General features: G+C 42.4%; 2 protein-coding genes across 12 annotated transcripts; both read left to right on the top strand.

Annotated features, from left to right (window-relative positions):
• Positions 1–31,212: 31,212 nt before the first annotated feature.
• On the top strand, positions 31,213–70,430 carry LOC132894981 (uncharacterized). 11 transcript variants are annotated; one of them, XM_060935142.1, is made up of 10 exons: positions 31,221–31,378; positions 34,297–34,509; positions 37,818–37,906; positions 40,618–40,729; positions 50,994–53,058; positions 53,171–53,334; positions 53,415–53,635; positions 68,799–68,928; positions 69,363–69,463; positions 69,544–70,430. In XM_060935142.1, exons 5-10 carry the CDS (start codon positions 51,099–51,101, stop codon positions 69,680–69,682), a joined length of 2,715 nt encoding a protein of 904 aa, XP_060791125.1. In that variant the 5' UTR covers positions 31,221–31,378; positions 34,297–34,509; positions 37,818–37,906; positions 40,618–40,729; positions 50,994–51,098; the 3' UTR covers positions 69,683–70,430. The 11 variants fall into 11 exon arrangements, 10 of the variants coding, with proteins under 10 accessions (XP_060791171.1, XP_060791178.1, XP_060791191.1 ...); XM_060935134.1 differs by having other exon boundaries at positions 34,297–34,405; XM_060935149.1 differs by having other exon boundaries at positions 34,297–34,405; positions 50,997–53,058.
• Positions 70,431–71,961: 1,531 nt separating this feature from the next.
• Positions 71,962–72,648, top strand: LOC132895047 (uncharacterized protein K02A2.6-like). Its single transcript, XM_060935228.1, has one exon. The coding sequence runs from the start codon at positions 71,962–71,964 to the stop codon at positions 72,646–72,648; it is 687 nt and encodes a 228-aa protein (XP_060791211.1).
• The last annotated feature ends 71,531 nt before the right edge of the window (positions 72,649–144,179 follow it).

A 144,179-nucleotide genomic window follows, 5' to 3' on the forward strand; every position in this document is an offset into this window, starting at 1 on the left:
AGCTCTAGCTGGCGTCTCATTGGACAACGTCACTGTGACATCCACCTTCCTGATTCGCTGGCGTTGGTCATGTGACGCGACTGCTGAAAAACGGCGCGGACTTCCGCCTTGTATCACCTTTCATTAAAGAGTATAAAAGTATGAAAATACTGCAAATACTGATGCAAATACTACCCATTGTGTAGTTATGATTGTCTTTAGGCTTGCCATCCTTCCACTTGCAAGTGATAAGTGATATGCGCTGGGATCACACACACAGCGGCTCAGTCCCGAATCGTGGCTCGTGCGCTCCACTCGCGCGCTCTGTGAGCTGCGCAGGGCCGGAGTGCGCACCCTCCAGAGGGCACTCGCTGTTCAGGGCGGAGTGATTTGGAGCACAGGATGCCTGTGGAGCCGAGCGTATCCGTGTATTGGTGTTGCTGTGTGCACTTAAATCGTGTATTGGTGTTGCTGTGTGCACACTAATCGTTTTAAAAACGTTAATCTGATGATCCGCTGATACGGTCTAATGTAAACATGGGCTTAGACCCCCACCTCTGTTCAGTGATGGCTGTTCCAGATTGACAAAAATGGCTTCTTTAACTCCTCGCTCATACCAACGATCCTCTCTGGCTAAAATGCGTACGTTGCAATCCTGAAATGAGTGTCCTTTGTTGTTAAGATGAAGATAGACAGCAGAGTCCTGGCCTGAGGAACTGGCTCTCCTGTGTTGAGCCATGCGCCTGTGAAGCGGTTGTTTTGTTTCCCCAATATACGAGTCAGTGCATTCTTCACTGCACTGAATTGCATACACTACGTTGTCCTGTTTGTGTCTGGCTATTCTGTCCTTAGGGTGGACCAGTTTCTGCTTCAGGGTGTTACTGGGTCTGAAATGTACTGGAATGTTGTGTTTGTAGAAGATCCTCCTGAGTATCTCAGATAGACCAGAAATGTAGGGAATGACAATGTTCTTGCGTTTGTTCCTGTTATCCTCCTTGTCCATTATGTTCCTTTTTCTGCTCTTGAAGAAGGCCCAGTTGGGATACCCGCAGTTCTAAAGTGCTTTCTTGATGTGATTCTGCTCCTTCTCTTTTCCCTCTACTGTTGTAGGAATGTTCTGAGCCCTGTGTTGCAAGGTCCTGATGACCCCCAATTTGTGTTCCAGTGGGTGGCGAGAGTCGAAGAGTAGGTACTGGTTTGTGTGTGGGGGTTTCCGGTAGACCTCGATGCTAAGGCTTCTGTCTTGTCTAATGTGTACATCACAATCCAAGATGGGTAGATTATTCCCACTGACGTCCTCCCGAGTGAAACTGATGTTGATATCCACTGCATTGATGTGCTTAGAGAAGGCTTCCACCTCATGGGTTTTGATTTTAACCCAGGTGTCATCCACATATCTGAACCAGTGGCTGGGAGCAACTCCTGAAAAAGGCAAGGCAAGTTTATTTATATAGCACATTTCATACACAGTGGCAGTTCAATGTGCTTTACAGAAGTAAAAGCAAAACAGTAAACAATAGAAAATAAAATTACATAAAATAAATGGGGAAGAAAAATAATAAGAATTAAACAATAGTAGAAATAAAACAATAAAATGAAGTAAAAATTCAGTTAAAAAAACCAGCAGAATAAAATAGAATAAAAGTTAAGTTTAAAACATGCAGAGACTGTAAAAGTTAAGAAAGTTTAAAACATGTAAAGATGACAATATTAATCAGTTAGCAGAAAGCATCTGAAAACAGCTTGGTCTTTAGTCTAGATTTGAAGCTGCCAACAGCAGGAGCATTTTTAATGTCCTCTGGGAGTTGGTTCCATAGCTGGACTGCATAGTAGCTAAAAGCTGCTTCACCACACTTTGTTTTAACAACAGGTTTTACCAGTAAATTTTGCTGCTGCGATCTGGTAGATCTGATTGGGTTAGGCCGCTGCAACATATCAGAGAGGTAATTGGGGCCTGTACCATTTAGAGATTTGTACACCAGCAGCAATACTTTAAAGTCAATTCTATAGCTTACTGGAAGCCAGTGAAGGGACCTTAGAATTGGAGTAATATGCCCTGTTCTTTTTGTTCGTGTGAGAACCCTAGCCGCTGCATTTTGAATCACCTGAAGTCGTTTGATGGTCTTTTTTGGGAGGCCTGTGAAAAGGCCATTGCAGTAATCAACCCTACTAGAGATGAAGGCATGTATAAGTTTTCATCTCATCTCATCTCATTATCTCTAGCCGCTTTATCCTTCTACAGGGTCGCAGGCAAGCTGGAGCCTATCCCAGCTGACTACGGGCGAAATGTGGGGTACACCCTGGACAAGTCGCCAGGTCATCACAGGGCTGACACATACAACCATTCACACTCACATTCACACCTACGGTCAATTTAGAGTCACCAGTTAACCTAACCTACATGTCTTTGGACTGTGGGGGAAACCGGAGCACCCGGAGGAAACCCACGCGGACACGGGGAGAACATGCAAACTCCGCACAGAAAGGCCCTCGCCGGCCACGGGGCTCGAACCCGGACCTTCTTGCTGTGAGGCGACAGCGCTAACCACTACACCACCGTGCCGCCCCTGTATAAGTTTTTCCAGATCATTTTTTGACATAAGTCCTCTTAGTTTGGAAATGTTTTTTAGGTGATAAAATGCCGTTTTAGTGATTGCTTTCATGTGACTGTCAAAATTTAGCTCACTGTCAATGAAAACACCAAGATTTTTAACCATATCTTTTGTTTTAATCCCCTTTGTGTCAAGAATAGTGGTAATCCTGAGTCTTTTATCAAAAGTGGTCAAAGCTTTATGTTCCACTTCCTCCATGTAAAAATTGGCCACAATAGGGGACACTGGTGAGCCCATGGCGCATCCATGCTTCTGTCTGTAGAAACTTTCATTAAACTGGAAATAAGTGTTAGTCAGGCAGAGGTCAAGCAGGGTGCAAATCTGGTCCGTGGTGAGGTTTGGTCTATCCAGTAAGGTGCTGTCTTGAAGGAGTCGTTTTCTAACAGATTCGACTGCTTCTGTGGTGGGAATGCAGGTGAAAAGAGAAGTGACATCGTAGGAGACCATGGTTTCATCTGAGTCTAGTTTGAGGCCTGCAACTTTAGTAGCAAAATCTTGGGAGTTTTTGACGTGATGTGGCGTATTCCCAACAAGAGGAGCCAGGATGGCGGCTAGGTGTTTGGCAATGTTATAGGTGACAGAGTTTATACTGCTGATGATAGGTCTGAGTGGAGCTCCTTCCTTGTGAATCTTGGGGAGTCCGTATATGAGAGGAACGGCTTCCCCAGGGTACAATCTGTATTACAGAGATCAGTTGATGGCTTGGTCCTTTTCTAGTTGTTGCAAGCAACTAACAACTTTCTTTTTGTAACAACTGGTGAGGTCCCGCCTCAAGGTTTCATAGCTGGTTGTGTTGCTGAGGAGACTGGTCATCTTGGAGTGGTAGTCCACTGTGTTTAGCACCACTGTGCATCTCCCTTTGTCAGCAGGAAGGATGGTGATGTTCCGGTCTCTTTGAAGCAATGTAAGAGCCCTCCTTTCTTGACTGGTGAGGTTGGGGGGGGGGGGGGGGGGGGGGGGTGCTTTCGCACTGGACAGAGCAGCTGATATCTTCAGTCTAAATTGTTCTGCCTCTGTGTTGGTCAAATTGTTGTTTCTGATGACTGACTCTGTGGCTGTGATGAGGTCTACCACTGGTATCCGCTCTGGTGAAACTGCAAAGTTAAGTCCCTTGGATAACTTCTCAACGAGAAGTTAAGTCCCTTCTCAACGAGAGAGTGAGACAAGTACAATTCACCATTGATGCTCTCCAGAACAGGTCTGAACTGATGTTTGAAGAGTTGACAGTACTTCTTCCCAGTGAAGTTTTGGAACGAGTCTCTGAGTTCGCTGAGAAGGCACAGATTTCACAACATACCAAAGGCAAGGAAAGACAGATGCGCAAATTTCAAACACTGCTGTCTAAAACTACCTCCTCCAGCAAGACAGAAGTGCTGACTTGGAGGAAGAAATCTGACCAGGCTACACAACCAGACATAGAAGAGAAATGGGTAAAAAACTTATCCGACAGGGTACTCACCCAACCAGAGAAAGATGTTTTATCCAAGGGACTTAACTTTGCAGTTTCACCAGAGCGGATACCAGTGGTAGACCTCATCACAGCCACAGAGTCAGCCATCAGAAACAACAATTTGACCAACACAGAGGCAGAACAACTTAGACTGAAGATATCAGCTGCTCTGTCCAGTGTGAAAGCACCCCCCTCCAACCTCACCAGCCAAGAAAGGAGGGCTCTTACATTGCTTCAAAGAGACCGGAACATCACCATCCTTCCTGCTGACAAAGGGAGATGCACAGTGGTGCTAAATACAGTGGACTACCACTCCAAGATGACCAGTCTCCTCAGCGACACAACCACCTATGAAACCTTGAGGTGGGACCCCACCAGTTGTTACAAAAAGAAAGTTGTTAGTTGCTTGCAACAACTAGAAAAGGACCAAGCCATCAACCGATCTCTGTACAACAGATTGCACCCTGGGGAAGCCATTCCTCTCATATACGGACTCTCCAAGATTCACAAGGAAGGAGCTCCACTCAGACCTATCATCAGCAGTATAAACTCTGTTACTTACAACATTGCCAAACACCTAGCCGCCATCCTGGCTCCTCTTGTTGGGAATATGCCACATCACATCAAAAACTCCCAAGATTTTGCTACTAAAGTTGCAGGCCTCAAACTAGACTCAGATGAAACCATGGTCTCCTACGATGTCACTTCTCTTTTCACCTGCATTCCCACCACAGAAGCAGTCGAATCTGTTAGAAAACAATTCCTTCAAGACAGCACCTTACTGGATAGACCGAACCTCACCACAGACCAGATTTGCACCCTGCTTGACCTCTGCCTGACTAACACTTATTTCCAGTTTAATGAAAGTTTCTACAGACAGAAGTATGGATGCACCATGGGCTCACCAGTGTCCCCTATTGTGGCCAATCTTTACATGGAGGAAGTGGAACATAAAGCTTTGACCACTTTTTCAGGAGTTGCTCCCAGCCACTGGTTCAGATATGTGGATGACACCTGGGTTAAAATCAAAACCCATGAGGTGGAAGCCTTCTCTAAGCACATCAATGCAGTGGATATCAACATCAATTTCACTCGGGAGGACGTCAGTGGGAATAATCTAGCCTTCTTGGATTGTGATGTACACATTAGACAAGACAGAAGCCTTAGCATCGAGGTCTACCGGAAACCCCCCCACACAGACCAGTACCTACTCTTCGACTCTTGCCACCCACTGGAACACAAATTGGGGGTCATCAGGACTTTGCAACACAGGGCTCAGAACATTCCTACAACAGTAGAGGGAAAAGAGAAGGAGCAGAATCACATCAAGAAAGCACTTCAGAACTGCGGGTATCCCAACTGGGCCTTCTTCAAGAGCAGAAAAAGGAACATAACGGACAAGGAGGATAACAGGAACAAACGCAAGAACATTGTCATTCCCTACATTTCTGGTCTATCTGAGATACTCAGGAGGATCTTCTACAAACACAACATTCCAGTACATTTCAGACCCAGTAACACCCTGAAGCAGAAACTGGTCCACCCTAAGGACAGAATAGCCAGACACAAACAGGACAACGTAGTGTATGCAATTCAGTGCAGTGAAGATTGCACGGACTCATATATTGGGGAAACAAAACAACCGCTTCACAGGCACATGGCTCAACACAGGAGAGCCAGTTCCTCAGGCCAGGACTCTGCTGTATATCTTCATCTTAACAACAAAGGACACTCATTTCAGGATTGCAACGTACGCATTTTAGCCAGAGAGGATCGTTGGTATGAGCGAGGAGTTAAAGAAGCCATTTTTGTCAATCTGGAACGGCCATCACTGAACAGAGGTGGGGGTCTAAGACATCATTTATCAGCCACCTACAATGCAGTCCTTGGCACACTTCCCAGACAACTGAATGCACACCAAAACCCAGCTGTTTTCAGTGACTCACAGGAGGACAGAGAGAACCAGCAATCCATTGATCACCCCAATGACTCTCGAGACCGTTCACACCCAGCCCCCAGTGACCCACCCCAACAGGATGACTCAATGACACCTTAGGATTGCTTTTCACCCATGAGAGGATAAATACCTGATACTCCCTATTAGTCAGACAGAACTGAAGAAGCCTTTCGGATGAGAGGTGAAACATCTTAAAGAATCTTCAAGCAAGTCCAGTTGCTCTCTTTTACCACCCACAGTTTACTATGACCTGGATGACTGAGAATCTTCACAGACATTTCTGAAATCCTGAAGGTGCTGACTGTCTATGGGGTGCTTCTATCAAACCGTTCCTCTGCAGAGTTTCTTTCACATGATGAATTAAAGGGCTGTTTCACAATCATGGTTGTCTTTTTGAATAACACCAACTAACTCCTGCAACTAGGGCCAGTATATAGTGTATATTCTGAAGTTTCTCATACTTGATTTTACAGGTACACTTCAGCCCAACCGACAGCAGTAATGTCTCTTATAAGTTCTTATAAATATGTTTGTAAGAGTCAAATGTGGGCTCAGTTTTGACCTTGTCATTTTATTTAATTTGATGATTACGCTTAGATTTTACTGGTTAAATCAGAATTGTGGGCGGCACGGCGGTGTAGTGGTTAGCGCTGTCGCCTCACAGCAAGAAGGTTCTGGGTTCGAGCCCCGGGGCCAGCGAGGGCCTTTCTGTGTGGAGTTTGCATGTTCTCCCCGTGTCCATGTGGGTTTCCTCCGGGTGCTCCAGTTTCCCCCACAGTCCAAAGACATGCAGGTTAGGTTAACTGGTGACTCTAAATTGACCGTAGGTGTGAGTGTGAATGGTTGTCTGTGTCTATGTGTCAGCCCTGTGATGACCTGGCGACTTGTCCAGGGTGTACCCCGCCTTTCGCCTGTAGTCAGCTGGGATAGGCTCCAGCTTGCCTGCGACCCTGTAGAAGGATAAAGCGGCTAGAGATAATGAGATGAAATCAGAATTGTATTTTCAGCACTAACTAGGTTTCACTTTGGGATGTATATTTTCATTCACAATAGAAAGATATTTAAATGGAAGTTACTTTTTTTTGTAAACTAAGTGCCTCCGACAGGATCCTTTGTTTGTCAAAAATGTCCTCTCCAGAAGACACTCACCATATGATGAAGTTGTAAACAATTTTTTGAGAAAATGTGTCTCTTTTGACACAGAATACTCTGTTGTTGCAGAGTAAAAACAGGACTTGAAACAGATGTGAAACATATTTGCAGCAGAGCTTCACATGTGGTTGAAATGTGTGTCCCACAAAAAAAATGTCCTCCGGAAGCCACAAGGATTGTCCCCACTTCAGTTATTACAGTTACCTCCATGTACAAACACCGCTGCACAGTACTTGAACATTGGTACTTAAAATCACATTCATTTCAACAGTTTTTCACTTTGTATACCTTACTCTTGTGGACTATAAGAAAGTGGATCAGTTTTAGAAATACACTATATGCTGCTGTCTTCTCACCACAAGTAACATGCCCAGTATATGACCTGTAGCTCTGAAATTCTGCCCAGTTAATTTCCATCTCAAAAGGTCATTTTTGGCAGCAGAGAGAAGCAAAAATCTGAGGTTGGATTTTTGGACTATTGTGGACCCGAAAAGCCTGCCATGATTGTGAAACAGCCCATAAATAACAATATCATGAACTTTGACTTTCACTTGTCAAACCAGAAAACAAATGCTGCTAAGTTATACTGTCCTCATTTACCTGATGCTGCAATATAAAGGAGTTCATGCTACATGACACAGGAAAGCTTTTAAACTGTAAAAATAAATATAGCTGCAAGCAGCAATGTGGGAGCCAAGCAGAATATGAGCCTAGTCGTCAGGCCAGCAGAATGCATTTGGGCCAGACAGATGGGGTTCTATGGGTTGCCATAGACTTTCATTAATTTTAACAAAATTCAAAATGGTGGAAAATCCTCAAGGCAGAATATGACGTCATAGGGTGCGACGGATTCGTCTTGACCCAAGGATTCCAGAGATCGTGGAATTTTGTTTCTACCCCAGGGGCTTCAAAGTTTGGGAGAATAGCAGGGTACAAATAATTTACAGCAGGGTGCAAAATGGTAAAATGTCTGCCAGCGGCAGACATAATGCACGCAAAGCGTGCAGGGATGGATGGATGGATGGATGGATAGATAGATGCAAGTACGAATTTTTCATGGGGCGGGATGGTTTAGAACAGGCCATCTAAAATTGGGATAACATTTACCCAGGACGGGTATTTGAGGCGGGTCGTCTAGCTTAAGCTTGATTAGCGTTGTTACGCACGCCAGTGTTTCCCACAGAAATTTTGGAGACTATGGGGGCAGCCCATGGGGGGGGGGGGGGGGGAGTTTAAAATTGAGTGGCATGTTAAATATAAAGTTATTACTGAAAAACTATTGATTAAAAAAACAGACACTGAGAAATGGTCCTATAAACAACTTTACCAATATAAAAGATTACCAGGACTACAAAAATGCATAATTAGGCTTTACTTATCCAAATGCACCTGTTGGTTCAAAAGTTAAAGTGCAGAGAACCTCACAGCACAACATGAAGTTACCTTAAAATATAATATAAATGCCTCAGCTTTCATGTAAGAAAAAAAACTATTAATAATAGTACTGTGTGCAGGCAGTCTCTCCTGAAGACTAAATTAAACAATAATTATAAACTAATAAAATAAATGGCTCAGGCTTCATAGAAGAAAAAAAAAACAATTGGAACAGAATCTCACAGTATGATGCTGAAGCTGCCTAAACAATGGAAAATAAAATACCATTTTGGCAAAAATGTTGGCATCCATTAATTTCTTGTATTAAGGAAAAAAAATATGTTGCCAGATACTGCTGACATTTTACAGCCCAAAATATGTTCAAAACCCGCCAAAATGCACTTAAAACTGCCCAAATTGGGCGGGAAAACGCGCAATCTGGCAACACAGGGGCAGTAATGGCTGCACTCATGTCAAGGATGTAAACACAATCTGGCAACACAGGCGGCAGTAATGGCTGCACTCGTGTTGAGGATGTAAACAAAGTTGACGCGGCAACGGACATACATGACATAGTGGATGTAATTTACGTTCACAACTTTTTTTTGCCATCAGAAATATTTAATACTAAATTTTGTGACTCGACTGACAATAGCCGGCGGCATAACAAGCCATAGCCGGCGATTTGCCGCCGGTGACCGGCTACTTTTGAGACCGCAAAACGCATCATGAGATATGAGCCAAAAGTCATTTTTCCTAGTTATAGCGCCCCCTAGCGGCCAATTTGTTCCAATTTTTTTGTGGGCCTTTTTGGAGGGGTGGGGCATAATGCCACCACGTTTCGTTAAGATATGCCAAAGGGCGGCCGAGATATGAGCACACTTCCTGTTTCGCGTCTGTGCAGCCAATTTTGATTGGCTGCCACGGCCAAACGCTTATGGCATTCAAAACACCGGGTAATGCCCTTGTGCAGCTTAGTCCAAAGTTGCCATCTACCAAGTTTGGGAGAAATTGGTCAAAAATTGAGGGAGGAGAAGCATTTTAATTGATTTTCACAAAATTCAAAATGGCGGGAAAACTATCCTGGCGGAAAATGACGTCATAGGGTGCGTTGGAATCGTCTTGGCCCAAGGATTCCAGGGATACCAAGTTTTTGAAAATCGGACGTACGGTTCAAAAGTTACAAGCAGAAATGTACTTCCAAATTTGACCTGTTGGTGGCGGTAGAGGATTTGAGGTAGAGGCCTGAAATTTGCTGAGAGGAATGTTGAGACTGTCTAGAATCAGTGTGCAAAATTGTGCAACTTTTTACCAGACGGTTCTATGGGCTGCCCATAGACTTGCAGAGGCGGAAGTGGACTGAATAATAATTAAAAAAAAATAGAATCATCACTATGGGTGCCTTCGCAGCTTCGCTGCTTGGCCCCCAGTAACCGTTTTCGTTGGCTCAGCCTTTGGCTGAAGCCTATAGAGGCACCTGTCTGTATGTTTAACTGAGTTCGAGTGTGTTTAAGGATGTAACTGGCCATCCTCGTTTCAACTTATTGCCATGTTTGTGTACAACAAACGAGCAAGTTATTAAAACCAAGAAGTACACTAAAAAGAAGTGGATATAAAAACCACTCAATGGGATAGATCCTTACATGTTAACAAAGAAGGATTTTTCCTTTGAAATAAAAAATTTGAGCTAAATTTGACATTAGTAGAATAAATTTTGATCCTATTTTAGCCATAACTAAATACAAAGACAATAGTTATGCATACTATTAATTAACTTAATGTGAAGATAATTAACAGATAATCAACAGTTGAAGTTTTTTCAAAGATTGTGTATATTTAGTGTTTTGTATTTGTAATTATTTGTATCTGTACATACACAACCCCACCAGCTCAGCTGATCAACTTATCGTGTTTAAATAGTTATTTATTCATTAGGAGTTGAAAAATTATCCATCCGTTGAGTTCCCCGACCTCTCAAACTACCTGGTGCTGCAGACACCGTTCTACACGGACACACAGATGAAAACCTGGAAGAGCATGGAGGCGTACAACTTTTTATATGTGGCTGGGTTAAAGATCTGCGGATCAGGACACAGGATAAATCCTGTATCGTTTTTGCCCGGGTAAATAGGAGTTTCTGGGCTTTTTGTACACGTCTTTGCGATGGTTGCTAGGACGCGACAAGTTTTGGTATCAGGTGTAAACAAACCCCAGCCGCTCGAGTCTCAACCCTCCCTGCTCTTCTCTTTCAGCAGGCATCATAGATTCATATAATTTACCCACAAGCATATTTATTCATTTCCCATCATGATTCTCTTTCTCCGTTCCATCATGTCAAATATATACAGTCACATTCTCAGTCACTCTTTTCTTAATACTTAGCCCATTCTTTGGAAAATACACTGCTGATCCAGCACTTTTTTTTTTTTTTTTTGGGGGGGTCCCTTTAGAACCATCTGTAAATATACATGTATGATTTAGAAACATAAAAATCAAAATAATTTTGTACAATATCCCCAAAATCAAAAGGATCTATTTCTTATTTCCTGATGAATATTTAAATCTACAACTGGTAATGGGAATAACCATGGTGGGACTGGTGATAATGGGACTGTTGGACAGTACTGTAGTTGATGTAGACCAATACTCTCTGCTTTAGCATCACTTATCCATCCAAAACTTTGGAAATTAGATTCATGATGTTCCCAGCAAACTTTTGTAATACTTTTAGCAGGATGGTTGTCAAGCTGACAAACAAAAGTAGAAGCAATAAATTAAATTATTGGAAATGTAATTCACAGTTGCTAAAGAATGAGTATTGTCATCATATTAATAAACTCATCTCATCTCATTATCTCTAGCCGCTTTATCCTTCTACAGGGTCGCAGGCAAGCTGGAGCCTATCCCAGCTGACTACGGGCGAAAGGCGGGGTACACCCTGGACAAGTCGCCAGGTCATCACAGGGCTGACACATAGACACAGACAACCATTCACACTCACATTCACACCTACGGTCAATTTAGAGTCACCAGTTAACCTAACCTGCATGTCTTTGGACTGTGGGGGAAACCGGAGCACCCGGAGGAAACCCACGCGGACACGGGGAGAACATGCAAACTCCACACAGAAAGGCCCTCGCCGGCCCCGGGGCTCGAACCCAGGACCTTCTTGCTGTGAGGCGACAGCGCTAACCACTACACCACCGTGCCGCCCTATTAATAAACTAATTTTGGATATTAAAAATGATAATTCAATCAATACATCAATACTGAAGTGGGAATACCTAAAATTCAGTATAAGAAAAATGTCAATAGCTTTTGGAAAAAAAAATTGAAGAAAATGAGAGCAGAAGAAGCAAATCTGATCAAAGAACTCATGACACTCTACACTAAACCAAATTGGAGTGAAGACAATAGAGAAAAAATAAATAGCTTGCAGTCCAGACTGGATGAGATGTATTTAAATAAAGCAAAAGGAGCATATGTAAGGTCCAGAGCCAAGTGGATAGAAGAGGGAGACAAAGCACAGCCTATTTCTGCAATTTAGAAAAACGTAAACAAGAATATAATTCAATTGGTAGTCTAATAATTAATGGAATGTACAGAACCCAAACGCATAACAAAAGAAGTTTTTTATTTTTACAGGAACCATTACAAATCTTCATACTCGGAACAGAGTGCCACATTCTTCTTTGATAAGATAAATCACTTGATTCCTGTAATTAATATAAATTTTAAAGAAATTTGTGATGAGGAGCTAAGGGTTGCTGAATTTGACTACGCTATAAAAAAAAAAGATGGCATCTGATCGCTCACCTGGGCCAGATGGTTTAACAGCCAATTTCTATAAGCATTTTTGGGTAGATATAAAAATCTTATTGTTCCAGGCTATAACAGAATGCATTTATCGAAAAGAAATAATGTCAATGAAACAAGGCCTCATAAAATTGATACCAAAACCCAGAAAAGATAAGAAAATTGTAAGTAACCTAAGACCCATTACTCTTTTAAACACACAAGATTTTTACAACAGTTTTAGCAACAAGATTAAGAGCAGGCATATCCAAAGTCATTAGCTAAACACAATCAGGTTCTCAAAGGAAGATCTATCCATAACAATATCCGCTTGGTGGTGGATCTTATTGATTTTTGCTATTTAATTAAGGATGATGGTTTTATGTTATTCTTGGACTTCCACAAAGCATTTGATTCAGTTGAACATGTAAACAGACATTTTGGATTCAGTAATAAGTTTCTTGACATGATCATTATGTTACATACTGATATTAACAGCTGTGTTTCCCTACCAGAAGGCACATGTCCGAGATTCAAAGTAGAAAGAGGTATAAGACAGGGATGCAGCATCTCACCTTTTATTCATTGCAGTAACAGAATTATTAGCTATAATTGTTAGAAATTCAAAAATTGAAGGATTAGACATAAATAACCACAAATTAATCATAAGTCAGTTCGCTGATACAACAGACTTCCTAAAAAATAAAGAAATACCACTGGCCTTAGAAACAATAGAGCTTTTCTCTCAAGCCTCGGGTCTGCGTTTGAATCTGGACAAATGCAAACATGAGTATACATGACTGCTCTGAGACTTCACTATATAATTTACCAGTCAAAAAAGAAATTAGATACCTAGGTATTTGGATCACAATGCTCAGATACAAGTGGGGAAAAGAATATCCAAAATAACGTTGATAAATGTCAAAAAATACAAAGTAAATGGTTGCAAAGAGATTTAACATTGTGTAACCAGTGGCAGATACAATAAATTTCCGACTACGCCACTTGGGGACACTACCCCAAGACTAAAACACTGACCCAAGGACTTCACAGATTCGTATGTGCAAAAATACTCTAGAATCATAAAAGACAAACAGAAAAATGCCAATACAAAATATCTTTATTTATTCACAGAGTAATTATAAAATGGAGACACAAGGCAAACACAAACTGGAAAACTATAAATAATTAACCATGAATTCATTAAAATCAAACACCGAATGGCAATTAATTAAAAAGGGGGACGTCCCTTACCTCCCTTACCTCCCTCACACTCACCTTACTATAAACCAGGAAGCTATTAGGCAGACTAAACAGGAAACCACCAGTGCACACCACACCGAAATTCACCACAACCTGCACTGCAAAAAAAAAAAGAGAAAAAACCATATTTAAAAAAAAAAAGACAATAACACTACAATAAAGAAAATCAAATACACAGAAAAGAAAAAGGAAAATTTACGTCTGCACTCTATAAGCCTAATCACTCCACACGGGAGCCAGGTGGAGGAGAGCTAGAGGAAGGGGAAAGATAGTCCCACATTACACTACTGGAGTAACTGGATTGCTTGCTAAAAAAAAAAAAAAAAGAACATACAATACAAAATAGGCTTACCCAGATAAAAACAAACAATGCATAACGAAACAAAAGAAAACAAACTAACGTACATTCAAGCAGCACAATATAAAACACTATGCAACAGACACATAGAACTAAAGCAAACAAAAACACAAACTCAAGACAACACAAAGCAACAATTACACACACATTCACACAAGTTTCAGCTCCACAGTAGCACAGGTCTCTCACACCAAACTGGGAACTGTGACGAACAAGAAGCAACAAAGGGCCACAGCAAACAAACAACAACAGCAATCACTCACTCCAGGCAAAACGGCAGTGGTTATAGAGTGCTTCGAGGTCAGCGCGCACCCGGCGGCGGCCATATTGGAAGTCAAAGCGTGCTGTGTCAGTGCATTGTTGTTGTTCAGTGAAGCAAAAAGGGGTGACAATGCCGAATACGTGCGTCATTGTTGGCTGTAGTAACCGAGGGGAAAAGGGTGGCAAAAGCTTCCACAGACTCCCCAAAGTCGTGACTAACCAGGGAATTGCAGCACAGGAGAAAAGCGAGCGGAGGAGACGACAGTGGCTGGCTGCCATCAACCGATCAAATTTAGGACAACTTGACTGTATCCGGATTTGTTCTGATCACTTTGTGACAGGTAGGTTAATATTGTCTTGAATTTCATAGTTACTAAAAGTTATTTTAATTTCATAGTTAAAGGTAGTATCCAGTATGCCAGCTGTAGTGTGACCGTCGTTCTTTCCCTCAGTCTCGTGGCCGCTTCAACATAAAACAACAGGGAAGCAACATGGGAGCAACATTCCCCAAGTCCAGCAATGCAGTTGCAATGTGCACACAAAATAGCTTGTCTCTTGTCAACTATTATCCAGGGGTGTAGACTAGGCTGGGATAGACTCTGCGAGTGTAACACTTTCCCTCTGATCACTTTTGTCTCTCCGTCTTCAGCAGTCAACACCGACACATCGCGGACCCAACCGGACACAAATCTATCGTATGCTTCCATGCTCTTGTAGTTCTGGAAATCCTTAGTTCACAAAATGGACTTGGGTGAAACACTAGATAGTTCACAAGATCGATGTATGTCAAATGCGGCAACAAGCTGGGGTCAGCTTTCCATTCCTTCTCACTAACAGTGTATGGATCTACATTCCCAATGAAACGTATCTTCTCAGCATAACGCTCCCGTGCCTGCTTATCCAAACTTTCACAGTAGTGCTCCATCACTTCTGATGTCTAAATTCTTAAAAAATCCAAGCTTCTAAGCCCTCTAACGCGGAAACGAATCGGTGAATGTGTACTCTATGATGTGTACTCTATGAGCGCTCTGGAGCGAGTGACTTCCAAGATGGCCGTGCACGCGCAGTGTTACTATTTTTAGCATCATCTCGGAGCCCTCTATTGGGGTTAGACCTCTGGTTGAAGCTGGTCATACTGCTTGCTAATTAAATATTGGATGCACCGCATTTCACAGTCTCTTGCATGACTACGCACAACGTTTCCGAGTTTGCAACGCCCAAGTCTGTTGTAACCGCATAAAGTGCATGAAGTCCACCACGGCAACCGTAGCGGAGCAGCGCAGCTCACAACAAGCTTAAGCGGACAGCATGAAGACAGCCAACTATTCGTAGCTCCACCGGCTACAGCCCTGGAAATGCCATAAGTCCGGTGCTTAAATAGGACCGGGAGAACACTTCACCACTCACCATGGTTCCGCCCCCATCCGCGGTCTCCCGGTTACATTTGGAAGGACAATATTAACTAAAATTGAATCTATATCTAGGCTAATTTATCCAGCATACTCTCTAGAGATTCCTCCCAAGATCATTAAAGAAATTAATAGAATGAACTTTAATTTCATTTGGCGAAACAAACATCACTACATCAAAAAGGGGGACTTGCTAAAAAATTATGAGGAGGGGGGCATAAAGGCAGTTGATTTTAAAATCATGAATGGAACCTTAAATTAAATGGCTCCAATCCTTTTTAAAAAATGGTGAAAAGATATGATTCTCATTACCTACACTTGTATTTAGTAAAGTCGGAGGTATCAAGTTTCTATTAACATGCGATTTCGAAATACCTAAATTGCCTATTAAACTCTCCACCCTTCATCAACAGGTATTGTTACAGTGGAAGTTGATCTTTAAACATAACTTCAGCCCTCATAATGTTCCATTGTGGAATAATAGAGTTATATTAAGTAGGAGGAAATCTATATTTATGGAAGAATGGATGGAAAAACAGATATGGTCTATTGTACATATTATGGATGGAAATGGCAATATACTTGAATTAAGTGAATTTAATATTAAATATGATATGGATTGCTCCATCGAGACTCAAGTGACCCAGAACATTCCAATAGCCCTTAATTAATAAAAAAATATATTAAAACATACCGACACCGAGATTACGCAATATTAAGATTGATGTGGACCTGGTGAGCAAAAAGTGCAACAATAAGTTTGAGAAAATATTTAGTTAACACTATTTCCAGGTATAACAAGGAGCACAGTCTTCAAAATGATGACAAATCTAAAATGTCAACTATCAGAACAAATTTCTTAATTTCCAATCCCCCCAATAAAGAAATACATTTTAAAACAATTCGTGATATCCCTCCAATGAATTTATGAAAAAAAGATTTCAATTAGAAGTAGAAAATTGCTACATTTGTACCACAAACATAGAAAACGACAGAACACCTGCTTTATGCTTGTGAGGTAGTTCTGAACTTATGGAAATCCCTTCACAATTGGATATCTTCCAAATCCATAAGTATAGATTTCTTTTCCTTCCAAAATATTCAGATGGGTGTGATTCTGAAAAATAAGAACATTTGAGTTTCTAGTGAATAATCTTATTATAGTTACAAAATAGTACATACACAAATGTCGATTTAGAAAGTGTTCTCCATTATGGTCTGTACTTAAACAGGAATTCTCTATTTCACGAATGTCTCAAGAAAATTAACAATGCCCAGGCTAAGAACTTATGCTCACTTACAGTGGTGTGAAGAAGTGTTTGCCCCCTTCCTGATTTCTTATTTTTTTGCATGTTTGTCACACTTAAATGTTTCAGATCAAACAAATTTAAATATTAGACAAAGATAGCACAAGTAAACACAAAATGCAGTTTTTAAAATGAAGGTTTTTATTATTAAGGGGGAAAAAAATCCAAACCTACATGACCCTGTGCGAAAAAGTGATTGCCCCCTAAACCTAATAACTGGTTGGGCCACCCTTAGCAGCAATAACTGCAATCAAGCATTTGCGATAACTGGCAAGGAGTCTTTTACAGCGCTGTGGAGGAATTTTGGCCTACTCATCTTTTGCAGAATTGTTGTAATTCAGCCACATTGGAGGGTTTTCGAGCATGAACTGCCTTTTTAAGGCCATGCCACAGCATCTCAATCAGATTCAGGTTAGGACTTTGACTAGGCCACTCCAAAGTCTTCATTTTGTTTTTCTTAAGCCATTCAGAGGTGGACTTGCTGGTGTGTTTTGGATCATTGTCCTGCTGCAGAACCTAAGTGCACTTCAGCTTGAGGTTACGAACAGATGGCCAGACGTTCTCCTACAGGATTTTTTGGTAGACAGCAGAATTCATGGTTCCATTTACCACAGCAAGCCTTCCAGGTTCTGAAGCAGCAAAACAGCCCCAGACCATCACACTACCACCATATTTTACTGTTGGTATGATGTTCCTTTTCTGAAATGCTGTTACTTTTACGCCAGATGTAATGGGACATACACCTTCCAAAAAGTTCAACTTTTGTCTCGTCAGTCCACAGAGTATTTTCCCAAAAGTCTTGGGGATCATCAAGATGTTTTCTGGCAAAACTGAGACGAACCTTTATGTTCTTTTTGCTCAGCAGTGGTTTTCATCTTGGAACTCTGCCATGCAGGCCATTTTTGCCCAGTCTCTTTCTTATGGTGGAGTCATGAACATGGACCTTAACTGAGGCAAGTGAAGTCTGCAGTTCTTTGGATGTTGTTGTGGGGTCTTTTGTGACCTCTTGGAAGAGTTGTCGCTGCACTCTTGGGGTAATTTTGGTCGGCCAGCCACTCCTGGGAAGGTTCACCACTGTTCCATGTTGCCACCATTTGTGGATAATGGCTCTCACTGTGGTTCGCTGGAGTCCCAAAGCTTCAGAAATGGCTTTATAACCTTTTCCAGACTGATAGATCTCAATTACTTTGTTTCTCATTTGTTCCTGAGTTTCTTTGGATCGCAGCATAATATTTAGCTTTTGAGGATCTTTTAGTCTACTTCACTTTGTCAGGCAGGTCCTATTTACAGTAAGTGATTTCTTGATTGAGAACAGGTGTGTGGTCTTAGTGTGACATCAGCAAGCCAGGAAGGAAGTAGTGTAGGATGATCATATTGATTATGTTACTTTTACAATGGAATGCAAGGAGTTTGTTAGCAAATGGGTAAGATTTTAAACAGTTGTATAGATAACAGGAGTGCGAAATCCGATGTAATGTGTATTCAAGAAACTTGGTTAATACCTAGATTTGATTTTGTTTTAGCTAATTATATTGTCATTAGACGAGACAGAGAGCAAGGAAGTGGTGGGGGCTGTGCTACCTTAGTAAGGCAGGGTGTGCCTCATAGGGTGTTGGGTACAGATAAGGAACAAGAATATGTGGTAGTGGAAGTATGGGCTGATAAAAAGAAAATAGTAGTAATAAATTATTATAACCCTTGTAAACTGTTAGAATTAAATGAACTAGAGGAAATAGAAGGACAGGATAGAGATAATGTTATATGGTGTGGAGATTTTAATGTTCATAATACAATGTGGGGAGGGGAAAAGACAGACAATAATGGACAGGTGATTGAGGAGATAATGAATGATAGGAATTTAGTTTGTGTGAATGATGGTAGAGGGACTAGGATTGATATAAGAACTGGTAAAGAATCAGTACTAGACCCCACGTTTTTGTCTAGTAAATTGGCGCCAAAGTGTGAGTAGAAAGTGTATGGAGAAAGCACTATTGGAAGTGACCATTACCCAATTATATGTAAACTGGATGTTGATGTAAGGTTGAGCACAGAAGATAGTCATGGAAGGTGGATTTTCAAAAAGGCAGACTGGGAGAGATTTATGGAAATAAGTGATTTGTATATTAGTTCAGTCCAAGAAACAGATGATGTTGATGAAATTGAGTTGCGACAGAGTATTAATATGGCTGCAATGGCTACAATACCAAAAAGTTCAGGAAAACTAGTAAGAAAAGCAGTCCCATGGTGGAATGTTAAATGTGAAGAGGGTGTTAGAGAAAGGAATAGAGCCTTTAGAAGGTTAAAAAGAACTTATAACTTTCAACATATGATTGATTATAAGCAATAGTAAGAAGGATGATAAGACAAAGGAAGAGATCATACTGGAGGGATTATTGTAGTTCAGTTGGAAATACTACTAATATTAATGACGTATGGGGAATGATTAAAAAGATGGAAGGTAATAGAAAAGAGTGGAATTACCCAATCCTTTCAGATGGAAATCAGTTGGCCATATCAAACCTAGAGAAAGCAGAAATGATGGTAAACACACTGAGTAAGGTGCATAGTTCTGGTAATCTATCAGAAGAAGAAAGAAGAGGTAGGGAAGAAACAAGGAGCATTTATGCAGAGGTTATTCAAAAGAAGGGAAAATTAGAGGATAAATATGATGCTCCATTCACACTGAGAGAATTAAGAAATGCATTGGATAGGTGTAAGAATTCAGCCCCTGGTAAAGATGAAATTTGTTATAGCATGTTAAGACATTTAAGTGATAAAGGAATTCAAAAGGTCTTAAATGTATTTAATAAAGTTTGGGAGGAAGGAAAGATTCCTACAGGGTGGAAGGAGGCAGTCATTGTTCCAATAAGAAAACCAGGAAAAGATGCTCGTAACCCAGCAAATTAGGCCAAGTTTACATTAGACCGTATCTGTCTCGTTTTCTTCGCGGATGCACTGTCCGTTTACATTAAAATGCCTGGAAACGCTGGGAAACGGGAATCCGCCAGCGTCCACGTATTCAATCTAGATCGTGTCTGGTCCGGTGCTATATAAACATTGAGAATACGCGGATACGCTGTGCTGAGCTCTAGCTGGCGTCGTCATTGGACAACGTCACTGTGACATCCACCTTCCTGATTCGCTGGCGTTGGTCATGTGACGCGACTGCTGAAAAACGGCGCGGACTTCCGCCTTGTATCACCTTTCATTAAAGAGTATAAAAGTATGAAAATACTGCAAATACTGATGCAAATACTGCCCATTGTGTAGTTATGATTGTCTTTAGGCTTGCCATCCTTCCACTTGCAAGTGGTAAGTGATATGTGCTGGGATCACACACACAGCGGCTCAGTCCCGAATCACTGCTTGTGCACTTCACTCGCGCGCTCTGTGAGCTGCGCAGGGCCGGAGTGCGCACCCTCCAGAGGGCACTCGCTGTTCAGGGCGGAGTGATTTGGAGCGCAGGATGCCTGCGGAGCCGAGCGTATCCGTGTATTGGTGTTGCTGTGTGCACGCGAATCGTGTATTGGTGTTGCTGTGTGCACACTAATCGTTTTAAAAACGTTAATCTGATGATCCGCTGATACGGTCTAATGTAAACCCCACCTTATAGGCCAATAGCTTTAACTTCCCATTTAGGTAGATTAATAGAAAGGTTGGTTAATGGAAGGTTAATGCACTTTATTGAAGAAAGGGGGTTGATGGCTAGCTATCAGAGTGGTTTTAGAAAGGGGAGAAGTACTAATGATTCAATCATACAGTGGTGCTTGAAAGTTTGTGAACCCTTTAGAATTTTCTATATTTCTGCATAAATGTGACCTAAAACATCATCAGATTTTCACACAAGTCCTAAAAGTAGATAAAGGGAACCCAGTTAAACAAATGAAACAAAAATATTATACTTGGTCATTTATTTACTGAGGAAAATGATCCAATATTACATATCTGTGAGTGGCAAAAGTATGAGAACCTTTGCTTTCAGTATCTGGTGTGACCCCTTTGTGCAGCAATAACTGCAACTAAATGTTTCCGGTAACTGTTGATCAGTCCTGCACACCAGCTTGGAGGAATTTTAGCCCATTCCTCTGTACAGAACAGCTTCAACTCTGGGATGTTGGTGGGTTTCCTCACATGAACTGCTCGCTTCAGGTCCTTCCACAACATTTTGATTGGATTAAGGTCAGGACATTGACTTGGCCATTCCAAAACATTAACTTTATTCTTCTTTAACCATTCTTTGGTAGAATGACTTGTGTGCTTAGGGTCGTTGTCTTGCTGCATGACCCACCTTCTCTTGAGATTCAGTTCATGGACAGATGTCCTGACATTTTCCTTTAGAATTCACTGGTATAATTCAGAATTCATTGTTCCATCAATGATGGCAAGCCAGCCTGGCCCAGATGCAGCAAAACAGGCTCAAACCATGATACTACCACCACCATGTTTCACAGATGGGATAAGGTTCTTATGCTGGAATGCAGTGTTTTCCTTTCTCCAAACATAACGCTTCTCATTTAAACCAAAAATTTCTATTTTGGTCTCATCCATCCACAAAACATTTTTCCAATAGCCTTCTGGCTTGTCCATGTGATCTTTAGCAAACTGCAGACGAGCAGCAATGTTCTTTTTGGAGAGCAGTGGCTTTCTCCTTGCAACCCTGCCATGCACACCATTGTTGTTCAGTGGTCTCCTGATGGTGGACTCATGAACATTAACATTAGCCAATGTGAGAGAGGCCTTCAGTTGCTTAGAAGTTACCCTGGGGTCCTTTGTGACCTCGCCAACTATTACACGCCTTGCTCTTGGAGTGATCTTTGTTGGTCAACTACTCCTGGTGAGGGTAACAATGGTCTTGAATTTCCTCCATTTGTACACAATCTGTCTGACTGTGGATTGGTGGAGTCCAAACTCTTTAGAGATGGTTTCGTAACCTTTTCCAGCCTGATCAGCATCAACAACGCTTTTTCTGAGGTCCTCAGAAATCTCTTTTGCTCGTGCCATGATACACTTCCACAAACATGTGTTGTGAAGATCAGACTTTGATAGATCCCTGTTCTTTAAATAAAACAGGGTGCCCACTCACACCTGATTGTCATCCCATTGATTGAAAACACCTGACTCTAATTTCACCTTCAAATTAACTGCTAATCCTAGAGGTTCACATACTTTTGTCACTCACAGATATGTAATATTGGATCATTTTCCTCAATAAATAAATGACCAAGTATAACATTTTGGTCTCATTTGTTTAACTGGGTTCTCTTCATCTACTTTTAAGACTTGTGTGAAAATCTGATGATGTTTTAGGTCATATTTATGCAGAAATATAGAAAATTCTAAAGGGTTCACAAACTTTCAAGCACCTCTGTATGTCTTGAGGATGAAATAAGAAAAGCACAAGTAAAGAAAGAGACTGTTGTGGCAGTATTTTTAGATGTGGAAAAAGCATATGATATGCTATGGGTAGAGGGTCTTTTAATCAAAATGCATATGCTAGGGATTGGGGGAAATTTGTTTAACTGGGTAATGGACTTTTTAAGTAATAGAAGTATTCAGGTGAAAATAGGGAAAGAAATATCTAGAAGGTGTGTGGTTGAAAATGGGATTCCACAAGGCAGTGTTATTAATCCATTACTTTTCAATATAATGATTAATGACATTTTTCGAATGTTCAGCCAGGGATTGAAAAGTTGCTATTTGCAGACGATGGCAGCATATGGAAAAGGGGGGAAGAATGTGAAGTACACCCTGAAGAAGGTGCAGGAAGCTCTAACCCTGGTGGAGGATTGGGGAAGGAAATGGGGTTTTAGACTATCTATTGAAAAGACTAAGGTGATGTTCTTTACTAGGAAGAAAATAGATGAAAGTTTAAAACTGGAACTGTATGGTAGGACTTTGGAAAGGGTTAAAGGTTTAAAATTTCTTGGTGTATTTTTTGACACAAGACTTACATGGAGAGATCATGTATAAAAAGCAATAGACAAATGTAAAAGGGTTATGAATTTAATGAGATGCCTTGCTGGCACAGAATGGGGAGCAGATGTAGCTTCTTTGAAGCAAATTTATATATATAGGCCTATCTAATTAGAGCAAGAATTGAATATGGATGTTTGGTTTATGGATCTGCAGCCAAATCAGTTTTAGCCGGGTTAAATATAGTTCAAGCTAAGGCACTGAGAATATGTACAGGAGCCGTGCGATCTTCCCCAGTATGTTCCTTACAGGTAGAAACAGGAGAAATGCCACTCCGTTTGCGGAGAAAGCAGCTTCAGGCTAACTATTGGGTTAATCTGATGGGTCAAAGCAAGGCTGGATTAACTATATGGGCCTGCGGCACAGTGCCCAGGGGCACTAACCACTCACAGCCAGTGGGGGGGCACCACATGACAGAAACTTTAAAAATATTTTTCGTGAATGTTTGTACACTTAAAATGGTTATACACTTGACATTGTTAAATAGTCATATATAATTCATTATGAACAATAATTTCATAAGAACAACAACAATCATAATTCTGAGCAAGAGTGGCCTATGTGACCATTAACCCCCCTTTCCTCAACCTGTCAGTTGAGCCAGTCCAACTACGGTGAAATGTATCAATTTTTTAAAAACCGCGGTAGAAATGAAAAATGGACAGACATCAATTGAGTGGTTGTGCGAAGAGAAAATTAAAAAAAGAGAAAGACTCCAGGCGTGTAGCTGCAATTAAAAATGTTCCAGTGTTAGATCTTTTTTTTATAAAAACATCGACAACTGCTGTCACTACCAGCGCTGAAGCCGAAGCTAGTGAAATCAACGATGCTAGTGAGGGAGAGGGCCCTGCTAGCACTAGCCGGGGAGATGCAACCACAGCCAGTGTTAGCCGAGGGGTCGGCGACGACGAGGATCCCCTTGAGGAAGATGGGAGCAAGGGAGACCCCGGGGAGGAGGATATGTGCGAAGCCACTTTAAGCCAGGTAGAGATCAGTTCACACCATGGTGACGAGAAGGAAGACGAGGGTGTTATGGATGTCAACCCAGCGCAGCCGACGCCAGTAGAACACTTCTCTATTTCAACTGATCTTGCGCTATGGGGAGAACATGTCTAGGTTCATACAGAACAGATACTCTTTGAATTGATACACATACACTTGTGTTCAAAATAATAGCAGTCCAACACAACTAACCAGATCAATCACTGTTTTTGGTGGAAATTATATTACTACATGGCAAATAATTTACCAGTAGGTGTAGTAGAGTCATAGAAAACCAACAGACCCAACATTCATGATATGCATGCTCCTGAGTCTGTGTAATCGAATAATTAAGTGAAAGGGACGTGTTCAAAATAATAGCAGTGTGGAGTTTAATTAGTGAGGTCATTCATTCTGTGAAAAAACAGATGTCAGTCAGGTGGCCCTAATTTAAGGATGAAGCCAGCACATGTTGTACATCCATTTCTCTCTGAAAACCTGAGAAACATGGGTCGTTCCAGACATTGTTCAGAAGTGCTTTGATTAAAACGTTGACTGGAGAGGTAAGACGTATACTGTAAAGAAGTGCAGAAAATGATGGGCTGCTCAGCTAAAATGATCTCCAGTGCTTTAAAATGGACAGCAAAGCCAGAGAGACGTGGAAGAAAACAGAAGACTACCATTCGAATGGATCAAAGAATAGCCAGAATGGCAAAGACTCAGCCAATGATCAGCTCCAGGGTGATCAAAGACGGTCTGAAGTTACCTGTGAGTACTGTGACAATTAGAAGATGCCTGTGTGAAGCTAATCTATCGGCAAGAAGCTCCCGCAAAGTTCCACTGTTAAAAAAAAGACGTGCTGAAGAGGATACAATTTGCCAAAGAACACATCGACTGGCCTAAAGAGAAATGGAAAAACATTTTGTGGACTGATGAAAGTAAAATTGTTCTTTTTGGGTCCAAGAGCCGCAGACAGTTTTTCAGACGACCCCCAAACACTGAATTCAAGCCACAGTACACTCTGAAGACAGTGAAGCATGGTGGTGCAAACATCATGATATGGGGATGTTTCTCTTACTGTGGTGTTGGGCCCATTTATCGCATACCAGGGATCATGGATCAGTTTGCATATATCAAAATACTTGAGGAGGTCATGTTGCCTTATGCTGAAGAGGAAATGCCCTTGAAATGGGTGTTTCAACAAGACAACGACCCCAAACACACCAGTAAGTGAGCAGCATCAGGGTTCAAGACCAACAAAATGAAAGTTATGGAGTGGCCAGCCCAATCCCCAGACCTTAATCCGATAGAAAACTTGTGGGGTGACATCAAAAATGCTGTTTCTGAGGCAAAACCAAGAAATGCAGAGGAATTGTGGAATGTTGTCAAATCATCCTGGGCTGGAATACTTGTTCACAGGTGCCAGAAGTTCTCAGAAACCGTGGTTATACAACTAAATATTAGTTTAGTGATTCACAGGAATACTAAATCCTTAACATTTTTTCAGTTTATACAGTAAATATTTGGAGTTTGTAATGAAAAATGCAGACACTGCTATTTTTTTGAACAGCCCAATGTTCATTTTTCTTCATTTTCTGTAAAGTAATTAAAATATTGATACATTTTTCTTCATGTTTTGATATAGAATATAACGTGCAGTGTTCCCAATGCATGGAAATAAAAACTATTATAAGGATTTTGAGCTTTACTCACGTTTTTAAACACACTGCTATTATTTTGAACACAACTGTATGTACATTGTACATCTGAATATGCCATACTGGATGTTATTTGAATTTATATTTCAAATTGAGACATTTGAATATGTTGCCTAGATCGATGCTATTTTAATTGATACACATTTTGAATTGACACATTTGAATAGGCTGTATTGTATATAGATGGATGCTGTTTAAATTGCTGATGCTGTTTGAATTGATACACATTTTGAATTGAGACATTTTAATATGGATAGAATAGAGTATGGATGCTTTGAAGGTTTTTATTGAGACATACAAATATATGCTGCTCATTTTTGAATAAGACATTTCAATATGCCTACATGCATATCGTTGGTTGTTTTCAGTGAATTTGATGGGATGATGTAGCCTACTTAATACATTTTCAATGAGGAAGAATGACCTTGTTTATGTGTACTATTGTTTATGTAGTATATGCTACTATTTTTGACAGCAAAGGGCAAGGTTTGTGAGTGTGTGCAGGAGGTTACTGAACGTGTGCGCGCAGGGTGGTGGTGGTGGTGGGGCACATGAGGTATAGTGCCCAGGGGCACCGCATTGGCTTAATACGGCACTGGGTCAAAGGTGTGATCACCCAGTTAAAAGTATAATTCAGACAAGCTGGGAGAGAGAGGTGGCGAGACGTCCAAGTTTTGGATGGATAGGAGAGACAGTGGCACAGGAAATGGCTATTCTTGACAAGAACTTTTGTCCAGGAGTAATGTGGCCATCAGTTCCTCTATGGCAATTGGAGTTCCCAAAGACTGAATTGCTTGGGATTAAGTCAGATAATCCTGAGGCAGATTTGGTGCATGAATTTCAATGTCATGTAAGAGAAAGGTATCAGGAATACATATTAATTTTTACTGACGGTTCAAAGGATCAAGAAACGGGTGCTACAGGAGCAGCTTTTGTTGTTCAGAGGTTGAATATCCAAGCTGTTAAGAGAACCTCAAACTTTCTAAGTGTATTCACAGTGGAATTATATGCAATCCTGATGGCAGTACAATGGGCTGAACAGATTCAGGTGGTGTTTACATTAGACCGTATCAGCGGATCATCAGATTAACGTTTTTAAAACGATTCGCGTGCACACAGCAACGCCAATACACGATTCGCGTGCACACAGCAACGCCAATACATGGATACGCTTGGCTCCGCAGGCATCCTGCAGGCATCCTGCGCTCCAAATCACTCCACCCTGAACAGTGAGTGCCCTCTGGAGGGTGCGCACTCCGGCCCTGCACAGCTCACAGAGCGCGCGAGTGAAGCGCACGAGCAGTGATTCGGGACAAATAGCAGGAAGTGAAAGTCCGCGTCGTTTTTCAGCAGTCGCGTCACATGACCAACGTGGCATGACCAACGCCAGCGAATCAGGAAGGTGGATGTCACAGTGACGTTGTCCAATGACGACGTCAGCACGTGACATGACCAACGCCAGCGAATCAGGAAGGTGGATGTCACAGTGACGTTGTCCAATGACAACGTCAGCACGTGGCATGACCAACGCCAGCGAATCAGGAAGGTGGATGTCACAGTGACGTTGTCCAATGATGACGTCAGCTAGAGCTCAGCACAGCGTATCCTCGTTTCTCAATGTTTACACAGCACCGGATCAGATACGTAATGGATTGAATACGTGGGCCCTGGCGGATTCAAGTTGTTCCGCCTGTGGAGTCGTTTCCTGGTGTTTTAATGTGAACAGACAGTGCATCCGCGACGAAAATGAGACGGATACGGTCTAATGTAAACACCACCTCAGAACCATAAAGTATTGATATGTAGTGACTCTGTGTCAGCAATCAATAGTATTGGGAAAGGGTCATCAAAGAGCCGACAAGACCTTCTGGCAATTAGAGATGTGAAAAGGAGAGGGGTAGAAATATCATTTGTATGGGTCCCAGCACATGTAAGTATAGCATCAAATGAAAAGGTTAAGTTGGCGAAGGAAGCTGCTCAAAAGGTAACCAAAGATGTCAACATAAATCTGTCCAAGCATAGTTAATTGAGGTATTTCACCTGACGTCACAGGGTCACGTGACGCCCCGGTGTCCGCCATTTTGAAGGTCAAGCTAGCTAATGTCAACAACATAGTAGCTAGTATGATACTGTAGCAATGTTTACGTTCAGTCATTTGGATGACTGTTAAAACCTTTCAGTCTCAAGTTTTTCCTTTACTGTATTTACTAGTTTACTGTAATTATGACCCGGCAGCTATTTACACCGGATCCAGTGTAAATAGCTGCCGGAGTGCGCTCCGGCTTGCTCCCCCTCAAATTAAGCAGCGCGCTCCGGCTTGCTCCCGGAGTGCTCCGGCCGAGGTTCCGGAGCGCGCTCCGGCTTGCTCCCCCTCAAATTAAGCAGCGCGCTCCGGCTTGCTCCGGATCCGGTGTAAATAGCTGCCGGATCATAATTACAGTAAACTAGTAAATACAGTAAAGGAAAAACTTGAGACTGAAAGGTTTTAACAGTCATCCAAATGACTGAACGTAAACATTGCTACAGTAACATACTAGCTACTATGTTGTTGACATTAGCTAGTGCTAACAGCTAGCTGCTAGTACACTGCTACAACACAGACACCGACCCTAATAATACAGTTCTTGGTCATTGCCTGGTAACAGCAAATTTATAACGGGCCATGTCTCAACAGACTAAGAAGTTATTTCAATGACATTTAATAACATTTTGTTTATCCTGAGGACCGAAAGTAAATGAAAATGTGAACAAACCTTAGCTGTAATAAGATGGCGACCACCGGCTCCAGGGACGACCCGCTGATGTAGGCATGTTACCCAGCCTGACACAAAATATTTGTAGGCATCCAAACTCTTATACGCTTTCAGATCAATACCTGTGTATGGCGATGGGTTTTTAACGACATAGGTATACAGATCATGTGGGCCGAAGTCAAGTAAAGACGAGGGCTTCGTGTACTTCCATACGTCAGTGAACAATCCTGGTGGAAGCAGGTAAACGTCGTTCTCTAAGCCTGCTAACCTCAATTTTTGCAAATACCTCTCCCTCTGCTCGCCCTGTAAATGCCCTACGTCGCTGGATAGTGAAGGTGTTTTCTGCATCTCGCTCCATTTTCTTTTATGTTTTTCGTTTGTCGCCTTCCTCGCATTCAAACTGATTCGAGCCGTGACATCCAAAATGGCAGCCTAACGATGCATCACATGACTTGGTCACGTGGGTGAAAAACCTCAATAGAAAAGACTATGCATGCGATGTATTTTTACAGTTTATTGAGAATATTCTAAGAATTTTGGTTTAAAATCAACGTTTTCAAACCGCAACATGCTCCTGCTTTGATTCCGTGTTTGTTTACATTTCGCAACAAGAGTAAAGTAGCACGAAGCTCACTGAAAATATTATGAGCACAAATTGAATAACGCTATATGTACTTTAAAAGCTACTGGGATAATAAAAGGTCCCAAAACATTGAGTATCAATATTTTATCTTTTGAAATCGAAGTAAAAAAAATAAAAATCTCAGACGTTTTTTACAATTTTAGGATTGTTTAACTTGTACTCAGTTTCGAACAGTTGAAGCTCACCTCTACGAGATGCCAAATTTTCCCTATTTCTCAGATCGCTTGATTTGAAAGATTCTGGCTTTTATTACTATTCTTCTTAAAGAAATAACAACCAGGAAATCTGGGGCAAAGATTTATTTATTTTTGATAAGCCTTCAGTGTTTGGTTTTGATTGCCGTATCGTAAAACGATGATGGTTAGAAAATAGGTAAACTGACGGCGTTTGTTTTTTTTTTACAATAATTAAGACTTATTTTAAATGATTTTCACTCATCATATACATAGTTTTAAATGTTTTGTTTTTAAGTTTTCTTTCGCTTCTATACAGTTCAACCTCAAATATGAAACAATAGGACGATCCTTTGAAGTTTGCCGAGTTTCCTAACCATTTCCCTCTATTAACTATGGTCCAAGGCAAAGGGTAAAAAAATTATTGTGTGGCAGGAAACAATTTTAAAATGGCAACAGCTTTGGGAGCAAGAAAACAAAGGGAGGCATCTATTCTCAATTGTCGGTAGGGTAACTGATTCAGTTAATGACTGTAAAAGGGGGGGGGGGGGGAGAGAGAGCTAGATGTAAGGAAGAGGTGATTATTTCTAGATTGAGGATTGGTCACCCATTTCTGAACAGCACTTTATTTATTTCGGGAAAGCATCAAAATGGCCTGTGTGCTTGCCAAGAGTGCGAGACAGTGCATCATGTTTTGATTTCTTGTAGAAATTATGACCGCCAAAGGCAAGATTTAATTAGACAGCTGCGGGAGATTGGCTTGGAAAAAGTATCTCTGAAAGGTATTTTAGAAATAGGGTCAAGCAGGAGGGGAAGACGATGTTTTTTCAAGTTCTGAACGGACACTGGTGTATATAGCAGGATATAATGCACTACGGTGGTAGTCCTGTAGATGGCAGCAATGCAACTTTTTGGATGCCGGCTGCCGTAAAAGTCCTTCCCACGCCTTACAGTACCTGGTATTCCTAGGCAGTCTCCCACTCAAGTACTAACCAGGCCTGTATGGTGGCGCATCGGGCGGCGCCGATCTCCGTTTCCATAGCCCTCGGCCTCTCGCCTATTACATAGCTAGGGTTACAGTGGGGGGCTAGTCCTCTGGTAACCACGAGAGTTTAACTCCCCATGCACATCTGTATTGCAGCGTGCCTTGCCAGATGGCAGTAGGCACCATTTTTATGATGGTCTTTGGTATGACCCGACCGAGAACTCCCGATCTCCTGATCGAGAGGCGGACACGCTACCACTAGGCCGTGGTGGCTGCCGTAAAATCTCGGAGTAATCAGGCTAGAGCAGGGCTTTTCAAATTGTGGGGCGCGCAACGTGAGGAAAAATAAACCAGAATAAGTTACTATTGGGCGGCACGGTGGTGTAGTGGTTAGCGCTATCGCCTCACAGCAAGAAGGTCCTGGGATCGGGCCCCGGGGCCGGCGAGGGCCCTTCTGTGTGGAGTTTGCATGTTCTCCCCGTGTCCGCGTGGCTTTCCTCCGGATCCAAAGACATGCAGGTTAGGTTAACTGGTGACTCTAAATTGACCGTAGGTGTGAGTGTGAATGGTTGTCTGTGTCTATGTGTCGGCCCTGTGATGACCTGGTGACTTGTCCAGGGTGTACCCCGCCTTTCGCCTGTAGTCAGCTGGGATAGGCTCCAGCTTGCCTGCGACCCTGTAGAACAGGATAAAGCAGCTAGAGATAATGAGATGAAACACTTTTTCACATCAGTTGTGATAACCCCTTGTTATATTTGTTTTCTTTTATCTTACATATTTAATCCACTCATTAGAGGAGGTGGGATTTTGGTTTCTGATAGATTTATTCAAAGTATTGTAGAGAGTTTGTCGTTTAAAAAAATAAAATAAAATAAAAACCATGAAAAAAAGGTAATTGCCAGTCATACACACACAAAATGTGTCGACGTATTCTTCCCGACACACCCGTTATCGGTCACACGGATCTTCTCACACTTTCTTCCGGTTCCCGAGTGTAGCTTCACTTGAGGAGATAAAATTTTTTTTTTTGAAAGATCTGAATCATGCAGTACATGGCTCCTGCAGCACATTTTTCACGCGCTTTCTGTGCCGGACGCTGGAAGGGTGTGGTCTAAACTTTGCCCAGACCTACCAGTATCGTTTCCTCTTTTCTGAAGAGAACTGGAGGTAGTTAGTTTGGAATTCTACCTTCAGCGATACTTTTCTTTTGAATCACCCAACACACTGAAAAATAAGTAAGTACGCTTATTATAAATACTATGATAATTAAATCTGTTCCGTTTTTATGTTCGACACCAAACAAAATAATGAACATTTAGTTTATATTAGGGAGCGAGCCCACACAAACAACTATTTTCGCCTGAACTAATTATTTTATATAAAACGGATGTTTTTTTTATATCCGTTTATGATGTTTGCTATCAAATGAAACTCAGATCTGAAAATCTTGTGAAAATGTTACTTTTCTCTCCAAGTTGTTGGAAACCGACAGCTGGAGATAAAACAAACTCACTTCTTCTACTGATTCATTCTCACTCCTTTTATTATTACCTTTGATGGTGTGGTTTTCTCATATATTTTGTGCACAAGTTATTTACAACAAGCCACTGATTAAATGTAAATCGACTGCTTGCGTTACAAGCAGGCTATCATCTTTTGACAGCCTGCTTGTAACACAGGTTAGACAGGATGTACTCTGTAGTGAATCCACCCTGCAGTGCTACACCTACCAGACCTGAATTACAGCTACTAATCACAGACAAGATGGTGTTGTTTTAAAGATAAAAGCAACACTCCGACAACTAAAAAAAAAAAAATCTTGAAGTTTCTTGTTCAGTGTAGTCAAGTAATAAAGAAACTGGAAAATAATTTACAGCTGGGAAAATGGTCTACTAAATGTTTTCAATTAATAATCGAAACATACTGTTTCTAAGTTATTATGAATGCTTACTGGTGAAGCTGCAATGAAGATTTCTGAACCAGTGAAGCTCCGAATCCAAATGAGTCGAATAAAGATTCATGACTCAAAGCTTTGTTTAACACAGTGCACGCTAGCGGCCCCTAATGGTAAGAAAAATTAATAGCAGAGGCCAATATATATGTTTTGTTACTGTTAAAGGAATAAAAAAATGCAAAGTAAATACATGCATGGATTGGTAGCTTGTAATATTAAGAGCCCGTAAGAAAAGTTTCAGGCATGTTTGACCATTTATAAGAAAGTTGTGAGCGTTTTTGTATCACTGCTGTAATGCCACCAGGAGGCTGCCATGTTGTCTGTTGGAAGGGCGATGCATGACGTCATTTGGGCGCAAGGCTGAGTGTATAGAGAGCGTGCACGTGACGTCACGTGATATTTGTTTATCTGCCATCTTGGACAGCATGGCCGCGCATAGAACCAGTGTTGCCAGATACTGCTGACGTTTTCTGGCCCCAAATATGTTCAAAACCCGCCAAAATGCACTAAAATCCCCCAACTAGGCGGGAAACCACCCAATCTGGCAACACTGCATAGAACTTAGACGAACCCGTTCTGATTATCAAGTGTGTGGGAGTAGATCTTTCGAGAATGGTTATATCTTGTTCAGCATTTGGTTGTGCCAAAAGGAGGGCCTGTCATTTTATAGATTCCCCGCAGACGAGGAGAGACACTGTTTTTAGTCACTGCACACTTTATTGGACCATTGGGGTCTTTTCAAAATGTTAGTTAGAACTTGCTGTATAATTGTAGTATACTGCACCACCTATCACCAAGTTGTGATCACATGGACGTGTAATATTAATGTTCTTAATAAAATATGTATACAAATGCATAACTTGTTTATAAAGTTCTTCCTATCAGATTGTGTAAAGTACTGAAAAAGAATATGTATGTTATTTTAGGCACATAGAGGTGCAAGAAAATATTTTTTTAATTTGTTTGAATATAGAAGCTGGACATATCTGTGACCCCTATACATTTATATCTGATATTGAATAATAATTCTGCACAGATAAAGATAGCGGTGATTTGTGATTTTTTTTTTTTCACACAAAAACATACATATTTACAACCCTGTCATTATCTGGAACTGAGTTTAGATTTCGAACATTCTTACGATAAAACGTCCTGCATGTTCTCTTTATGATAAACGTCTTAATGCCACTTACCCGTGAGGTTATCAAGTAGACATTCTTCTTCGGAACCTTCCAGAGGTATAGTTGGGATACCCATCCCGCAACAAAATATTTATAAGCTTCCAAGCTCTTGTAAGCTTTGAGGGCTTTGCCAGTGTAACACGATTCATGATTAACAAGAAAATTGTAAATGTCGTGGTAGGCCAGATCGGGCAAATCGCCGGCACCGCAGCTCCGAATTTCCCTGAACAAGGATTGCGGCAAGTTGTACGGATCTGCAATCCCCAACCTGGAACACTTTTCCACATAACGCTGCCTCACGTCACCTTCAAGATGCTGAACAAACTTAGACAAGTTATCGCGCGATGTAGATGGGGTATTTTCCAAATTTTCTTGGGGATTACTCCCTGGATCCATTACGCTCGCGCAAGGTAAACAATCCTGAAGTTGTCCAATATGGCGGAGTATACACGGACGGGTCACGTGACTGCACATCCTCTATACTTCAGTACTGAAGAGGCAACGCGAAAGCCCTACTAAAGTGACATCATGTTTTTGTTTGCTTGTTTTTTATTCACTATACATCTGAAATAGTGTATTAATGAGCTACAACCGTGACTTATGGACAAACCTGAACTCTTTACCTGTAAAACACTGCTGAAACTGTTATACTGGGCGGCACGGTGGTGTAGTGGTTAGCATGGTCGCCTCACAGCAAGAAGGTTCCAGGTTTGAACCCAGCAGCCGGCGGGGGCCTTTCTGTGTGGAGTTTGCATGTTCTCCGTGTCTGCATGGGTTTCCTCCGGGTGCTCCGGTTTCCCCCACAGTCCAAAGACATGCTGTTAGGTTGACGTGGGGCACCCTTGGGCTGAGGTGCCCTTGAGCAAGGTACTTAACCCCTGACTGCTCCCAGGGCGGTGTGTGTGGCTGCCCACTGCTCTGGTCACTGCTTCAGATGGATTAAATGCAGAGGCTGAATTTCACTGTGCTTGAAGTGTGCATGTGACAAATAAAGGTTTCTTCTTTCTTCTTCTATTAGCATGCTCTGGACTCCTTCATGAAAAACTTTCTCATCAAGACGTCCCCAGGCTAGCCTACCGTAATTACCGTAGTAGGCAGTCCAACCCCCACGGCAATGCAGAAAGAGGGTAAACAAACACTGCTTTACTATACAGGATTCATGTGAACATTACAGGAGGATGCACTTGTACAGAAAAAGGCAGAAATATTGCCAGAAACACCTGAGCTGCTGGTATGGTATGGATTTATTTGGTAAAATTTGTACATGTAAAAGATACAGTATAAAGAGCACCGAGGATAACACAAAGTATAAAATACACTTATTTCCAATGTGGTCCTCTTGATGACAACAGGAAACAATAAAATATAAGAGACAATAATAAATTGACAAAATTGTATAAACAATGATAGTCATAAACCAAAAATAAAATGCGAATTGTAATTATCAGAGTACATCTAGATTAGGGCGGCACGGTGGTGTAGTGGTTAGCGCTGTTGCCTCACAGCAAGAAGGTCCTGGGTTCGAGCCCCGGGGCCGGCGAGGGCCTTTCTGTGTGGAGTTTGCATGTTCTCCCCGTGTCCACGTGGGTTTCCTCCGGGTGCTCCGGTTTCCCCCACAGTCCAAAGACATGCAGGTTAGGTTAACTGGTGACTCTAAATTGACCGTAGGTGTGAATGTGAGTGTGAATGGTTGTCTGTGTCTGTGTGTCAGCCCTGTGATGACCTGGCGACTTGTCCAGGGTGTACCCCGCCTTTCGCCCGTAGTCAGCTGGGATAGGCTCCAGCTTGCCTGCGACCCTGTAGAAGGATAAAGCGGCTAGAGATAATGAGATGAGATGAGACAACTAGATTACGGAAATGGCACCAAAATGATTAAAAATTAGTTATATGCACATCATAAAACTGGGTTTGGAATTTACTCCATAAAAACTGTTTCACCTGTTTCTTAAAATTATCACGTGTTTGACTAGACTGCAGTGATCGAGGCTGGCTATTCCACAAACAAGTTCCTGTATACCTAAAAGAACTCCGAATGGTTTCCGTAAAGTGTGACGTCACTTGCAATACACAGCCACATTTGACAAAATGGACCATAGCGCCAGTGACATTTCTTCACTTGAGTATTTCAGACAATGACACGAATAGCGATGATGATGATCATGAAAAACAAGCATTACCATATCAATTAGTTACACACAAGTGAACAATATTTATAGAGTTGTTTTAGTCATTACCGAGGTTTTTCTGACATTGAATCAAACCAGGACACCCAACAAACATCAAGCTGCTTAGCTGCATCAGCAATTACGTTGATGCACAAAGGAACTCGAAATAACATCACGCTTAATAAAAAAGTTAGGGAAGCCATTAAAAAGTGTTTTCTTACCCTTTGAACTTCTCTTTTGCGGACTACTGACCGCGTTGTTTCGTTTGTCTTGTCCGCTTTTGGCCAAAAATTGTGGGAACCGCATCTGGATTCAGTGCTGGCTTGGACAGTATTCCTAATGCCGGTGCATCCGAGTTGTTTGAGTGAAACAATTTTCTTAAAAATGTTATTGTTACCCCCTATGCGCCAAAGTACAGCCATCTACCGGGGTTTATCTAATAGTGAACGGTACAATAATTACAAACGCTAACCTAAATCAGCACGTTCCAGTTGTAGCTATAGTCATATAGTAACTATAATCTCATCTCATCTCATTATCTCTAGCCGCTTTATCCTTCTACAGGGTCGCAGGCAAGCTGGAGCCTATCCCAGCTGACTACGGGCGAAAGGCGGGGTACACCCTGGACAAGTCGCCAGGTCATTACAGGGCAGTAACTATAATCATTCTTGTAATAATAAAAGCAAGTGGCACTGTTTTTAATTGTAGGTATTGTATTTAACTGTATGGATGTTCCATAAGCCAAAATAAAACCATGCATGCAGGGCATTCTCACTCAGAAGGGATTAATGATCCAGAAGTGGAGTCTGGTCCATTAATGCAAGAACTTATTGCCATATTTGTGTACAGCAGACAAGCAAGTTATTCAAACCGAGAAGTACATTCAAAAGAAGTGGATGTAAAAACTACTCAATGGGATGGATGCTTACACATTTAATAAAGAAGGGATTTTTCCTACAAGTTGGAAAATTATCCATCCATTGAGTTCCCCAATATCTCAAACTACCTGGTGCTGCAGACATCGTTCTACATGGACAAACAGGTGGAAACCTGGAAGAGCATGGACGCGTACAACTTTTTATATGTCGCTGGCTTAAACAGGGATGAGAGTTTTCCGCTTTTTCTGAGTAAAAAACGACCTTTTTATATTATGCCAAATCCGTTGAGAATTTTTTTAAAAAAATTAATTTCAGGGGGTTGGGGTATGTTCCTTCATGCTGTTCAAACTTAATTAACTCCAACGATGTTTACACATTATTTGTAAATCGCCATCTTTAGTCTCATTTAATGTGATGTAAAATTCGTGTTATCTACATTGTTATTGGTCAAAACATCAATGTCAAGACCATAATGGCCGATCAAAACAGTTTTTACAAAGACACCCACATCCGCTTTCTTTTATCAAAACTTACACGTTTGTGAGCTGCATATCAAAAATACGCTCCTCTAATCGGCGTGTTTTCTCAAGATGCCGAATACTATTGACAAGCGAGATGAAGCGAAGGTACGTGAAATTGATGCTGGTATAAAAGACAAGTTTAGCAAAGCAAAAGGAAAGCAAGAGAGGAGTGTGAGAGCAGAAGAGAGCCAGGTTAGAGCATGTAAAAACACAGGAGGAGCTGGCTAATGAAAGAACAAGGAAAAAAGAGAGGACTGATGAGCTTTTGGCTTTGGCCAAGAAGCTGAAGAAGTAGTCTAAATGATAAATTTGTTTCAAAAATAACTGGGAACTGTAAATAACTTTTAACTGTAAAAAATGTAAATAGACATTTTCCTTTTGAAGATGTGGACAATAAGATAAAGACAGTCCCCATAAAATATGCATTTGTTTGATTCAATACATTGAATATATGATAATTTGAATTATAGCTGACAGTGTTGATAATTGTATAACTTTTTAAAGTTTAAATAGACATTGTGAAAAAATCATATACAAGTAATGTGGACATTAGGAAAAGGTCAGTCTCCATAAGATATGAATGTTTTTTTTTTTTAATTCAATATATTGAATATATGAATTTTAATTATTAATGGAACTGTAAATAACTATGAATTTTAATGGACATTTTTTAGAAAAACAAGTGATGTTGACAGAGTAATAACCAGTCCCCTTCATGTGGATATTATTTTGAATTAATACAATACACATTGATTTTGATGCATATTGTTCTATATAATAGTGTTTTTATTTCAATAAGTATGAAAATAGGCATCAGGTGTTTTAATTAACTACAGCTCAGATTGCAGGAAATAGGGTAAGGTCTCATTTTGAAAAAAATTTCCCAGGAGGTGTCCCCCCTGGACCCCCCTTATTACTTCAGGCGCCTTTGACGCCCTCGGGACATTTTAGAGATTTTCTGCTTTTTTTCATCAGGACCCATTCTCATCTCTGCTTGAAGATCTGGGGATCAAGATACAAGATAGACGGGGTAGACGGAGTGAAGTGAAAGTGTTTATGAACAGGTGTGATATTTACAGAAACAAAACACAAATGAAAGCAAAGCAGAATCATAAAGCAGAGTATTTAAGCGGTGTTAAACATGGCTAGAAACAAACGTCTCGTCTCGTCTTCTTCCGCTTATCCGGGACCGGGTCGCGGAGGCAGCAGTCTAAGCATGGAAGCCCAAACTTCCCTTTCCCCAGACACCTCGGCCAGCTCCTCGGGAAGAACACCGAGGCGTTCCCAGGCCAGCCGAGAGACATAGTCCCTCCAGCGTGTCCTGGGTCTTCCCCGGGGCCTCCTCCCGGGGGGACATGCCTGGAACACCTCCCCAGGGAGGCGTCCAGGAGGCATCCGAAAAAGATGCCCGAGCCACCTCAGCTGGTTCCTCTCGATGTGGAGGAGCAGCGGCTCTACTCCGAGCTCCTCCCGAGTGACTGTGCTTCTCACCCTATCTCTAAGGGAGTGCCCAGCCACCCTGCGAAGGAAACTCATTTCAGCCGCTTGTATCCGCGATCTTGTTCTTTCTGTCATTACCCAAAGCTCATGACCATAGGTGAGAGTCGGAACGTAGATCGACCGGTAAATTGAGAGCTTCGCCTTTTGGCTCAGCTCCTTCTTCACCACGACGGACCGGTAAAGCGACCGCATCACTGCAGAGGCTGCACCGATCCGCCTGTCGATCTCACGCTCCATCCTTCCCTCACTCGTGAACAAGATCCCGAGATACTTAAACTCCTCCACTTGAGGCAGGACTTCTCCACCAACCTGGAGAGGGCAAGCCACCCTTTTCCGGTCGAGAACCATGGCCTTGGACTTGGAGGTGCTGATTCTCATCCCAGCCGCTTCACACTCGACTGCAAACCCCCCCAGTGCATGCTGAAGGTCCTGGTTTGAAGAAGCCAACAGGACAACATCATTCGCAAAAAGCAGAGATGAAATCCTGTGGTTCCCAAACAGGATTCCTTCCGGCCCCTGGCTGCGCCTGGAAATTCTGTCCATAAAAATTATGAACAGAACCGGTGACAAAGGGCAGCCCTGCCGGAGTCCAACATGCACTGGGAACAGGTCTGACTTACTGCCGGCAATGCGAACCAGACTCCTGCTCCGTTCGTACAGGGACCGGACAGCCCTTAGCAAAGAGCCCCGAACCCCATACTCCCGAAGCACCCCCCACAGAATACCACGGGGGACACGGTCGAATGCCTTCTCCAGATCCACAAAGCACATGTGGACTGGTTGGGCAAACTCCCATGAACCCTCAAGCACCCTATGAAGGGTATAGAGCTGGTCCAGTGTTCCGCGACCAGGACGAAAACCGCATTGTTCCTCCTGGATCCGAGGTTCGACTATTGGTCGAATTCTCCTCTCCAGTACCCTGGAGTAAACTTTCCCTGGGAGGCTGAGAAGTGTGATTCCCCTATAATTGGAGCACACTCTCCGGTCCCCTTTCTTAAAAAGAGGGACCACCACCCCAGTCTGCCACTCCAGAGGCACTGTCCCCGACCGCCACGCGATGTTGCAGAGGCGTGTCAACCAAGACAGCCCCACAACATCCAGAGACTTGAGATACTCAGGGCGGATCTCATCCACCCCCGGTGCCTTGCCACCGAGGAGCTTGCAAACCACCTCAGTGACTTCGGCTTGGGTAATGGATGAGTCCACCTCTGAGTCATCAGCCTCAGTCTCCTCAGTGGAAGACATGACGGTGGGATTGAGGAGATCCTCAAAGTATTCCTTCCACCGCCCTACAATGTCCCCAGTCGAGGTCAACAGCTCCCCACCCGCACTGTAAACAGTGTTGGCAGAGTACTGCTTCCCCCTCCTGAGGCGCCGGATGGTTTGCCAGAATTTCTTCGAGGCCGACCGATAGTCCTTCTCCATGGCCTCCCCGAACTCCTCCCAGTTCCGAGTTTTTGCCTCCGCAACTGCCCGAGCTGCAGCACGCCTGGCCTGCCGAAACAAACGTGACCGTGATAATGATAATTACTTCAAAATCTCTGTGTAAACAGCGTCCGTATTTGTATGTGCTGATTGTGCTCAAATCAGCATCAGGTGTTTCCCATAATGACTGGGTCCCAAGTGCGCACACAGCATGTTCCGTGAGCGAGCGCGGTTGCTCGAGCTGCACCAGACTCAAGCGCGCAAAGGCGTGACAGTCAAGTGTTCACCTACTGTGTGACCATAACTTTTAGCTCACATGTATATCATGATGCATTGCCACCAAAATGCCTCATTCTCATCAAGAACCTATCGCGAGCTGTAGTCTGACCGTAGCTTAATGAGGCGGATGTGACATCGGATGCGACCCAGCAATTGTACCTTAGGATAAGTAAAAATTAGCTTCAACTTGAAGAAAAATTTTCAGCCCACTGGTTGAGAAACACTGATCTAGAGCGCTGTCCAGGAAAGGAACGAACCCATGTTCCAAAATGAACATGGGTTCGAATCTTGGTGTCAATTTACTTCTGAGTGGGCTATATTTTTTTTTTTCATTTCTGTACTGTAGCATGTGCATTTATACATTTGTTCAGGCACTTCCTGGTTCCTGAGTTGTTTGCGACGAGTCCTTTTTTTTTCCGCGAGTGTTGGCGTTAATTGCTAATCTTTTTTTTTTTTTTAAATTCTACAAATAATTTTCCAGTATCATCTTCATTTTTATTGTACTGTTGCTTTCCTTTTTGTACTTCCCACTTTCGCTTTCTTTTTTCCACTTTTTTCTTTTTTTCGGAAGAACGCCGAGACCAGAAGCTTTCTTTTTCTTTTTTTTCTCCTCCTGCGTAAAGACCACAAGCGGAGGCTATCCACATCGGATCTGCTTTAATATCAACAGATCTTCGATTAAGGTACGTGAATCCTTTCATCATGGCACACCTTCGGCCTGTTCAGTGTGCTGAGTGCAGGATGTTTAGTCATTCTTCTTCTGTCGCTAGCGATAGCTTTATTTGTGATAAGTGCAGATTAGTTAGCTTTCTGACATAGAAGATTACAGTGCTAGAAGCGCGTATCCAGGCTTTAGAGAAGGTCAGTGAGCGTGAGAACAGTGTAGTTTCTGTAGGGGAAAGTCTGGATGCCCTAGGTGGAGTTAGTAATCCCCCAGCTCCAGCATTAGAGCCCTTACAGCGGGGCGAATGGCTGACTGCTCGGAGGCATAAGTGTAGAGCCAGAGCTACCGCTGAGGCTCGCCCACGGGAGCACCACTCCTCTCCACGTCACGTGTAGAACAGGTTTGCTCTCCTTAGTGATGCACCCACTGAGAAACCTGAAAGAGCTCTGGTTATAGGGGACTCTATCATACGGCATGTGAAATTAGCTCAGCCTTTGGGGCACCAGCAGCTTTAGTCAGGTGTATACCGGGAGCCAGGGCGCCAGACAGAGCAGGTAATCTTAGGGTCCTAGGCAAGCACAGGTTCTCAAAGATAGTTATCCATGCAGGAGCTAATGATATACGCTTTCGTCAGTCTGAGGTTACTAAGAGTAACTTTGTAGAGGTGTTTAAATTAGCGAAGGCAATGTCCGATGCTGTAGTACGCTCTGGCCCCATCCCAATGCGGCATGACGATGTAGCTTACAGCAGGCTACAGTGGGGCAAAAAAGTACTTAGTCACCAATTGTGCAAGTTCTCCCACTTAAAAAGATGAGAGGCGCCTGTAATTTTCATCATAAGTATACCTCAACTATGAGAGACAAAATGAGAAAAAAAATCCAGAAAATCACATTGTCTGATTTTTAAAGAATTTATTTGCAAATTATGGTGGAAAATAAGTATTTGGACAATAACAAAAGTTTCTCAATACTTTATATACCCTTTGTTGGCAATGACAGAGGTCAGACGTTTTCTGTAAGTCTTCACAAGGTTTTCACACACTGTTGCTGGTATTTTGGCCCATTCCTCCATGAAGATCTCCTCTAGAGCAGTGATGTTTTGGGGCTGTCACTGGGCAACATGGACTTTCAACTCCCTCCAAAGATTTTCTATGGGGTTGAGATCTGGAGACTGGCTAGGCCACTCCAGGACCTTGAAATGCTTCTTACGAAGCCACTCCTTCGTTGCCCGGGCGGTGTGTTTGGGATCATTGTCATGCTGAAAGACCCAGCCACGTTTCATCTTCAATGCCCTTGCTGATGGAAGGAGGTTTTCACTCAAAATCTCACGATACATGGCCCCATTCATTCTTTCCTTTACACGGATCAGTCGTCCTGGTCCCTTTGCAGAAAAACAGCCCCAAAGCATGATGTTTCCACCCCCATGCTTCACAGTAGGTATGGTGTTCTTTGGATGCAACTCAGCATTCTTTCTCTTCCAAACACGACAAGTTGAGTTTTTACCAAAAAGTTCTATTTTGTTTTCATCTGACCATATGACATTCTCCCAATCCTCTTCTGGATCATCCAAATGCTCTCTAGCAAACTTCAGACGGGCCTGGACATGTACTGGCTTAAGCAGGGGGACACATCTGGCACTGCAGGATTTGAGTCCCTGGCGGCGTAGTGTGTTACTGATGGCAGCCTTTGTTACTTTGGTCCCAGCTCTCTGCAGGTCATTCACTAGGTCCCCCCGTGTGGTTCTGGGATTTTTGCTCACCGTTCTTGTGATCATTTTGACCCCACGGAGTGAGATCTTCCATGGAGCCCCAGATCGAGGGAGATTATCAGTAGTCTTGTATGTCTTCCATTTTCTAATAATTGCTCCCACAGTTGATTTCTTCACACCAAGCTGCTTACCTATTGCAGATTCAGTCTTCCCAGCCTGGTGCAGGTCTACAATTTTGTTTCTGGTGTCCTTTGACAGCTCTTTGGTCTTGGCCATAGTGGAGTTTGGAGTGTGACTGTTTGAGGTTGTGGACAGGTGTCTTTTATACTGATAACGAGTTCAAACAGGTGCCATTAATACAGGTAACGAGTGGAGGACAGAGGAGCCTCTTAAAGAAGTAGTTACAGGTCTGTGAGGGCCAGAAATCTTGCTTGTTTGTAGGTGACCAAATACTTATTTTACCGAGGAATTTACCAATTAATTCATTAAAAATCCTACAATGTGATTTCCTGGATTCTTTCCCCCCATTCTGTCTCTCATAGTTGAAGTGTACCTATGATGAAAATTACAGGCCTCTCTCATCTTTTTAAGTGGGAGAACTTGCACAATTGGTGGCTGACTAAATACTTTTTTTGCCCCACTGTATGGTCACTGAACTGCTGGTTGTCCAGGTGGTGCTCTGAAAACAGTGTGGGCTTTATAGATAATTGGGCTAATTTTGAGGGCACTGCTGGCCTGTTAGGGCAGGACGGTATCCATCCCACTCGGGAAGGTGCTGCTCTCATTTCCTGCAGCATAGGTCATAGTCTCAGAACAGGCCTAGTTAATTTCTGACAATCCAGAGCCAAGGCCAGGGAGCAGACGAACAGGCTAAACCGACTGTCTGCTAGCTGCACAGAGTCATCACTTGGTCCACTACATCAAGACCGTGTCTGTTCCCCGAGCTAAACAAAAAGGTAGAAGTATTCAGAGAGTTTGTTCCAGTAACCTAATCAATATAAAATTAGATCATACTGACTGTACAGCTGCTGCCAGCACCTTTTAATCTAAAGGTAGGGCTATTAAATATTAGATCTCTTGCATCTAAAGCGCTAATGGTTAATGAACTCATTACTGATCAGGAGTTTAATCTACTTTGTTTAACTGAAACATGGATTAAGCCAAATGAATATATAGCATTAAATGAAGCGAGTCCTCCTGGATACAGTTATATACACCAGCCTCGTCTAACTGGCAGAGGAGGAGGCGTCGCGGTTATTTATAATGATTATCTAGGTGTAACACAAAAACTTGGTTATAAATTTAATACATTTGAAGTTCTTCATACTCATAATGTATGTAGCCTCGAAAAATAGGTCTACCCAGTTAATTCCATTACTTATTATTTACCGGCCCCCAGGGCCATATTCTGAGTTTCTTTCTGAATTTGCAGATTTTACCTCAGATCTGGTTATTTCCCGAGGATGTGATTCTTCCGGATTTTTCCGGAATTCCGGATTTTCAGGCATAAAAATGTGACCCTCGTGAATCATGCAAATTCGTTTTTTTTTTTTTTTGGGAGGGGTAGGACCACATTACCCATAGGCAACTCCAATGAGCCACGCGTGCGCATAATAACCTACCCTAGGTTAAGCGGTACCAATAATAATAAAAAAAAGCCCATTATGCATAACGCGAGAGTAACCTTTATGTGACCCGAGTCAAGTAATGTAAGATGCACGCACGTTAGTAGTCAGTTTGTTGTTGGAATGGATGCAGCCGTCACCCTACTCTCGTGTGTGACATAGCATACCAGTGTCTTCGATGTCTTCAGTTGTCAATAGGATCGACATTTGGATGATTCAGGTAGGCCTATGCTAATATTGTTTTCATGTATTTGTTTGCATGCCTATTATCTAATAGTTTTTCACTGATCTCAATGTCCAAGATTTGCCATGGTGGTATTAATGCTAACGTTAATCAAATGTTTCTTAGTTAGCCAGTTATGGTACTAGCCAGGTTAGTCAATGTGTAGCTACCAGGCTAGGTTGAAAAAAAAATGAAAACTGCAGGTATCAGTGAGTAAACATTTCTCCTCTTGAAAGTGTTTAGATGATTTACTTGTATAGTTGGAAAAAGGCATTTTTTTGTTTTTGGGAAAGGAAAGTTTCGCGTGTCAGCATTCAACATGATTTGCCACAGCTAACAAAATTATTTGCCTAGAAATTGCCTAGCCGTTCGCATGAGATGGCTTCCTAATGTTACTAAGGTTTTAGAATGTTAGCGTTAAGTGAACGTTAAGTGAACAAGGCAATTAAGTGTTAAATTTGGTTGTAGAGGTATTTTTTTTTTGACTATGAGGTGTCCTAATTTGATTGAAATTCTGTCTGCTACAATTCGCATCAGTTCGTTTAAATGGTGGGCTTTAGCCTATCAAGATTATCGTCTCAAACCTGAGGTCTCAACAGTTTGATGCCGACGTCATAGCAATTCACTGGTTGTTTGTCATTTGAAACACTAGTATGTATAGCATATATGTTAATCTGTGTACACATTACAAAAGGTCGCTGATTAACACTTGCAACTCTGTCATGATGGTGTAAAAATCTAAAGGTAGTAAAAAAAAAAAAAGGTATTAAATTTAATTTAAGGATTGCTGTACAGTATACCCTGTTCTGTAGTTGAGTTGGTAGAGATGATTGGAATGCCTTGCCAAGATAGCAATACTCATTGATTACTCTCAGCCCCGGCTTCATGCCTGCAGCTAAACCACACCTGTGAGGATATCCAGGAACAGCCACACTCCCACCCTTGTTATATTGCTTAATTACAGAATGTTCAATGTGGTTCATAATAACATAACAGTGTAGGCAACATGATATCAACATCAACATTGATGCTGATGAAAAACTTGAACTATTATTATAGTCCATCTTGGCTGCATAGCACATTATCATACATGCTGCATAATAACAATGTCCGTATACTGGTGATAGACCAAGTTCATGTGTACTGCAGTTTGTGTTTATTGGCTAAAATATGCAGGGATTGTGTCATAATTGTATAATTTATTTTATTATATCTTTTCCAGCATACTTTGGACTTATGGCCAGACTTGCAGTGAATAGCCCTGACATTAAAGCTGTTGATGAGGGAGTTTAGTGTTTTTTCACTTGTATGTCCATGTTACACTTCCTGACTTTGTACTTTGTTACACTTCTTGACTTTATACTACACTTACTGACATTGTTATTGTGCCTATTTTGAAAAAAATGACAGTGTGTGCTCATCACCTGTTCTAATATCTGCACCTATTGTTTGAGGTTGTTTGCCCTCAAAATAATTGTTTTCCAATGATGAAAATTGGCACTAAATGTTTGCGTATTGCACTTTTCATTAAAAGTGTCAAAATGAGGTTACTGTGTGTAGTGGCTGCACTGTTGCCGCGCCATACCACACCACACTGCTGCTGTGTCGCATTATGGGTCTATATATTTTCCTGCTTTTTTTTGTCCTTGGCCAATCACATCCCTGATTTCCTTAGACAAAGCTTTAGTTGTCGGAGATTTTAATATTCACTTCGATAACCCAGAAGACCCTTTAAGAACAGCATTTGTGTCCATTTTAGATTCAGTAGGGATTAATCAGAATGTCATAGGACCGACCCATAATGGTGGTCACACCCTCGATCTTATACTAACATTCGGTTTAAACAGACAATATAGTCATACTTCCACAGTCTGAAGTTATCTCAGATCATTATCTCATCTCATTCAAACTATGTCTGAGTAATAATATATGCACCTCACCACGCTACTGTATTAAACGTACATTCGCATCAACTACTGCACAGAGCTTTATAAATGATCTCCCAGAGTTATCAACTTTGATTGGGTCACTGTCAGCCCCTGCAGAACTTGATCAGGCAACTGAATGCTTAGAGTCAACATTCCGCCATACCTTAGATAATGTAGCTCCTCTTAAAAGGAAAATAGTCAGAGACAAAAAATGAGCACCCTGGTATAATGATGACACTCGCACATTAAAACAGACCACTAGAAAATTGGAACATAAATGGCGTCAAGCAAAATTGGTAGTGTTCAAATTAGCGTGGAAGGAGAGCTTCCTGAAGTTTAGAAAAGCTCTGTGCTGCGAGATCAACATATCTCTCCTCCCTAATAGAAGATAACAAAAATAATCCTAGATTCCTATTTAATACTGTAGCAAAATTAACCAGGAATAAGTCCACTATAGACACATGCATACCTGTAGTAGCAACGATTTCATGATTTTTTTTTTTTAATGACAAAATTGAGAATATCTGACAAAAAATTCAAACTACTAATTTAAGGTCAGACAATGCAAGTGACCATGTCTCATCTCTCTTCTCATCTCATTATCTCTAGCCGCTTTATCCTGTTCTACAGGGTCGCAGGCAAGCTGGAGCCTATCCCAGCTGACTACGGGCGAAAGGCGGGGTACACCCTGGACAAGTCGCCAGGTCATCACAGGGCTGACACATAGACACAGACAACCATTCACACTCACATTCACACCTACGGACAATTTTTTAGAGTCACCAGTTAACCTAACTTGCATGTCTTTGGACTGTGGGGGAAACCGGAGCACCCGGAGGAAACCCACGCGGACACGGGGAGAACATGCAAACTCTGCACAGAAAGGCCCTTGCCGGCCACGGGGCTCGAACCCGGACCTTCTTGCTGTGAGGCGACAGCGCTAACCACTACACCACCGTGCCGCCCACAAGTGACCCTGTCGTTAACAATATAACTGTATCAGATCATCAATTTGAATGTTTTACTCCCCTAAAAGAAACTGAATTACTTTCATTAATCTCGGCATCAAAAGCCTCAACTTGCGTACTAGATCCCTTACCTACACGTCTATTCAAACAGATAATACCTGAAGTAATTGAACTGATTCTAAAAATAATAAATTCTTCTCTTACGATTGGCTATGTACCCAAATCCTTTAAACTACCAGTTATCAAACCCCTGATTAAAAAACCTGACCTTGATCCCTGTCAGCTGTCCAATTATCAGCCAATATCAAACCTCCCCTTTATCTCCAAGATCCTTGAAAAAGCTGTGGCACAGCAGTTGTGCTCATATTTACATAGGAATAACATCCATGAAATGTATCAGTCAGGATTTAGACCTAATCATAGCACAGAGACAGCTTTAGTTAAAGTAGTAAACGATCTACTGTTGGCGTCTGATCAGGGCTGTGTCTCACTACTTGTGTTGCTTGACCTTAGTGCAGCATTTGATACCATTCTTCTGGATAGACTAGAAAATGTTGTGGGAGTTAAGGGAACGGCCCTCTCCTGGCTCAGGTCTTATTTAACTAATCGCTATCAGTATGTTGATATAAATGGTGATATTTCTAGACGTACTGAGGTTAAGTTTGGTGTTCCACAAGGTTCTATCTTGGGTCCACTGCTTTTTTTTTTCTTTATATATGTTACCTCTGGGTGATATTATTCGTAAACATTGTATTAGTTTCCACTGTTATGCTGATGACACACAATTGTATGTTTCTGCAAAACCTGATGAAAGACACCAGCTTAATAGAAATGAGGAATGTTTAAAGGACATTAGACACTGGATGCTTATTAATTTCTTTCTGCTTAACTCTGACAAGACTGAAGTGCTTGTACAGTACTAGGACCACATGCAGCTAGAAGTAAGTTTTCTGATTACACAGTAACTCTGGATGGCCTTTCTGTTTCTTCACGTGCAGCAGTAAAAGACCTCGGGGTGATTACTGACCCCAGTCTTTCATTCGAAACTCACATTGATAACATTACCCGGATAGCTTTCTTTCATCTCAGAAATATTGCTAAGATAAGAAATTTAATGTCACTACACAATGCAGAAAAACTAGTTCATGCTTCGTTACCTCCAGGTTGGATTATTGTAATGCCTTACTGTCTGGATGTTCCAATAAGTGCATAAACAAGATCCAGTTAGTTCAAAATGCAGCAGCAAGAGTCCTTACTAGAACTAGAAAATATGACCACATCACCCCTGTCTTATCCACATTGCATTGGCTCCCAATCAAATTTCGTATTGATTATGAATGAAAGTACTACTATTGACCTTTAAAGCACTAAATGGTCTCGCACCACAGTACCTGAGTGAACTTCTGGTCCTCTATGACCCGCCACGCCTACTTAGATCAAAAGGTACAGGCTATCTGCTGGTACCTCATATAGTGAAGGCTACATCAGGGTGCGGAGCCTTTTCTTACAAAGCCCCACAGTTATGGAACAGCCTTCCAAGTAATGTTCGGGACTCAGATACAGTCTGTGTTTAAGTCTAGGCTGAAAACATCTGTTTAGTCAAGCCTTTTGTTAATGGTGTTTGAGGTAAAGGTGTAGATCTGGAGGGTCCTCAGACATAGTGTTTTGGTAAACTGGGATGCATGGATGCTGTCAGTCCCCCACTCGCTTGCTCACTCGAGTTTGTTGACGGTGTAGTGGCTGGCTGCTTTATGTCCCTGGGCTCCCTCATGCCTGTGTTACCTTCTGGCTCTCCCCTTTTAGTTATGCTGTCATAGTTAGTTGCCGGAGTCCCTGCTTGTACTCAGTGCAATATGTATACTGTTCCTACTTATTCAGGTGACATTGGGCATACTTAACAACCTGTGTCTCCCCCCCCCCCCCCCCCCCAAATATGTCCCTCTGAGTTACATGTTGGTCCTGGGATCGAGATGCTGATCTCTTCTGCTCCTCAGACCTGCCTGATCCATCCTGATGCCCTGTGTCTGGTCGGAGTCTCATCACATTGCTCCTGTGGAGGACGGCCCCATGAGGACAGTTGAACGTCGCACTTGGAAGATGCTCTGGACTCCTACAGTAATGCTTTTACGGCTGAGGACTACAGTTGACTTGCTAACTTTAGGACTGCAGTTGTCATGAACAGTTTTGCACTCAAGTTTCCATCAATGAAGAGTTTATAACATCAACGAAACTGACTTCTTGTTAAAGCTGTTAATATTATAGTCATGCTGTCTGCTGTTGCCCAAATGAGGATGGGTCCCCTTTTGAGTCTGGTTCCTCTCGAGGTTTCTTCCTCATGTCGTCTGAGGGAGTCTTTCCTTGCCACCGTCGCCACAGGCTTGCTCATTGGGGATAGATTAGAGATTAAAATTAGCTCATGTTTTAAGTCGTTCAAATTGTGTAAAGCTGCTTTGCGACAATGTTTATTGTTAAAAGCGCTATACAAATAAACTTGACTTGACTAGCTTCTATCTCCCAATCAGATAAAGGCTGAGCTCAGACCTGCACAAGTCTCTACTATTCTCATCTCATTCTCATCTCATTATCTCTAGCCGCTTTATCCTTCTACAGGGTCGCAGGCAAGCTGGAGCCTATCCCAGCTACCCTGCCTTTCGCCCATAGTTAGCTGGGTCTCTACTATTAGTTATGATCAAATGGAAGTCGGCCTATAATGTGATGCTTGTTAACCACATTAAACTTGTATGAATGATCAGTGGCGAGCTCGGTGTCTATTCTGAGAGTAATTCTGCCACACAGACCCTGGTCAAAATCAAACTTTATGGGTAAGGCATTATTTACACCATGGCATAACGGTAAACAAACAGTCTCATTATGCTTGATCATAAGTTTATAATACTTTCTGGTGGTTTTTGTCCTTCATAGCTTCAGCTGAATGGAGATATTTGAAAAGACGGTGCTTTAATGCAGTGTCAAATTCAGCATATACAAAATACACACGAAACACCAGGTCCTTAGAGGTGAAAAATTTTCCATACATGGTGATAAAATGATGAGCAATTCCCGAACTAATAAACCAAATAATTTAAATTTAAATCATTTGCAGTTTGTACCAATACATGTTCTTTTTTACCATCTAAGCTAGTATCTCACTGGGCTGCGACAGCTTGCAACAAATTGCGAACATCATTCACGAGAGAGTTTCAAAAGTGTGTTGAAACATTCGCGGGGCTTCTCAGTTTCCTCGCATGAGTCGCAAAGTGTCGCTCCTTCGTCGCTGAAATTTTGAACATGTTCAAAAAATTCGTGCGACAAAATTTCTCTCAAAATAGCCGCAAATGCGTCGCTGGTGTCGCAAAGCCGTCACAAACCCTTCTCAAGTCAGTTTCCCTGAGACAGGAAGTGTGAGTGTATCTCACTGGGCTGCGACAGCCTGCGACTAGTTGGAGACACAACAATTGCTATAAAATATGCGAATATCAATTCAGTGTGATTCCAAGTGAAAATTTGCATATTTTATTGCAGTTGTTGTGTCTCCAACTTGTCGCAGGCTGTCGCAGCCCAGTGAGATACTACCCTTAGATTTTCAGTTTGTCTCCTCAGGGCAATTTGTAAAGGTTGTAGGAAGAACACTACAACAAATAGTTTTCCTTTTAGAAAGGTTTTCAATTGGAAATCATTTCGTAAGCTAGGAAATTGGATTAAAAACAAAGAGAATTGTAATAATGTGTCCAGTAATTGCACTCTGTAAGTAAGTGTATATCTCAATCTATAAATTCTGTGGTATGATGTCAGCTTGTGAACTAATCATGGTCTATTTCTGTGTCTTTTACAGTAGCATGCAGATTTTTCTTGAAAGTAAAATGTATGGATGTGAAGTGACAGCTGAAGTGATAACCCAGGCCATCGCAATTTGTCAAATGTCCTGTTGAGAGAACCAATGGCATTCCAAATACCTATATCATTTCCCATTCCTGAATTGGAGCCAAGGAAAACAAATCCGTTAATACAATGCATTGTTGACAACAAATCAAACAAACTGAAGAAACTAGTTAGAGGAATCAATATTAATGGACTGTATTCTTCTGCAATCTGGAATGATGACGTTACCCTGCTGACAGCAGCAGTTGTGTGTGGGAATGAAGAGATTTGTAACTTTCTACTTGGAGAAAATGCAGATCCCAACATACTGTCCACAAACGGCCTAACATCTCTCCACTACGCTGCAAATACAGCAGGAGTTCCACTGAATATTGTGAGAAAATTAATAGCTGCAAAAGCTAATCCAAATGGTCATCGTCAGCAAATAATGACACCATTACAGTGTGCTGCCAGGAAAAACAGAGTGGACATATTCAAAACACTTATAGAAGCTGGTGCTGACCCTGAAATAAATTATAGGATAATTCCTGATCTTGATAAAAAAGTAGAGACTCTTATGAATAAATTACCTGCAGGAAATGAAGCTGTAGAGAAATGCAGAATGTTTTTCAATTTTACTACTATGGTTCTCAAAAAAACTCAGCCAGAGGTTTTTAACTTCTGTAGGGAACATTTTCTTGAGGAACATCCTTTTACCCTTCTTGCACTTTTTGAAAGATACTTTAATGTTATGGGCAGATCAGCAGAACAATATCAACAAAGTAGCATAAAGTGGTTGAAAGACTCCAAGAAAACGGACACCTACATCCAGGGATTTATCAAACGCTTTCCCAGAATTCCTCATGAATATAGGATGATGGCACTGAACAGCCTAAATGCTGTAATTTGCATGATGAGAGAAATATCCCCTCAGATATTTAATGAGCTCGTACCCATTCTGATCCAAGGTTTACTGCTCACTAATACAGTGCAGGGAAATGTGTTCAATCCCCAAATACTCAGTATTCTTTGTGTGACTATGGACAAGTTCTCTAAGCGAAAACCTACAGCTGATGGTATTAACCCTGTTGTTCTTGAAGAGTTTTGCAATGCACTTATGCCTCTCACTGAGCCTAACTGCTCAACTAATGTCATCGTTCTTGTTTACCGTTTGTTTGCTGCCCTGTATGAATTTGTCCCAGAGCACATTCATTCTCGTGGATTAACCTCAGTGCCTGAGAGGGTTCTTTTTGCTGTAGACATCAGAACAAATAATGTCGTTAAAGATGAACTGCGAAAACTGGACACAAATCTCAGATTTCCCCAAAGTTCAAGCTTAGGTAATGTAGCAGACAGCACATCATCAAAGAAGAAAAAGAAGAAAAAAAAGAGGAAAGGCATGCAGCAAGAGACAAGCTCAAAAGAAGATGCTGTACAAAAATCAAAACTTGATTCAGGTACTGAAAAGACTTCAGTTGAGGAGTCAAACTCCACCGTGCATCCATTTGCAGCACATACTGAGGATTCATCAGTGCCAAGAAAATGGCATTCAATCAGCCAACGCTGGAAGCCCAAGCTAGAGAAACTTGCTAGCATGGAAGCAAGTAAGGTTTATCGCCTGAGGAATCTCACAATTGGTGATATCCCTGAATTTGAGATAGCTAAAGGAAGTGATGGAACACAGGTTTTTCTTGGACTGAGAGATGACGGCACTGAGGTAGCTGTCAAACGAATGTTAAAGTCCAATTATCAAGACCTCAAAAATGAAGAGGAATTTCTACGGCTTCCTGAGCTCGACAATCCTTGGATTGTGCGATATGTGGACTTTGCAGAAGATGACAAATTTGGGTATCTTGTCCTTCAACTTTGTGAATACACACTGGAGGAGTACATCCTAAACCGTTTGCCAGAAGACCGTTCTCTGCAGCTACAGGTCCTGAAGAAAATTGTAAAAGGAGTACTCCGTAGCCTACAAGTTCTTCATAGCCAAGATACCATTGTGCTTCATCGAGACATGAAACCTCAAAATGTTCTGATTGGTAGGAATCATTATTTAATTATCAGGCCTGTCTAATTATTTTATAACTGGTGCATACTTCAGTGGCCCTTTAACCCATTTTTTTATTATTATTTATTATTATTATTTAACAGATATAACTGGAAAGGCGAGATTGGCTGATTTTGGCATAAGTCGAAAACTGAAGTTGGGGGAGACGACTTGCCGCACTAATCCTGCTGGGACAAAGTGCTGGAAAGCCAGCGAAACACTTGATGAGGACAGTAACCATGGCTACAAGAGGAGTTCTGACATTCAGGTTTTGGATATCAAGCAGAATCCATAATAAATGTTAAAATTAAAATCCAAGAATCATTTTTGGTTTGAAAACTCTTTTAGGTTGCAGGAATGTTGGTGTATTACATCCTCTCCATTGGACATCATCCGTTTGGCAAAAGTGTCTGGTGTGAGGTGAATATTCTTCGTGGGAAGTACTCTCTGGAACACCTGGAGGATGAAATAGCAAAGGACTTGGTGGAGTGGATGATCAGTCATGATCCAAAGGACAGACCTAAAGTAGAGGAGACTCTTTGCCACCCGTTCTTTTGGACAGATGGACGGTAAGCCATATCTAACAAATCACAACATAAATTATTCAGCTTACCAGGAAAGTAGATACCGTCGATGAAAGAATTCATTTATTGCATTCCTTGAGCATAATTTGCAAAAGTTATGCAGATCACCAGCAAAACCATGAATCTCGACAGCCCAAAAGATTGCATTCAAGTTCCAGGCATGCTATTTGGTCGCGGATCTGCGAAAATTTGCGGATTTGTGTACATTTTGAAAATTTTGTGAAATGCCAAAATACTCAAAAATCGGGAGAGGTGTTGACTTGCGGTAAATGTGCAAACATAATATTTGCTATTTTGCATCCGATTCCATGTCCCATTCCGTGTTTTACAGACTGACCTTGACTCCGATTATTCATGTGTAATGAGGTTCGTGATTGGAAGAAAACGTGTCAAGCGTTAGTAATGTAGCCAATCGGCAATGTGAATATATTGTAGCTCGTTCTTGCTTGTTTTCAATGTGGTAACCGCATTTCGAAGTTAGAAAGCGAATATTTTGAACAATGGCAAAAATTATTAATTGAAAAGAAAACCGAGCAAGGGAAGTTGATAGTGGGTGCAGAGTGAAATGGAATTGGGAATGGTGTTCAAAACCATTAAAAGTCGTTTATAAAGATAAAGAAACGGACACCACTGTGGGCGAATATTACCGGAAAGTTAACATTGCTGGTAAATGCAGGTGCGTCTTGTGTGATGCAGAGACTAACTATGCCAGTGTTTCTCAAACTTTTTCAGACCAAGGACCACTTTGTCCCCAAAAAAAATTTCAAGGACCACCTGTCAACACCCGCCCCCCCGCCCCACACAACACACACACACACACACACACACACACACACACACACACACACACACAGACCATACAGAGATGTGTACTATTAGGTGTTTTTAATTGAAAAAATTATGGTTAACTAAATACATTAAAGGCCTATCCATTCCATATCCTCCGTGGTTTTTAAAGGCAAAAGTTTGCCAAGGCATTCTTTGTGTTTCGTCTCAATGTGGCGCTTGAGTTTTGCTGGCTTCATTGCCTCGTTGGCTAAAATCTCATAGCACAGGACACATTGGGGATTGGGATCTTCAGAATCCCCAGTCCAGAAAAATCCCAACTTTAGATATTCATTGTGGTATTTTCTTTTCACCTTTGCCGTTGGTTTAGTCTGCTGAGCTTGTTTTTCTTGTTCTTTCTGTGTTGGGGACTCAGTGATAACTGAATCTTCTTTTCTTTGCATTTTCTCCTTATTGATGCTTGTGTCGGTAGTGTCAGGTTTTTCCTCTTAACTGAACCTGTCAGCCACTTCTCCATCCTTGTTGTTTCACTTTCAGTAAATTTTAAAAAATCGCCACGAACACGAGCTAGTTAGGATTAGCCTATTATATGTTCAGAATTTTCGTTTGCTTGTTTTCAGGTCTGCCTGCCTGTTTGCCTGTGAGGCAGAGATTTGTGAGGTGACTGTTGCCTAGAGACGAGAGGTGGAATAAGAGCACGTGCACACTACAAGTTTTATGTGGTGCAAATTCAGATGCAGAACGCTTTTTTAATAATAATGATGAAATTATAGGCCCGTTTGATTGCCGTTAAAAACAAGATTGGATAAATTTAACTTTCTAATAATGTTACAAAGCATATGCTAGCTTATCTTGAAAATGCTGACTACATTTGTAGATCACCTCGCGGACCACCAGTGGTCCACGGACCACACTTTGCGAAACACTGAACTACAGTGGTGCTTGAAAGTTTGTGAACCCTTTAGAATTTTCTATATTTCTGCATAAATATGACCTAAAACATCAGATTTTCACACAAGTCCTAAAAGTAGATAAAGAGAATCCAGTTAAACAAATTAGACAAAAATATTATACTTGGTCATTTATTTATTGAGGAAAATGATCCAATATTACATAAATGTGAGTGGCAAAAGTATGTGAACCTCTAGGATTAGCAGTTAATTTGAAGGTGAAATTAGAGTCAGGTGTTTTCAATCAATGGGATGACAATCAGGTATGGAGTGGGTACCCTGTTTTATTTAAAGAACAGGGATCTATCAAAGTCTGATCTTCACAACACATGTTTGTGGAAGTGTATCATGGCACGAACAAAGGAGGTTTCTGAGGACCTCAGAAAAAGCGTTGTTGATGCTCATCAGGCTGGAAAAGGTTACAAAACCATCTCTAAAGAGTTTGGACTCCACCAATCCACAGTCAGACAGATTGTGTACAAATGGAGGAAATTCAAGACCATTGTTACCCTCCCCAGGAGTGGTCAACCAACAAAGATCACTCCAAGAGCAAGGCGTGTAATAGTCAGCGATGTCACAAAGGACCCCAGGGTAACTTCTAAGCAACTGAAGGCCTCTCTGACATTGGCTAATGTTAATGTTCATGAGTCTACCATCAGAACACTGAACAGCAATGGTGTGCATGGCAGGGTTGCAAGGAGAAAGCCACTGCTGTCCAAAAAGAACATGACTGCTCGTCTGCAGTTTGCTAAAGATCACGTGGACAAGCCAGAAGGCTATTGGAAAAATGTTTTGTGGCTGGATGAGACCAAAATAGAACTTTTTGGTTTAAATGAGAAGTGTTATGTTTGGAGAAAGGAAAACACTGCATTCCAGCATAAGAACCTTATCCCATCTGTGAAACATGGTGGTGGTAGTATCATGGTTTGGGCCTGTTTTGCTGCATCTGGGCCAGGACGGCTTGCCATCATTAATGGAACAATGAATTCTGAATTATACCAGCGAATTCTAAAGGAAAATGTCAGGACATCTGTCCATGAACTGAATCTCAAGAGAAGGTGGGTCATGCAGCAAGACAACGACCCTAAGCACACAAGTCGTTCTACCAAAGAATGGTTAAAGAAGGATAAAGTTAATGTTTTGGAATGGCCAAGTCAAAGTCCTGACCTTAATCCAGTCGAAATGTTGTGGAAGGACCTGAAGCAAGCAGTTCATGTGAGGAAACCCACCAACATCCCAGAGTTGAAGCTGTTCTGTACGGAGGAATGGGCTAAAATTCCTCCAAGCCGGTGTGCAGGACTGATCAACAGTTACCGCAAACGTTTAGTTGCAGTTATTGCTGCACAAGGGGGTCACACCAGATACTGAAAGCAAAGGTTCACATACTTTAGCCACTCACAGATATGTAATATTGGATCATTTTCCGCAATAAATAAATGACCAAGTATAATATTTTTGTCTCATTTGTTTAACTGGGTTCTCTTTATCTACTTTTAGGACTTGTGTGAAAATCTGATGATGTTTTAGGTCATATTTATGCAGAAATATAGAAAATTCTAAAGGGTTCACAAACTTTCAAGCACCAGTGTATGCTGATCATGGTTGCTTTGCCATGGTCGACCATATCAAAACAATAGGACATGCACGGAAACTGTATGAAAAGCAGTCAAATCATCAACTGCCGAGTAATTTTTTCACTCGTCACCAGGAAGATGCACAAAAACAAGATTTGACATATGGCATTAGCCCTGTTTACTTACAGGCCTCGGAAAAGCCTGCAGCTACACAGTCTAAGCGTCTGACACCATTTGTGGACAGGAAAGCACATATTGAGGTAAGAAACCACTTTTTGCTGAAGTTTTTGGCACTTTCCTCTTAACTGTCAAACAATGCAAAGAATATAATATATCCTAATTACAGAGAAAAGTTTCAAATTTAGAATGAAATACAACTGATTTGACATTTAGATCTAGTTTTGAGTTGCTTACAATTGCAAAATCATGAAAATACCTCACTAAAGTAATTTTATACAGATAAAACTTATTAAATATTTAGATCTACTGCAGGCTAAGTTTAATTAATCAAATGTAGTTTCGTGTACATATGAGTCTTCGTAATGCACAATAGAACAGTTAGTGAATCTGATAGACTATAGGCCTATATGCTTTTGCATGAAACTGTTAATGTTGTGGTTTAATGCTTCTCAAATTTAAATATTGTACATGTTGATATTAGCAGATATGTACTGTGATTTTAACTTCTTTTAAAACTTATTTTTTCAGGCTTTAATCTTGGCTTTTGCTGCAGAGAAAACTCTGGCCATGAGTGATGTAGAAGATCTTGTAGCCTCGTGTAAAGAAGTAGCTAAAGATAAAAAAGCCTTGGATGCACTTCACATGGCAAGAAGTAATGCAACTTACAAGCTGATTCATGGACTGAATCAGACAGACAGTCATTTCTTTAAGACGGTGAACTACCCAAGAAAAAGAAAAAGCATGCTGCCAACTTATGATGTGTAATTTTTCAGCAATATAATAAAGTTATGAGCTATGAAATATGTACATTGTTTTTGTATTAACTAATTTTCAAAAATGCTATCCTGTTTCAGTAATATTTACTGAAAATAAACTTATTAAAAATGGTGATGTTTGATAAGTTTAAGTAGCCCTCCACTAGTCAGAGGAGTGGAGCCAGTCAGATGAAATACCCCTCATGAGATTTTTTTGAAAGTGTGAAAAATTATGTTCTTGTAATTTGAAAGTTTGCATGCATTTTATTCTAAAAGTTTCTCAAATTTTAAAATGTGTGCTATGAATTCTGTGAAAAGGTCCTGGCTTCTGGGGGCCAAAGGCCCCCAAACCCCCCAGCGGGGCATTGCCCCTGCACCCCAGTGGGGGCGTAGCCTGCCCCCACACCCCCCTGGCTTGACATTCACTTTTTTTAGATATCCCCAGTGGCATGCCTGAAGTTCAAAACCAAATATGACTTATGAGATATCAAACTGAAATAAACAAGCTATTGAACAAAACCCTCAAAATTATTAATGAGAGTAAGAGGTCATGGTGAATCTTTTGGCTCAGAGGGGGACCAAAAGTTATCTATAGGAATATCACCCAGAAGATTACTATACTGCTAGTACTAAATATAATTCATAGTGCCTCATTTTATTGTGGATGTTCTGTGGGGGAAAGAAACGGGTAAGAAAGTATACGTTTGCATTGCATGTGCTGATTTTCAGTCCATTCAAAATAGTGTCACATTTTCAACACCAGTATTTAGTACAACTTAACTACACAGAAGACCTGGGAAAATACTAGTGCAGCCCAGAACATATTACTATATCTCTTAGAAGTCCACTAAAACCGTATTGGACCATATTTCCATCAGCTCAGTGAAACAGAAAAATTGATAGGTCTTGACTACGCATGCTGAAACTCATTAGACAGCTCGAGAATGCTGTGGACATGCAGTACTATGTTACTCTGTTTTGCTTCATGCTTTTCAGGAGATCCAAAATATTGACCTGAGCCTCACTTTCAGTGTACATCGGCTGATTTTTAATTTGATTCTGAATTTCTAATTTGGTTCAAGGATGTTTGCATGCAATGTCTATAATGAAACTGATTTATTTCACACAGAGCAAAGACACTTCTTCAAAAAAAAATAATTACGAGTGCAGCTGATATTAATTTATTAGACTAGTTGCACTATCAAAAGTATACTTTTTTATAGAAAAGAAAAAGAAATAAATTATATGGACAAGGTGGGGCAATATTAGACAGCATAAAGTGCTAATAAAAAAGACATAAGAAATTGCTTGAGTAAGTTATTTATGATAACCTATAAAAATTTGTGCATCACAGTCACTGCTGCAGAGAAAGACATAATAAAGAGAGCTCTGTTTGCAGTTTAGACTGGGCAGTAATACTAAATCAACTCATTAATATTAAATTAACCCTCACATTATATTGCAAATCCACGCTTTATTTATTCTGTATCTACACTGAACTGAAACTGGTTCTTCTGTGGGAAACTGATGTGGAAAAACACCTTTGGAAATGTTACCCTTTAATCTCCCAGGCTCTGTCAACGCTGCTGACTGACATAATGGCATACCTTTTCCTATAAGTTGCACTGCACTGTAGGTATACTATTTTCTGTGTGTGTGTATTATATTTATTCTATCCACATTCACTGGATATGAGCAATCGCACGCTCTGATTGGCTACTCTACTACTAGGCTATCAGCTCATATACTGTGAGTAGAGAAAAACAAAATGGCGGAGCGTGTTGCTGAACCAACCGAGGACGAAATAAAAACTCCACTTGAAAACAAAACCCCAAAAAATACAAAAAAAAAAAAAATCAATAAAACATGGAATGAAAATATCTTTTATTTTTCAAGAATTATAGCATTTTTCACAAATTGCTACTACATTCTACGCAGAAATGATTTTGTTGATGTTTTGTATAAAATTTTTATTTATTGAATTTGCAAAAAATAAAAATGCTCTTTCTCAAAATCCAGTGAATGTGAAATATAAAATTCCACGTAAGCTGGTGATTGGATACATGTAAATACAAATAATATACACTGATCAGCCATGACGTTATGACCACTGACAGGTGAAATGAATAACATTCATTATCTCATAAACTCCTGAAAAAGTTAATGGTCGCTAAAACAGAAAAGTGTCAGCAGTAACTTTTTCAACAGTTTGTGCTACAGTAGCTCTTTTGTGGGATGAGACCATATGGGCTAGCCTTCCATGCCCCATGCAAATCAGTGAGCCTTCGACACCCATGACCCTGTTGCTGGTTCACTGGTTGTCCTTCCTTGGACCACTTTTGGTAGGTACTAACCACTGCATACCAGGAACACTCCACAGGATGTGCCATTTTGGAGATGCTCAGACCCAGTCATCTTGCTATCACAATTTGGCCCTTGTCAGAGTCACTCAGATCCTTACGGAGTGACTCTGACAAGTCATTTTTCCTGTTTCCAACACATCAACTTCAAGAACTGACTGTTCTCTTGCTGCCTAATACAACCCCGATTCCAAAAAAGTTGGGACAAAGTACAAATTGTAAATAAAAACGGATTGCAATGATGTGGAAGTTTCAAAATTCCATATTTTATTCAGAATAGAACATAGATGACATATCAAATGTTTAAACTGAGAAAATGTATCATTTAAAGAGAAAAATTAGGTGATTTTAAATGTCATGACAACAACACATCTCAAAAAAGTTGGGACAAGGCCATGTTTACAACTGTGAGACGACATCTTTTCTCTTTACAACAGTCTGTAAACGTCTGGGGACTGAGGAGACAAGTTGCTCAAGTTTAGGGATAGGAATGTTAACCCATTCTTGTCTAATGTAGGATTCTAGTTGCTCAACTGTCTTAGGTCTTTTTTGTCGTATCTTCCGTTTTATGATGCGCCAAATGTTTTCTATGGGTGAAAGATCTGGACTGCAGGCTGGCCAGTTCAGTACCCGGACCCTTCTTCTACGTAGCCATAATGCTGTAATTGATGCAGTATGTGGTTTGGCATTGTCATGTTGGAAAATGCAAGGTCTTCCCTGAAAGAGACGTCGTCTGGATGGGAGCATGTGTTGCTCTAGAACCTGGATATACCTTTCAGCATTGATGGTGTCTTTCCAGATGTGTAAGCTGCCCATGCCACACGCACTAATGCAACCCCATACCATCAGAGATGCAGGCTTCTGAACTGAGTGCTGATAACAACTTGGGTCGTCCTTCTCCTCTTTAGTCCGAATGACACGGCGTCCCTGATTTCCATAAAGAACTTCAAATTTTGATTCGTCTGACCACAGAACAGTTTTCCACTTTGCCACAGTCCATTTTAAATGAGCCTTGGCCCAGAGAAGACGTCTGCGCTTCTGGATCATGTTTAGATACGGCTTCTTCTTTGAACTATAGAGTTTTAGCTGGCAACGGCGGATGGCACGGTGAATTGTGTTCACAGATAATGTTCTCTGGAAATATTCCTGAGCCCATTTTGTGATTTCCAATACAGAAGCATGCCTGTATGTGATGCAGTGCCGTCTAAGGGCCCGAAGATCACGGGCGCCCAGTATGGTTTTCCGGCCTTGACCGTTACGCACAGAGATTCTTCCAGATTCTCTGAATCTTTTGATGATATTATGCACTGTAGATGATGATATGTTCAAACTCTTTGCAATTTTACACTGTCGAACTCCTTTCTGATATTGCTCCACTATTTGTCGGCACAGAATTAGGGGGATTGGTGATCCTCTTCCCATCTTTACTTCTGAGAGCCGCTGCCACTCCAAGATGCTCTTTTTATACCCAGTCATGTTAATGACCTATTGCCAATTGACCTAATGAGTTGCAATTTGGTCCTCCAGCTGTTCCTTTTTTGTACCTTTAACTTTTCCAGCCTCTTATTGCCCCAGTCCCAACTTTTTTGAGATGTGTTGCTGTCATGAAATTTCAAATGAGCCAATATTTGGCATGAAATTTCAAAATGTCTCACTTTCGACATTTGATATGTTGTCTATGTTCTATTGTGAATACAATATCAGTTTTTGAGATTTGTAAATTATTGCATTTTGTTTTTATTTACAATTTGTACTTTGTCCCAACTTTTTTGGAATCGGGGTTGTATATCCCACCCCTCAACAGATTCCACTGTGATGAGATAATCACTGTTATTCACTTCACCTCTCAGTGGTCATAATGTTATGGCTGATCAGTGTATATCTAAAATCTCATCTCATTATCTCTAGCAGCTTTATCCTGTTCTACAGGGTCGCAGGCAAGCTGGAGCCTATCCCAGCTGACTATGGGCGAAAGGCGGGGTACACCCTGGACAAGTCATGGCTGATCAGTGTATATCTAAAATCTCATCTCATTATCTCTAGCCGCTTTATCCTGTTCTACAGGGTCGCAGGCAAGCTGGAGTCTATCCCAGCTGACTACGGGCGAAAGGCAGGGTACACCCTGGACAAGTCGCCAGGTCATCACAGGGCTGACACATAGACACAGACAACCATTCACACCTATGGCCAATTTAGAATCACCAGTTAATCTAACCTGCATGTCTTTGGACTGTGGGGGAAACCGGCGCACCCAGAGGAAACCCACGTGGACAACATGCAAACTCCACACAGAAAGGCCCTCGCCGGCCACGGGACTCGAACCCGGACCTTCTTGCTGTGAGGCGACAACGCTAACCACTACACCACCGTGCCACCCCTATATCTCAAATATAAATCTAAATATACAAGTGTACCTGCTAAAACACCTCCAGTCTTTAGTGTTTTTTTTTTTTTAAATCATAGTGTTTTGACTGACGGTGTTCTTTTGAAAAAAGTAGTTTCTTATGAGGCATTTTTATTCTGATTTGATAGATGTGCATTTAGGTGACAAAATGAATGGATATGCTGATGTTAACGGATGTTAATGGATATGCTGTGCGGTTAACCAAAATGTAGCAAGAGTTCTAGGTGGGTGGAGCACAGAAGCACAGCAGGCGAGAACTGAGTTCTCAAAAACTCATTTATTTAGCTTTTCAGCTTTTATATTCACTCTCTCACACACGCACGCACACAAGTGTCCAGGTTGGGGGAGAGCTCCCTTCCTCTGCTCTCCCTCTCCTTTATAGGGCACGGTCACTGGGGAAGACACACAAACATGGGTTAATTCCCATCAGGTGTAGTGATTCTGCCACTTACCGGTACCTTCCCTAACTCCGCCCTCCCTTCACAGACTGACGCTTGACCACGCCCCCACTGCCACATACCCCCACCACCCGACTCAGGCTGGGGAACAGTCTGGCCTGAAGCCGACTCCCCCCCCCCCCCCTTGATGGGAGAGGAAGTCCGCCACGACCATCTGCGCCCCCGGCCTGTGGGCCACCTTGAACTTAAATGGCTGGAGTGCCAGATACCAACGGGTGATCCGCGCATTGGCATCCTTCATGCGGTGGAGCCACTGCAGGGGTGCGTGGTCTGAACAGAGGGTGAAAGGGCGCCCCAGCAGGTAGTAGCGGAGGGCGAGGACCGCCCACTTGATGGCAAGGCACTCCTTTTCTATTGTGCTGTAGCGACCCTCGTGCACCGACAGCTTCCAGCTGATGTACAGTATTGGATGGTCCTCCCCTTCCATCTCCTGGGACAGAACAGCCCCCAGCCCCCTGTCCGACGTGTCCGTCTGCAAAACAAAGGGGAGAGTGAAGTCAGGGGAATGTAATGGTGGCCCCCCACACAGTGCAGCCTTTACCTCAGAGAAAGCCCGCTGGCATTGCTCTATCCACTGGACCAGATCTGGTGCCCCTTTTTTAGTGAGATCAGTCAGCAGGCTGGCGACGTCCGAATAATTAGGTATAAACCTACGATAGTAGCCAGCCAGCCCCAGGAAATGTCTCACCCCCTTTTTGGTCTTGGGCAGGCCGCAATCACTGCTGTCTTGTTAATTTGGGGACGCACCTGCCCATTGCCCAAGTGGAAGCCCAGATACCGTACTTCCACCCGCCCAATTGCATACTTCTTCGGGTTGGCTGTGAGACCTGCTCGCCTCAGCAACCCAAGGATGGCCCTCAGGTGTTTTAGGTGCTGCGGCCAATCATTACTGTAAATGATGTCATCTAGGTATGCAGCCGCGTAGGTGGCGTGGGGGCGGAGGACCCCATCCATAAGCCGCTGGAACGAAGCAGGCACCCCAAACAGCCCAAAAGGAATTATGACGAACTGGTGTAAGCCAAACGCTGTGGAAAAGGCCCTTTTCTCTCGGGATAGTGGAGTCAAGAGGATCTGCTAATATCCCTTTGTCAAATCCAGTGTCAAATAAAAATGAGCCGTGCCTAGTCGATCGAACAACTCATCAATACGAGGCATTGGGTATGCATCGAATTTAGACACCGCGTTGACTTTTCTATAGTCCACACAGAACCGGACCGACCCGTCGGCCTTGGGCACCAAGACCACCTGGCTGCTCCAGTCACTGTGGACTGTGGGCCTCGACGATGCCCATTTCGAGCATGGCCTCGAGTTCTTCCCGAACCACCTTTTTTTGTGTTTGGGCAGTCTGTAAGGGCAGCTGCGCACTACTACCCCCGCGGATGTCTCAATGTGGTGTTCTATGAGGTGGGTGCGGCCCGGCAGGGGCGAGAACACGTCAGAAAATTCTGTTTGCAACTGGGTGACCTCCGCGAGTTAGGTTGGGGAGAGGTGGGCTCCACAGGGGACCAGAGCAGTGGGCGATGTCAATTTTCCTTTTTGAACCTCTGGCCCCAGCTCCGCCTTCTCTGGAACCACCAACATCAACGCCACGGGGACCTCCTCGCTCCAAAGTTTTAACAGATTGAGGTGGTAAATCTGTAACGCCCCGCCCCTGTCCGTTCGCCTCACTTCACAGTCGACGTCCCCGACTCACCGTGTGACCTCAAAGGGTCCTTGCCACTTGGCGATTAATTTGGAGCTCGACGTGGGCAACAACACGAGTACTTTATCTCCTGGTGTGAACTCCCTAAGGCGTGTGCCCCTGTCGTACAGACGGACTTGACGTTCTTGGGCCTGCCGCAAATTATCCTGGGTTAAGTGCATGAGGGTGTGGAGTTTGGCGCGCAGGTCGATTAACGTACTGAATTTCATTTTTACTTGTTGAAGGTCCCTCCTCCCAATTTTCACGCAGCACATCTAGAATGACATGCAGCTTACGCCCGTATAATAATTCGAATGGGGAGAACTCCGTGGAGGCTTGTGGGGCCTCTCGCACTGCGAATAACAGGGGCTCGAGCCATTTATCCCAGTTGCATGCGTCCTCGCTTACAATTTTTTTAATTATGTTTTTGAGGGTGCGATTGAACCGTTCGACTAAGCCATCCATTTGTGGGTGATAAACACTGGTGCGGATAGGCTTAATTCCCAGTAACCCATACAGTTCTCGCAGCGTACGTGACATAAACGCAGTGCCTTGATCAGTCAGAATCTCTTTGGGGATTCCAACTCGGGAGATGACGCGGAAGAGTGCTTCCGCAATACTGCGTGCTGAGATATTGCGAAGAGGCACTGCTTCCGGATATCGCGTTGCATAGTCCACCAGAACTAAAATAAAGCAATATCCTCGTGTTGACCGATCTAATGGCCCGACAAGATCCATCCCAATTCTTTCGAATGGGGTCTCGATTAATGGCAGAGGGCGCAAAGGCGCTTTTGGAATGGCTGCTGGATTTGCTAACTGGCATTCACGGCACGCCGTACACCACCTACGGACATCGCCGCGAATCCCTGGCCAATAGAACCCGGCCATTATTCGGGCTAGTGTCTTATCCTGCCCCAAGTGTCCAGCCATGGGATTAAAGTGAACCGCCTGGAATACAAATTCCCGGCGGCTCTTTGGGATCAAAAGCTGAGTTATCGGTTCTTTAGTCTGAGTGTCCTGCGTCACTCAGTATAACCTATCCTTAATAATGGAGAAATAGGGGAAGGACGGTGTGGCGTTTGGCTGGAGCGTTTGACCATCGATTACTCTCACTTGGTCAAATGCATGCCGCAGAGTCTCGTCTCGCGACTGCTCTAACGGGAAATCCGCGAGGGATTCCCCAAGAGAGGGAGGAGGAGCCTGTGGCTCCTCACTCTGACGCGGTGATGACATAGACAGCTCTGTGACAGCTGCTCCCACCAATGCCACACCGGGACCTCCCCCTGCTAAACTATGGCAGGCCCCACTCTTCACTAAATGAGTCATTCATTCCCCAAATCCCGGCCAATCAGTCCCCAAAATTATCGAGTGGGTAAGGCGAGGATTAACCACCGCCTGTACTCTAAATTTCTCCCCTCGAAATAGAATGTGGACCGACACCTAAAGGGTAGTTGTGAACATCCCCGTGCACACACAACGTCTTCACCAATTGTGCTCTCCCCAATGCCTCGTCTTGCACCAGGCTTTGGTGGATTGAGGTCTGATTACAGCTGGAGTCCACCAAAGCCTGATACGTATCCCCTTGGATACTCACTGGTACGCGATACGCTCTGGCCCGATCAAGGGCGGTCTCTGGCGCATCGGGGATCCAGACCACCATGCCCACCTCCATCGCCGAGCACTGATGCTGGAGGTGCCCTGGCTCCTTGCAGCGCCAGCATACCGGCCCAGGCTCTCTCTCTGCACCAGTGTTTCGGAGTTCACTCACCTGGGGGGGGGGAAGACACAGACACGGAAGTAGTAAACAGTAGGGCACCGCGAGTGCAGCGGGCTGGCTGGGGTGGAACCGGCTCCCACCTCCACGGTGGGGGAACGGGGCAAGGACGAGGAACAGGGGGAGAGAGAAGAGAGGGGAGAAGAAGAGACACGCTGTCCTGCCGTCAGAACAGCCGCCATATGGTCCTCCGCCAGCTCGATGGCCCGATCCAGCAACGCCGGGCGATGGCACTGGACCCACTCCGCGGTTCCTCCCGGAAGTCGGGCGACGAATTGTTCCAGCACCACCAGGTCGATGATTCCCTCGGCGTCGCGGTTGTCGGCCCTCAGCAACCGCCGTCAGGTGTCCCGGAGCTGCTGGCCAAACGCGAATGGCCGGCCAACCTCCTCCAAGTGCAGCGTGCGGAAGCGCTGCCGCTGCTGTTCCGGTGTGCGCCCCACACGTTGGAGGATGGCCTTGTGGAGGTTGGTGTAGACCAGCCGGCTGTCGGCGGGGAGCTGTAGCATGGCCAGCTGCGCCTCACCCGTTAGCAGGGGGAGGAAGCGCGCCGCGCGCTACTCCACTGGCCAACCCCATGCCTCTGCTGCCTGCTCAAAAAGAGTGAGGAAGGCTTCGGGGTCGTCCTGCGGACCCATCTTTGTTAGGGTGAGGTGGGGAGGGTCCACGCTGGTGGTGATGGTGGACCCCGCCGACGCGAGCCGGTGCCGGAACACCTGGTGATCTTCCTGCTGCGCCAGCACCAGGGCTTTGAATCATTGTTCTTGCTCCTTCCGGAGGGCGACCAGCGCCTGGTGCTGGCTCTGTTGGGCCGTGGCAAGGGCATGGACCAGGTCCTTGAAGGGGGAGGACTCCATGGGGCTGTTCTCTTCCGTACTCCGAGTCCCGGGTTTCAGCACCACTGTAGCAAGAGTTCTAGGTGGGTGGAGCACAGAAGCACAGCAGGCCAGAAGTGAGTTCTCAAAAACTTGTTTATTTAGCTCTTCAGCTTTTATATTCACTCTGACACACACGCACGCACGCACACAAGTGTCCAGGTTGGGGAAGAGCTCCCTTCCTCTGCTCTCCCTCTCCTTTATAGGGCACGGTCACTGGGGAAGACACACAAACACAGGTTAATTCCCATCAGGTGTAGTGATTCTGCCACTTACCTTCCCTAACTCCGCCCTCCCTTCACAGACTGACGCTTGACCACGCCCCCACTGCCACACAAAAATTCAGTCAATTCGGTTCTTTTTTTTTTAACCACCGAAAATCATAACCGAGCATGTGCAAAAATACCGGAAGTCTCGGTCCCCATGTATTCTTATGTGGTAGCGAAAATTTGAAATGTCTGACAAGGACAACGCAAACCAAACGCAAGAAGACACTCAAGACAGAAGCTCTGTCTGGAAATATTTTTAAAAAGAAGACAAGAAACAGAAGTATGCAGTTTGCATCATATGACAGAAGGCCATTAGTGCAGAATATGGAAATACTACAAACCTAAGAAAACATATTCAAAGCAAACACAAGATGGCGTATGCTGAGTTATGCAAATTAACTTTATCTCAAACTTCAAAAAGATCACGAAGGGTGAGTTAACAATTGTTTTAAGAGCTATACCGGACATTGAGCCGGTCATTGGTTTGAGCGATTTACATCTCCAGCGATCATTTTTGCACCAAAAACTGCCTGTAGGACATAGGCTTGACTAGCGAGCCATGCAGCCGTGTTTTACACAGCCAATTCTCAAAAAAACATGGCCTATAAATTTTATACTAATCCGTGCTCACCAAAATTTTGTTGTTTTGTCAAATAATTTTGTGCATTTTTGTCGACAGTCAGCTGTTTCCCAGGGCGTGCCCGACGCGTGTGCTTTCCATATATGGAAGTTAAATCAAGAAAATCAAATTTACCACCAAAAATGTAGCATTCTTATTGGCCAGACTTCGAAACAAGGCTTGAATGGAAGTAAAATACTACGAGTTTTGAGAGCTTCGGTGGCGAAGCTCGGCAGGTTTAGAATGAGTAGGTCATGTATTTAGATAAAGATCTTCGAGTTTTTTATCGAGTTTTTATTTATAATTTCTTTTGTTTGCAACTGTAAAAAGAAAAATCTGTAATACAAACTGAAATTGCATTGTATATAGTTAGATTTTTTTTTTAATTGGAAATACTTCACAAACTGAATTTTGCATGTTGTGTTGCTTTTTACAGTTTTTTTTTTTTTTTTCAAATTTTCAGGAAAGTGGAGTACTTAAAAAGGCTGGGGAATGAAAAGGATGTGGAGAACTGCCGCAATGCTGAGCCAGACCTCCTTTCTGCTATAGAGGAAATTACAGCAGGGAAAAGCTTCTCAGACTGGAAAACAAAAGTGAGTCCAACCAGATTTCACTCTTGAATACTGACTTAAGTCTCTCAGTCACGTTACAGTAGACAATACTGATGTGCCACTGTGTTTCATTTATATTGTGTTTATTGTATTTTAATAGAATCATTTTCGTCATGAAACATGTGCAACTATGTGATTGTGAAAAGACGTGCAAATTTTGAAACCATGAATTTGGTAGTTACAATTTCTTTTATAGTAGTTGTTGGAAAAAACCTGTAACAGTCAACTGTTAAACTGTTTCTGCTCAGAGATTTACAAACATGTTTCTGCTTTGTTTATTATGAGGGATTATATCATGCAATAGCCTGCATCAGTGATCTCACCATGCAAATGTCATTCATGAGACGACTACAGAATACTTGTTTGTGCATCGTAAAGTTTTCTTAAATGGTTTTCTATAATACCTGCTTCTCCAGTTGCCCTCTGAGCTTGTGCAAAAAATGGATGGTAAGAAAAAGCCCTACCCAGAGAACACACTTGGCCTGCTGCGCTTCATCCGGAATCTGCATGAGCATTAGTGAGTTGTATAGAAAATATACAGTTCTCATATGATTTTGTTTGTGTTGTGTTAAAGCCAATTTTGTTCTGTCTGAATAGTCCTGAAGATGCCGAGAAGTTAAATCTGATGACGTCATTCCCTGACCTTTTTGGAAATGCTTTCAAGTTTGCCAAAAAGAGAGGATGGCACACCAGACCACGTCTGAGAAAATGGCTTCGCTCAGTACCAGAGCTTTAACAGGACAAAACTGGACAGTGTATACTCGTATAGGAGTATATAGGAGACAACTTGTAATATGTTGATATTATAACTGCTTAGTTAGACCCTTCTGTTTTATTGGTAGTTAAACAGGGCCATCTAGTGGTGATTTAGTTATGCAGTAATGCCTGGATGTTGCCTGTGTGTGTCAGTCTTACCCCTTTTCCACCAAATCAGTTCCAGGGCTGGTTCGGGGCCAGTGCTGGTGCTGGTTCACAACTTGTTCAACTTGCGAGCCAGCTGAGATCCAGTTTGCTTTTCCATAGCTCGGAGTGCTAAGGGGAGCCACGTCATTACGTTACTGTATACGTCAGTTACGTCGCTGTATATGTCAGTTACGTCACTGCGTTTGCATAAACCTTGGCATGAACATCGAAGTAACAACAACACGGAGAAGAGAAGCAGCAACAACAATAATGGATGACTTCGCGTTTGTACAGCTGCTGTTTCTCGTCGCTTAAAAATGGCGACCTTTCGCGGTCTTGCTATTGTTGTCGGTCTTAATACTCCACCACCACTACTGACGTGAGCGATTTTTTTCCCTCTGGCCCAGCAAAGAGTTGGTGCTAGCCTGGAACCGTTTTTTTCTGGCCCCAGAGCCAGTTCTTTGTCAGTGGAAACAGAAAACCCGGTTCCAAACTAAGCACTGGCCCCGAATCAGCCCTGGAACTGCTTTGGTGGAAAAGGGGCATCTAGAGTTGCAATAAAGAGGTGCAGACGTGTGGAAGTTGGCCTCAGTCATCTTTAGCTGTTATGGATATATTAACAGTGTACGATTAGTCCAAATAAATTACAGTGGCGACGAGGATGGGATCCCTTTTAAGTGGAAGGGAATTCCAGTTGCAGAGCTAGTATATTAAAGTTCTAACATGAAGTAACGGGATGCTACAAGATAGCTAGCGGCTAGCAAGACGAGCCGAGCTAACGTGGACTGTGGAGCGCGGTGCAGCATAGCATTTTTCATCGGAAACATTGGCAAGTACAAGGAAGGTCAAGAAGACTTCGAGTCATACCTTGAGAGGTTTGAGTAATGGATGATCATCAATGAAGTGGAGGAAGGTAAACAGGCCAACGTTTTCCTGTCTGTAATAGGCGCAGAAGCCTATGGACTGTTTTAAAAAAAAAAAAACTCTGCATACCAGATAAACCAAGTAGCCTCTCATATGAAGTGCTGAGTGGGAAACTAACATCCCATTATAAGCCCAAGCCACTAGTTATCGCTGAAATGTTTAAATTTCAAAAAAGGAACCAGCAGGAAAATGAGTCCGTGTCGGATTATGTGGTGGCGTTAAAGCACCTGGCCACACATTGTGAATTTGGTCTGCATTTGGACGAAGCACTGAGGGACAGATTTGTTAGTGGTTTGAGGGTGGAGGCTATTCAGAGAAAGTTGCTTATGGAACAAAATTTGACGTTTGCAAAAGCATGTGAACTGTCTATCGATGGAAATGGCATCGAAGAATACGATGGAGTTCACCAGCAAAATGAAAGGACCTGTCACGGTGAATAAGATAGACAAGGAGAGAGCAAGTAAGGGTGCGTGGAGAAACAAACCAGACACCAGAGAGTGGAAAGATAAGGTCACAAGTGACAGTTCCAGACCACAGAGAACAAAAACGCACCATCCCTGTTACCGTTGTGGCAGTAGCAATCATGCAGCGCAAGTATGCAGGTATATAACAGAGACATGCCACAAGTGTTCAAAGGTAGGACATATAGCAAGGATGTGTAAAACTAAAAATAGTCATGGACACACACAGTATCTCATCTCATCTCATTATCTCTAGCCGCTTTATCCTTCTACAGGGTCGCAGGCAAGCTGGAGCCTATCCCAGCTGACTACGGGCGAAAGGCGGGGTACACCCTGGACAAGTCGCCAGGTCATCACAGGGCTGACACATAGACACAGACAATCATTCACACTCACATTCACACCTACGGTCAATTTAGAGTCACCAGTTAACCTAACCTGCATGTCTTTGGACTGTGGGGGAAACCGGAGCACCCGGAGGAAACCCACGCGGACACGGGGAGAACATGCAAACTCCACACAGAAAGGCCCTCGCCGGCCCTGGGGCTCGAACCCAGGACCTTCTTGCTGTGAGGCGACAGCGCTAACCACTACACCACCGTGCCGCCCCACACACAGTATGTTGCTGAAAACAGCAATCCAAATGACACAGCAGGAAATGGAAATGATGATGAACTGTTCGGGTCGTATTCCATGAATACAGTGTACACCACTAATACAGTTGGTAATGGGGAAAAAGGACATTAGAGTAAATGTCAAGTTAGAAGGAACCCCGGTAGCTATGCAACTTGACACAGGAGCTGCCGTAACACTTGTTTCTGAGATGGCGTATAAGAAACATCTCTCTCATCTGCCTCTGAAGGAAAGTAAAGTGCGGCTGTCAACCTTTTCCGGTGAGAACATTCCCTTGATGGGACAAGTGACTGTCAATGCGAAATATGGAAACCAGAGTGGTGATTTACCCTTTGTGATAGTGAAAGGTGACAGACCAGCCCTCCTTGGCCGTAACTGGCTCACAAACTTCAAACTAGACTGGGCAAACATATTCTCAGTTATACCAGCAGGGGGCAGTAATAATGCAAATGTGGAGGCAGTGTTGCAGAGACACAAAGCAGTGTTTTCTGAGGAGACTGGCACTATTCGTGAGTTTAAGGCCAGCATCACAGTAAAACCAGAGACCAAACCAGTCTTCAGGAAGGCAAGACCAGTGCCATATGCACTAAAAGATGCAGTCGAGAAAGAGTTAGACAGGTTAGAAAAAGCGGGTATTATCTCAAAGATAGAACATAGTCAGTGGGCTGTCCCGATAGTAGTTGTACCCAAATCAGACAAGTCAATTCTTATCTGTGGAGACTACAAAGTCACGGTAAATCAGAGTGTGGAGGAGGAGAACTATCCACTACCGAATGCCTAAGATCTCTTTGCCACACTGGCTGCAGGCACTCTCTTTAGCAAATTAGACTTGTCACATGCCTACCAACAGCTTGAGTTAGAGAAGGACTCAGAGAAGTATTTGACAATAAATACGCATAAAGGACTGTATGTCTATCATACTTTCATATGGGGTGTCCTGTGCGCCTTCAATGTTCCAGAATGTGATGGATCAGATCCTACAAGCTTTAGAGCATGTGACCTGCTTCCTAGATGACATACTGGTCACAGGCAGAACAAGAGAGGAGCACCTGAGGAACCTAGAGGAGGTACTGAGCCGGCTGGAGAGTTACGGGGTGAGAGTAAAAAGGGCAAAATGTACTTTCATGCAGGAGAAAGTAGAATACCTGGGGCATCTGATAGATAGAGAGGGACTTCACCCCACTGAGACAAAGGTTGCTGCCATAGGAAATGCACCCCAGCCCACAAACGTCACAGAGCTATGGTCATTTTTAGGACTCTTAAACTATTATGGCCGGTTCATGAAAGACCTGTCGATCATACTGCAGCCGCTGCACCAACTTCTAAAGAAAGAAGTTGACTGGAAATGGACACCAGAGTGCGCAGCAGCATTCAAAAATGCAAAAGAACAGCTAGTGAAGAGCTCAGTAGTAGTTCACTATGACACCAAGAAACCCCTGAGATTAGCTTGTGACACATCCCCTTATGGGATAGGTGCGGTCATGTCACACGTAATGGAAAATGGGGACGAGAAGCCAGTCGCTTTTGCGTCGCGCACAATGACAAAGGTGGAAAGTAAATATAGTCAGATAGAGAAGGAGGCTTTGGCCATAGTATTTGGCGTGACCAAATGTCATAAATATCTGTATGGCCGCAAGTTCAGTTTAATAACTGACCACAAACCTCCCCTTGCCATCTTAGGACCAAAGTCTGAAATCCCCACACTGGCCGCTTTGCATATGCAGCGATGGGTGCTGAGACTGATGGCTTATGACTACAGTATAGAGTACAGAACGTCAGCGGAAAATGCAAACGCAGATGCATTATCTAGACTGCCAGCGGAGGGAAAGGATAATACAGCGGAGGAGAACAGTATCTTTTATTTCTCATTAGTAGATGAGCTTCCCGTGCAGGCTACAGAGATTGCACAGAGCACTCTAAAGAACCCAGTCCTATGCAAGGTACTGGAGCTGACTCGTTCTGGATGGCCGAGTTATATCAAGGAGGACACACTGAAACCATACTTCACCCGAAGGAATGAACTGTCTGTGGAACAAGGATGCATTCTGTGGGGAATTCGAGTTATCAGCACACCGAGACCGACTACTGCACGACCTACACCAAGGGCACCCTGGAGGGTGCAAGATGAAGAGCTTGGCCAGGAGCCACTTGTGTCGGCCCCAGTTAGACAGTGATATAGAATGTGCAGTCCAGCAATGTGATGCTTGTCAGAGTGTGAGGAAACTACCAGCGGCAGCACCACTACACTGCTGGCAGTGGCCTACTAGGGTGTGGCAGAGGCTACATATTGACTTTGCAGAGAAGGATCAACACCACCTAGTGTTAGTGGGCAGTCATTCGAAATGGCTTGAGGTAATCCACATGGCAACAACCACAGCCGCAAAAACAATTGAGGTGCTGTGGAACATTTTTTCCTCCTACAGTCTCCCCGAGGAGATTGTTTCTGACAATGGTCCGCAATTTACCTCGCAGGAGTACAAGACATTCCTGCAAAGCAACGGCATAAAGCAGACCTTGGTACCAGCCTACCATCCCGCTTCGAATGGAGCCGCAGAGCGAGCAGTCCAGACAGTGAAAGCGTCACTGCTGAAACAAGTGCTCGACGAGAAGAAACAAAACGTCACTATAACAATGCAGCACAGGCTAGCCAACTTCCCGATGTCCTATAGGAGTACACCACACAGTGTTACAGGTTGCGCACCAGCTGAGCTGTTCTTAAAACATCAGATCAGGACCAGGTTCAGCCTACTGAAACCAGATCTCGCTTGAGTGGTGGAAGCCAAACAACAAAAACAGAAAGACTACCATGATCGAACCGCCTCCAAGCTGAGACATCTGTCTGAGGGTGACTCAGTTCTGATCCAGAATTTCCGTGGAGGAAAGGAGAGGTGGACGAAAGGAACAGTGGAAAAGAGACTCGGACCAGTCACCTACCTGGTGTGGAACAGGGTGAACCGACGCTCAGTCCGCATTGACCATTGCTGTACAACTGGCTGTCCAGTCTGGAGACATTTGAGTTCCAGGATGAGCAGATGGACGTTACCAGCAACTACCCTGCAGTGGTTCATGTGGACTTGGGGGGGAGGCACACCTGGAGCAGTAGGTGGTAGCCCGTACTCACCTGAAGCTACACCGTTGCTTCGGATGCAGGCTAAGGAGACGCTCGCAACATCTTTATCAGGCTCAGTGGCCTGTGACAAGGCAGTGACACCTGACAACCGAGCAACCACCTCCCCTGAGGTGTTTGGGCGCAGGTACCCTCTGAGAGAGAGGGCGCCTCCTAAATGACTCACCTTGTGATCAGTCAGTTCCTGAGAAACATTGTTCCTGAAAACAAAAAAGAGTTCCTGTTCATAAAAAATTATGAAAAAAAAAAAAAGAGTTCCTGGGACTAAAATGGAAATGGGGCAAAAATGGGTCTAATGGATTGTGTTGGCAGTAATGATTTTGTTAAATCTCTGAAAATAAATTGCCGGCACAAATGTTTTTTTTTTTTGTAAAGTATGAGTTATTATTAGTGGGGACTTCATAGTTTAAGGGGGAGGAGTGTAATATATTGATATTATAACTGCTTAGTGAGACCCTTCTGTTTTATTGGTAGTTAAACAGAGCCATCTAGTGGTGATTTAGTTATGCAGTAATGCCTGGATGTTGCCTGTGTGTGTCAGTCTGAGAGTTGCAATAAAGAGGTGCAGATGTGTGGAAGTTGGCCTCAGTCATCTTTAGCTGTTATGGATATATTAACAGTGTAAGATTAGTCCAAATATATTACACAACTGTCTGGCTTCAAAGACACCCCCTTGAAGAATATGAAGTACAGCTTTTCCCTGTAGCTGTGAAGACAACAACCTGTTTAATCATCCTGCACCATAGTGTGCTCTTTTAATCGGCCTTCTTTTAATTTCTAACGGGCTTCCAGTGAAAACAGTATGTGTGGATGCACTCCCTGCCAGAAGTGTATGCAAACTCTGGAGATATATTTCTGGATATAGAAACACTCTAGAGATGGATATCTAAATCCAGATTTTATAACCGGACTTTTGGCAATGTGACATTCACAGAAGTTGATTTTAAACTTCACACAGAGCAAAACTTCCTGGTATTGAGGTGGTGTCTGATTATAAATTTTGAGGTTTGGTGATCCTAAGATGCTGTCAGCTTCTGCACTTTTCTAACCTTAATCCGTAGAGAAATATTACCTGTTTCTTGATTAAATATCCTGTATTCTCTGCTTTTTCCCATAGTGATAGTAAACTATAGCTCTTTTTTCAGTACCCCTTTTAAAATGCCTTCATGAACTCCGAAGTGCTTCAGACCCATAGCACATAAGTGGGCATAATTCACATAAGTGAATTCACTTTTTTATTTACTCAATGAAATTGGGTGACATTGCACTAATTTCTGAGGAAATCTGGTCCTGAAGCCTAAACCAGCATTGACGAGATTCCTTACCCTGCAGAGGTCATTTAACAACTTCACTTGGGATGTAAAAGGCATTGAGGATTCTCTTAAGGGGAAATGATGATACGTCAAACAGGGCATGTTAAAAAAGCATGAATAGATTTATCCTGTGTCATACTGATGACCTTATGAAACAATGTCATGGATGGCTAAACTGAAAATTAGAGTGAATGTAAAAATAGTTTGTAAAATGTGACTTTTTGATAAGGTTTTTATAATTTTATTTGAATAAAAACAGTTTTGCTCATCAACTTCAAAATGATTAAATGCATTGGTGAGCTGAAAGGCTTCCTGTCAAAGCTGATTTTTATGTTAATATTTTATAAACAAGATTTCCTGTTTCGAGGTTTTAGTTTTTGAAAAATATGAATTTTACCCAAAGAAAATTAAACTTTTGTTATGTAAATGTTCAGTTGGTTTCTGTATTTATTAGTAGTATTTAAGTAATTTAAAGGGGTTTTTTTTCAACTTTTCACTGTGATAACTAAAACTTTGATATTGCACAGTGCATGTACTCAGCAATAAAATGCAGTTTAAAAGAACTGCAAATAATAGCATTGTGCAGAGTAACAAAGTGCAGGTTGAATATGTAATATATACACTGATTACCGACAGACAAAAAAACACTGGCAGGTGAAGTGAATAACATTTCATGATCTTATTACAATGGCAGCTGTCAAGGGATGGGATACATTAGGCTGTAAGTGAAGTCAATTCTTAAAGTTGTGCTGGAAGCAGGAAAAATATGCAAGCATAAATCTGAGCGACTTTGACAAGGGCCAGGTTGTGGTGTCTAGACAGCTAGGTCAGAGCATCTCCAACCCAGCAGATCCTGGGGTGTTCAGTATGCAGTAGTAAGTACCTATCAAAAGCGATCCAAGGAAGGACAGCCAGTGAATTGGTGACAGGGTCATGGGTGTTGAAGGCTCATTGCTGCACATGAGGACTGAAGGCTAGTCAGGAGGTGAGCCAGGGTCTGAGCCCCCTCCTCTTCCATCCAGCCCTCCCTGATGGTGCTCTGCTCGAAGATATAGATGCAAGCATTAACGTTATTGGCAGGGGTGAGCTCAGGTAGCAGACAGAGGGCTTCTTGGTGTTGACCTGGATGCTGGTGGGAGAGTAGGTTTGCCTTGGCTTGGTGATGTGGCAGCCTGCAGAATATGGGCCAGCAACTGGGTCACCTGCTGCTGCCGAATGCTGGCCTCGAGGAGGTGCTAGAAAAGACGCTCTATGTGGTAGGTGGGTGAGGGTGTCATGCTCATGCCAGCATTCTCCACCAGTGTAGTAAACTCACTGCTACAGTGGACAGACACAGATCCTGGAGTAGTGGAAAACTTGGTGCTTTTATTTAGAGTTTGGAGGAGAGCAGGGGGAAAAGGAAGTGCGAGAGGAGGTTCAGGAGTGGCAGTGAAGGAATGGCAGCTGGAATCTGGTGCTCAGTCATGCTGGGGTAAAGTGAAGGAGCCAGCCAGGCAGTGGGTCACAGGCAGGCTGAGAGGTGAGTGGATCGGGTCTCCAGTGCTCGCCAGAATTGGGCTGAAGCTTGAGAGCAAGACCAGGAGAGCTCTCAATGATCAGGGGATGTTGTCCTCATTGTCTTCATTGTGAGGTAGCCTGAGGAGGGAGGGGAGACACCAGCTTCCTTCAACATTCGGAGCTTAACTGACCTTTGTGAGTAGCAGCGCCTTCTTATACGAGGGTAAGTCAAAAAGTTCTAAGACAAATTGAAAAAAATATTTTATTTATGAAAATAAAGCTATTTCTCTACATATCCTCCATTTAAGTATAAACACTTATGCAAGTGGTGTTTCCATCGGAGAATTCCTTCTTTGTAGAATTCTGGGGGATGTCTTTCACACCTTTTGAAATTATACTGTACCATCTGTCTTCGAACTTTTTGACTTACCCTCGTATCTCTTACTACTTTCTGGATGAGCTGTGTGTTGGTGGCTGGAAGTCATTGCAAAATGAATGTTGAACATTGCATTTTCATTAAACATTTAATCTTAAAACTACAGTTGCTACACTCAGAATTAAGAGACAGACATGCAAGAATGTCTTGCTAATGTTGTTTTATCCAACTTTCCAACATTGGAACAATTCAAGAGTATATGGTTTGAGAATATCTTTCCCATACACTGATATTGCTTGGGCGTCACGGTGGTGTAGTGGTTAGCGCTGTCGCCTCACAGCAAGGAGGTCCGGGTTTGAGCCCCGTGGCTGACGAGGGCCTTTCTGTGCGGAGTTTGCATGTTCTCCCCATGTCCGCGTGGGTTTCCCCCAAAGACATGCAGGTTAGGTTAATTGGTGACTCTAAATTGACCGTAGGTGTGAATGGTTGTCTGTGTCTATGTGTCGGCCCTGTGATGACCTGGCGACTTGTCCAGGGTGTACCCTGCCTTTTGCCTGTCGTCAGCTGAGATAGGCTCCAGCTTGCCAGCGACCCTGTAGAACATGATAAAGCGGCTAGAGATAATGAGATGAGATGATATCGCTTGTTCACCACCAATGAGAGGTAAAGACAATATTAAAGGTCAAATGTTTTGATATTTTAATGCCTGTAGTGAGATTATTTTATCCTTGCAAAGTCTAGACAGTGCTCAATATCATCATGAATCCTATAAGCCATACTTTTCATTTATTTCAGCATTGAAGTCAAATTTATGTATTATATTCAGGTATGTGATTCTATGCTTGTCTTTTTTTCCTCTGTGCTGAGGTAGGTGGCACCTAGGTGGCAGAATCACACCAGCAGCTATCCGTTTATTCTTTAATCATCTGGCCTGTGTCAGCAGGGTAAATTAGCTACATGGGTTGAGAATAAAACTGAAAGCTTCCATAAATTACACAAGTTTGAGGTCACTTAAGCCACATCCCTCTCCTGGCATCCTAAACATGAAGGTGGCTTCCCAAAGAAAGTTGCACAAAGGATACAAAAACTGAGAGAATTGGTGTAAACTTATAGCATTTACAACCCCGATTCCAAAAAAGTTGGGACAAAGTACAAATTGTAAAGAAAAACGGAATGCAATAATTTACAAATCTCAAAAACTGATATTGTATTCACAATAGAACATAGACAACATATCAAATGTCGAAAGTGAGACATTTTGAAATTTCATGCCAAATATTGGCTCATTTGAAATTTCATGACAGCAACACATCTCAAAAAAGCTGGGACAGGGGCAATAAGAGGCTGGAAAAGTTAAAGGTACAAAAAAGGAAAAGCTGGAGGACCAAATTGCAACTCATTAGGTCAATTGGCAATAGGTCATTAACATGACTGGGTATAAAAAGAGCATCTTGGAGTGGCAGCGGCTCTCAGAAGTAAAGATGGGAAGAGGATCACCAATCCCCCTAATTCTGCGCCGACAAATAGTGGAGCAATATCAGAAAGGAGTTCGACAGTGTAAAATTGCAGAGTTTGAACATATCATCTACAGTGCAGGCAGCACGGTGGTGTAGTGGTTAGCGCTGTCGCCTCACAGCAAGAAGGTCCGGGTTCGAGCCCCGTGGCCGGCGAGGGCCTTTCTGTGCGGAGTTTGCATGTTCTCCTCGTGTCCATGTGGGTTTCCTCCGGGTGCTCCGGTTTCCCCCACAGTCCAAAGACATGCAGGTTAGGTTAACTGGTGACTCTAAATTGACCGTAGGTGTGAATGTGAGTGTGAATGGTTGTCTGTGTCTATGTGTCAGCCCTGTGATGACCTGGCGACTTGTCCAGGGTGTACCCCGCCTTTCGCCCGTAGTCAGCTGGGATAGGCTCCAGCTTGCCTGCGACCCTGTAGAACAGGATAAAGCAGCTAGAGATAATGAGATGAGATGAGATCTACAGTGCATAATATCAGATTCAGAGAATCTGGAAGAATCTCTGTGCGTAAGGGTCAAGGCCGGAAAACCATACTGGGCGCCCGTGATCTTTGGGCCCTTAGACGGCACTGCATCACATACAGGCATGTTTCTGTATTGGAAATCACAAAATGGGCTCAAGAATATTTCCAGAGAACATCATCTGTGAACACAATTCACCGTGCCATCCGCCGTTGCCAGCTAAAACTCTATAGTTCAAAGAAGAAGCCGTATCTAAACATGATCCAGAAGCGCAGACGTCTTCTCTGGGTCAAGGCTCATTTAAAATGGACTGTGGCAAAGTGGAAAACTGTTCTGTGGTCAGACGAATCAAAATTTCAAGTTCTTTATGGAAATCAGGGACGCCGTGTCATTCGGACTAAAGAGGAGAAGGACGACCCAAGTTGCTATCAGCGCTCAGTTCAGAAGCCTGCATCTCTGATGGTATGGGGTTGCATTAGTGCGTGTGGCATGGGTAGCTTACACATCTGGAAAGACACCATCAGTGCTGAAAGGTATATCCAGGTTCTAGAGCAACATATGCTCCCATCCAGACGACGTCTCTTTCAGGGAAGACCTTATGTTTTCCAACATGACAATGCCAAACCACATACTGCATCAATTACAGCATCATGGCTACGTAGAAGAAGGGTCCGGGTACTGAACTGGCCAGCCTGCAGTCCAGACCTTTCACCCATAGAAAACATTTGGCGCATCATAAAACGGAAGATACGACAAAAAAGACCCAAGACAGTTGAGCAACTAGAATCCTACATTAGACAAGAATGGGTTAACATTCCTATCCCTAAACTTGAGCAACTTGTCTCCTCAGTCCCCAGACGTTTACAGACTGTTGTAAAGAGAAAAGGGGATGTCTCACAGTGGTAAACATGGCCTTGTCCCAACTTTTTTGAGATGTGTTGTTGTCATGAAATTTAAAATCACCTAATTTTTCACTTTAAATGATACATTTTCTCAGTTTAAACATTTGATATGTCATCTATGTTCTATTCTGAATAAAATATGGAATTTTGAAACTTCCACATCATTGCATTCTGTTTTTATTTACAATTTGTACTTTGTCCCAACTTTTTTGGAATCAGGGTTGTGTGTGTGTATGTGTTTATATATATATATATATATATATATATATATATATATATATATATAAAAAATACACACACACATTGCAGTTTCGTTCAATTCAGTCACATTTTACCAGAGTTATGGCATAGTTGCTAGCGGGGGATATTGTGCTCTCAGAGCACTCATTGTTACTTTTAACAGAATATGTCAAAATAGAATATATTTTGCTGATGTGACTGATGAATAAACATGCTTGTGTGACAGTATAGGACCCCGGGGAGTTTAAAGATTTTTATTGAAGTATTTGTTTGACAGTCTTGGGGCTCAGTCTGCTCAATCTCCCCTGCCTTTGAAAAAATATGTTTACATGGATCAGAGAAGGCTAGTTTGTTTCATTTGTATCAGTAAAACCTTTTCATAAAAAACTAAAGCACTCAATACTGTGCATACAGAAATGCCACATTGTGGTTTAAACCAATTTAAGGGTACTGGTACATTTGAACATGATTGATATCGATAGTACAAGCCCTAATTATAATACTGCACACAAGTACAGCCGCCTCATTAGCTATAAGCTTAAAAGTCCAAAAGCACATCAAGTTTCATTGCACATGGGCAACTAATATGGTGCACAGGATGTGACGGAAATTCATTCATAGCCAGGTACCGGAAGTTAAGTGTCACCAATATAAACATACCACTGAGCTCTTCATAAAAATCTGGAGAACTCGTAGCCTATTCCCTGCTGTAGAGATGAGTGAAGCCATCTGGCTGCCATCTTACTCCTCACATCGCTTATCGCTACATTCACACTGCAAGGCTTAATGCTCAATTCCGATTTTTTTGTGAAATCCGATTTTTTTTGTGAGGTCGTTCACATGAACAAATATATGCGACTTGTATGTGATCCTCAGTATGAACGAAAAGTAACCTAAAAGTGTTCCGCATGCGCATTGCAGGATACGACGACGTCACACGCAGTGAGCATGGCCAGTGTTTACGGAAGTAAAACCGCCCGGTTGCGGTATGACCCATCCAATCTAGCTGGAATGGCTGTATCCCCCCCAAATGGAAATCAGCTCCCTAACCTCTGCGTCCTTCCATTGAGAAGATTCAGAACCTTCACAGCCCGAAGCGTCCCTCGCATTGATGTCATGCTCAGGGGCGCAGATACGTTTTTTGAACTGGGGGGGACAAAGCTGCCAGCAAACCAACCCCAACCCCGATATGCCTGTCAAACTTGTTGTGGGTTACCATAGCAACCAAGCTCGAGCTCGCAACCTGTGCAGTCTGCGCAGCTCAACCAACCGAATATCAGTCTTTGTTTTGTTTTATGTGAGTTGTTGCAACTATGTATACACTGCTGTGCACCTCAATAAACCGAATGGTAATTAGTCTTTTGATTTTTCCGTGAGGTTTGCCTTATGCAAAGAAAGACAGCATAGACGTTTTTTCCTCCCTATAAGTGGGGGGGACCGAACGAGGTGAATTTAAATCTGGGTGGGACGAGTCCCCCCCTCTATCTGCGCCCGTGATTATGCGCCATGTTGTTGTAACTTTTTTTGAGAGACCCGCCGCCTACTTCAGCGCAGAATAGTGACGTTTGTGGCTTGTTGATGACGTGTAAGTCGGATGAATGCGACCTGGCGGTTCAGACTGAAGTCGCATATGAAAAGAGCGGATAGGAATCGGAATTAGGACCACATATCCAAACGGCCTGGGTCGGATTTGAAAAAATCAGATCTGTGTCGTTCATATTGTCAATAAAAGATCGGATACAGGTCACATATGGGCGAAAAGATCGGATTTGAGTCACTTCAGCCTGCAGTGTGAACGTTTGTGTTAAACTATCGTATCTGATCAAATTTGCCCCAAGAAAAGTACCGTATCTCCTGATTTTTTTATTCCCTTTAGAGGAACCTGTCTGTATGTATATGTTTAATGATGTAATTGGTCACTCTCAGGTAGCGATTCCACAGTTGCAGTGTGGCACCACTATGTACTCACCATGTAAATGCCATGTTACATAATCTCAGTTCACAGTGTAATTCTCTGTGGCTTAGTGATCTAGAGTGCTGTCCAAGAAAGAAGTAGATTTGAGTCCTGGTGTCAATGTATTTCTGAGTGGGCTATTTTTTTTTTTATTATTATTTATGTACTATAGCTTCTATCTCTCAATCAGAAAAAGGCTGAGCTCAGACCTGCACAGGTCTTTTTTTTTTTTTGTCCTTCATAGCTTCAGCTGAATGGAGATATATTCGAAAAGACAGTGCTTTAATGTAGTTTCAAATTCACCATGGACAACATACAAACTATACCCTAAACACCAGGTCCTTATAGGTGAAAGATTTTCCATACACAGGGTTCCCGCTGGTGCTCCTCACGCTCGTCCTTGACATAATCCATCAGTGATGAAGAGAAAATTACGAGCAGTCATCACAGTGACTAATGTATCTGTCATATTTATCATAAGTCATCTTTTATAGAAATCCCTCTGTTTGCTGAAATCCAACCCCAGTGAAGAGACGGCAGGAAGCCAGACTGTAAACCATGAGCGCATGCTTGTGACCAATAAAAATCGACTACACATAATCGCCACATTAGCACCAAGCTTTTGACCAATTGCAGTGTGTCTTAATCGGCCTGGTGTGGTGATGTAATCATCTCTACGTGAACTGAACAATGGCGCAGTCTGGGTTGATGAAGTTTTTTTGGGCGGGATTTTCCAAGCACTGAGGATGATTTAAGGGCCGAAACATCCACGGGGGAGGCACACTCAGAGCCCCTACTGTCCCCGAGCACATTGGACAGTGTCAGTAATACAGGGGTCAGTGTAATTAAAAAAAAACAAAACAAAACCCTGAAAGTGCTGTCAACTGGCAAGCAACAGAAGTCAAGTCAGTTTATTTATATAACATTTAAAAACAACAGCAGTTGACCCAAAGTGCTTCACAGATAAAGGCAGTAAAAAGACATTTAGAAATCAGGCCAGGACACATAAGAAGAGCAAGGAATATAAAACAAGTTTAAAAAAAAGATATTAAGAGTCAAGGATAAAGATGATCAATAAATACACAAATTAAAATAAGTAAATAAATAGAAACAATAAGATTAAGATAAGAACAGGATAAAAAAGAAAAGAAAAACTGTCAGACTGAACTAAAAGCAAGGGTAAAAAGATCGGTTTTCAAATTAGATTTCAAACTGGCAATGGTTGGGCAGGATTTGATGTGGGGTGGGAGACTATTCCAAAGCTTTGGGGCAAAAACAGAAAAGGCCCGGTCACCTCTGCTTTTGAGGTGTGAGTGGGGGACTGTGAGGAGTTGCTGGGAGGATGACCTGAGTGACCTTGAGGGAGAGTAGGGGGTTAAAAGCTCTGTTATAAAAGATGGAGCAAGACCGTTGAGAACTTTTAAAAATAATAAGTAAAATTTTAAAGTCGATTCTATATTTAATTGGTAGCCAGTGGAGATGAGCCAAGACAGGTGAGATATGTTCTCTCTTTTTAGTACCAGTTAAAATCCTAGCTGCTGCATTTGGGACCATTTGTAGCCTATTGATGTTAGACTGGGTTAAAACTGTGTACAAAGAGTTGCAATAGTCCAAACAGGATAAAATAAAAGCATGAATGAGAGTTTCAAGATCAGTAGAAGATAAAAGTGGCTATGGTTCGGAGCTGATAAAAGCTTCCCTTCACCACACTGCTGACTTGACTGTTAAAACTCGGTGAACTGTCCATTGAAATGCCAAGATTTCTCACTGTACTGTGAACATTCGCCGATAGGGGGCCAAGTGCAATTGTCAGGCTGGCTACAGAACAGGGGGATCCAAATACCATTACTTCAGTTTTATTGTCGTTTAATTGAAGAAAATTAGTAGCCATCCAGATTTTAATATCATCCAGGCAGTTGAACAGATTGGTTAGTGAGGTGTTGTCTGTTGTCACAGGCAGGTACAACTGTGTGTCATCTGCATAGCAATGGTATTGAATGTTGTGATTTTGTAGAATTGAGCCAAGTGGTAGCATGTACAGTGAGAAGAGAAGAGGGCCTAGAATTGAACCTTGGGGGGCACCACATTTGATGGGGGTGGAGGATGATGTGCAGTTTCCCAAATGAACAGAAAAAGTTTGATCCTTCAGGTATGAGGTAAACCAATTTAAAACTGAGCCCTGTAGACCAACACAGTTCTTCAGGCGAGTTAAAAGGATGTCATGATCAATTGTATCAAAAGCGGCACTAAGGTCAAGTAAGACTAAAACAGCACTGGACCCAGAGTCAGTACACAGCAAGATATCATTGAGTACCTTCAGCAAGGCAGACTTGGTGCTGCGTAGAGCTCTAAAACCAGATTGAAATTTGTCAAAGATATCAAACGTGTTCAAATAGGATAAAAGCTGAGAAGCAACCACCTTTTCCAAGATCTTAGACAAAAAAAGGTAGCTTGGATATGGGCCGGTAATTCTTTAGGATACAAGGATCTAAGCTTGGCTTTTTTAAAAGTGGTTGTACAGTGGCATGTTTAAAACAAGAAGGGACACCACCATTATTTAGTGAGCTGTTAACTATGGCTAAAATCAGGGGCCAAATGGAAGGGGAAACATCTTTAAAAAGACGCGAAGGAATGATGTCTGAGGGACAGACAGTGGGCTTCATCTGTGAGATCACCTCAGACAGTTGGGAGGATGTCACTGGTGTAAAATACTGGAGAACATTAACAGGATGGGGGCTATCTGTGAAATCAGACTGTGACTGTGGGATGTTTGCCCTTATAGTGGCAATTTTTTCAGTAAAGAATTAAAAAAATTCCTCACGTTTCTTTATTGGAAGCAGAGGTAACTGGAGCAGCTGGGTTTAAAAGAGAGTTGATTGTCTAGAACAGCACTCTGGGTCTATTTGCGTCTTTGTTTATGAGGTTGCTAAAATAGTCCTTTCGTGCCATCTGTACAGAGAGTTGGTAGCATTTTAGGTGGTCTTGCAAGATTTCATATGATACTTGTAGTTTGTCTTTTTTCCATTTACGTTCAGCCCGTCTACAGGCATGTCGTGCAGCGCAGGTGAAATCATTAAGCCAGGGTGTAGTGTTGGACCTAACTTTCCAAGACTTGAGAAGGGCCACATCATTTGAAATGTTGGCGCAAGTAGAGTTAAAAAGATTGACAAGCTTAGAGGTGTTGCTGCAGGTGGCTAGGGCTTCAGTGATTCGGGGTAGGTGGCAGTCAGAAAACGAATTGGAGAAAAGCTGTGGAGTGGCTAAGTTTATAGATCAGGCAAAGGAGCAAGGGATGATGGTGGAGGAGGGATAGGAGGAGGACCAGAGAGATTCAAACTGTATCAAGAAATGGTCTGACACAGTGATGTCAGAAGTGACGAAGTGTGAGACAGGAAAACCAGATGACAGGACAAAATGAAGTGTGTGGCTTTTCTGATGTGTAGGGCCAGATACTAATTGGGTTAAATTAAAAGAGTCAACCAGGTTTAAAAATTCGCTCACCACGGGCTTATTTGGACAACACACATGAACGTTAAAGACCCACTGACACAACTTTTTACACCACGTAATATGTATTTTTATTGCTGTATTGTGAAATAAAATATCCAAACCTCAACTTGAATAAAGGGTAGTCTTTGTAGAAAATCAAGAATTTCAGAGCCGATTTTGTGTTTTTTGCCCCGGCTTCTACAAGCGCCATGAGCCATTTACCCGTTTTTGCCGCTAGGGCGAGTGACGTCACATCAGTGTATGTCGTTCTGGATTGCTAATTCTTTTTAGAAATATTTTTGGTATGACATCACAACCATATAATTTTGATTCATGAATTTAAATTTACATTTTGATTTTCCAGATAGATGGACTCTGGTCTTCTTATTTCTTCGTCCAATTTTGGGGTCTGTTTGGCTTGCAGTTTCTGTGAAAAAGTCTACAATTCTGAAATATAACAGCCAATATATCAAAATAATTCACAAGCTACATGCATGTGAAATAATTCAAAAGTATTTTGATGAGGCAATAGAGATGCCACAAAACAACATCTCATCTCATTATCTCTAGCTGCTTTATCCTTCTACAGGGTCGCAGGCAAGCTGGAGCCTATCCCAGCTGACTACGGGCGAAAGGCAGGGTACACCCTGGACAAGTCGCCAGGTCATCACAGGGCTGACACATAGACACAGACAACCATTCACACTCACATTCACACCTACGGTCAATTTAGAGTCACCAGTTAACCTAACCTGCATGTCTTTGGACTGTGGGGGAAACCGGAGCACCCAGAGGAAACCCACGCGGACACGGGGAGAACATGCAAACTCCACACAGAAAGGCCCTCGCCGGCCCCGGGGCTCGAACCCAGGACCTTCTTGCTGTGGGGCGACAGCGCTAACCACTACACCACCGTGCCGCCCCCACAAAACAACAATTCAATTCAATTTTATTTAACACTTTCATGTACAACATACACTCACCGGCCACTTTATTAGGTACACCATGCTAGTAACGGGTTGGACCCCCTTTTGCCTTCAGAACTGCCTCAATTCTTCGTGGCATAGATTCAACAAGGTGCTGGAAGCATTCCTCAGAGAGTTTGGTCCATATTGACATGATGGCATCACACAGTTGGCGCAGATTTGTCGGCTGCACATCCATGATGCGAATCTCCCGTTCCACCACATCCCAAAGATGCTCTATTGGATTGAGATCTGGTGACTGTGGAGGCCATTTGAGTACAGTGAACTCATTGTCATGTTCAAGAAACCAGTCTGAGATGATTCCAGCTTTATGACATGGCGCATTATCCTGCTGAAAGTAGCCATCAGAAGTTGGGTACATTGTGGTCATAAAGGGATGGACATGGTCAGCAACAATACTCAGGTAGGCTGTGGCGTTGCAACGATGCTCAATTGGTACCAAGGGGCCCAAAGAGTGCCAAGAAAATATTCCCCACACCATTACACCACCACCACCAGCCTGAACCGTTGATACAAGGCAGGATGGATCCATGCTTTCATGTTGTTGACGCCAAATTCTGACCCTACCATTCGAATGTCGCAGCAGAAATCGAGACTCATCAGACCAGGCAACGTTTTTCCAATCTTCTATTGTCCAATTTCGATGAGCTTGTGCAAATTGTAGCCTCAGTTTCCTGTTCTTAGCTGAAAGGAGTGGCACCCGGCGTGGTCTTCTGCTGCTGTAGCCCATCTGCCTCAAAGTTCGACGTACTGTGCGTTCAGAGATGCTCTTCTGCCTACCTTGGTTGTAACGGGTGGTTATTTGAGTCACTGTTGCCTTTCTATCAGCTCGAACCAGTCTGGCCATTCTCCTCTGACCTCTGGCATCAACAAGGCATTTCCGCCCACAGAACTGCCGCTCACTGGATATTTTTTCTTTTTCGGACCATTCTCTGTAAACCCTAGAGATGGTTGTGCGTGAAAATCCCAGTAGATCAGCAGTTTCTGAAATACTCAGACCAGCCCTTCTGGCACCAACAACCATGCCACGTTCAAAGTCACTCAAATCACCTTTCTTCCCCATACTGATGCTCGGTTTGAACTGCAGGAGATTGTCTTGACCATGTCTACATGCCTAAATGCACTGAGTTGCCGCCATGTGATTGGCTGATTAGAAATTAAGTGTTAACGAGCAGTTGGACAGGTGTACCTAATAAAGTGGCCGGTGAGTGTACATGTTAACAACAAAATATTAATACAAAAATAAGAATAACATAAAGAGACAAAAGAACATTTGAACAATTTCATGGCATGTAGAAGTTGAAAACAATGTCTGCATGGTCTGTGACACCTCAGATTCAATATTTGGTATAACCTCCTCTGCATGATCTGGCACATGTACATTGGGTTCTGAGTCTTCTATTTCTTGGAGCGTCTAATTTGAAGAAAGTTGCATTATATTATAGTCTGTCAGTATTTCGATTTCTATAATAAGACACGGAGGAGGGGGTGATGAAAGGAATTTGTTGTAATTTTTTTTCTTTTATGGTATAGGAAAAAACATGCCGGATGACATCTTATATCACTCCACACATATATCATGTATATTATCCTAACTAAATATATGAAACAAGGTATTGGCCTTTCAGTTGTTGTACATTACTGGTATTAGCTGCTTTGGCCTATTGATAAGTAATATGCAATGGTATAAGACGCATTTGTGACGTTACAACAAATTTTAAACGACATACATGTATTGAATAACAACACAGCCACGTACCCTGGCTCGTTCTCTTTTGGCAAAGGCACCACCGGACTTTGGCTTTTTGACCGCCCCTTCGGGGGGTCTGCTGTCATCTGTTTCTCTCAGGGTTCGAATTATAAATTTGACCCTATGGGGGTCTCTATTTAAAAAAAAAAAAAAAGCAATGCATACTCGCTCTCCTGGACCAGCGCACTTTTGTGCACTGCAGTGCACAGCTTTCACACACAGGCGCGCGCATGCACGAACCCACACACACACACGGTGTTGCATATATATTGTTAAACAAATTATATATAGTGTGTGTGTGTGTGTGTGTGTGTGTATATATATATATATATATATATATATATATATATATATATATATATATATATTTAAACAAAGGAAGATCGTTGTGAGATAGAGGACAATTCTTCTTCGGACTTAACTTCACATTTGATTTCGCAGGCTGCAAATTTCAGTTTGCACGCATAATGGTGTGGTGGTGAAGTACAGCCGTACATGTTGTGGTTTAATAACACGTTCAATACAAAGTTATGGCTGCATGGTGATCGGAAATGAAACGAGTTTTATTTATATTTATATGGTGATATAGGCTATTCAAGCTTATTATGGTGATATATGACGTATTTGAGAGACTTCCACAGAAAATTAAGTTTGCTTCTTTCATGGGAGCTCAGCTCCCATTGGCTCCCACGTAATTCGAACTATGGTTTCTCTTTTGACAGATTGATTCGGCCCGGGCCTGTCAAACAACGTTGGCACAGCTGACTCCTCCAACACCAGTGGATAAGTTGGATCAAACGTTCTTCGAGTTCTGGACGACAAAGTGAAACAGTGCTCCTCGAAATGTGCTGAACAGAGACGTGACCATTTTGTTGACTTCCAGTTCGCACGCGTTTTGGAAACGTTTCTTTCCCACTCTTTTGCTATTTCAGGGTGTTTTTTCTAAGGAAAGGAATGGAGTTTCACTCCTTCCGACGTGGTGTTAGAACACCCGTAAGCCACACATATAATCCCTTTTCGGTTAGACGCCATTTAACTTTTTCACGCAAGGAAATCACCACAAAACCACAGCTCAATATCACAAGACTTGTGAGAACTGAACCAACATAGTGACTTGTAAACAAAAACGACACACTGATGTGATGTCACTTCCGGCATCTCTGAATGAGCCCAGGTCAATCTCCCTGCGCGAAATTTAAAATTACTTCTGATGTTTAAAACGGACAGTTAAACCAAGAATTAAAACCAGAATTTATCTTTGGAGTCATATATTGTTTGTTTAAAAATTAATACGAAATGACTGTCAGTGGGTCTTTAAAGTCACCTAAAATTAACAGCTTATCAGAACGAGAGGCGATGACAGACAAAAGGTCAGAAAACTCTTGAATGAAAGTGCTGGAGGCTTTGGGAGGCCTGTACATCAGAGCACATAGGACAGGGGCAGGGCCATTAATCGCTAAGAGTTGCACCTCAAAAGTGGAATAAGCACTGGTGGGAAGAAATCTGCATTTAAATGAGTTATTGAAAACGGTCACTAAACCGCCTCCACGACCAGAAAACCTTGGTGAGCTTAAAAAACAAAAATGAGGGGGACAGAGTTCGCTGAGTGAAAGGTGATCACCAACAGTAAGCCAAGTCTCGGTTACAAACAACAAAAAAATCCAGTTGACGAGATGTTATAATGTCATTTAAAATAAAAGTCTTATTTGTTAGGGATCGGACATTTATTAGGGCGACGCTGATCAGTGATGGCTGAGCCGTTGGTGTCGAGGATAATGTTAAGTTCATATGGGCTGGTAGTGAATGAAGATTTGCTGCATTTACTCTGCCAGTGCATGTGGTTTTGAGGGGGGAGCGAGGAGTCCAGCGCACCGGGATAAGATCCGTGCGTAGAGGTGGAGGAGCCAGGCGCCAAAGATTTCGCGAATGTATGTGTCTCATCTCATCTCATCTCATCTCATCTCATCTCATCTCATTATCTCTAGCCGCTTTATCCTGTTCTACAGGGTCGCAGGCAAGCTGGAGCCTATCCCAGCTGACTACGGGCGAAAGGCGGGGTACACCCTGGACAAGTCGCCAGGTCATCACAGGGCTGACACATAGACACAGACAACCATTCACATTCACATTCACACCTACGGTCAATTTAGAGTCACCAGTTAACCTAACCTGCATGTCTTTGGACTGTGGGGGAAACCGGAGCACCCAGAGGAAACCCACGCGGACACAGGGAGAACATGCAAACTCCACACAGAAAGGCCCTCACCGGCCACGGGGCTCAAACCCGGACCTTTTTTGCTGTGAGGCGACAGCATATACTCTGCCAGTGCGTGTGGTTTTGAGGGGGGAGCAAGGAGTCCAGCGCACCGGGATAAGATCCGTGCATAGAAGTGGAGGAGCCAGGCCCCAAAGATTTTGCGAATCTGTGTGTAACAGAGGGCGGCACGGTGATGTAGTGGTTAGCGCTGTCGCCTCACAATAAGAAGGTCCTGGGTTCGAGCCCTGGGGCCGGCGAGGGCCTTTCTGTGTGGAGTTTGCATGTTCTCCCCGTGTCCGCGTGGGTTTCCTCCGGGTGCTCCGGTTTCCCCCACAGTCCAAAGACATGCAGGTTAGGTTAACTGGTGGCTCTAAATTGACCGTAGGTGTGAATGTGAGTGTGAATGGTTGTTTGTCTCTATGTGTCAGCCCTGTGATGACCTGGCGACTTGTCCAGGGTGTACTCCGCCTTTCGCCCATAGTCAGCTGGGATAGGCTCCAGCTTGCCTGCGACCCTGTAGAAGGATAAAGCGGCTAGAGATAATGAGATGAGATAAGATGTGTAACAGAGTTAATAAATAGTTATTTGTATTTTGCATTAAATCCTGCATAAATGGGTCAAGACTTTTATTTTGTAGCCTTTCTGTACAGTTTTGCATTGTGGGTGTTTTGCAGCAGGAAGAGCTTTACCCTGCTTCAGGTAGGTTGGGATAATGTGGGTTCTAGAGAAAAGTTATTAAAAGTCATATTTACACTGAATTGTTTTAGTCAAACAATTCCCTGATAAAGTATTATGTTTTAGGTCACCTATAAATTGCATTTGTGCGATGTTTTACACTGTTGTTTTTTTTATTTCGTTTTGTATTTTCATTTGACAGACCCTCCAGGATTTCGCGATGTTGCGATTTGCAACTTCAACGCAAATTCAATCCCCGCGAATTCAGGGCGGTGTTGCAATTATATCCAATCATCGCAACTTTCCCGCAAATTTGACCAATCGTTGGCGTCGTCTTGAGGTGACGTCGACAAACTACTCTTACTGAAAGTGTGTTATGTTTACAGTGAAGGACTGTGTGCACTTTACATTATTTTTTACTTAATGCAAGAAATTAATGGATGCCAACATTTTTGCCAAAATGGTATTTTATTTTCCATTGTTTAGGCAGCTTCAGCATCATACTGTGAGATTCTGTTCAAATTGTTTTTTTTTTTCTTCTATGAAGCCTGAGCCATTTATTTTATTAGTTTATAATTATTGTTTAATTTAGTCTTCAGGAGAGACTGCCTGCACACAGTACTAGTATTAAGGTTTTTTTTTTCTTACATGAAAGCTGAGGCATTTATATTATATTTTAAGGTAACTTCATGTTGTGCTGTGAGGTTCGATGCACTTTAACTTTTGAACCAACAGGTGCATTTGGATAAGTAAAGCCTATTTTTCTGCATTTTTGTAGTCCTGGTAATCTTTTATATTGGTAAAGTTGTTTATAGGACCATTTCTCAGTGTCTTTGTTTTTTTAATCAATAGTTTTTCAGTAATAACTTAATATTTAACATATCACTCAATTTTAATCACAAAAAAAGAAAATCGCAACAATTTCTTGCAACTTTCACTTCCTCCCGCAATGTAATCGCAACAAAAACCTAAAAAACACCGCAACTTTCATCGCAATTTTTTGGAACCCCCCCCCCGCAACATCAGACATTTTAGCCTGCAACAATCACAAAAAAGGCCCGCGGAATCCTGGGGGGACTGATTAGACCTTGAACCACATTTGTCTTGATAAGTGCAATTTGTAATAGGGCATTTATTCTGTTTAGGCGGACTCCACGTGTTCCAAACCCTCATTGTTTTTATTTTGATGACCCTTGTGCAGGTAACCAATCAGATTTATAGTTTAGTTTGTTTATTCTGTGAACGTTCTAAGTTTACCTCGTGGCTCCGCTAGCATTCGCGATCCCGAATGTGATTAGCCTGGAACGTTTTGACTGCATCCTTCGCTGCAGTACCAGTAGGGGCCACACAAGTGTCCCTTTTAGGGCCTCTGCATGCTCTTGCGACAAGGCTTTCGCAGATAGATTTTCGCAGACAGTTGTAATTTATTGTTGAGCGGGGAGTAATAGGCGTGCGCGATGTTATTCACCGTCACAACGCAAGGGGGCGGGAAGTCGCGAAATCGCTAGGAGTAGTTGGTGGGTGTGGTTAGTGGAGTGTTTATCCTCTGGTTACTTATAATGACTAGAACTGGAGTCGTATAGATGTACGTACTTCCTCACTTCCTCGATCAACCGCTCTTCGTGCTGCTCCATCTTCGCTCGTGTTTTTAAAAATGGCGGTCGTGAAAACAAAACAAACCGGGAAAGTAGGGAAGCGGAAGTGCATGTACAGCGGATGTAGAGTGGACCAATCAGAGCCCTCTTGTCTGCGACGCTGTCTGCGAGGCTTCTGCGGTGGTCACAATTTTTGGGAGGTGCGCGCAGAGCATCTGCGAAGGTGGGGGGGCTACGCAGATGCTGTCTGCGACGCCATCTGCGAGGACTGGGTTGTCAGCATAAATTGGCCTTTACCTGTGTATGAGCGCTGTTTTGCGCATTGTTATAATGAAAATGGATGAAGCAATGTTTTTCCTGTATGTTGTATGTCAGATTAGTTTCTTTTGGAATAGTTTACAGATCTGTACATTTCTCTGTATTTATGTATTGCCCTATATGACCACAATTTGAGAATTTACATTACCGTTCAAAAGTTTGGGGTCACCCAGACAATTTTGTGTTTTCCATGAAAAGTCACACTTTTATTTCCCACCATAAGTTGTAAAATGAATAGAAAATATAGTCAAGCCATTTTTCTGGCCATTTTGAGCATTTAATCGACCCCACAAATGTGATGCTCCAGAAACTCAATCTGCTCAAAGGAAGGTCAGTTTTATAGCTTCTCTAAAGAGCTCAACTGTTTTCAGCTGTGCTAACATGATTGTACAAGGGTTTTCTAATCATCCATTAGCCTTCTGAGGCAATGAGCAAACACATTGTACCATTAGAACACTGGAGTGAGAGTTGCTGGAAATGGGCCTCTATACACCTATGGAGATATTGCACCAAAAACCACACATTTGCAGCTAGAATAGTCATTTACCACATTAGCAATGTATAGAGTGGATTTCTGATTACTTTAAAGGGATCTTCATTGAAAAGAACAGTGCTTTTCTTTCAAAAATAAGGAAATTTCAAAGTGACCCCAAACTTTTGAACGGTAGTGTATATAGATCAGAGATAGAACTTAAGTATTTCTTTCATTGCATTCACACTCATACATCGACATTCATGTTTTATAATACATTTTTCCCTTTTGGAATTTATTTTGTTTATTTCATTAACACACCTCATACTAGTAGAAACTGTAGTGATGTAATTTTATTAAGTTTAGTAAAGTTTGCACGCTAGTATAACGTGTATAGGAAGCAGGAAGAGCTTTACCCTGCTGCAGGCAGACTCCACGTGTTCCCAACCCCAGCCCTCAATATATTTCTGAGAAAGGGGCAAGTAAGAAAGAGTAGTAGGCAGAGGTTAAGCGTAAGCTGAGCGGAGGCTGCGTTAGCCGCCGCTGCAATGTATAAAAAAAGAGGGGGGTCCGGGGGTCCTCCCCTAGAAAATTTTGAAAATGTAGATGTTAAATGGTGAATTCTGAGTGATCCTGAATGCAAAATTTGGATACAAAAATTATATTCAAGATCTGAAGGTCATTTAGTGTGTTAATATGTACAAATATAAATTTTAAAAATAAAAAAGACTGACACAAGAATACAATTTCAATCAGTTATTCATTAGAACTTTGTTAGAACCTGTGTCTGTCTCAGTTCAGATGCGTTGACGTAAGAGCGCTCTGGAGCAGGGTTAAAACAAACCACACGAGTTAAATCAATCTGGTTTATTCAAGCACTGCTCAGTGATACACAGAGAGAGCAGGGTTTATATACATCAGAAGCTTGCGTGACAAGATAAGTAAGGGGCTCGGGGGCACAAGGTCAACTCGCCAGATAAGGAGTCGTTTTTATTATACATGAAAGAGCAGACCATACACCCCCTAGAACAGGAGGAACCAGGAATGTGGTTTCAGCGAAACTAGAAGGTACAGAGAAAATAAAAGAGTATGTTCTCGCGATTATGCACGTTTACCAGGGTGTGAAAGGGTCATAAAGCTCAGGACAGCTATGCACGAGAACACACACAATCTTACAATCCCCTCTTTTATACTTTGTTTACAGAGTATAACTACAGTTTAGACTCTAACGTATTGACAGACATAACAAGACTGATTAGTATGTTGTTTAGCAGTCCAATTGGCAAATCGCCAAAAAACGTTGTCCTCGTGGCTGGCTTGAGCGGGATTCCCTGCTCCAAGCGCTAAGACCAATACCAGAAGGAAAGTCATACTGGTCACTGACTTTGTTCTTTCTGTGTCCACAGGATGTAGATAGTTGAAGGTAGCCCAGGCTCACGTGTCTTCCAGATTCCTCAGTTCAGAAGTCTGCGGGACGCACCGACCATCCCCTCTTTGTAGATCAGCCGAAACCGGATCACTCCGGATGCTGGAAAGGGGATCCCTGAAAAGGCCGTCAGCTATTGTCACAGCAACTTTCTGAAACACAAAAACCTGTTAAGCATCAACAATATAGATTTCTATTACATTGGAGCCTTCTTTATTCGACTGGCATGAATCCACTGTGGAAAAAGGTCAGTTAGTACAGCCGTTCGAGTTACAGCGAGCACATCCGTGGGTTCACTGTAGGGCGGTTCCTCTAGAGGAGTGCCTAATTTAGCGAATTTCTTTACCAACACTTTATCCCCTACCTCAAAGGGGTGAGTGGGTGCCTCAGGAATGGGAGGCTTTTTGGAATTTAGTCTCGTCCAGTATTCATCAAGTACCCGCATGAGACCCACGGCGTACTCACTGAGATGTACATCAAGATCACTCGTTCCTATAGCCTGCATACCTCTGCGCCAGGGTGTAGGAAAAGGCCGGCCCATCACGAGCTCATACGGAGACAGGTTGTCGAGGGCCACTTGAGCGGTCATTCGCATGTCAGCGAGGACTAAGGGTAAAATTTGTACCCAGTTTTTAGTGCCGGTTTCTTGCATTGCCTTGCGCAGCTTACCCTTGATTGTTCTATTTGCGCGCTCCACAATGCCGGAGGATTGTGGATGGTACGGGATGTGGAATCGCCAAAGGATTTTTAGGTCCTTACATAGTTCTTGGGTCACCTTAGAGGTGAACGGCGTCCCTTTGTCAGAGTCTATCCCTACCGGGAGGCCATAACGCGGAATGATTTCTTGCGTCAATTTGTTTACCGCCGTGCGAGCGTCTTCTTTCCCGCAAGGGAAAGCCTCCACCCATCGTGAAAATTTGTCGACCATGACCAAAAGATACTTAAAGGGGCCCTGCTTTGGCATGTGAGTAAAGTCAATCTGCCATTCCTGGAACGGCGTGTCAGGTATGGGAAGGTGCTGATGTACCGCGCCTGGTTTAGATGGATTATTCTGTGCGCACGTTAAACATCTGTCTAGAATGTGATGTACATCGGTGTGTATTTTGTCGATGCAAAATATTTTGGATAAATCCTCCACTACCCCCCTTCGTCCGCGGTGAGTGGGACCATGAAACTCGCGGACGAGGAAAGGAGTGCAATGTCTAGGCAAACAAAGGCGGCCCTGAGCATCGATCCGAACGCCGTCAGACGGCTGCGCGCCGCATGAGTCCCAGAAATGGTTGTCTGAGGCCGAAGCGGAGGCCTGGAGGGAGATCAAGTCAATGTCCGGAAGAACGGCACTAATCATACGGCTGGATGAGACCAGGGAGAGAGTAAGCGAAGGCGGAAAAACACCGGAGGCAGCCGCGGCTTTGGCAATGCGATCGGCGAGAGAGTTTCCCCTGATCTCAAAAGAGTCCCCAATACAATGAGCACGAGTCTTAACAATGGCTAAAGAGCGCGGGAGAAGACAGGCGGTGATTAAATCAGTAACAAGCGAAGAATGAGAAATGGGCTTACCGTCTGCAGTGGTGAACCCACGCGAAGCCCAAATCCGACCAAAGTCGTGAGCAACGCCGAAAGCGTAACGTGAATCAGTGTAGATAGTGACGTCTGTGTCCTGGGCAATAACACATGCACGGGTTAGAGCGTATAGTTCGGCAGCCTGAGCCGAGGAGAAAGGAAGAGAAAAAGCTTCAACAGTTTCATCAGGAAGGCGGCACACAGAATAACCACACACAAAGACGCCGTCAGAGGGGCGTGAACACGAGCCGTCCACAAACAGCGAATCACCTGAAAGTAACGGGGTGGAGCGTAAGTCGGGGCGGATACTTGTCTCGAAAAGAATGCTAGAAATGCAGTCGTGTGTTTCAGAAGGAAGAAAATCATCCTGTGAATTGAGGAGGCGCTGAAGCGCGTGCGCGAGAGAATCAAAGGAGGAGGAGGGCTTAACAGTAAGGTTCTCGGTGGCCAAAAGAATAGACTCGTATCCAGAGCGACGCTGCGCAGATAAATGCTGGGTACTGAGGTTCTTTAAAACGTGCACTACATCATGTGAGGTGTGGAGAACGAGCGGGTGAGACAAAACCAGCCGTTCAGCGTCCGTGACCATGACAGCACATGCAGCCACCGCCCTGAGGCAAGCAGGGAGGCCCTGTGCCACAGAATCAAGAGTTTTAGAGAGGAACGCACAAGGCCGCATACCCCCCCCGTGCTCCTGCGCCAAAACCCCAGACGCAGTTCCCTGCTGGTTGCACACATATAAATGAAACGGCAAACGGTAATTCGGAAGTCCGAGAGCAGGGGCCGAGCATAAAGCCTGTTTCAAGGCCCTGAAGGCCGTCAGCATCTCATCAGACCACACCAGGGGCTGAGTCAAAGGGTCCGAGTGCAGAATTGCAGAGCGCAGACACTTGTCATAGGTGGAACAGTCAGGAATCCACTGGCGGCAGTAATTGATAAGTCCCAGAAAAGCCATGAGGGCGTGTTTGGTGGCAGGCACCTGAGTGTCTAGGATGACCTGCACACGCTCGGGGCTGAGCCTGCGGGAGCCCTGGGAGAGATCGTGACCCAGATATCGAACAGTGGGGAGGCAGAACTGAAGCTTAGTTCGTGAGACCTTGAAACCTTCTTGCGCCAGAAGAGAGAGGAGAGCGAGTGTGGCTTTAGCGCAAAGGTCCTCGTCCTCCGCCGTTACCAGAAGATCATCCGCGTATTGGAGCACGGAGGAGCCCGAGGGGAGGCACAAACCGGCCAAGGCGTCCCTCACTACGGCTGTAAAAACCGTGGGGGAATCGACATATCCTTGGGGTAACCTGGTCCATGTGTACTGCTTTCCCCTGTGCGTAAAAGCGAACAGGGGCTGCGTGTCGTGGCCCACAGGGACGCTGAAAAAGGCAGAACAGAGGTCAATCACAGAGAAAAACGCATGTTCACACGGAATCGAGGCCATAAGAGAGGGAACGTCTGGAACTAATGGGGCGACTGGGATAATTAACTCATTAATCTTACGCAAGTCCTGGGTGAAACGCCACGTGCCGTTGGGCTTCTGCACCGGGTTCACTGGAGTGTTATAAGGGCTAACACAGGGGACGACCACACCTTGCTCTAGGAGAGAACATAAAACATCATCAATGCCAGACAGCTTAGCGGGGGAAAGGGGGTACTGTTTCACATACACAGGCGAAGAGTGTTTAATGACCGCCTCGTAAGGGGTACAGTTAACAAAGCCCACCTCGTCCTTATGTTCCGCCCAAAGAGAAGCTGGAAGGTCAGAAAGAGAGGGTGTGAGGCAGGTAACGGCACAAGCAGCATTGAGAAGGTTATGGGGGAGAGAAAGAGAGGTGAGGGCAAGAGCAGCCGACGAGGTTTCGTCTGGTATGTCAACAACCATGTGTGAGCCACTAAAAGAAATAGAGAGCCCTAGGAGGCTCATGAGGTCCCGTCCAAGCAGGTTAAAAGGGCAATCAGGCATGCAAACAAAGGAGTGAGAAAACTTCAGTAAAGGATCAAGGGCACAAGTAACAGAAAGGGGGGGCGTGCAACTGGAATGGAAAGGAACCCCTTCTATTCCCACAGAGCTTACAGACCGTGTAGATAAAGGACCCGCATATTCCCTCCCCACTGAGGACATGGTAGCCCCGGTGTCGAGTAAAAAAGGATATTCAGTCCCTGCCAGGCATAAAACAATAGTGGGAAGATCTTCGTTAAGAGGGGAGCTGAATAAAAGATTTAACATAGCAACGGTCGGGGTTTCATCGCTCTGAGGGCAGCCCTATGGGCGGGCAGGATCTCTCTGCCCTGTGGGGCTTGAACCGGCGCGCATGACGGGTTTCTCGCGTTCCTGCTCATCTCGCTGTTTCGCATGACATTCTCTTATCCAGTGCCCCTCTTTTCCACAATAGTGGCACTTTCCATTTCTCCTCCCTCCCCCGCCGCGCGGTCCCGTTCGGCGACCCCTCTCCTGTCGTCCCTCCGCTCGTCCGCCCGGCACGACGGATAAACATGCTTTATTCGTTTTACAGTCTAAAAGACCATCGCTCTCCAGCGTGCGCACCCGCTCCCCGGCCTGACGGAGGACCAGATTATTCCGGTCACTCCAGTGATGTTTTAATACGCTCTGTATTTCGGGGCGACAATTAGACAGAAAGGTGGACAAGAACATTGGGTTCGGGTTTGCCAAATCAAGTTCAAGACCTCCCAAATGTTGCCAAACTTCCCCAAAGCGCTTCCAGAAAGCCGACGTCAGCTCAGAACGCTCCTGTTTGCAATTAGTGACCTGTGACAGGTCTCTATTTGCTTGTTTTAAGGCGAGCAGGTATCGCGTCAATTGCTCACGAAGCTGCTGCAGTGCGTTCGGCGTGTCCTTCCAAAAGAAGGTAGTCACGGTGCGCCGACGCGGGCGACCGTCATCCCCTTCATACTCTTCCTTAATATTTTCAGCTTGATCATTGACGGGGGCGAGAACCTGAACGTTTTCTAACAGGGCTGTCTCATCATATGCGCCTCCTAATTTATTTTGCAGAATAAACCGGTAATCAGCTCCCGTAAGCTGACAATTACGAGAAACATTAATTAACTGATCAACAAAAAGCAAAGGCTTATCGGGTGACGGAAGAAGCGAGATGATGTCCTTAAGAGCCGACGGGGACGGAGGAGTTATATCAATACCACTGCGCTTTGCAACCCATACACAAGCAGCGTTTTGTGGCGGATAAGGACGCGAGCCGGCGTCTGGACCCACACCATCGGGATTATCCCAATCATCATCGTCATCGGTGTCATCATCGGTATCGTCACTACTTTCTTCGTCTTTGCCGTTCTTGGCTGATGCAGGCGCACCCTTTATCCCTCCGGGACGCTGCCCTCTGTCAACCGTGGGGGGGGGGGGGGGGGGGGGGGGCACGCAGACACAGCAGCCAAGGACGGATATATTTTAGGAATCGTTTTTACAGCTGACGGCGATTTACCAGTAATTTTTCCAGCCTTACTATAAGGTGGAGGTTTACTATCTAACGAGGCTGGAGGAGCAGAAGGAGATTTAGATTTTCCTAGCGCCGCCTCCTCCGTTTCCTTGGTGACGGGTGCAGCCCGAGGCTTCGGGATGGATTTCAGGACTGAACGGGGAGTATAAGCCTGTTTAAAATTATCCCAAATCTTCTTCATATCATACCATTTGGCATATCCTTCCCGCATATACGGGCGATCCCATCCGGGGTCCCCTAATCCCTCATAAATCATGCGATGGGCCGATGCAAGATAACCAGGATCGAAAGTACCTTGACGAGGATAGGAAGGAATTTGAGGGTTGGCCTCAGTCCAACCTGCCAAATTATCGAGCCAGGGAGAAACATAATAAGCAAAACCGCACCTAGTCATCCATTCGGCCGGGGTTTCCCCTGGCGCAGGCTTAGGGAACGAGCTTCCCATCGTACAATGACAACAAACGGATCTGAAGAGGAACAGACAACAAATATAGTACAAATTTGTATAGCGCGCTCTTCCTGGACTCGAACCAGGGAAAACTGTCCTCCGTAGGACACTACGAAACTACTGCCAACCAGGTAGTCAATCAAACATGTCTTACCTGATTGAGAGTATCACGTCGGGGTCACCAAATTGTTAGAACCTGTGTCTGTCTCAGTTCAGATGCGTTGACGTAAGAGCGCTCTGGAGCAGGGTTAAAACAAACCACACGAGTTAAATCAATCTGGTTTATTCAAGCACTGCTCAGTGATACACAGAGAGAGCAGGGTTTATATACATCAGAAGCTTGCGTGACAAGATAAGTAAGGGGCTCGGGGGCACAAGGTCAACTCGCCAGATAAGGAGTCGTTTTTATTATACATGAAAGAGCAGACCATACACCCCCTAGAACAGGAGGAACCAGGAATGTGGTTTCAGCGAAACTAGAAGGTACAGAGAAAATAAAAGAGTATGTTCTCGCGATTATGCACGTTTACCAGGGTGTGAAAGGGTCATAAAGCTCAGGACAGCTATGCACGAGAACACACACAATCTTACAAACTTAGAAAAAGTGACACATACTGCACATCATTTGTATTTCAAACTATTATAAACAAGTCAATTGTATTGACATGTTCTAACAGAACTTTAGTAAATATCATATTCACAGTCACACAGCTTATAGCATTCATAAAAATATTTATGATCTAATATTGGAAATTGTTCAGAAGCCATCAAAGTCCTCATCATCACTGTAATCCTCTTCATACATGTCTTCTTCATTGTCACAGGCATCTAAATTCAGAAGACTGCCAAGTGTCTGCATTTCTGCTTGCATGGTCTGTTTTGTAGCAGCACAAATTTCTGCTTGCATGGTCTGTTTTGTATCATCATATGCTTGTTCCGGGGCGCATACAAATAAATGACACTTAATGACCACGATAAAGCATACATAATTAGGCCTGCTTACCACAGTTAACTTGAGTTAATCATTGTCCAAGCATGTAACGTTAGGCCTAACAAAATGACTGACATACATCATTTTAATACAGCAAAGAACGTTTTTAACCCTGATACGCACACACAATGGACTATATATATATATATATATATATATATATATATATATATATATATATATATATGGAATGGCTAACTATCCATATGCTATATTAATTTGCAAAAACGTGTGGGGCCAGATACTATAGGCCCTACAGCGAAGCGCTGCATGTTAACCTACAGTAGATCTGTTATCGCGCCAATGTTTCTCCCAGAAGCTGGAGAAAATAAAGAAATAGTCACTTTCCAAGCATGGTTTGGTTCATGTTTACAGCAAACACTGGAGGACCCGTCACAGTCTTATTACCTTGTGTTTTCGACCTTTTTGCAGCGAAAAAGTCGCTGATGTTTGCCTGGCGCTTCCCTGACATTTTTCGGCTTTTTGTAAGCCTAACGTAGTGTTGAACAGCCCCGGGTGAACGCCACAGTTACACATAACGCACGTGCACACATACCACAATATATCTGTCAAGTCTAGGCTGTCCGCATACCCGAACAGAATTCTTAGGCCTACTGTCTAAAACAACCGATTTTTGAATGAATAAAAGAATGTCTTATAAAAATAGATGGGGGAAATTTTTATTTTTATGAAGTATAAATTATGAAGTGAAAACTTATGAATTTCAATTCTTTGAAAAACCACTGTGAGTAGCCGGCAATGAAGCGTTTGTAGGCAGCAAAATTGCCGGGTGCCGGCAGTTATTGAGAGGACTGCAACCCTCATTGTTTTTATTTTGATGACCCTTGTGCAGACTTGTGCAGAGAATAAACAGCTTCATTATCCACCTGGGGGTCTTCTTTCAACAGAACACAATGCAGAAGCAAGGTCCAGTAACATTGGCGCCGGACACAGAAACCAGTAACATATGCCCCCAACCCTATGATTGCGAACAGACAATCGAGTGGGGAATGTCGACACCACAGTGTGGATAGCACTGTCGAGTGTAGGCTGAATTTGGAATTGACGGCAACAGCCTCGGTGCAGGGCGGCACGGTAGTGTAGTGGTTAACGCTGTTGCCTCACAGCAAGAAGGTCCGGGTTCGAGCCCTGTGGCCGGCGAGGGCCTTGCTGTACGGAGTTTGCATGTTCTCCCTGTGTCCGTGTGGGTTTCCTCCGGGTGCTCCGGTTTCCCCCACAGTCCAAAGACATGCAGGTTAGGTTAACTGGTGACTCTAAATTGACCGTAGGTGTGAATGTGAGTGTGAATGGTTGTCTGTGTCTATGTGTCAGCCCTGTGATGACCTGGCGACTTGTCCAGGGTGTACCCCGCCTTTCGCCCGTAGTCAGCTGGGATAGGCTCCAGCTTGCCTGCGACCCTGTAGAACAGGATAAAGCGGCTAGAGATAACGAGATGAGATGAGATGAGCCTCGGTGCAGGTACCGGGGCTGATGAACAATCCCAACACTGGCGCGAAGTTTGTAAACTCCAGGGGACAGACGAAGTGACGACGCGTTCATTTTTAACAAGTCCGCCGGCGAATAGCACATATCCATAGCCAAACGTGGTGTGCTAGAAAGGCTGCAGAAGCTGTAAATAATCCACAGTGTCGACAAAATGATGAGGAGATAAAAAAACAGTTCTGAGATGACAGGACACATTCTAACTCCCCATAGAACACCATGAGAGCCAGCAGAAACTCACAGCCAGATTGACAACCTCGATAAGCCAGATACCAGACACCAGCACTTATCAGAAAAGGCAGGGGAAGCTACCAATTCTGGCTAAATGCTACAACAAGCGTACAACAGTGAGGAAGTGGAGACTTACACACTCGCACGACGGGTCAACAGCATCCACGGCAGAGAAGGCTCAAGTTAGGCCGGAGAGACGCTAGCACACCCACGAGAGAGATGCCAGGTCCCAAGGATACAGGTAATCCAATCATACAGTGAGGATAAACCATCCAAACATATAAGTAAAGTCCAGGTTTACAGTTTCACACAGTCCACAGCTTAGGCTACATAAAACAGAGGAAAAATCCAAGCAGGAAAAAAAGGCAATGTTTCAGGGGGCGTGTCATGTTGAGTTTCCGTGGCAAACGCATAACATAAAATGTCATGTCGTTCTGTCTTCGGTTCGTAAATCGATGGCAAATTCAGATTCCTTCACTGTTGGTTGGTCCAAGACTCTTCTCGACTCTGTTCAATTGTAAATCAAGTTCTGTGTTGAAGTAAAAGGTAAGGGGAGTGCTAATCTCTTTTGAATAATTCCCTGCTAAAATATTCTGAAATAAGTTCAAACTAAATAGGTGTATTTTTAGCTTGATGGTGCACAGGGCACCCAAAAATCATGTCTTTCTTATCAGAAGCTGGAGTGGAGCCCAAATTTTATATGTGATGGAGAGGCTTAGCTGTATCTATACAAATATTTGAATTGTGCCAGTTTGGTAGATATAAACCTGTATTAACAACGTGGATTTAAGTCAGTAACTAAGATAAAATTCAGACTAAGTGAAGAAAAAGTAAAGAATATTTTTTTGTTTACTTGATTTTTCAAGGAAAAAAGTGGAGAATATTTTTCAGAACCCAGGGGGAACCCTGCATACATGGCAATAAACAAAATGATGAGCAATTCCCAAACAAATAAATCAAATAATTTGTCACTTGCAGTTTGTACCAATACGTGTTTCCTTTTTCACCACCTACCTACAATTTAACCCTTAGATTTTCAGTTTGTCCCTTTTTAGGATGAACACTACAACAAAGAGTTTTCCTTTTGAGAAAGGTTTTCACTAGAAATCATTTAGGAAGTGAGGAACCATTTTCAAGTTTGATAATAGTATTAAAAACAAAGAGAAAATTGTAATAAATATATGTCCAGTAATTGCACTCTGTATGTAATTGTAAGTCACAATCTATAAATTCTGTAGTATGGTGTCAGCTTGTGAACTAATCATAGTCTATTTGTGCCTTTTACAGTAGCATGCAGATTTTTCCTGAAAGTAAAATGAATGGATGTAAAGTGACAAAGCTGAAGTGATAACCCAGGCCATTGCAATTTATCTCAACAGGACATTTGACAATCAATGGCATTCCGATTACCTCTCCCATTTTCCATTCCTGTTCAAATTCCTGTACCAGTTACGTTTCCAGTTCCTGTTGAATTAGAGCCAAGGAAAACAAATCCATTAATACAATGCATTATTGACAACAAACCAAACAAACTGAAGAAACTAGTTAAAAGGAATCGGTATTAATGGACTGTATTCTTCTGCAATCTGGAATGATGACGTTACCCTGCTGACAGCAGCAGCTGTATGTGGGAATGAAGAGATTTGTAACTTTCTACTTGGAGAAAATGCAGATCCCAACATACTGTCCACAAACGGCCTAACATCTCTCCACTACGCTCAGTTGGTCCAACTGAAAACATTCACAACCCAACCATTCCCCCTCTCTTCTGGTGTACCCCAAGGTTCTGTGCTTGGACCTCTCTTACTCATTATCTACCTCCTCCCTCTTGGCAGTATTTTCCGTAAATTTAACATCCAGTTCCATTGCTATGCGGATGACACACAGCTCTACCTGTCCACCAAACCCATCTCCTCTCTCCCACCCACCTCCCTCTCCGATTGCCTACAGCAGGGGTGGGCAATTATTTTTTCCATGGGGCCACATGAGAAACAGAAAATTTTGTGGAGGGCCGGACCAAAAGGCTGAACTAAATTTTGCATAATATTAATTGTATTTATTTATATAAAGCAATAAATAACATTGTTTTTACAAGCTGCTAAGACTGGTAAGAGTATGGAAAAAATGAGGTTGCCTTACAAAAAATGTCATTTATTCAGTCAAATTTCCCAAAACAATGGTTAACAAAATGTGAACGTTTGAACCATTTTTTTCAGTCACATTCACCCCAAAACACAATAAAGACATCACAATATTGTCTTTCTACTCCAAATATCAATTAAGATACATCATATTATAATAATGATGCCCACATTTGTAGTCTAATCACCTCATTTGGTGTTTTTCAGTTTTTTATTTGTTCAGTGAGAGAAATCTAGTCTCTGTTGGTCTTTAACGAGTGCATCAGAGTCAGGTTGAATGTCTGAGGTGGAGATGCGAAGCACAGCTGACAGATGATCATCAGTCGATTCGGTGTAGGAATCAGATCTTTTTTTTATTAAATTCAAACATAAACAGAATTATTTTATATTACAACATAAAATCACGCCTTCTCTGAAAATATAATCTAAAAAGAAAACTTATCAAATACATATATATACAATATATGTAAAATGGGAAAAAAGGTGTTTATGAAAGGTTAACTTCTGCTATGAATGTGTACAGTATATTTGCATGGGGATTGTTTATATATTTCAGACATTTTTGTAACAAGGACAGTTCATTCTTAAGAGCAGGCCATGAAGGGGGGGATTTGGCATATCGACACTTGTGTATGTAATATTTTGTAAAAATAATGAGATTATTCACCAAAAAGTAGGAATCAGATCTACAGATCGGCTCGGGCTCCGGCGCCTGCTGGGGACATCACACTATGTGATTGGCTGGACTGTTTGAAGGATGACATACAAGTTTGTGGTTGGTCTGGACAAATTACGGAAGTAGTTATCGCGGGATTAGGTTTTGTGGGCTTTCATGTCATGTTCATGTCGTGCGCATTACGTTTTTGTTGAACACAACTTCAAAATAAAAGCAATGCACATTCAGTCCATGGATGAGGTAAAATGAGGAAATATGTTTATTTTGTAATTTCTAATTAACCTTACGCGGGCCGGTCAGAATGAACCAAAGGGCCGGATGCGGCCCACGGGCCGTAAAATGCCCAGGTCTGGCCTACAGGAACTCAGATCCTGGTTCTCCCATAACTTCCTTAAACTTAACAGTGACAAAACTGAGGTCCTTCTCATTGGCACTAAGTCCACCCTTTCAAAAATAAGCAGTTTCTCCATTTCGTTTGACAACTCCTCAGTTTCCCCCTCCCCCCAGGTTAAGAGTCTGGGTGTCATCCTTGACAGCACTCTATCGTTCCAGTCCCACATAAATAATGTCACTTGGTCAGCTTACGTCCATCTATGTAATATCTCATGCTTGTGCACGTCCCTCACACCCAACAGTACCACTATCCTGGTCCACAGCTTGGTTACATCCCGCTTTGACTATTGTAAAACCCTTCTTTTTGGTTTACCTGACAAGTCCATCCATAAACTGCAACTGGTTCGACAGAATTACAACCCCGATTCCAAAAAAGTTGGGACAAAGTACAAATTGTAAATAAAAACGGAATGCAATGATGTGGAAGTTTCAAAATTCCATATTTTATTCAGAATAGAACATAGATGACATATCAATTGTCTAAACTGAGAAAATGTATCATTTAAAGAGAAAAATTAGGTGATTTTAAATTTCATGACAACAACACATCTCAAAAAAGTTGGGACAAGGCCATGTTTACCACTGTGAGACATCCCCTTTTCTCTTTACAACAGTCTGTAAACGTCTGGGGACTGAGGAGACAAGTTGCTCAAGTTTAGGGATAGGAATGTTAACCCATTCTTGTCTAATGTAGGATTCTAGTTGCTCAACTGTCTTAGGTCTTTTTTGTCGTATCTTCCGTTTTATGATGCGCCAAATGTTTTCTATGGGTGAAAGATCTGGACTGCAGGCTGGCCAGTTCAGTACCCGGACCCTTCTTCTATGCAGCCATGATGCTGTAATTGATGCAGTATGTGGTTTGGCATTGTCATGTTGGAAAATGCAAGGTCTTCCCTGAAAGAGACGTCGTCTGGATGGGAGCATATGTTGCTCTAGAACCTGGATATACCTTTCAGCATTGATGGTGTCTTTCCAGATGTGTAAGCTGCCCATGCCACATGCACTAATGCAACCCCATACCATCAGAGATGCAGGCTTCTGAACTGAGTGCTGATAACAACTCGGGTTGTCCTTCTCCTCTTTAGTCCGAATGACACGGCGTCCCTGATTTCCATAAAGAACTTCAAATTTTGATTCGTCTGACCAGAGAACAGTTTTCCACTTTGCCACAGTCCATTTTAAATGAGCCTTGGCCCAGAGAAGACGTCTGCGCTTCTGGATCATGTTTAGATACGGCTTCTTCTTTGAACTATAGAGTTTTAGCTGGCAACGGCGGATGGCACGGTGAATTGTGTTCACAGATAATGTTCTCTGGAAATATTCCTGAGCCTATTTTGTGATTTCCAATACAGAAGCATGCCTGTATGTGATGCAGTGCCGTCTAAGGGCCCGAAGATCACGGGCACCCAGTATGATTTTCCAGCCTTGACCCTTATGCACAGAGATTCTTCCAGATTCTCTGAATCTTTTGATGATATTATGCACTGTAGATGATGATATGTTCAAACTCTTTGCAATTTTACACTGTCGAACTCCTTTCTGATATTGCTCCACTATTTGTCAGGGCAGAATTAGGGGGATTGGTGATCCTCTTCCCATCTTTACTTCTGAGAGCCGCTGCCACTCCAAGATGCTCTTTTTATACCCAGTCATGTTAATGACCTATTGCCAATTGACCGAATGAGTTGCAATTTGGTCCTCCAGCTGTTCCTTTTTTGTACCTTTAACTTTTCCAGCCTCTTATTGCCCCTGTCCCAACTTTTTTGAGATGTGTTGCTGTCATGAAATTTCAAATGAGCCAATATTTGGCATGAAATTTCAAAATGTCTCACTTTCGACATTTGATATGTTGTCTATGTTCTATTGTGAATACAATATCAGTTTTTGAGATTTGTAAATTATTGCATTCCGTTTTTATTTACAATTTGTACTTTGTCCCAACTTTTTTGGAATCGGGGTTGTATTTTCAGAACCCCGTCCTTCAGTCATATCACACCTGTCCTGCAGCAACTCCATTGGCTGCCTATCAAATTTCGCATCATCTATAAAATCTTACTTTTTACCTTCAAAGCCATCAACACCCTTGCCCCCCAGTACTTTACTGAGCTCCTCCACACCATCATACCCAGCCGTACTCTCAGGTCCTCCTCCTCCATCCAACTCACTCTCTCACCTGCTCGCTTGTCCACCATGGGGTTGAGAGCCTTCAGCTGCTCAGCCCCCCGCCTCTGGAACTCCCTGCCACAGGACATACAACACTCTGATTCCATCATCTCCTTCAAATCTCGCCTCAAAACCCACCTTTTCCAACAAGTATATTCCCTTTAATCTGGGACTGGAATGACCCTACCATTGCACTTTATTTCTGTTTTATTATGTTTTGCACTATTTTGATTGTTTTTCATTTTATCGATTGCTTTTATTATTGTCTTTGTACAGTGACCTTGAGTGTCCTGAAAGGCGCCTATAAATAAAGTGTATTATTATCTCATCTCATTATCTCTAGCCGCTTTATCCTGTTCTACAGGGTCGCAGGTGAGCTGGAGCCTATCCCAGCTGACTACGGGCGAAAGGCGGGGTACACCCTGGACAAGTCACCAGGTCATCACAGGGCTGACACATAGACACAGACAACCATTCACACTCACATTCACACCTACGGTCAATTTAGAGTCACCAGTTAACCTAACCTGCATGTCTTTGGACTGTGGGGGAAACCGGAGCACCCGGAGGAAACCCACGCGGACACGGGGAGAACATGCAAACTCCACACAGAAAGGCCCTCGCTGGCCACGGAGCTCAAACCCGGATCTTCTTGCTGTAAGGTGACAGCGCTAACCACTACACCACCGTGCCGCCTGCTAATTATCAAAACCCATTAATCATCTGTAATTTCGTTGTTGGCTGGATGGCACAACCTCCTGATTGCTTCACATTATTCAGTATTTATATTTTTGAAGAAAAACTCAAAGTAATTTTTTTTACATTTTTCAATAAATAAATAAACAAACAAACAACAACTGGTTCTAAGCTAATATTGCAGGCTATAATCAATCTTTTTTCCTGAATATAAAGCGGGCAGCTAAAAATAGATATAGACTAACATTACTCAAGGTAACAGGAAAATATTGCTAACATCATTAGCCAAGCTATAGGTTACAGCTATGAGCCTATTTTTCAACAATATTAAAAAAGACGAGGCTACAACCATACTGTATAACTTCACTGGGTCTCCAACTGAGGACAATTTATAATCTACCATCAATTAACGCATCCCTCTAACCTCTCAAACCCAGTGTAATGGTATCCTAATAAACCTGCAACATGATGTGGTCAACAATAAACCTGTAGGATAACCTGCCTGGAGCCAACGTTATGAATAAACATGTTTGCTAACTGTTCATAGGTGCTAATCTGAGCCTTTCACATTACCTGACTGACCTATCCAGGTGTGTTTTGAGGTGCCTTATAAAATTTGACATGGTTTATCCAGCATCCTGTATTTTTCACACCACACACCTTGTATGTGGCCATCCTTTTGTTTGGGTTTTGAACAAAGGCATTATTGCCAAACCTTATCACAAACAGCACAGTTGCAGGTGTAACCCAGAGGAAACCCACATGGACACGGGGATAACATGCAACCTCACACAGAAAGGCCCTCGCCGGCCACGGGGCTCGAACCTGGACCTTCTTGCTGTGAGGCGACAGCGCAAACCACTACACCACCGTGCCACCCCACAAGCACTCTGTATATATTATAATTAATGTTTGGGACACCAGGGACATGAACCCTTTTAAAATTTCCATTTACAGTCTCTTAAAACTTATTGCAATAATTATTCACGGAAGAAGCCATTCCAAACAAACAGGAGCCTAATTTTGACAGTTTCTCAGAGAAATGTGTCATATTTATATGTGCCCTTTGTGATAAAACACTCAAGTCTGAACAGCTACAAATGAACACAGGGTGAATGTCAAGCAGATTATTGTTCTTATACCAACCTTAAATGATTGTGAACATTTGATCACATTAATGCATTGTTTGTGTATTTGTAGAAAACTCATGATACTGTCCTTTGAGAATATAAAGTACAGTTTTTCTTTGTAGCTGTGAATACAACAACCTGTTGAATCATCCGGCACCATAGTGCGCTCTTTTCATCGGCCTTCTTTTAATTTCCAATGGGCTTCCAGTAAAAACAGTATGTGGATGCACTCACTGCCAGAAGTATATGCAAACTCTGGAGATATATTTCTGGATATAGAAACACTCTAGAGATGGATATCTAAATCCAGATTTTATAACCAGGCTTTGGCTGTGCGACATTCACAGAAGTTGATTTTAAACTTCACACAGTGCACAACTTCCTGGTATGGAGGTGGTGTCTGATTATAAATTCTGAGGTTTGGTGATCCTAAGATGCTTTTTGATAAGGGTTTTTTTTAAGAATTTGATTTGAATAAAAACAGTTTTGCTCAGAAACTTCAAAATGATTAAATGCATTGGTGAGCTGAAAGGCTTCCTGTCAAAGGTTATTTTTATGTTAACGTTCAATCACTGCATGAGTGGTTCCGTGATACTGATGCAGAGTTTGTGAACCTGGATGGTAAGGCTCACCTCATTCTAGCCAGTCGTTCCCAAGTTCCAGTCATCTACCAGTGGAGCAAGGCTGCACAGAAGTTTGTGTTGCAGGGTGAAATCCCCAACATGGAGGATGTAGTCACTGTCAAAGCGTTCTGGATTAAAGAGGACCTGTATCTGGCTGTGACGTGATATATTGGTGACTCCAAAGTCCTACACTGGACTGCCAAGCATTTCTCTGAGCAAGGGCGTAGGTTTGGTATTAACATTGGTGGGGACATAAACCCAATGCCAACCCCCAGTGGCACCAACTTCAGGTCAACATTTAGAGGGTCACAATATTTTGCTCAGCTGTGTTCCACCAAAAGAGTATCCATCATCTCTCCAAAGTCCAGACTTTTAAAATTTGAAGTTCGTATGTATGTACTTGGTATGTGACGTTTTCAAGAGAGGGGAGTAACCAAAAATTTCTGATCAAGAAGGTGGAGGCTGTTCTGCTTATTACGTGAAAATGTTTGATTTGATTGTTCGTAGCCCAGACACCTTTTAATGTCCACATCACCATCGGGTTGTTGTTTACATGTGTCATGTTACATGAACTCGGTCAGGGCTCTACAGGTCTTAACTGAAGCACTTCAAATTAAGGGTTAGCAGGCTGCTAAAGTTTGCAGGCACTTCACAAGCAAGACACGGTGCAATATTAGCCAACGTTAGCACGATTTGATATGATTTAATAATGTCTTTGTGACCTTAATAACAGTTATGACTAGTTACTTTAAAGATAATGAATGTGGTGATATGATTAACCATTTTATGTGATTATACATAAAGTTAATTCAAAATGATATGTCTGATACTATAAGTACTTGTCTTCCTCCAGACTTCTGAATGTCTTTTACACTTACACAAACTTTACTGCTCACATTATAATCTCTATTACTAATGTAATCTCTGAACTGAGAGACTAACTGTATTAGCAGTGACATACTTTTGTGTCAACACAAAAAAAGTCAAAATTACAGGGAAAACTTTAAAAGCACAAAGTTTTAATCATGCATTTACTTTCTGATGTCAATCTTTTTTTTTCTTGTACGTCTTGTTATACTATTCTGCCTTTTGGATTTTCATTGATCAATGTTGATGTCAGTTGTTTAATTTTAAGTTATTTATGTAAAAATACTGAATGTCATATATATTCAGAAAATGGGTGTTTCAAATCAAGATCATTTTACAGTCCCCCCAGGATTTCACGGGCCTTTTTTGTGATTGTTGCGGGCTAAAATGTCTGATGTTGCGGGGGGGGGGGGGGGGGGGGGGGTGGTGTTTCCAAAAAATTGCAATGAAAGTTGCAGTGTTTTTTAGGTTTTTGTTGCGATGACATTGCGGGAGGAAGTGAAAGTTGCGAGAAATTGTTGCGATTTTCTCTTTTTGTGATTAAAATTGAGTGATATGTTAAATATTAAGTTATTACTGAAAAACTATTGATTAAAAGAACAAAGACACTGAGAAATGGTCCTATAAACAACTTTACCAATATAAAAGATTACCAGGACTACAAAAATGCAGAAAAATAGGCTTTACTTATCCAAATGCACCTGTTGGTTCAAAAGTTAAAGTGCATCGAACCTCACAGCACAACATGAAGTTACCTTAAAATATAATATAAATGCCTCAGCTTTTATGTAAGAAAAAAAACGATTAATACTAGTACTGTGTGCAGGCAGTCTCTCCTGAAGACTAAATTAAACAATAATTATAAACTAAAAAAATAAATGGCTCAGGCTTCATAGTAGAAAAAAAACAATTTGAACAGAATCTCACAGTATGATGCTGAAGCTGCCTAAACAATGGAAAATAAAGGGGCTCCTTTACCATGAATTACTGTATCAATGCGGTGTGGCATGGAGGTGATCAGTCTGTGGCACTGCTGAGGTGTTATTGAAGCCCAGGTTGCTTTGATAGTGGCCTTCAGTGTATCTGTATTTTTGGGTCGGGTGTTTCTCATCTTCCTCTTGACAATACCCCATAGATTCTCTATGGGGTTCAGGTCAGGCAAGTTGGCTAGCCAGTCAAACACAGTAATATCATGGTCAGCAAACCATTTGGTAGTAGTTTTGGCACTGTGGGTAGGTGCTAAGTCCTGCTGGAAAAGGAAATCAGCATCTTCAAAAAGCTCATCAGCAGATGGAAGCATGAAGTGCTCTAAAATCTCCTGGTGGATGGCTGTGTTGACTTTGGACTTGATAAAATACAGTGGGCCAACACCAGCAGATGACATGGCACCCCAAATCATCACAGACTGTGGAAACTTCACACTGGGCTTCAAACACCTTGGATTCTGTGCCTCTCCACTCTTCCTCCAGACTCTAGAACCGTGATTTCCAAATTAAATGCAAAATGTACTTTCATCTGAAAAGAGGACTTTGGACCACTGAGCAACAGTCCATTTCTTTCTCTCCTTAGCCCAGATAAGACACTTCTGACATTGTCTCTGGCTCAGGAGTAGCTTGATATTAGGAATGCGAAAGTTGTATCCCCTTTCTTGAAGATGTCTGTTTGTGATGGGTCTTGATACACTGACACCAGCCTCAGTCCACTCCTTGTGAAGCTCTCCCAAGTTCTTGAATCGACTTTTCTTGACAATCCTCTCAAGACTGCGGCCATCCCTGTTGCTTGTGCACCTTTTCCAGCCACCCTTTTCAGCAATGACCTTTTGTGGCTTACCCTCCTTGTGCAGGGCATCAGTGATCATCTTCTGGACAACAGTCAAGTCAGCAGTCTTCCCCATGATTGTGGTTGCGTGTACTGAACTAGACCGAGAGATACACTGTGTTCATACTGTTTTACTCAAACTCGAAATGAAATATTCTAATATTTTGAGATGGTTTTTTTTATGTTTTTGTACTGTATGCCATACTGATTAAAATTAAAATAGAAAAATGCTTGAAACATTTTAGTTTGTGTGTAATGAGTCTATAATATATAACATTTTCACTTTCTTAACTAACTGATGGAAAATATTGAACTTTTTCACAATATTCTAATTTTTTGAGATGCACTAGTATACTATATGCATATATACAGGGTTAGTCAAAATTATGTTAACACTTAAATGGTAGAAACCATTTATTCACAAAACATACATCATATTTGCAAGATGATTTACAGGATGGTCTCAACCTGTTCGCCATCGTGTTCAACACAAAAAAACCAGCGAGCTATAACCATTTAATCTGTCACCCATGGCGTATGTCTATCTGCAGGAGAAAAATAATCCATTTGTGTTAACATAATTTTGACTAACCCTGTGTGTGTATAAAAATATACAGTCGTGGCCAAAAGTTTTTAGACTGACACAAATTTTGATTTTCACTAAGTTTGCTGCTTTAGTTTTTATAGTGGCAATTTGCATTGACTTTAGATTGTTATGAAGTGATCAGATGAATTGCAATTAATTGCAAAGTCCTTCCTTGCCATGAAAATTAACTTAATCACCAAAACCCCATTTCCATTGCATTTTAGCCCTGCCACAAAATAACCTGCTAACATCATTTCAGTGATCATCTTGTTAGCTCAGGAGAAAGACAAGGCAGCTGATATCACTCTCTCATGGGGACTGAATTAGAAGAGAAGACTAGTTGCTATAAAAGTGGGGTGGTGCTTGAAATCATTGTCATCTTCTGTTAACCATGGTTACCTCCAAGGAAACCCGTGCAGTCATCATTGCTTTGCATCAAGAGGGCTTCACAGGCAAGGATATTGCTGCTAGGAAGATTGCACCTAAATCAACCATTTATCGGATCATCAAGAACTTCAAGGATAGAGGTTCAATTGTTGTCAAGAAGGCTTCGGAGTGCCCAAGAAAGTCCAGCAAGTGCCAGGACTGTCTCCTAAAGAGGATTCAGCTACGGGATCGGGTCCGCACCAGTGCAGAACTTGCTCAGGAATGGCAGCAGGCAGGTGAGAGTGCATCTGCATGCACAATGAGGTGAAGACTTTTGGAGGATGGCCTGGTGTCAAGAAGGGTAGCAAAGAAGCCACTTCTTTCCAAGAAAAACATCAAGGACAGACTGACATTCTGCAGGAAGTACAGGGATTGGACTGCAGAGGACTGGGGTAAAGTTATTTTCTCTGATAAAGCCCCCTTCAGATTGTTTGGGACATCTGGAAAAGTTATTGTCTGGAGAAGAAAAGGTGAGCCCAACCATGAGTCCTGTGTGATGCCAACAGTAAAGCATCCTGAGACTATTCATGTGTGGGGTTGCTTTTTATCCAAGGGAGTGGGCTCACTCGCAATTTTGCCTAGGAACACTGCCATGAATAAAAGAATGGTATCAAAACATCAACCGAGAGCAACTTCTCCCAACGATCCAGGAGCAGTGCTTTTTCCAGCATGATGGAGCACCATGTCACAAGGCAAAAGTGATAACTAAGTGGCTCGGGGAACAAAACATTGAAATTTTGGGTCCATGGCCAGGAAACTCCCCAGATCTTAATCCCATCAAGAACCTGTGGTCAATACTCAAAGCGGGTGGACAGACAAAAATCCAAAAACTTGTGATAAACTTCAAGCACTGATTATGCAAGAATGGGTTGCCATCAGTCAGGGTTTGGCCCAGAAGCTGATATCCAGCATGCCAAGGTGAATTGCAGGAGTCTTGAAAAAAGAACGGTCAACAGTGAAAATATTGAAGAGCTCTTTGCATGAACTTGATGTAATTGTCAATAAAAGCCTTTGAAACGTATGATAATTGTAATTGCTGATAATTGTACATCAGTATATATATATATATATATATATATATATATATATATATATATATATATATAAATAAATAAAAATTGGGAAAAGTTGTCGATTCAAGACCCCCAACTTTTTGCTAGGCGGGGTGGGGGGTGGGGGGGGTGTTGTTACCTATATTTTTATTATAAACAGACAATTTCATATTATTTGCAGTGTCATTGTGTAATCTGTGTATGTATAGTTGTTTTGTTTAGTATTTATTAGATGTGATAGAGTTAAACACGAGGGGGTAGTTGTAGTAGAGTTAGAAAAGAAGACTGGTTTCCGGTTTTGAGACTGAGTGGACGCGCCTTTTTGGCGTCTCCTTCTTCTTCTACATGGTGGTCTCGCGTGCGAGCAAAACACGAATTAATTTCAGCCAGACGCCTTCGGAATACACTTTTATCAAGTTGATGCGGTCTCACGCTGCCGTTAGGCCCCGGTCACACCGCCCGAACTTTGCTGGAGCGTTCCTTGAACGGTAGGAGGGGGGGCGAATTTCGACAACGCTCCCAGTGGTGTAGTCTACGTGATACGCAGGTATACGCCGTATGCCCACTGGAAAAGCTCAGCGATTTCCGTATACTCACTGAAGAGCTCAGTGATTTGCGTATGCGCATACGCCTACCGAAAAATATATTCGTTATTTGAACTGGCCAAACCAACGTCAACATTGTCAGATGAATGTTCCACAGTTCCATTCCTAGATGCCTGTGTCCACCAAACGCGCTTTAGCACTACAAGCGCCTGTTCAATTCAAATCCTATGGGCTTCATTTATTAGACGCTGACAGAGCCGACTCAGCACTCAGGGCGTTGCGAGTTGATCCAAGAGCACAGAATTGACCCTTCCGGGAGCTCCGCCCCCCATAGCAACTGTTGCTATGTCAGTCAAGCCAGCCGTCTGCACTTGTGTATGTAGCCAGTCAAATGACGTCAGAATAGAGAGGAAAGCATACAGGTCGTACGAAGCTACATAGTTTGATGCCTGTTGCCTTGATACGAAATCATGAAACGAAAACAAACCAAGGAGGCAATGCAGACCTCAAATGCCAGAATATAAAAACACCTGGAAAGTCCTGTAGACCTTTTTTGCAGGGCTTGTGGACTAACACACTGAAGGGCATTGCGTATTTGTTAATTAAATTAATTCTTCTTTGAAGCAAACATTTGTTTTAGCACATCTAAGATGTTTTCTTGTTCATTTATGCTGATGTGCTGAATAGATAAGAAATAAGAAATGCATTTAATATGTTAAAAATATATTATTGTGTGATATGTGTTTAATTTACATGTCAATATGTCAAATTTTCTTGATACATGAAAAAAAAACAATGATGGAAAAGCCCACTTATCTTAAGTTGAACGGTGAATCAAAATTTTTATAAATTTTGTACATTTAAACCACATTTGTTTTGCATACAGTAGATCTGTACACAAAACCAGTTTCAAGATGCATATTACTATGGATTAGGCAGTGATGGTGCTCATGAGGTGTTGCTTTCAGGAGGTTATCGGACAGTTACAAGATGGATGAGTACAAGTATAACAGTATAGCCACAACACACACGTATATATATATATATATATATATATATATATATATATATATATATATATATATATAATGTGTGTGTGTGTGTGTGTGTGAGAGAGTATAAATTTTTTTCCCGGGGGGCGTTGCATGTCAAATATATATATATATAATGTGTGTGTGTGTGTGTGTGTGTGAGAGAGTATAAATTTTTTTCCCGGGGGGCGTTGCATGTCAAGCACTGAGTATACCCACTGCAAAAAAGTAGACTACACCACTGCTCGTCACCGTGCACAAAATGGGAAAAAAATCGAAAACACGGGCGTTGGCTTAGCGGTGCACCGCTGAAGCCGGCGTTGGTTTAGCGGTGACGCGAGCGTTGGTATAGCGGCGTTCTGCGCATGCGGGCTTTGGCTCGGCGGGGGTATAAAGTTGGTTTAGCGGCATACCGCTTGTGACTACGGAGCTGAACGGATCATTTTGATACAAGTTCTGATAGATTTTTGATAGAAGCTCCACCATCAGCTTGTCATACAGTCCATGTTCAGGCCTTCTCAGTATCCACTGTCTGACCCACACAACTCTGTCTCTCCTTCTTCTCTCTCTTCTCCTTCTTTTTTTTTCCTAGTTAAAATTCTTATTACTGTTCTGTTGTCTGTATAGCTTTTCCCCTTTTTTCACTGTTATTTAGTTGATCTTATCATAGTTTTATCTATAAAAACGTTTGTTATTAATATTATGATTTATATTACTTTATACTTTTTTATTATCATTCATATTACTTTATTTTTTTGTTTATTGTTTGCTGTCAGTCAGATTATTTCTATTTTCATTATGTTTTTGCTGTCTTTTCCTTAATGTTATTATTTGCTATTATATTATCTTTATCGGGCGGCACGGTGGTGTAGTGGTTAGCGCTGTCGCCTCACAGCAAGAAGGTCCTGGGTTCGAGCCCTGGGGCCGGCGAGGGCCTTTCTGTGTGGAGTTTGCATGTTCTCCCCGTGTCCGCGTGGGTTTCCTCCGGGTGCTCCGGTTTCCCCCACAGTCCAAAGACATGCAGGTTAGGTTAACTGGTGACTCTAAATTGACCGTAGGTGTGAATGTGAGTGTGAATGGTTGTCTGTGTCTATGTGTCAGCCCTGTGATGACCTGGCAACTTGTCCAGGGTGTACCCCGCCTTTCGCCCGTAGTCAGCTGGGATAGGCTCCAGCTTGCCTGCGACCCTGTAGAAGGATAAAGCGGCTAGAGATAATGAGATGAGATGAGATTATTTAATCATCATTTAATATTTACTATTAATATATACAACATTTTACTTTATAATTGTTATCCATAGGTACTAGTCATACTTTTTGAAATCAAATTTTATAATCAAATTCCAGTCTAGTCTATACAATGCATTTTCATTGTCTACTAGTCTAGTCAATTTATTATTATTATTATTATTATTATTATTATGGTTATTATTTTCACCATTTACATAGTGAGTCAATATGAAGTCAAATCATAACGTTGCCATTGCTGTTTTACGTGTTTTAATGGGACCACAATGGAAATAAGTGCTTGCGCTTTCTTGTGTAATCCTGATTTTAATGTATTTTGTACTTCATTTTACATTATGATCAAATAAAATCAAATCAAAAAATCTGTCAACAGCTTGTTGCAATCTGAGGAGGTTCTGATTCTGCTGCTGGACTAGTGCACCAATCATAGCAAGTCTCTCATCCATGGTGATACAGTTTTACTGTAACTTTGAGCAAATTCGATATAGATGAGGTCTGAACTCAACGGCAGCTCGATTCCAAATGAGCTCCTGGTCCATTTCTCCCCGTATTTATAGCCAAATTCTGGTCCCGCTCCAACACCTCTATACCAACGCCAAACCAAAGTTCATTGCTGCCATGGATAGCTGCTTCAACGCCCGACACCGTTCCAGCAACCCCGTGTCCGCTCGTAAAACGCTTACAACCGCTCCACCGAAGTTTGTGCAACGTTTAATCGCCGCCCGGGCAACACTGGCGAAGCAGCGGTGGTCCAGCGTTCAAGATTTCTGCGTTGGCCTAGCGGACCCAAGCGTCCACGAACTTGCGTCTAGCGGTGCCAAACTTTGACTGGGCGTTGGTGGAGCGGGGGTGAACTTTGCCGGGGCGGAAAATTGCCCCCTCCTCACCGCTCGCAATATTTTGTGCAGCTCAAAACTTTCGGAGCGGTAGGAGGGCCCCTCGAGAAACATCAGCGGTGGCCGAGCGTATACGGCGTTGCTTTAACGGGGGCCAACTTTTGTTAAACGGTGGTGAACGGTTACGAGCGGTGATTAATTTTTTTCACCGCTCCAGCAAAGTTCGGGCGGTGTGACCGGGGCCTTACTCAACTCTTGTTCCTGTAGCTCGCGCGCATGGCCGGTGACCATTTTAGGAGCTGATGCAACACGCAGTTCGTCATTACGCAATCTGCTGTAGGAGTTACACACCCTGATACGCGTCAGGAATAATCCCGCTGGATTACATCGTGGATTCACCTTATCATCTCTCTGGACTCACCAACTGACTCGAGTCAGGCAGCTAAGGACATTATAACACTCACCAGGCCTGTTCATGTCTTACTAGTTAATAATTATAGCACATTATAAATACTTGAATATATTGTAATTTGCAAATATTGTTATAGTTAACTTTATATATATGAGTGATTCCACGCTTATGGGTACTGAAATGGGGACATGAACTTATTCACCTAAAACCATTTCTTTTTTACCATCAGGTCACAAAACATGTAATCTTTAATGAATGATATGTTAAAAGATAACTTTAATTTTCTGAGATGTAATAAAAAAACATTTATATGCCAAAGTCAAGCCTATGAGTTCCAAAATGATGTCTGTTCCATTACTTCTGTTACGATTGTCCATCTCGCGTCTGTTACAAATTAATGACAATCTAGCAATATACCATGTTAATCTTATTGAAAGAATGTGTATGTTTATTCTACTACACATGTTTATTAATTATATTTGCTAAAACATCACCTTCCTATGTTTCAAAAAGTAATTCTACATTGTTAAAATTGAGAATATATATGTCCACAACACTTCTGTTACGTTCCGACTTTGGCATATAAATATGTTTTTATTACATCTCAGAAAATTAAAGTTATCTTTTAACATATCATTCATTAAAGATTACATGTTTTGTGACCTGATGGTAAAAAAAGAAATGGTTTTTGGTGAATTTTTAAAAATAAGTTCATGTCCCCATTTCAGTACCCATAAGCATGGAATCACTCATATATATTATTTTTGTAAATTTGTTCAAAATATTATTTTGCAAATATTACATATTGTTTTGTTATATGTCAGTTTGTTACCAAATTCTCTCTGTTACCAAGCTGTGATTTTCCTATTTCTACGAAAAGCTTAAATAATTACCAGTACGTAACAGGTTTCATACTGGCTCGGGAGCATGCAGGTATTTAAAAAAAAAAAATCCCTCACCCATGCATCACTACTCCTTGGGCACCACCCACTACATTGATTGTCCTTCAACTTGCCACTCGCTTTACAAAGCGTCTTCTGTGCGAATTGTGTATATTGTAATAAATGCTGTAAGTTTACGCCAACTCTTTCAGTTTTTGTACCCTTTGTGGAACTTTCTTTGGGAAGCCACCTTCATGTTTAGGATGCCAGGAGAGGGATGTGGCTTAAGTGACCTCGAACTTGTGTAATTTATTGAAGCTTTCAGTTTTATTCTCAACCCATGTAGCTAATTTACCCTGCTGACACAGGCCAGATGATTAAAAAATAAACGGATAGTGGTTGGTGTGATTCTGCCACCTCGGTGCCACCTACCTCAGCAGAGAGGAAAAAAAAAAAGACAAGCATAGAACATACCTGAATATAATACATAAATTTTACTTCAATGCTGAGATAAATGAAAAGTATGGCTTAGAGGCTTCACGATGATCTTGAGCACTGTCTAGACTTTGCAAGGATAAAATCTCACTACAGGCATTAAAATATCAAAACATTTGACCTTTAATATTGTCTTTACCTCTCATTGGTGGTAAACAAGTGAATGGAAAGGATATTCTCAAACCATTTACTCCTGAATTGTTCCAATGTTGGAAAGTTGGATAAAACTACATTGGTAAGACATTCTTGCATGTCTGTCTCTTAATTCTCAGAGTGTAACAACTGTAGTTTTAAATGTTGAATGAAAATTCACTGTTCAACATTCATTTTGTAATGACTTCCAGCCACCAACACACAGCTCATCCAGAAAGTAGTAAGAGATACGAGGGTAAGTCAAAAAGTTTGAAGACAGGTGTTATAATTTCAAAAGGTGTGAAAGGCATCCCCCCAGAATTCTACAAAGAAGGAATTCTCCGATGAAAACACTGCTTGCAGAAGTGTTTAGACTTAAATGGAGGATATGTAGAGAAATAACTTTTTCATAAATATTTTTTTCAATGCGTCTTAGAAATTTTTAACTTACCCTTGTATAAGAAGGCACTGCTACTCACAAAGGTCAGTTGAAGGAAGCTGATGTCTCCCCTCCCTCCTCAGGCTACCTCACAAATGATGAAGACAAGGAGGACAACATCCCCTGATCATTGAGAGCTCTCCTGGTCTTGCTCTCAAGCTTCAGCCCAATTCTGGCAAGCACTGGAGACCCGATCCACTCACCTCTCAGCCTGCCTGGCTCCTTCAGTTTACCCCAGCATGACTGAGCACCAGATTCCAGCTGCCATTCCTTCACCGCCACTCCTGAACCTCCTCTCACACTTCCCCCTGCTCTCCTCCAAACTCTAAATAAAAGCACCAAGTTTTCCACTACTCCAGGATCTGTGTCTGTCCACTGTAGCAGTGAGTTTACTACACTGGTGGAGAATGCTGGCATGAGCATGACACCCTCACCCACCCACCACATAGAGCATCTTTTCTAGCACCTCCTCGAGGCCAGCATTCGGCAGCAGCAGGTGACCCAGTTGCTGGCCCATATTCTGCAGGCTGCCACATCACCAAGGCAGGGCAAACCTACTCCCCCACTGGCATCCAAGTCAACACCAAGAAGCCCTCTGTCTGCTACCTGAGCTCACCCCTGCCAATAACGTTAATGCTTGCATCTATATCTTCAAGCAGAGCACCATCAGGGAGGGCTGGATGGAAGAGGAGGGGGCTCAGACCCTGGCTCACCTCCTGACTAGCCTTCAGTCCTCATGTGCAGCAATGAACCTTCGACACCCATAACCCTGTCACCAATTCACTGGCTGTCCTTCCTTGGATTGCTTTTAATAGGTACTTACTACTGCATACTGAACACCCCAGGACCTGCTGATTTGGAGATGCTCTGACCCAGTTGTCTGGACACCACAACCTGGCCCTTGTCAAAGTCACTCAGATTTACGCTTGCCTATTTTTCCTGCTTCCAGCACAACTTTAAGAATTGACTTCACTTGCGGCCTAATGTATCCCATCCCTTGACAGCTGCCATTGTAATGAGATCATGAAATGTTTTTCACTTCACCTGCCAGTGGTTTTTTGTCTGTCGGTAATCAGTGTATATATTACATATTCAACGTGCACTTTGTTAATTTGCACAATGCTATTATTTGCAGTTCTTTTAAACTGCATTTTATTGCTGAGCACATGCACTGTGCAATATCAAAGTTTTAGTTATCACAGTGAAAAGTTGAAAAAAAAACCCTTTAAATTACTTAAATACTACTAATAAATACACAAACCAACTGAACATTTACATAACGAAAGTTTAATTTTCTTTGGGTAAAATTCATATTTTTCAAAAAACAAACCTTGAAACAGGACATCTTGTTTATAAAATATTAACATAAAAATCAGCTTTGACAGGAAGCCTTTCAGCTCACCAGTGCATTTAATAATTTTGAAGTTGATGAGCAAAACTGTTTTTATTCAAGTAAAATTATAAAAACCTTATCAAAAAGTCACATTTAACAAACTATTTTTACATTCACTCTAATTTTCAGTTTAGCCATCCATGACATTGTTTCATAAGGTCATAAATATGACACAGGATAAATCTATTCATGCTTTTAACATGCCCTGTTTGACGTATCATCATTTCCCCTTAAGGGAATCCTCAATGCCTTTTACATCCCAAGTGAAGTTGTTAAATGACCTCTGCAGGGTAAGGAATCTCGTCAATGCTGGTTTAGGCTTCAGGACCAGATTTCCTCAGAAATTAGTGCAATGTCACCCAATTTCATTGAGTAAATAAAAAAGTGAATTCACTTGTGCCCACTTACAGTGGTGCTTGAAAGTTTGTGAACCCTTTAGAATTTTTGATATTTCTGCATAAATATGACCTAAAACATCATCAGATTTTCACACAAGTCTTAAAAGTAGATAAAGAGAACCCAGTTAAACAAATGAGACAAAAATATTATACTTGGTCATTTATTTATTGAGGAAAATGGTCCAATATTACATATCTGTGAGTGGCAAAAGTATGTGAACCTTTGCTTTCAGTATCTGGTGTGACCCCCTTGTGCAGCAATAACTGTAATTAAACATTTCCGGTAACTGTTGATCAGTCCTGCACACCGGCTTGGAGGAATTTTAGCCCATTCCTCCGTACAGAACAGCTTCAACTCTGGGATGTTGGTGGGTTTCCTCACATGAACTGTTCTCTTCAGGTCCTTCCACATTTCGATTGAATTAAGGTAAGGACTTTGACTTGGCCATTCCAAAACATTAACTTTATCCTTCTTTAACCATTCTTTGGTAGAACGACTTGTGTGCTAAGGGTCGTTGTCTTGCTGCATGACGCACCTTCTCTTGAGATTCAGTTCCTGAACAGATGTCCTGACATTTTCCCTTAGAATTCGCTGGTATAATTCAGAGTTCATTGTTCCATCGATGATGGCAAGCCGTCCTGGCCCAGATGCAGCAAAACAGGCCCAAACCATGATACTACCACCACCATGTTTCACAGATGGGATAAGCTTCTTATGCTGGAATGCAGTGTTTTTCCTTTCTCCAAACATAACGCTTCTCATTTAAACCAAAAAGTTCTATTTTGGTCTCATCTGTCCATAAAACATTTTTCCAATAGCCTTCTGGCTTGTCCACGTGATCTTTAGCAAACTGCAGACAAGCAGCAATGTTCTTTTTGGAGAGCAGTGGCTTTCTCCTTGCAACCCTGCCATGCACACCATTGTTGTTCAGAGTTCTCCTGATGGTGGACTCATGAACATTAGCCAAATGTGAGAGAGGTCTTCAGTTGCTTAGAAGTTACCCTGGGGTCCTTTGTGACCTCGCCGACTATTACACACCTTGCTCTTGGAGTGATCTTTGTTGGTCGACCACTCCTGGTGAGGGTAACAATGGTCTTGAATTTCCTCCATTTGTACACAATCTGTCTGACTGTGGATTGGAGTCCAAACTCTTTAGAGATGGTTTTGTAACCTTTTCCAGCCTGATGAGCATCAACAACGCTTTTTCTGAGGTCCTCAGAAATCTCCTTTGTTCGTGCCATGATACACTTCCACAAATGTGTTGTGAAGATCAGATTTTGATAGATCCCTGTTCTTTAAATAAAACAGGGTGCCCACTCACACCTGACTGTCATCCCATTGATTGAAAATACCTGACTCTAATTTCACCTTCAAATTAACTGCTAATCCTAGAGGTTCACATACTTTTGCCACTTGCAGATATGTAATATTGGATCATTTTCCTCAATAAATAAATGACAGAGTATAATATGTCTTCTTTGTTTAACTGGGTTCTCTTTATCTACTTTTAGGACTTGTGTAAAAATCTGATGTTTTAGGTCATATTTATGCAGAAATATAGAAAATTCTAAAGGGTTCACAAACTTTCAAGCACCACTGTATGTGCTATGGGTCTGAAGCACTTAGGAGTTCATGAAGGCCTTTTAAAAGGGATATTGAAAAAAGAGCTACTCTTTTCTATCACTATGGGAAAGAGCAGAGAATACAGGATTTTTAATCAAGGAACAGGTAATATTTCTCTCCGGATTAAGGTTAGAAAGTGCAGAATCTGACAGCATCTTAGGATCACCAAGCCTCAAAATTTATAATCAGACACCACCTCAATACCAGGAAGTTGTGCTCTGTGTGAAGTTTAAAATCAACTTCCGTGAATGTCGCACAGCCAAAGTCTGGTTATAAAATCTGGATTAAAAGAGTGCACTATGGTGCCGGATGATTAAACAGGTTGTTTTATCCAAAGCTACAGGGAAAAGCTGTACTTTATATTCTCAAAGGACAGTATCATTACAAGGTTTCATGACGGGGGGGGTGTCCTTGAAGCCAGATGGTTGCCTCCTATATACTCCTATACGAGTATACACTGTCCAGTTTTGTCCTGTTAAAGCTCTGGTCCTGAGCAAAGCCATTTTCTCAGACTTGGTCTGGTGTGCCATCCTCTCTTTTTGGCAAACTTAAAAACATTTCCAAAAAGGTCAGGGAACGACGTCATCAGATTTAACTTCTCGGCATCTTCAGAACTATTCAGACAGAACAAAATTGGCTTTAACACAACACAAACAATCATATGAGAAACGTATATTTTCTATACAACTCACTAATGCTCATGCAGATTCCGGATGAAGCGCAGCAGGCCGAATGTGTTCTCTGGGTAGGACTTGTTCTTAGCATCCATTTTTTGCACAAGCTCAGAGGGCAACTGGAGAAGTAGGTATTATAGAAAACCAAGTACTTTACGATGCACAAACAAGTATTCTGTAGTAGTCTCATGAATCACATTTGCATGGTGAGATCACTGATGCAGGCTATTGCATGATATAATCCCTCATAAAAAACAAAGTAGAAACATGTTTGTAAATTTCTGAGCAGAAACAGTTTATAACAGTTGACTGTTACAGGTTTTTTTCCAACAACTACCATCAAAAAAATGGTAACTACCAAATTCATGGTTTCAAAATTTGCATGTCTTTTCACAATCACATTATTGCACGTTTCATGATGAAAATGATTCTCTTAAAATACAATAAATACGGTATAAAAAAAAACCAGTGGCACATCAGTATTGTCTACTGTAACATGGCTGAGAGACTTAAGTCAGTATTCAAGAGTGAAATCTGGCTGGACTCACTTTTGTTTTCCAGTCTGAGAAGCTTTTCCCTGCTGTAATTTCCTCTATAGCAGAAAGGAGGTCTGGCTCAGCATTGCGGCAGTTCTGCACATCCTTTTCATTCCCCAGCCTTTTTAAGTACTCCACTTTCCTGAAAATTTGATATAAAATGTGAAAAGATGCAAAATTCAGTTTGTGAAGTATTTAAAAAATTTTTTTTAAATGTAACACTATAAATACTGTATACAATGCAATGTCATTTTGTATTACAGGTTTTTCTTTTTACAATTCTCAACCCCCTGTGAATAATCTTTATAGGCTGATCCGCAGGGTTACCCAAATCTTTATAACTTAAACTCACAGCAGGCTTGACAGCACGTCTTGCCCTCTCTACGGGCCTTGACGGTAAACTCTGACCTGAACCTTCCCCCAAAGGCAAGTCCTCTGTCTCACTGTGCAAACTAGCTTGTGAGCTCTCGACCAAGGGTACCACCCCACTCCTCGCCTTTTCGGCTTCAGACGCATCTTCAGATCCAGGGCCATCACCATCACCATGCCCTGGGACATCTTCACCCTCTGAACTGTCTGACGGCTTAACTTCCTCGCTGACCTCTGCGGATGTCTGGTCGCCGTGGGGATGTTCTTACAAGGTCTCATTCTTGTTCCGAGCCTGTCTCTCAGCAAACTCCTGTGTCTACTAGGGAACATCTCTTCCTCAGATGAATCACTGCTGGTCCTGTCTGGAACTCTATCCTCTCTACGTCTCCGTGTGTGCTGGCGTGTCCGTGGTGCTCGCACATGAGTGTGGCTGGGGCTGGTCTGTCTTTCAGGCTCCTCAGGCAGATGAATCAGGCACCCAGTAGGAAGCAGTTGATCTCTGTGGAGAACTTTAACTGTCTTTTTCCCTCTCTCAGGCCAAAGACGGTACACTGGCAGGTTGGGCAACTTCTGTAGGATGACATAGGGCCGGGAATCCCATTTGTCCTTCAGTTTTCCTTTGCCAATATCTCCGAATGCACGGATGAGCACACGGTCCCCCTCGGCCAGCTCGTGTAGGCGGACGTGGGCATCATACCGTTGCTTGTTCCTCAGATGCACTCCATCTGTACTCTTGACGGCCAGTTGGTAAGCTTGTTTCAAGTTGTTCCGTAACACCTCTACATACTGCTGGTGACACACTTCCTCTTTGGCTTCCAAGGGGGTCTCAAAGCACAGATCAACTGGAAGGTGTGCCTCACGCTCAAATATGAGAAAATAGGGCGAGAACCCAGTGGCATCATTACGAGTGCCGTTGTAGGCATGAACTAATGCTGCTACTTGTTGACTCCACTCCTGCTTCTGACGGGGCTGCAGGGTGCCCAGCATAGACAGGAGGGTCCGGTTAAAGCGCTCCAGTTGGGGGTCACCTTGGGGGTGGTACGGCACCATCCGTGACTTCTTCACCCCAAGAACCTGGAGGAGCTCCTTTTATAAGCTTGCTTTCAAAGTCCCGCCCCTGGTCTGAATGGATTCTGGCTGGCAGACCGTAGTGGACGAAAAACTTCTCCATCAGGACTTTGGCCATGGTCACAGCCCGCTGGTCCTTGGTGGGGTACGCCTGAGCATACCTGGTGTAGTGGTCTGTCACCACCAAAATGTTTGAAATGCCCCGGGAGTCCGGCTCTAGTGACAGAAAATCGATGCACACCAGGTCTAAAGGGCCACCGCTGGAGATCTGGTGCAAAGGAGATGTTGTGTGTGGAAGTGTCTTCCAGACCACACAACGACCACAGTTCTTTATGTACACCGTGATGTCAGCCTGCATCTTTGGCCAGTAAAACCGGTCTCGAGCCAGTGCCAGGGTGCGCTCAGTGCCGAGGTGACCAGACTCATCATGCAAAGATTGCAAGACTTTCACTCTGTACTTTAACGGCAGAATCAACTAGAAACAGTCTTTACTCTTGGGCTTGATAATCTTTCTGTATAGCAGCCCGTTCACAATTTCGAGTCTTTTCCCTCGTCTCCGCAACAGGGCAACATCAGGGTCGGCATCCGTTGAACTAGCAGGCCACGGTCCGTGTAAGATGGCATGCCTGGCCTTACTGACGACTGGATCCTGTTTCTGCGCAACTCTTCAGCACTGACTTGCTGTAGAGGGCCTGTATAAACACGTGTGGGGTAGGCATAAGCAGTGTTGGGGAGTAATGAGATACATGTAACGGTGTTACGTAATTTAATTACAAAATAAATGTAACAGTAATATATTACAGTTACTGGAGAAAAATGTGTAATTCAATTACAGTTACTTACAAAAATATTCAGAATTACAATTTGAATTACATCTGAAGAAGGCAAGAATTTCGCGAGGGCCATGGCCGCCCTCTCAATTTGACCTTGTGCCCTTGGAAAAAAAATATCTGCCATAAGGCCACAATGGCCTTGATGCCCTGCGGTTTTGTAGTCTGCCTCGTGACTGCCAATAGGCTTTAACATCACCTGCGTATATTGAGAAAAAAAAACATCTTCTGATGACATTCTGGATTCTTATTGGGCAATTCATCAGTGGTGGCTCGGACTCGAGCCTGGCATGAACCGCTCCGACGCGCTATAATGACACCAATCTATCACCAGCCAATCAGGAGACTTAATCAAACGCATCCCCTGCCCACCAATCTATCACCAGCCAATCAGGAGACTTAATCAAACGCATCCCCCGCCCACTTGTGGTCATGCCTGAGACGTTGACTTTTCACAGGAGGGAAGAAGTTGACTGAGGTAAGACTGTGTGATAAATTAACGAACGAATAAGATAGGAATTTCAATATATAGGGCTTAAGTTTGTTACCGTTAAATAAGCATTGCTTGTACAGTAATGTTATGTCATTATAACGTTGACCCACTTTTAACATGCCGAGTACCGACTGTAGCCACTAACATGCTAATTAGCTTGCTGTCAAAAGTGCAAAGACCTTAAATTGCTCTGTGTAAATTAGAAAATGGCGCAACTTCCTCTGTAGCCGTCAACTCAACTTGTCTTGAGTTTCGAGCCAATCACAACAGGGCAGCACTGTGGCCTGAGGTAAAACATGATAGTTTAAGTTTGCTTAAATTACAAAAATGAGTACATCCCATGACTGTCTCATATGCTCTTCATATACTCATACTGTTTAAGTAATGCAATAAAACTAATCTTTAAAAGTGGCATTTACTCAAACTGTTTGCATAGAATGAACTTTCGGGTTAACAGTCATTGGGTGTACTCATTTTTGTAATTTAAACAAACTTAAACTATCATGTTTTACCTCAGGCCACAGTGCTGCCCTGCTGTGAATATTTCAGATCTTGAGACATGAAAGTGGTATTTTAAAAAATAAAAGGTCAGAAATGTTTTCTTTGTCGTCTATTTAGTTAATTTTATTTCCTCAATAATTTTCCTTGATTGAGAAATCGGTCTGGGCTCTTATGGGTTAATCAGTAGCCTGCATGCTAGTATATGTTCCATTCACAGTCAAACATTTTGATGAACTCCAGGCTCAATTTTGATTAATCAAAAATCTGCGTAGTAGTACAGTCTGAAGATGGTCTTGCACATTCAGTGTCAATTGAACAAAAATTATGGGAGGATATAGGTTTAATAAGTTTTACAATTTTTGAAGTGAGTGATGGATTGATAAGTTTAGATGTGTTCAATATTTTCTTATCTTCAGACATAGTATAGATATTTCTTTACCTGCTTGATAGTTTCGACTGGGACTCCAATCTTCCTCAGAAGAGTCATTAGTCCTTAAATTAAATTCATTATAGACGTGAACTCATAATCATTGTTTTATTTTATGGCCTCGGTGCCCTGGCTTTTGGCCTTTGTGCCCTCAAAAAATTGACAGCACAAAAGGCCAAGTGGCCTTGCCCCTAAAATGACAAAATTCCAGGCCTGGTTGTGACTTTGTATCTGTATGTCAACTCAGATTGATTTTACAGTAAAATGTGTCTTGAAGTCTGACCTTGTGGTGGTTATTATTATATTATCTTTATAAAAGATGTGATGTTAATTCATGTATTAAAAGGGGTTCAGTAGACAGTGTTTAGTATTGTTGAGCTTAACACTGCCAGGTTTAAAAATTTGAAAATGGTTAACGGCACAGAATACTCATTCAAAAATTAGAAAAGTAATCAAAAAGTAATTGAAAAGTAATTAGTTACATTACTCAGATATAGTAATTGAAATAGTTACACTACTATTACATTTTAAAACAGAGTAACTTGTAACTGTAACGAATTACTTTTCTAAAGTAACCTTCCCAACACTGGGCATAAGTTTCAGGAATCGCCTGGGGGGAGGCTCCTAAACTCTCAATGCCACTGGACGTCAGGGTGGACTCTCTGAAACTGACATGCTAGCATACTGCTTTCACTCCCTGCGGTGACAACCAGCCCTCATCATTGGACACATTTCGGGAGAGCAGGTCTGCATCCACATTCTCTCTTCCAGGTCTGTACTGGAGCCCAAACTCTTAGGTGGACAATGCGGCTAACCATCGGTGGCGTTCAACTTGGCAGTGGATAGGACGTAGGTGAGGGGGTTGTTATTGGTCCTCACAGTGAACTTTGCTCCATACAAGTAATCATGGAACTTATCCACGACGGCCCACTTCAGCGCCAGGAACTCAAGCTGGTGGACAGGATAGTTGTGCTCGGGGGTTACTCAGTTTTCTGCTGGCATACGCTACGGGGTGCAACCCCTCTCGGATACTGCTGGTTTAAGACGGCACCCAACCCATCAAAGCTGGCGTCGACATGGAGGATGTAGGGCTTGTTGGGGTCTGCAAAGGCCAAAATAGGAGCATGAGTGAGGCAGTGCTTGATCCTCTCAAAAGCCTCTGTGCATTCGGGGGTCCAGTGATCATTGAATGGCTCAGACTTTCTGTAAAGGGGCTTGACATCCTTTTTGGGTGTTTTCCCTTTGTGTGGCGCAGGGTAGCCTCGTGTCAGATCAGTCAGGGGGCATACAATAGCAGAGTAGTTGACAATGAATCGCCTGCAGTAACCACAAAACCCTAAGAACGACTGCAGGGTCTTAAGGTCAGTCGGGGGCGGCCACTGTGCCACGGCCTTGATCTTCTCTGGATCAGTGGCAACACCTGCAGCAGAAACTGTGTCCCCCATGTATTTTACTTGGCTCTGGCAGAACTGGCACTTCTCGATGGAGTTTTAAACCAGCCTCTTCTAGTCTGTCCAGCACTCTCAGCAACCGGTCTTCGTGCTCTTCTAACGTTCGGCCAAAGACGATCAGGTCATCTAAACATACTAGGCACTGCAGCAGGTTCATGTCTCCCACCACATACTCCATCAATCTCTGAAAAGTGGCTGGTGCTCCAGAGATTCCTTGGGGCATGCGGTCAAACTCGTAGAAACCGAGCGGGCATATGAACGCGGTCTTCTCTTTGTCTTTATCGGCCATTGCTATCTGGTAGTAGCTGCTCCTAAGGTCCAGGACGGAGAACCATTGGCTGCTGGACAGGCAGTCAAGAGCGTCATCTACCCTCGGGACGGTGTACTAGTCTGAAATGGTCCGCGCATTCAGTGTATGATAGTCAACACACATTCTGACTTTTCCATTCTTTATTCTGGCCACAACAATGGCAGCATATGGACTCCGAGACTCTTTAATGATGCCGGCAGCCAGCAGCTCCTGCAGGTGGCGTCAGACGTCATCTAGGTCAGCAGGGGCAATTCATCAAGACCTCTCTCTAAAGGGACAGGAATCAGTCACTCTGATCTTGTGTTCGACTCCTTGAGCCAGGCCCACATCCCATTCACCCACTGAAAACACAGCCGTCCTCTTGGCAAGCTGCTGCACAAGTTGGTCCTTCCAAGCAGCGGGTATAGGTGAATCACCAAAGCTGAAGAGGTTGGGGACGAGCTGGCCTCGTTCACTCCTGCCTGGCTTGACTTCCGTAACAACATCGGCCTTGTAGATGTGGGCGATGACGGAGCCCTTGGCAATGGCACGTTCTTTAAGTGTCTCATTCTTGATCCACAGTGACACAGCTCCTTGTTGTATGTCAGAAGGGAGAAGCACACATAGGGGTGACGTAATACCAGCAGGCAGCATGTTGAGCGTGTGGATAACCAGAACACTGGGTTTCTCTGTGTTGACTGCGGCTCTGCAGACTGCGCGGCGAGACTCACCGGCAGGAATGGCGAGTGACCCTGGTCCTGTCCACTTCACATGTCCCATACACTCATCCCAGTGGTGCCTCCAATTTATGTAGCCCTCTTTTCCCTCAGAGGGGTGTAATAAGTGTAACCTGGGTCCGTGGGTTAGGTTCTCACCTGTTAAGCCTTTTAAGTAAACTATGAGACTTAACCACCCATACATACACTTGATACTACAACATAAACTTGCTATGCTAACCAGTGAGTGGACACAGAGTCAGTATAAAAAGAGAGTATATAAAGTGTACTATAAAAAGACACAGTGTAACAATACCCCTTGGCAGGATACTCTACAAGACCTAAACCAAAGAACTCTTATTAACTGTGAGAATATCAGTAAAAATGTATGAAATGTGTATTAAAAGGTGGACTTACTAAAGGTTGTAAAACAATAGCCCTATGGCAATACAATTATGCGTCGACTTACGACTGCGTTTGGTAACGACTGACCGGTCGTAAACTGATCTGGTCGTAAGCCGGCCTATGTTAAATGAACGCAAGTATATTGTGATGTGTAATGATATTGTAATCATCTTAAAGTCTTATTTTATCAACATTTTTTTATTTCATTACCTTGGCTCATTATTTGGTTTAAGTCAAACACTACATACTACAGTACAATTCGTTTAATATGTGCAAAACAAAAAAATATGAAATACAGGTGTGAAAAATAGAAAACATTTTAGTTTGAAACATACCAAAATACAAATGTAAAAGCATAGCAAAATACAAAACTTAGTGACCGCTGGCATCACTGGTGCTTGGCTGTGGGTCGTCTACGTCATCATCAGTTGTTGCAGCGCTTGGGCTGGCGGGAGGATTTGCTCGTTTCATAAACATGGTAAGCCTCGTCTGAATTGTTTGTTTCTTTTACTCCTCATAACTTTCATAAACCAGTCTTCGAACAGTTCCTGCGTCATCCATGTTTTATGGTTAGAACGAAAGTAGACTGGCAAAGTGTGCTTGTTTACATTCCTGAACACTCGCGGGTTTTGCGAGTGATAAATTAAGAAAGGCTTCACTCGCCAGTTGTAACCAGACGGTCGTAAAGTCGACGACTATCTGTAAAGTAGCCTATTTAAATATATAAAAAGGCAAAAAGATGCTGATTCAATAATAAAAGACTAAACAGTATATAATAAAGTTATCAGGCTATTAGATGCTTTAAATGTATATCAAATGATTAAATATGATGAAAGTCTATAATACAAATGGCTTGAACAGCTATATGTTCAATCCGTATAGAAAAGACTCCCGTGTGAAAATTCAGACAGTGTAAACAAATATTTTCAATTGTCAAAAAACGAGTGATTCAAATATGGATAAACTCCCAGTGTCTAACTCGTTGTGACTGATATGAACCCAACAGGATGGATACAGCGCACACAATACAACACTGTGTTGTATGGTAAAAATACTGCAGTGACGTCATTCAAACTACACATAAATGTGATCACAGAAAAGCCGGCATAACAAGGAAAAGCCCCAGTTGCAGGCCTGTTTAAAACTCCTCGCAAATCGGTGAGGATCCTCACCAAAGCAGGTATTTTACTCACAGTTTGCGTGACAGTCACTCCGATGTCTCGCTCAGCAACGTTTCAACTTACACGGTTGGTCAGTCAGTCAGTCAGTCAGTCAGTCAGAGCGCGCTCCCCCTCGATGCTGCTCCCTCAATGGCTAACCTGAGGAACCTCGAGCCGCATGGTAGCTCGAGGCGCTATCAGACAACTCCTACGTAAGGCGAATAAATAATACTAATACTATACTACAATTACCACAGCAAGATGTACGGCTGGCAACTAGCTTGTTAGCAGGCACGAGCTGAACCCCAGTGTAGTTAAGAGTAGCTAGGTTACAAGCAACCGGTTAAAAGTAGTTAGGTCCTATTCTATCTCTCTCATGCAGATCCCGTTCTCTTCACGCGAATCCTCTCCCAGTCTGCCGTGTGTGCATGCGTTACACCTCTCCCCCCACCAGATCCTACCCACTGTGTGCTCTGATAGGAGGACAGTGAAACTGACCATAAATTTGACCTATGATAATTATTTATTCTACCAACTATAAAGTTAGGTCTGCCCACTTAGTGCTCTCACACAAACCGTGTAAATAAAACAAAGTAACAATATTTAACGGTCAGTGGAAAATAACTAGCAGTGCCATGTACAACCTTGATTCCAAAAAAGTTGGGACAAAGTACAAATTGTAAATAAAAATGGAATGCAATAATCTACAAATCTCAAAAACTGATATTGTATTCACAATAGAACATAGACAACATATCAAATGCCAAAAGTGAGACATTTTGAAATTTCATGCCAAATATTGGCTCATTTGAAATTTCACGACGGCAACACATCTCAAAAAAGTTGGGACAGGGGCAATAAGAAGCTGGAAAAGTTAAAGGTACAAAAAAGGAACAGCTGGAGGACCAAATTGCAACTCATTAGGTCAATTGGCAATAGGTCATTAACATGACTGGGTATAAAAAGAGCATCTTGGAGTGGCAGTGGCTCTCAGAAGTAAAGATGGGAAGAGGATCACCAATCCCCCTAATTCTGTGCCGACAAATAGTGGAGCAATATCAGAAAGGAGTTCGACAGTGTAAAATTGCAAAGAGTTTGAACATATCATCTACAGTGCATAATATCATCAAAAGATTCAGAAAATCAGGAAGAATCTCTGTGCGTAAGGGTCAAGGCCGGAAAACCATACTGGGTGCCCGTGATCTTCGGGCCCTTAGACGGCACTGCATCACATACAGGCATGCTTCTGTATTGGAAATCACAAAATGGGCTCAGGAATATTTCCAGAGAACATTATCTGTGAACACAATTCATCGTGCCATCCGCTGTTGCCAGCTAAAACTCTATAGTTCAAAGAAGCTGTATCTAAACATGATCCAGAAGTGCAGACGTCTTCTCTGGGCCAAGGCTCATTTAAAATGGACTGTGGCAAAGTGGAAAACTGTTCTGTGGTCAGATGAATCAAAATTAGAAGTTCTTTATGGAAATCAGGGACGCCGTGTCATTCGGACTAAAGAGGAGAAGGACGACCCAAGTTGTTATCGGCGCTCAGTTCAGAAGCCTGCATCTCTGATGGTATGAGGTTGCATTAGTGCGTGTGGCATGGGCAGCTTACACATCTGGAAAGACACCATCAATGCTGAAAGGTATATCCAGGTTCTAGAGCAACATATGCTCCCATCCAGACGACGTCTCTTTCAGGGAAGGCCTTGCATTTTCCAACATGACAATGCCAAACCACATACTGCATCAATTACAGCATCATGGCTGCGTAGAAGAAGGGTCCGGGTACTGAACTGGCCAACCTGCAGTCCAGATCTTTCACCCATAGAAAACATTTGGCGCATCATAAAACGGAACATACGACAAAAAAGACCTAAGACAGTTGAGCAACTAGAATCCTACATTAGACAAGAATGGGTTAACATTCCTATCCCTAAACTTGAGCAACTTGTCTCCTCAGTCCCCAGACGTTTACAGACTGTTGTAAAGAGAAAAGGGGATGTCTCACAGTGGTAAACATGGCCTTGTCCCAACTTTTTTGAGATGTGTTGTTGTCATGAAATTTAAAATCACCTAATTTTTCTCTTTAAATGATACATTTTCTCAGTTTAAACATTTGATATGTCATCTATGTTCTATTCTGAATAAAATATGGAATTTTGAAACTTCCACATCATTGCATTCCATTTTTATTTACAATTTGTACTTTGTCCCAACTTTTTTTGGAATCGGGGTTGTATGTGTGTAAAACAGCTAGCTAGGGGACTATAGACCCTTTTCACTCACATGACCTTCGTAAACGCGACCGCCATTTTGGACAAGAAATAACGGTTTATGGCACAGACCCTTTCGGTTCTCGCTCATCTAGCTGCTACAATGACTGCTTAGACTGCAACAATAATACCTAACACACATTTAAGTATCCGTCGTAAAGACATGAAACTCGTCGAGTGACGAGTGTGTTCATTGATAAGCTAACACAATCTAAAAGTAGACATACCATCACACTGCCCTGGCGCTGTGTACAGTTTACCTTCTATGGTTTGTGCACTCACTATTTGCCATTACTTTCTCCAACTCAGTGTTCGAACTATGCCGATATTTTCGGGGGGTCCCTTTTTTTTCCCTTGGGGGGTGCTTGCGCTTGTCTCAGAGCGCGGATCTCCAAACACATGAGAAGCCCATCTTACGCACATATCACGTGGACTCCACACACGCATCGCGTCTGAAGTCATAACTCATCAGGGGAAATCGTGTCCGCATTGGCATGTTCAAAAAACAACCTCGCATCAAGAATGATACCACACGCAAGAAAAAAAAAAAACAGTCAGGCTACTCAACACATCTGATCCACAGCAGCACCAAAGCATCACTGGAAATCATGTCAACAACCAATCTTCCATTTCAACACGCGTCAACAAACAAATGGCACCACAAACATGAACGAATCGGTCAGGCTACCGATTCCAAACCCACAGCAGACGAATAATTAAATGCATCTTACCTTAAAGCAGAATCGACCACAAAGGAAGTCTATTGGCACACTTCCTTTCTACTAGTTTGTGTCCCCAACCTGGCAGCAGCAGTCGTTGTCATATCGGTTTATCTTTGATGTAAACACAACACTTCGGATATGCAAATGCTTCCCGTTACACACGATTGCTATGTCAATAAACATCATTTTGCCAATATTTTAGAGACCATCCATCTTCTCCGTCGGTCAGCATCTGTCGGGATCCGATAAAATGATAAATCTTGCCTTGTGTGTTGATGGTTACTACATCCAGGTGCACAACAATATAATGGCATGATGGAAGTCTTGCTGAAAGTAAAAACTTTCTTTGATGGCTATATTCCTTTCGATGCTTCGCTGTCGTTCCTCGTTGTTGGCTGTGGTAGACTACTGGTAGTTCATGTCCAAAATGGCGGCCGCGTTTGTCGTGACGTCACGTGGGATGGGTCTATAGCTATACCGTGTAGGTCTACAGCTAACAAACAATACATAAAGCAGTACCCAGTGTAAGCATCAGGGTTTATAAAAGAACCCTGGGCTACACAAACAAACAAAAATTATAAACAAAAACTCGATAAAAAACTCGAAGATCTTAATACATGACCTACTCATTCTACACCTGCCGAGCTTCGCTGGCGAAGCTCTCAAAACTCGTAGTATTTTGCTTCCATTCAAGCCTTGTTTCGAAGTCTGACCAATAAGAACGCTACATTTTTGGTGGTAAATTTGATTTTCTTGACTTAACTTCCATAAATGGAAAGCACACATGTCGGGCACTCCCTGGGAAACAGCTGACTGTCAACAAAAATGCACAAAATTACTCCACAAAACAACAAAATTTCGGTTAGCATGGGTTAGTATAAAATTTATAGGCCATGCTTTTTTGAGAATTGGTTGTGTAAAACACGGCTGCATGGCTCGCTAGTCAAGCCTATGTCCTACAGGCAGTTTTTGGTGCAAAAATGATCGCTGGAGCTGTAAATCGATCAAACCAATGACAGGCTCAATGTCTGGTATAGCTCTTAAAACAATTAACTCACTTTTCGCGATCTTTTTGAAGTTTGAGATAAAGTTAATTTGCATAACTCCGCATACGCCATGTCGTGTTTGCTTTGAATAAGTTTTCTTAGGTTTGTAGTATTTCCATATTCAGCACTAATGGCCTTCTGGCGTATCGTGCAAACTCCATACTTCTGTTTCTTGTCTTCTTTTTAAAAATATTTCCAGACAGAGCTTCTGTCTTGAGTGTCTTCTTGCATTTGGTTAGCATTATCCTTGACGGACATTTCAAATTTTCGCTACCACATAAGAATACACAGGGACCGAGAGTTCCGGTATTTTTGCACATGCTCGGTTATGATTTTCGGTGGTTAAAAAAAAAAAAAGAACCGAATCGACTGAATTTTTGGTTAACCGCACGGCTCTAATCAGCATAACCATTCATTTTGTCACCAAAATGCACATCTATCAAATCACAATAAAAATGCCTCATAAGAAACTACTTTTTCAAAACTCCAGGGCTAATTTGCTTTTAAAATGAACACCGTCAGTCAAAACACTGATTTAAAACAAACAAAAAACACGAAAGACTGGAGGTGTTTTAGCAGGTACACTTGTATATTTAGATTTATATTTTAGATATACACCGATCAGCCATAACATTATAACCACTGAGAGGTGAAGTGAATAACAGTGATTATCTCATCACAGTGGAACCTGTCGAGGGGTGGGATATATTAGGCAGCAAGAGAACAGTCAGTTCTTGAAGTTGATGTGTTGGAAACAGGAAAAATTACTCGTCAGAGTCACTCCGTAAGGATCTGAGTGATTCTGACAAGGGCCAAATTATGATAGCGAGATGACTGGGTCTGAGCATCTCCAAAATGGCACATCCTGTGGAGTGTTCCTGGTATGCAGTGGTTAGTACCTACCAAAAGTGGTCTAAGGAAGGACAACCAGTGAACCGGTGGCAGGGTCATGGGTGTCGAAGGCTCACTGATTTGCATGGGGCATGGAAGGCTAGCCCATATGGTCTCATCCCACAAAAGAGCTACTGTAGCACAAACTGCTGAAAAAGTTACTGCTGACACTTTTCTGTTTTAGCCACCATTAACTTTTTCAGCAGTTTGTGAGATAATGAATGTTATTCATTTCACCTGTCAGTGGTCATAATGTTATGGCTGATCAGTGTATATTATTTGTATTTCTATATATCCAATCATCAGCTTACGTGGAATTTTATATATATATATATATATATATATATATATATATATATATATATTTCACATTCACTGGATTTTGAGAAACAGCATTTTTATTTTTTGCAAATTCAATAAATAATTTTATACAACATGTCCAATAAAATCATTTCTGCGTAGAATGTAGTAGCAATTTGTGAAAAATGCTATAATTCTTGAAAAAAAAATCTGTTCTTACCATCAAATATTTTCATTCCATATTTTGTTGCTTTTTTTATTTTTTGGGGTTTTGTTTTCAAGTGGAGTTTTTATTTCATCCTCGGTTGGTTCAGCAACACGCTCCGCCATTTTGTTTTTCTCTACTCACAGTATATGAGCTGATAGCCTAGTAGTAGCCAATCAGAGCGTGCGATTGCCCATATCCAGTGAATGTGGATAGAATAAATATAATACATAGTACACACACAAAAAAAAATAAAATAAAATAGTATACCTACAGTGCAGTGCAACTTATAGGAAAAGGTATGCCATTATGTCAGTCAGCAGCGTTGACAGAGCCTGGGAGATTAAAGGGTTACATTTCCAAAGGTGTTTTTCCACATCAGTTTTCCACAGAAGAACTAGTTTCAGTTCAGTGCAGATATAGAATAAATAAAGCGTGGATTTGCAGTATAATATGAGGGTTAATTTAGTATTAATGAGTTGATTTAGTATTACCGCCCAGTCTCAACTGCAAACAGAGCTCTCTTTATTATGTCTTTCTCTGCAGCAGTGACTGCGATGCACAAATTTTTATAGGTTATCATAAATAACTTAAGCAATTTCTTATGTCTTTATTAGCACTTTATGCTGTCTAATATTGCCCCACCTTGTCCATATAATTTATTTCTTTTTCTTTTCTATAAAAAAGTCTGCTTTTTTGATAGTGCAACTAGTCTAATAAATTAATATCAGCTGCACTCGTAATTTTTTTTTTTGAAGTGTCTTTGCTCTGTGTGAAATAGATCAGTTTCATGATAGACACTGCATGCAAACATCCTTGAACCAAATTAGAAATTCAGAATCAAATTAAAAATCACCCGATGTACACTGAAAGTGAGGTTCAGGTCAATATTTTGGATCTCCTGAAAAGCATGAAGCAAAACAGAGTAACATAGTACTGCATGTCCACAGCGTTCTCGAGTTGTCTAATGAGTTTCAGCATGTGTAGTCAAGACCTATCAATTTTTCTGTTTCACTGAGCTGATGGAAATATGGTCCAATACGGTTTTAGTGGACTTCTAAGAGATATAGTAATATGTTCTGGGCTGCACTAGTATTTTCCCAAATCTTCTGTGTAGTTAAGTTGTACTGAATACTGTAGTTGAAAATGTGACACCATTTTGAATGGACTGAAAATCAGCACATGCAATGCAAACGTATACCTTCTTACCCGTTTCTTTCCCCCACAGAACATCGACAATAACATGAGGCACTATGAATTATATTTAGTACTAGCGGTATAGTAATCTTCTGGGTGATATTCCTGTAAATAATGTGCTCTTGGTCCCCCTCTGAGCCAAAAGATTCACCATGACCTCTTACTCTCATTAATAATTTGAGGGTTTTGTTCAGTAGCTTGTTTATTTCAGTTTGATATCTCAGAAGTCATATTTGGTTTTGAACTTCAGGCATGCCACTGGGGATATCTAAAAAAAAAAAAGTGAATGTCAAGCCAGGGGGTGTGGGGGCAAATATGTATCTCTAAAGCTACAACTGCATGTAAAAGTTGTCCAATACGCTATCTTTATCTTCCGGTCACTATCTTTGGCCCCCAGAAGCCAAGACCTTTTCACAGAATTCATAGCACACATTTTAAAATTTGAGAAACTTTTAGAATAAAATGCATGCAAACTTTCAAATTACAAGAACATAATTTTTCACACTTTCAAAAAAATCTCATGAGGGGTATTTCATCTGACTGGCTCCACTCCTCTGACTAGTGGAGGGCTACTTAAACTTATCAAACATCACCATTTTTAATAAGTTTATTTTCAGTAAATATTACTGAAACAGGATAGCATTTTTGAAAATTAGTTAATACAAAAACACAATGTACATATTTCATAGCTCATAACTATTATATTGCTGAAAAATTACACATCATAAGTTGGCAGCATGCTTTTTCTTTTTCTTGGGTAGTTCACCGTCAAAGAAATGACGGTCTGTCTGATTCAGTCCATGAATCAGCTTGTAAGTTGCACTACTTCTTGCCATGTGAAGTGCATCCAAGGCTTTTTTTTTTTTTTTATCTTTAGCTACTTCTTTACACGAGGCTACAAGATCTTCTACATCACTCATGGCCAGAGTTTTCTCTGCAGCAAAAGCCAAGATTAAAGCCTGAAAAAACAAGTTTTAAAAGAAGTTAAAATCACAGTACATATCTGCTAATATCAACATGTACAATATTTAAATTTGAGAAGCATTAAAGGGCTGATGACACGAACATGACTATGCAATTTCTTAAATAAACTATACAACATGGCAAACATGTTAGATTTCTGTTATAATTACGTGAAAAGAAGCTGTTACGCGAATATCCAACTTTTAATTGCACAGCGCAAGAAAACTGGGTCCGTGGCTCGCGGCCATGTTGTGACGCCAGCGGGAGAACACGCTGCGGTTCACTGGCTGTTCTACTCGATGGAAATGGCGCATGAAAACGCCGGTGAACACTCTAGCTCTTCCTCTTCTGGGAGTCTAGAATTGTGTTGTGAGTGGGATAGATCAGAAGAATCAAGTGATGACGAACACGGGTGCATCCAACCGTACAGGTTTGAACCTGTTACTGTGCAATCTGAGAGCGACTCCGACTTGGACAGCGGACAGGCAGACAGCCCAGCATTGAACACCACAAGGTTGGATAACAAGGATTGGTAGGTCAACCCGTATTTGTTCAAAATGTTACGGAATCAATATTTTAATATTGTGTATTGTTGTCTTGCATGTGTAAACACTGCTTATATCATGTAAGCCGTATGCTACACTGAATACATAGTTCCTAATGGAGCATGCAAACGGCTAACATAATAAGCTTACGACTATGCCTGATCCGTGATACATTTAGGATAATATTGGCAGGCACGTCTTCTAGTTTATGGCTTCTTAGTTTTATCCTTGAATGAAGCAAAATATTTGATAACCTACATCAGCGTAAGCAAATGACAATCTGTAGCCTACTTGTCTGGCTAAGTTAGCTTTCCCTCAGTGTTTGCTTTGAGAAACAAGCTTTCACAAGCAAATACATGACTGATATCACGCTGACTTTATGATTAAATTTATGATTATCATGAATGTGTACTCTATGATGTGTACTCTATGAGCGCTCTGGAGCGAGTCACTTCCAAGATGGCCGCGCAGACCGCATGGTTACTATTTTTAGCATCATGTCGGAGCACTCTATAGCTCTACGTACCTTTATCTTATGTCGTTTCTCAACACATGTTCTGACAGTTGGACTGTCTTTGGAGGAGTCGCCTTGTCCCTGGCGACTGCTGGACCCGGCATAGCTACTAGTAGACCCCCTCCGGAATACTGTAGGCACTGCTGATGGTAGTAACACACGTTTGTGCTGAACTGAACA

Source organism: Neoarius graeffei, chromosome 1, assembly GCF_027579695.1.
Source record: "Neoarius graeffei isolate fNeoGra1 chromosome 1, fNeoGra1.pri, whole genome shotgun sequence".
Lineage (NCBI taxonomy): Eukaryota > Metazoa > Chordata > Actinopteri > Siluriformes > Ariidae > Neoarius > Neoarius graeffei.

What these genes read in the sequence shown, in the direction of transcription:
- LOC132894981 (XM_060935142.1), top strand. Translation starts at nt 51,099, where the DNA reads ATGGCATTCCAAATACCTATATCATTTCCCATTCCTGAATTGGAGCCA. An exon ending in ACCTCAAAATGTTCTGATTG is followed by an intron (nt 53,059 to 53,170) that starts GTAGGAATCATT and finishes ATTATTTAACAG; the next exon opens with ATATAACTGGAAAGGCGAGA. An exon ending in TTCTTTTGGACAGATGGACG is followed by an intron (nt 53,636 to 68,798) that starts GTAAGCCATATC and finishes TCAAATTTTCAG; the next exon opens with GAAAGTGGAGTACTTAAAAA.
- LOC132895047 (XM_060935228.1), top strand. Translation starts at nt 71,962, where the DNA reads ATGGGGAAAAAGGACATTAGAGTAAATGTCAAGTTAGAAGGAACCCCG.